The sequence below is a fragment of the Nannobrachium achirus genome (genome assembly GCF_963921795.1).
Source record: "Nannobrachium achirus genome assembly, chromosome: 3".
NCBI lineage: Eukaryota > Metazoa > Chordata > Actinopteri > Myctophiformes > Myctophidae > Nannobrachium > Nannobrachium achirus.
The window spans coordinates 1,074,173-1,218,351 of NC_137812.1; the positions used below are offsets into that span (position 1 = coordinate 1,074,173).

The 144,179-nt window shown below is 42.1% G+C and overlaps 1 protein-coding gene across 1 annotated transcript; it reads right to left on the reverse strand.

Annotated features, from left to right (window-relative positions):
• Positions 1 to 11,363: 11,363 nt before the first annotated feature.
• On the reverse strand, positions 11,364 to 75,845 carry LOC308281575 (anoctamin-6-like; the record flags this gene model as incomplete). Its single annotated transcript, XM_080721802.1, has 17 exons — positions 11,364 to 11,498; positions 11,862 to 11,967; positions 12,798 to 13,009; positions 13,565 to 13,767; positions 14,705 to 14,844; positions 15,118 to 15,215; positions 15,569 to 15,738; positions 19,390 to 19,621; positions 25,949 to 26,091; positions 26,373 to 26,433; positions 43,743 to 43,848; positions 45,502 to 45,636; positions 48,855 to 48,973; positions 56,104 to 56,388; positions 57,022 to 57,081; positions 61,722 to 61,791; positions 74,944 to 75,845. 17 exons carry the CDS (start codon positions 75,843 to 75,845, stop codon positions 11,364 to 11,366), a joined length of 3,177 nt encoding a protein of 1,058 aa, XP_080577928.1.
• Between the last annotated feature and the right edge of the window lie 68,334 nt (positions 75,846 to 144,179).

Below are 144,179 nucleotides of genomic sequence, written 5' to 3' on the forward strand. Positions count from 1 at the left end.
CGAGGAGTTACTACGACGTTTCCAGCAGCACTGTGACTGTTTGTGTATGCTGCCTGGATGCTAGCTGGCTAAGTTAGCTGGACAGTGTATCATATAGTGGGAGGAGGTAGCCTATTTCGCTAACTCAGTAAAGTTTTAGCTACTAAACCTTCCTGAAGAGGACGTCGCCTGCAGCAGAACATCCCAGATAGCGGGTTGAGCTACCGGTAACGTTCAACCTTCCTCTGGCAACGTGGGACCTGCCCCTCATCTCTACACAGACTCTGCCTTCCCTAAACGTCCCGTGCGCACGGACCACCGGCACGGTAGACCACCCGTGCACCCAAGACACTCACACAGAGCCCTCTCTTGGACTGTAAGTTGCCCTTTTTTGCTCGCAGAGAGCGAAGATTTGTCTTTTTTGGACTATATCAGGCCTGCAACGGGGGGTTTTGAGATCTCTTTTTATTTTGTTTTGAAAGTGTTTTCATGCCGGCTTAGGTAGGACTTTAAAGGTTATAAGGTTTATAAGTTTAAATACTACTGCTGTGCTGAAAGGTACTATAATGTGTTGCTCAGTCACTAGGGCTGTCAACTGATTTTTCATTTAATTCATTTCAAAGGTAAAAGTGTTGTTGCATTTTACTGTGAAGGTGAATAATTGAATTTCATTGAAAAGAGTATCTGATTGATCACATTTCATTTTATTTCATGTTCATATTGCTTATTTGAATTCATATTTTTTATATAAAATTACAAAAGACATCTGGTTGTGTTTTTCACATGCTTAAAAAGGGATTTCATAATTAAGGTGTGCATTTCATAAGGTTTAAAGTGTTTAAAAAGGAGTTAAAAAGGTTTGAGTTAAAAACTGGTTATTTGATTACATTTAAGGGAATTCAAGTTGATTAAAAGTTTAAAACTGCTAGGTACTTTTAAGATAAAAGAACTTAGGGGCCCTGCCCATAAGTCATAAGGGGTTAAGAGGTATAGATATGCAAGTTTTTTAGACGTCTAAACTTAGACTATACGTCTAATATACGTCTAATAGACGTCTAAGTTTATACCTGGGTCTAAATTTAGACGTCTAATAGACGTCTATATTTAGACCTTAACGAAGATGGGCAAATATCAGCAAAATACACTGCTCAAAGAAATGAAGGGAACAAAATGTTCCCTTCATTCTTTGAGCTTTCTTTGAGCAGTACTACAGTTAACTATACTCAAATAAATCTTCCCTTCCCTTCCCTTTGAGCAGTATTTCTATTGTAGAGGGAAATATAATAGCAGAGGAGCTATCAGAGTAACTTAAAGTGCTTAATGTCTAGATATTGTTTGAGATAAAAGCTGTGATTTTCATGGTTGGCTCAACTTGTGTCTCTCTCTTAGGTCTCCCAGGCCAGCTCAGACTCATGACCCGTTTTCATTTCATTTCAAAAATGACGTCAATTTTGAAATTCACGCCATGTGAAAACGGCCACTTATTTTGTGTTCCGGAAGTTTTGGCGTCCGAAATTTGACGGCAAAATACCTAGTAATTTTTGTTGAAGGTACCGTGAGAATACAAATTTCCCTTCAGTGAAAATGCATACCGTGATTTTTGATGTTTTTTTTTGAGTAAGGAGCCAATAATAACAGTTAAAGCATTGTATTTGGGATTGAAAACAATCTGAATGTGAATGGGATATACAGTAGAAATAAAATACAGCTTCACCTTGCATTAGGGATATAATTATTTAGGCTATATAGTTAAGAGAGTCGCATTGTGACCATGGCTGGCGGCCTGCAAGTGCAATGATTTCTTGGCAGCTCCTTTTGGAACCTCTTCCTCCGCTATCTGCGGAGGGACTGGAGAAGTTCCGAAAGAAACAAGCTGTTCTCAACAAGGTGCATCATTAGTTTATCGTCGTTGTGTGATGATTAAAAAAAGTATTTTGAGCAGCGAGCGAGTCCACAGCAAATCTAAAGCCCACAGGTGCAACACGTTGCACACACACACACACACACACACACACACACACACACACACACACACACACACACACACACACACACACACCCCTCTTTGTAGAGCGATTACTGAGATAGGCTGAGGGGTCTGTCTGGGGGGTCCAAGGTGAGGAAAGACCCCAACCAAAAGTCAGACAGGTCATTCTGGCTGCTTTAAAAGTGTAATAAATGAACTCGGGATGTTTTAAAACCTACAAAACAACTCTGATATTATGAAAATCGGACATTAACTGGCTGGCGTACTGTTCTGGGAGGTCCCAAAATAGATAACACCCAGAAAGGGGGTGGGGGTCCAGGACATTTTACACCCATCATTTACTCATTTGATTCCTTGACCCAGAAAACATAGGATTGGCATGTTTAATTAAGTTTCTAGGTTGTCTAGAAGCCAAGATAGCACAAATTATGTATTTTATGTCAGCCATTTTGAACGTCCAAAATGGCGGCTTTGCAGGTTTCTGTGCAAATGCAAACAACGATTTTTGGATTCCCCATGCTCTGAAGATTCCAAAAATGTATAGTTTTACAAATTCCTACAAATTTTGAACGAATAAACATTTCTTAACATAGTGAACCGGACTAACAATGGCCAGAGTCCTTTGACGTGTATACACCCAAGCAGGGTTTCCGCTAGGCATTTTTGGGGCCGGCCACCTTGGCCGGCAGGATTATATTTTACCGGCCAATCAATTAATTTATCGGCCATATTATATTGAACGTCACATACGTGTTTGCAGATGAGATACTGTATCTGCATGGTGCACCGTGCACCCAACTGATAATTACACCATTTTATGTTTGCGCTGGGCTTCCTTCCTCTTTATCACAGATGCAATTGCAATATGTTCCAACAAAATAATATCCTAACTATCTACTTATGTAGAGGTATCGCTTGCCAAAAAAAAAGAAGTGAATAGGTTAAAGTGGGCGCGCAACTCAAGCGAACCGTTTGCGCGCCCTGCCACACAGTGGCCTACACATTAATAAGTTAATAGTAGCCTATATGATTTTGGCTTCACGTCTCATTAAACCTTTTACACACATTTGTTTTATTTTGTTAATGTTATGTTATGATGGCGCAAGGAAGGTTGACTTGCCTCTGTTGCTTTGACCACGATGGCATCACATCCATGCGATCAGAAAGTCATGTGCGTGCTTGTATAATATCCATGATTCCACAGAGTTCGGGTCCCTTTTTTATTATCGTCTAGGCCTACTGGGTCCAGCTTGGTATAGATTACCTCGGAAGAACCCCAGTTCTGTTCTGATTATAACACTAAACCCACGCTGATTGTTACAAGGTGCTGGAACTGTCAGCTGTCAGCTGCTGTGAAACTTCTAGGGAGATCGTGCCTTTTTGAGAGCTGGAACACAGAGCTGAGGACCTACTAACTTGGTGTGCTGACTATATTGACGATGCTCTTCAAAAGGGTCCAAACTGCACCTAGAGCCCATTTCCACTGCCATCGAACTGGAGGGGATATAGTCATGGTGGATATTCGAGACTTGCCTCAGGATTTTCTCTTTTATTTGGCCTTGAACACATGTACTGCAATTGGATTAACCAAAATGCATGGGAAATGGACATGCATTCATAAGGTAATGCTGGGATTGGGGAAGAAAGCCCTCACACTGAAACTTATGAGCTCTAAAAAAAAAGAACTATACAAACATGTAAAGTACCTCAACTGTTTTGAGACGGGATTTTATTTTATTTATCAAAACAATTGCGCCTGAACAATTAGGTTAGCTTTATATTACTACATTTTAAGTTGGGTATTTAGCAAAAAAGTTGAAAACTAAATGGTAATCTTTTGCTAATGTGTTGTTCAGCACAGCTCTGTCTATAATAGGTTGGTTTAACCTTGTAATGCTGCTTTGTATGCCCTTTGAGCTTGTACATCTTCTTTTGTGTGACTGTAGTATGAAGAAGTGGGTCATTACCTTAAGAAAGATCACACAAATGCTAAAATATGGAAGAGGTTCTGCCTGGTGAACATAAAAATAAACTTTAGTTGAAGTGTCCTCAATGCATTGTTTTGTTTTTGGATTATTGTTTTGCACATGCATGTTATAAAGTAAGTGTTGTAATTGTATAGTTGAATTCTAAATTCAAGGGAATTTAAGAATTGCATTTGTTATAGAATTTTCAGGAAAGGACATTTAATTAAGGGATTTAGGCTACATACATGTATATGTTTTAAGTACTGCTCACTCAGAATAACCATGTTTATAGCACTGCAACACATACAGCTTACTCAGAATAAGCACGTTTTGTAGTGCTGCACATTCAACATAACCTAGTACTGCTTACTCAGAATAACCACATTTGTAGTGCTGCGCACTCAAAATAATCTAGGACTGCTTACTCAGAATAACCACGTTTTGTAGTGCTAGACACTAAAAAGAACCTAGTACTGCTTACTCAGAATTAACGAGTTGTGTAGTGCACACTCAGAATAACCTAGTACTGCTTACTCAGAATAAACAGGTTGTGTAGTGCACATTCAAAATAAACAAGTACTGCTTACCCAGAATGAACAAGTTAATTGTACTGCTTACTCAGAATGAACAAGTTTCTCTAACTCACCATAACTGATACATTAACTCAGTTTTTTTAGGCAATGAGTTTCTGTACTTTTTTTAGTTAAGTCAACGCGTCAGGGATTACAGTAATCCCAATGTTCTATAGATCTATGAAGTCATCCATATGTTTTACAGATCAAAAGCCCATCCCTGTTCGACAGATCTAAAGGCACATCCATATGTTTTACAGATCTATGAGCTCATTCCTAGGCCCATCCCTATATCCTACAGATCTACAAATTCACCCATACATTCTACAGATCTATGAAGTCATACATATGTTTTACAGATCTACAGGCCCATCCTCATGTTCTATAGATCTATAGTGTCGTCCATATTTTGTACAGATCTACAGGCCCATCCCTATGTTCTATAGATTTATGGGTCAATCCATGTTTCTAAGGTCCCATCCATATGTTTTACAGATCTATGGGCTCATTCCTAGGCCCATCCCTATATCCTACAGATCTACAGATTTACCCATACATTCTATAGATCTATGGAGTCAACCATATGTTTTACAGATCTACATGCCCATCCCCATGATCTATAGATCTATGGAGTCGTCCATATGTTTTCAGATCTACAGGGGGGCCATCCCCATGTTCTATAGATCTATGGAGTCATCATATGTTTTACAGATCAACAGGCCCATCCTCATGTTCTATATATCTATTGAGTCATCCATATGTTTTCAGATCTACAATCTAAGCGACCGTCAGGTCACATGTATGCACAAATAAGCCTTAGCAACCTCATGGTGATGCTAGCAGAGGGGCATGTGAGAAATCAGGGGCGGAGGTTGTGGTTTGCCAGCCAAGGAGTGTGTGGGCAAAGTTAGGCATGGATAGAGGCAACGGTGTCGGAGATGAGAGTAGGGCCAAAAGTGTGACGTGATGTGACAGACAGAAGGAGGGACTGACAGACAGCCGGTGGAGGTTTTCATATTAACTTGCGACCTAACGGTCGCAATGAATTCATATATTATTTTTGATGACCCAAATCCACCCAAGCTGGGGTCATATCGTACAGTGCGGGATACATTTCCTTTTTTATTTTCAAGTTGAAAACTATAGCCTATACGTTTTTTTTCCTAACGTTGACTTTGGAACATAATGCTCAACTGTCACTTTGTTGTCTCAGGCATTTCATAAAAAATGACTTCCCCACCTCGTTGAACCTTTTTTCAGGAAATATAAAAAAGATGCATAAATACTTTGAGTGTTCCTTGTACTTATTACATTTTACTTGAAATAGGCTACAAACAACACAAGATTGCAGTAAGTTCAACAGTACAAAGCCAATTTGACATTTTCCCATCCTCACCAAATGAGCACATTATACCAAAAAATATGTGTAATAAGTAACATGTTCACTCTACTGCAGGACATTGGCAAGTAAGGAATTAAAATGAGTGTTAGCAAACATGTTTGGCTAATCCTAGCTCATATGGTTTGGTAATTATTACTTTGGCCACATATCCCACAATATTCATCACTTCCTATTCATAAAATACTTATTGACACATTTAAATTTGTCTACTTCAAAATATGTATGCATTAAAAAAAACAATACAAAAAAGAAACGCGATAGCAAAGATCATTCTCATATTTCTTTCACTTTAAAAGTTGCTTTACAAAACAAAGGAATAAAAAGTAATAAACAACTTTATTAAGAGAGATATTTAAAAGACTAAAAGTTAAAAAAGAAAATTACCAGGGACACAGAACAAATTAAAATAGCAGAAAGGGTTAGTTAGGTAGGGAAAGCAAGATGGGTTTTGAGGGAGGCTTTGAACACAAAAAGGGTGGGGTGGTTTTCATGTGAGGTGGGAGTGGGTTCCAGAGGGTGCAGACTGCAACTGAAAAAGCACTGTCACCCCAGGTGCATTTTTTATTGTTTTATGAGTGAATTCCAGGAGGTTGTCATTGCCAGACCTGAGAGGGCGGGAGGGAACATGGGGTTTGACGAGGTCGTGGAGAACTGGGGTGATGTGGTCTCTTGATCGGGTTTTGGTGAGGAGGCGGGCAGCAGAGTTTTGCACATATTGAAGTTTCTTGAGTGCTTTGGAGGTGGCACCGTAAAGAAGGATATTGCAGTAATCAAGTCTGGATGTGATGAAGGCATGGATGAGTTTCTCTGCAGCAGTTTGGGATAGTGTTGGACGGAGGCGGGCAAGTTTCGGTGGTGGAAAAAGGCTGTTTTGGTAATATTGTTGACATGGGATTGGAAGGAGAGGGTGGCATCCATGACACGAGGTTGCAGACTTTGGTGGAGGGGGTGATAATGGAGCCATCAATGTTCAGGGAGAAGTTTATGGTGGAGCGGGTGGGAGTGTGTCGATATTGCGACATAGCAACCTGCTGACACGGGTGAATGTTAACCTCTATGCCTAAACCTGACCCAAGCCCTAACCCTAACCTCTGTAACCGTGACACGGGTGAGTCGCCAACCTGCCGACGCTGATTGTCGAAATGACACATCAATTTCCCCGGAGCAGGTGAGGGCATCTGGACCAATAATTAGTTTGAGGAAGTTTTTTTTGCATCCAGGTTTTAATATCAGTCAGGCAGGTGGTGAGGGTGGAGTGGGTGGTAGCAGTGATGGTTTTGGAGGGTAGGTACAGCTGAGTGTCATCGGTGTAGCAGTGAAAATGGCCATGGCCATGGCGGAGAAGAATTTGTCCAAGGGGGAGAATGTAAATAATGAACAGGAGGAGCCCGAGCACCAAGCCCTGGGCGACACCGTGGGTGACAGGATGTAATGGATTTGAAGTTATTTATGGAGGTAAATTGGAAAAGGTAGGATGTGAACCATGAGAGGGCAGTACCGGTGATTCCAAGTGTGGACTGGAGGTGGGAGAATGGGGTGGTTGATGGTGTCAATAGCAGCACTGAGGTCAAGGAGGATAATGATGTTTAGTGAGCCGGTGTCGCAGGAGAGCAGGAGGTCGTTTGATGATAGCCTGACTGCAAGCGTCGAGACTCAATCACACACTTCGTTTTGGGATTGAAGTCTGAGCCTGGGGACGGAGATTCTACTTCAGCGGGGGCGGGGTAAAGCCTATTGACGTCACACACACACACACACACACATACACACACACACACACACGCGTAGAGCCTACGACGGCGACGTGGCGTGTCATTGCAAAAATACGTTATTTCTCATAACATATTATATGACTGCATGTTTACGTTAGTGCAAAATGGTATTAAAACGTGATGAAACGACACTATTGTATAGTTTATTAAAATAATACGAGTCGAGTCTGACTCCGCCATGACAGTTTTCACGGACCAATCAGAGTCCACTAGACTCTCACGTGGGCAGAGGACACCAATCAGAGTCCACAAGTGAGTCTCACGTGGGCCTACACTGCTCTGACGTGGGCAGAAGAGCTCTGTTTGGAGGGGGCTGGGACCGGAGCAGCCAAACCACGTGCCCCAAGCATACAACCCTGATTGGCCCATTCAATGCGCCCGCTCTTTGGGCGCGCTTGAAATAAAATAAAATATCTCGGGGTTCAGTCCACACTACACACCATCCACCAGCAGGGGGTGGTGATGTGTGGACTGAAGTATCAGGCTAGTTTGATGAGGGCAGTCTTTGTACTATGTTTGGAGCGGAAACCGGATTGGAATTGTTCGAAGAGGTTATTGGAGTAAGTGATGATGTTGGTAGTGATGACACAATCCAGGATTTTAGACAGAAAGGGTAGATTAGAAATGGGTCGGTAATTGTTTGGGGAATCGGGAAGCATTTACTGTTTTTGTGATGAGTGGGGAGAGAGTGGGGAGGCAGTCTTTAAAGGACAACTTTGTTTTTTACAACAAGGGTTCATATTTTAGATGGTCATTAGAGAAAAGAAAACATGGGCAGATGTGACTTATGGGGGCTAGTGTAAATAGTAACAAAGAACTTGCCAGCTTATTGTGTCTAAAAATACATATTTAGCCACTTGTACGCATGCCCCCACCCATTGAACCTCTAAAACAATAGAAAGCAGTCAATGAAAATATTTGAACACTCATCTTTTCTCTAATTCCAATCTAAAATATGTATAAAATATTTGTAAAAAAAACAAAGTTGTCCTTTAAGGAGGGAGGTGGGGAGGGGGTCCAAGGAGCAGGTTTAGCACTTCATGTCGGCAACAACAGAGGAGAGGTCAGAGGGGGTAATTTTAAAAGGATTGAGTAGGAAGTGGGAGTGGGGGGGTGGGGGATCAGGTTGGAGTCCGCGGGGGTAGAGATGCTCACCTGGTTGTGAATGGTGTTATTTCTTTTCATGGGAAAATGTGAGGAAGTCATTGCATTTGTCCACAGGGAAGGAGCGTGAGATGGTGTCCATGGGGTGTATTGATCGTGGAGAAGAGAACAACAAAACAATGTTTATAGATGTAATTGTGGATGGTGAGATCGGTTTTCTTGGAAAGCCTTTCTCGCTGTCTGACCTTTTTTTTGAGGAGGTGTAATTCATTGGTGTACCGGGGGGAGGGGGGGGGGGGGGGGTGAGTCATTTTACATGTGAGTCATTTTACATGTTGACCAGATCAGAGGGGGAAAGAGTCTGGGTGAGGGAGGAGTCAGAAATGGTGTTTGAGAGTGATGTGGAGAGGGAAGATGCATTTATGGACATTTATGGTTCCGGAAGGTGGAGGTGAGGTCAGTTCCGAACATGGCTGATGGTGGTGCCAGAGGAACAGACCAAGTCCAGAGTGTGGCCTTTATTGTGGGTGGGGAAGTTGATGTGTTGTGTGATGTTGAAAAATTCCCGAATTTCCAGAGGATCGGATGCTGTTGTGCAGTTGGTGGAGTCCACATTGAAGTCACCGAGTAGTAGTGCAGATGGGGATATGGCACTGAGTTGGGTGAGGAATTCAGAAAGGTCAGAGAGAAAGTTAGGGTTTGGTTTAGGGGGACAGTAAATGACAGCAATGACCAGATAGTTAAAAACAGAGGGATTCGAATGAGGGGGGGACTGGATGGGAATTGGAGTTGTTTTTATATCATAGCGGCGGATTACTGCAATTCTACTGACAGTTTTCCCAGCCAGGTGGGGCATGTCCATGTATGAATAACCGGGGGCTGTTGCTTTGTTAAGTGAAAGATAGTCCAGGGGTTTTTGCCAGGTTTCGGTGAGAACAATTAAGTCTAGGTTATTGTCAATGATTAATTCACTGATAACAAGCTATTTATGGTTAATTAGTCCCCCCAGGAATCCGCGGAGAAAAAGTCTTGATTCCGCGGAGAACAATCCTGATTCTGCGGAATTCTGCAGAGAACAATTCTTGATTCCGCGAGTTATCAAGCTAAAAATGATATAGTTCTAATAATCAAGTAAAACCCTTCATGAAATAGCTACAATTAATTGTAATTAGTGGTTATAATAATCGAATATTCGAATAATCATTTTTGAGAATAAAAATCTAATATTAAATCTATTCTTTTTTTAATTGTTTTTGTTTTTAATAATTACTTTCTGTTGCAAAGACTATAATGTCATCCAAACCATGACCATAGTAACCACATTTTAGAGGATAGCCTACCTACTACCTAGTATGGGTGTAATATTTATTTATCCTCTTCTGCATTATTATCGTTATTGCCAGGCATAGAGAGGAACTATAGTTCAGGACACAGTTTCTGTCAGGAATGTGGGACCATCCAGCATCAGTGCTAGCAGGAGGGAAGCTAAACTATTCCCCCAGGCTCTGTATGAGGTGGCCACCGGCCAGACCATGTACAAATCGTTTTATAATAGTAGTAATAACTACTCCCGCCGCTCTGCTGCCACTCGCGACTGTTATTCCGCGGACATAAGAAAAGTCCACGAATGGCCGGGAAATCCGCGGGTGGTCACGAATTCTGCGATAAATTCCGTGATCGCGGATCCGCGGATTCCTGGGGGGACTAGTTAATAGAGCGAGTGTTAAAGAGTGCACACCTGAGATGGGATGAATTTTTGGTGGTGTGAGAAACCTTGGCCAAGGCTCAAGGAATTCGGGTGCAGGTGCTGTTTGTTTTGTTGATGATGTGACGTCACAGCTGGACGCCGGGTGGAGCACAGAGAGGGATGGTGTTTACAGAGTGGACAGCAAACTTTTGTTGGGAGCTTCGGTGTACATAGCGTGCCCAGCGGAGAAGTCTGTGTTCTTTGATTGTGGAAATGGAAATATGTCCAGGAGTGATGGGAATGGGTAAGGTTTTTGGAATTCAGAGGCAGAATATTGGATCTGCATGCTGTCCAGGGGGTGAGCCTGAAGCTAGCTGGTAGCACTGCTATGCTAGTGGGAAGCACAGCAAAACTATCCGACTGCCTAGCATCTGTGGCGGGAGGTTGCAGGCAATGCACTCGTGGGTAGAGCGCTAACAGGCAGAGGAGAACAGTCTCAAGCATGCCTGACATCGGGGCGCTTCAATAATCCAGCTCTCGAGCAAAGGCAGCAAAACGACGGCAAACTCAGCTAACTGAAAAGGCAACAGACTTGTACCGAGACAGCAGGGAAACTGTCTGGGGGAAGCCTCTCAATGGCCGTGAAAACTGAGGAGTGTTTGGTGGTTCAGATTGCCACACAGCAGCAGTGCCGGAGAGCAGATGTTGACAGCTGGATGTAGACACAGCACCAGTAGCAGCAGCAGACACAGGTAGGTCAGAAGTTTCACACTTTTACAACCCCGCAGATTTAAATTAAAGCTGAGAAAGAGATTAAGGAAAGAAAAGGGCAAGCAGACTAAAACAGATAAACTAAAAATAAACTCAGAACTCAGGAATAAATTCAGGCTAAATCATTCAGTCTTTTTGCTGAGAGTATGAAGTTTCTTCTGCGTCAGGTAACGCTCTCGTCTGATTCGTGTCTTGACAGCCTCTGGCACGTCTGGGATCACATAGCACAGGACAAATTTCGTCAGGTAGACTATGTGCTACAGAGGGACAAGGTGGAATAGACAGACTTAAACATGATACTGTACTATTTTATATGAATACAAAATGTAACTAATATATAATAAAGGTTAAGTGTTTCTACGAAAACACTTGTGGTGCTATATAAAGAGGCTTGTTTCTTTGGATTATAAACTGTTTTAAGTCTTAATTCAACTTGTACAAAATCACCACAACCAAAATGTTTCTCCTCCCTCTCCCTCATTCTTCCCCTCTTCCTGCTTTCTCCCTCTCCCTACTGCTAAACAGAGGAACAATTCAGTATTACACTACTGCTGATTATTAGCTGTTGTAATTTTTGTTCAGAATCAGAGACCGTCTTCCTCAGTGGCATTCTTACTCACCTCCATAAGAACAATAAAAACCAGTCTGGCGGTGAGCACATGCCAGAAGTAGTTACTGTACTCATACTGTCTGGGGTGTCCTGGTGGGTAGCGGAACCCTCTGTACCTGATGGACAACATTGTGTGTTACATTGTGAAAAGTCCAGGGCACACTAGATGAAATAAGAAGCCACTTTAAAGGTGATACACCATGCATTTAAAACATATTTATGTCATATTGTTTATGTCCCAAAAACGTTTTTCAAAAGGTTTGAGGCTAAATTACCACTCCTGAATAGAGAGCCTCTCTCATTTTGAATGGCTCTCAGAGCATTTTAGCTGCAGTACCACCTTTGCCACCCCCCCCCCCCCCCCAAAAAAAAAAATCCTTTTGAAAAAAAAACCCAACCCTTTTTTTTTTTTTTTTTTTTTTTTTATGATGACGTCACAATCGGCAGATGACGTCACAATCGGCAGCAAATCTGGATAGCCTGTTTTGAGAACCCGTGGGATACTTTTAACCTTCGCCTTCTCAAAACCAGAGAAAGACACAACGGTCAGAAATGGGACTTTGTGAGCATAGAAGGTGCTAGTGGGACCCCAAAAAAAGGTTTTAAAATAGGAAAAGTGAAATTTCATGGTGTATCACCTTTAATGATTCAAACATGGGGAAATTCAGGTGTCAAAGCAAAAGCAGTAAAAAACGAAACCAGGCTGATAAATACAGGTCAGAGTAGGAAGGTAAGAATGAAGATAAACACTTAAGATCTAGCACTAGACATCCGCACATGTGCGCCAGTGTCTGGCTGAGTTAACTCATTCTATCAATTAGGCTACAAATGTACACTATCACCATCGCAAGCATACATATCATGAACATGAACGGATATACACAGATTGTAAGCAATGCTAGTCTCAACCCACAGATCTAGAATTAGACAGGATTGTGCTCCGTACCTGCAGGTGGTGCTGTTGGTGAACCAGTCTGATGTGCTTGCATTAGTGGGTCTGCTCTGATTGGTGAAGTCTTCTATGTTGAACACAGACAGGGTGTTGTTGAGGTATCCCTCCATGGTGTATGTACTGTGGTCTCCATACGGGTACACAGAGAAAGACCAGTAGTAGACCAGACGAGGGATCATGTCTGATGTGAAGGCCATGATGATCGCCTAAGTGAAAAGGAGACAAAAATCCGAAGCGTAAATGTGGACATTTTCAGAACAGTGCGGACGTGAATAACAGCACAGGGATTTAAAAGTTCAGCTAAAAGCAAGAGTGAAGAAATAGTTCTTTAACTGTGCTTTAAAGCTATCCACAGAGGCTGCCTGTCTTAGTTGTAGCGGGAGTTTATTCCAAGCTTTCGGTCCGTAGAAGGAGAATGCTGCTCGATCATATATGTTTTTTTTTACAAATAAGCTCTAATTCGTGCAATATTTCTTTCAATATTAATTTGTGTAAAATTCAGTTCAGCATCAAAGATCACCCCCGTGTGTGGGTGTGTGTGTGTGTGTGTGTGTGTGTGTGTGTGTGTGTGTGTGTGTGTGTGTGTATGTGTGTGTGTGTGTGTGTGTGTGTGTGTGTGTGTGTGTGTGTGCGCGCGCGCGCGTGTCTCTGTGTGTGTATGTGTGTGTGACCTATTTCTCTCCCTCTGTAAATTGATGGATTCCAAGATGTGAGTTGTGTTGAGACATGACATGTGAGACAAAGGAGCTGTCAACACTCACATTTGTTGTCACGGCCAATACGGAGATACACCGCAGGATGTGAAACCAGAGTCCAATGTCCTTGACCATCTCTGGTACCATGCGACGGTACCGGCTGATCTTCCAAGCGTCGATGCGGATTTCAAACAGGTTGTTGAGCAGAGCCAGGACTGGACCCAAGGGTAAGGAGGCCGCAAACATAGTCACAAAGCCAAACTGGATCACTGGGAGATAAGATTTGATGAGTCAGCTCTAGCCAATTGCATATCATTTTGTATGTATACATGCACGCACGCACGCAAGCACGCACGCACGCACGCACGCACACACGCACTGTTAGACATGATAATAGAACGTAATTCATGTTGAACAACTAATTTAAAATTAGATTATAACTTGGTTTGCCTAAAGGAGTCATTATGACCACTGGGTGCACTTGAGAGTTGAGCAACAGGTAAAAAGAACTTCTGGGAACTCAGATTAAGCAACAGGTAGCTACCGACAGGTGCCTCTTTGTCCTAATATGGGCTTCCCAATTTCCACTTCCTCTTCATACTGCTTACGTGACATACAACCTATGTATTTCTGTTTAGAAAAATGCCTAGTCATGCTGAGGATGTCTGAAAAGGTGCAAAAGAGGAACTTCTTTGAGATCGGACCACCGTATATAAGGGCTCACACAAGAGCGTCTTTTAGGCTTTTTGGGAGGATCTTTCGGGAGATTTTTTCATTTGGGGTTTTTGGACGTGGAGGGCTTCGGCCCTCCGCAGGCCCCGTGGCCCTTGGGCTCTTTTTGGGGATCCTTCTCCTGCACCTTGCTCAAATATTAATAATAATAAGGTTTTTGTGAACTTCCAAAAAGCTTAATTTTCTGAATCTGTGCTATAATGATAAATAGACTTGGTTTGCTTTAAAAGAAGAAGCACCTCCCCCCTGTGAGTATTCCACAGAATCTTTTTGAGGGCCTAATCAGCCTGGCCTGTGACATAAAAAGTGTGGCAGTCAAACTGTTTTCTGTGGTCGGGGACTTCCTGACTGAAATGTCCACGCACTCCACTCTTGTGGCAATCCAAGGCGGTTTCAACAACACACACACACACACACACACACACACACACACACACACACACACACACACACACACACACACACACACCTTACCCATCTCCAGGTATTCATAGAACACTCCCAGTCCTTTGCTTTCAACCAGCTGGTAGTCTTGTTCCCAGCGTGGAATCTTCGTATTCGTCTCGTCAGTACACTGCAGACACCTCGAGTGCTTCCACCATTTACGGAGGCGCCTGACAGACCAATAATACCAATAAACCATAATACATAGACCAGGAATATGGACAGAATGGGTAGAAAGGATATTGTAACTGCAAATGAACTGGAAATGCACAGCATTACTATTGTGTGACAGTAACCACTAGACAATAATTAAGAAATTCATCTCTTGTTATTTTTTTCATAAAGAAAGGGATTTATTAAAGCTTGGCCAATGACTCAAAAGCATGCTTAGTATGTAATTAATAACTTGTGTAATTGTGCTTAGTCAGTACTTAGTTACACACAGTCGCAGGAGCTGCTTGATGCTGTCCCAGATGGCTTTCAAACCCAAGATCACAGCCAGCTTGATGGTCAACTCCATCATACAGCCTCCAGGGTCACACTGCAACACAAAAAAAAATAATAATAATAATAATCAATGCTTAAACAATACGTCTATATGTAGACCACATAGACAGTTGAAACTTAAAAGACTCAGCCAAAGAAGTCAAATGTTGAGAAAATAGTTTATGCGACAAAACTTTAATTTTTGGCCGACTTGGAAGGCTTAATATTTATTAGGCCTACATAGGTTATTTAATTCAGTAACCGCATATGTGCATGTGGGAGGGAATAATAAAAATCTATAAATACAAATAAATACAAACAAATAAATAGACTACACCACTGCTTACAGACATTCATCAGGAGCATTATAAAACAAATATGATCAATGAATAGGATGGCAAACTGTACCTCCTCATTTCTGAATGTTCCAAGGACATAAACAGGCTGGCCTGGGTAGCCAACCACCTTCCCCTTGATGAAGGCGATGTAGAAACAGGCAGAGTAGCTATTAACAAACTGAAACAAGAATATCTTCATGGATAGGCTGTTGTCATATTCCGTCTTGGTCCGAGGGATCTCTGTTTTCAGGTGTTACATCAGCGAAAGGTTATTTCTGCACTTCACTATACTCATAATGGACTTAATGCTACTGTATATCTTGATGAAAATAATACCAGTAAGACTCCCTAATCGGGAGATAAGCGACCGTCAGGTCACAGTGTGATTTTAGGCCAAAATGTGTAGGAGAAGTGTCCAAAAATGTGTTTGTAAAAATCGGCCTGATGGTGGCGCTATATGGGACAGATGCATGTTGATGAGATGAGTGTAGCCATACTGTGTACCAATTTGCGTGATTTTAGGGCAAAATCTGTAGGAGCAGTGTCAAAAAATGTGTTTGAGAAATCGGCCTGATGGTGGCACTATATGGGACAGAGCCATTTTGATTATATGAGTGTAGACATGCTGTGTAGCGATTGGCGTGATTTTAGGGCAAAAAAATCGGCCTGAAGGTGGCGCTAAATAGGACAGATCCATGTTGATGACATCAGTGTAGAGCAAGTGTGTACCGATTTGCGCGATTTTAGGGCAAAATTTGTAGGAGCAGTGTCCAAAAATGTGTTTTAAAACATCGGCCTGAAGGTGGCGCTAAATTTGACATATCCATGTTGATGAGATGAGTGTCGACATACTGTGTACCGATTTGCGTGATTTTAGGGCAAAAATTGTAGGAGCAGTGACCAAAAATGTGTTTTTCAAGAATCAGCCGATTTGCGTGATTTTAGGGCAAAAATTGTAGGAGCAGTGACCAAAAATGTGTTTTTCAAGAATCAGCCTCATGGTGGCGCTAGAAGAGGGCCATGTGAGAATTGATGGAGGTGGAGGTTGTGGTTTGGCAGGCAAGGAGTATGTGTGCAAAATTTGGCATGGATCGGGGCAACGGTTGCGGAGATATGAGCAGGGCAAAATTGTGACGTTTGACGTGTGACGTGTGACGGACGGACAGACAGGCGGACAGACAGACAGCCGGTGGAGGTTTTGGTAGTAAGTGCGACCTGACGGTCGCAAACAATAATAATTCAATAATAACAATTTTGTTGACATTTTAAATGTGCCTGCAGCACACTAAGTCTGTTGTGTTCAGGAGGTAGGGTCAAATAAATCAATATAGTAGCAGGGGTTAGAAGATTGCAATTTCTAAAACGGTTAGTCCCAATACTTGATTCTGATTGGCTGGTTTCTGATTAGACCAGTGTCTAAATCACACGGTAATCCACACCTTGAATCAGTTTATATCAAACCAAGGTGTGCTATTTCTTTCCACAGTGGTGTGAAGCTGAACTAGAAAAGGGAGTGCTTGATTTTCCTACAAACCCCGGCCGTGCGGGTGCTTCTAAGCACCGCCTGCATGCATAGGACGGTGACTGAATGGCTCCGGGCAGGGCTTGTAAAGGCAACTAGAAGAGAAAATTTCTAAGAAATTTTAAGTGTGCCTGCAGCTCGCTAAGTCTGTGCAACCTTGTGTAGCGGTTGGTGTTAGCATTAGCGTTATTTCATTTGACGCAACCCGCGTGTCTGTATGACAAACGGTTCACGAGATCAAGGGTCACTTCCTGTTTGGTGAGGGGCACTTCCTGTTTGGCGAAATAGGCCCCAATTAAGGTCATGGACGATTAATGAATTAAAGCTGCAAGCAGCGATGACCAGGCCCTCGCAGCTCTACCCACGTCACAAGGCCAGCAGCCAATCAGAAACCAAACAGGAAGTCAGCCATTTCGACTAATTAGTGGCGTTTTGGAGCATTTTTGGCCGTTATCACGGGTCGCACTTTAACGACAGTTTTTTGAGAAAAAATTGTTTTGTGAGAAAAAAAAATTGAGAAAAAAACTTTTTTGAGAAAAAGAAATTTTGAAAAAAAAATTGTGAGAAAAAAAAATCTTGAGAAAAAAAAATGTGAGAAAAAAAAATGTTGAGAAAAAAATAATTTTGAGAAAACAATTTTGAGAAAAAAAAATTTTGAGAAAAAAAAAATTTTGAGAAAAAAAAAATTGAGAAAAAAAATTTTTGAGAAAAAAAAAATGGAGAAAAAAATGTTGAGAAAAAACATTTTTTGAGAAAAAAAAATTTTTGAGAAAAAAAATTGAGAAAAAAAATTTGAGAAAAAAAAATTTGAGAAAAAAAAAATTTTGAGAAAAAAAAAATTTGAGAAAAAAAATTTGAGAAAAAAAAAATTTGAGAAAAAAAAAATTGAGAAAAAAAATTTTTGAGAAAAAAAAAAATTTGAGAAAAAAAAAATTGAGAAAAAAAAAATTGAGAAAAAAAAAAATTGAGAAAAAAAAAAATTGAGAAAAAAAGAAAAGGTATGACACCAGCCGCAAGTCTGTACGACAAACGGTTCATGAGTTATAGAGGCACTTCCTGTTTGGTGAAGGGCACTTCCTGTTAAAGAGGGGGCGAGGCTTAATCAATTACAGCTCATCCCTATTGGTCGGAAAAAGACCAAAGTTGTGTGAGCATTTTACATTTTAAATGACGTTGCTAGGCAAAAGTATGGCAGAGTTATGTGGCACCAAAGTTTCTGGGTTTTTTTCGGAGTCCCCCATTCAAAGTCAATGGAGTTTTTGGGCGTTGTTTTTTGCGAATTACATCGCAATCGGAAAGCGGATCGGAAAGAAAAGTAATAGCACACCATTCCCGGCCGAGCCGCACATTTTGATGTATATATTGCGGGGGTGGCGTAAATCGTGCGGCAGTTATTACGTGCCGAAGTTTCCCCCATTCTAAGTCAATGGGGTTTTTTGGCGTCGTTTTTTGCGAATTACGTCGCAATGGTAACGCGGATCGGAAAGAAAAGTAATAGCACACCATTCCCGGCCGAGCCGCACGTTTTGATGTATATATTGCGGCGGTGGCGTAAATTGTGCGGCAGTTATTACGTGCAGAAATTCGTGGCGAAAGACTTAATGAGTTAAGTATGGCGGATTACAATAAGTGTTTTGCTATTGCATAGCAGGCACACTTAATAAGCACCACTCGGCTGTTTGGCTTAGGTTGCTATGCTAACGGTTTTGATGTGATGTTCACCCACATAGCAGCTAAATCTGGATGAAAATAAACATTGAATATGGTTCTTAACATGAGATTGATCTAACACTTATATATTTCTGTAATATTATTACTTTTCCCGGTAACAAACGTATGACTCTGTCAAAAAAGTCAAATGTAAAACATAGGACACATTACATGATATTACTCAGGTTTTGTTAGCTGCCTTTTGGAAACATTTCGTTTAAAAGGTCTATTTTATGACCTTTTTGGCTGTTTGGTGACTCTTATTATTGTTATTATGGCTAAACAGATTGTGTTGGTGTACACCTCTCTTCCTTTTTTCAGGTGAGTGTGGGAAGGGAGGCAAAAGTAATATAATATGTAAAATAAAATATCTCTTCATTCCAAGTAATAAGTAAGGAGTAATCTGTAATAAGTAAGTAACATATTACTCTCCTGAGTAATATTGCCCAACAATGTTTATGAAATTGGAGGTCTGTTGGACCACAAGTTTGAGACCTGTAGCATGCTGGGAGGGAGAGAGAGAGTTTCATTGAAATCTCTAGTTTTCTGACTGAAGATAATGTAATAATTCTTTACTAGTGTTATTTGGGGGGTACATGTGTGATGATGAGTCTATCTGATGTTTATTTATTTATTTGGTAACCACGGCACTGCCTCACCCAAGTCTGTGATTTTTTTAGCCACCATCTTGTAGAGGTAGTTGAGGATGGTGATGATGGTGAAGCTGATGATTGAGGCAGTGAAAGTGGTGGCCATCTGCGGTGTAACATATTTAAACAGAGTTGAACTGGAGCTGGAGTCACTGAGGAAGTCCCTCAGCTGCGAGAAGGAGAAGAACACGGCCAATCGATACACAATGATGCCAATTGCTGCAGCCAGGATCAACAGCAGCTGGGGAGAAAGAGAGAGAGAAGATAGCTTCTTTACCTGCAGCCAAAACCGATGTGGAATAATTACAGAGAATAATTATGACACAAGGAGGATGTTCAAAATATTCAGAGCTATATAATGAGATACCTATTATTTATATGCATCCAATAGTTTTGGAACTGCAGTCTATTTAATGAATGTCAATTATATAAAAAGAAGAAGAAGAATGTTAGAGAGATAGAGCAACTTGATTAACTACATACAACTGTTTTATAATCTAACAATATGCACAATACTGTTATTAACACATACTGTATATACTGTAGTATTATTAACAATAAATATGGTTATTAACACATTCCCCGCCATTTTAACATACCTTCGTACTCTACGGTGCCTCTGGTCTCCATAGACTTCCATGTAATTCATAGTGCACGGATCATGCACACCCATGCCTAGATAATGCACCACGTGTGTCCACATTGCTCACAGCTTTCAAACAAAAAAATCCGAATGGAAATCCGTTCAGGCATTCATGAGATAGAAGCCATTATGTTTTCCTAAAATGTAAACAAAGATGGCTGCCATGTTTGATAGATGGGGTTGCTATGGGGGTTAAACATGCAATTTCGCGATTTCTATCATGCCTACTACATTTTTTGGGGTCAGAAAAAAAAATTGAAAAAATTTTTTTTTGAAAAAGAAATGTTTTTTTTTCTTCAAAATGGCGGAAATTCTCGGGACTATCGGGCCTGGCAGGGAAAGACATTGAAATAATCTCGGGACTATCGGGCCTGGCATGCAATGAGTTAAGCTTCTTATAAGGACTTATTAATTGTTGATGAATGCGTATTTACAGGATGTTTGTTGAATGTGTTACCACATTGGGATATAGTCAGGTCCACTATGTATTTTCGTTGGAATTTTGTGGGGATTTGTAAAACTATACATTTTTGGAATCTTCAGAGCATGGGGAATCCAAAAATCATTGTTTGCATTTGCACAGACACCTGCAAAGCCGCCATTTTGGACGTTCAAAATGGCCGACATAAAATACATAATTTGTGCTATCTTGGCTTCTAGACAACCTAGAAACCTAATTAAACATGCTAATCCTATGTTTTCTGGGTCAAGGAATCGACTGAGTAAATGATGGGTGTAAAATGTTCCGGACCCCCACCCCCTTTCTGGGGGTTATCTATTTTGGGACCTCCCAGAACAGTACGGCAGCCAGTTAATGTCTGAATTTCATAATATTTGAGTTGTTTTGTGGGTTTTAAAACATCCTGAGTTCATTCATTAGACTTTTAAAGCAGCCAGAATAACCGTTCTGACTTTTGGTTGGGGTCTTTCCTCACCTGGGACCCCCTAGCCTATCTCAGTAATCGCTTAAAAGTTGTTGTAGCTGGGCTCTGAAAACAAAAATGAGTAAGCAAAATACCAGGTGTCTTCCTCGGGGGGTCCGGGACCCCTGGGGGGTCCTCAGAGTTACTACAGGGGGCCCACCAAATCTTGATGGGAAAGGATTTTCTTTTTTACATTTGAAACTTTATGTTTTTATGTATTCTGGGTTTATGTATTGTACTTTGATGATTTATTAGTATTCTCAGTATTATTTATACAATGTTTATGTTAGACAGTTATGGTTGACAGGTGTTACTGCAGGGATTAAGGTATTGCAACTTCTCACTTTGGGTGTGCAGACTAACATGTCCATTTATTGCACTGCACTCACACACACACACACACACACACACACACACACACACACACACACACACACACACACACACACACACACACACACACACACACACACACCTTTGTTAATCGTCACACCAAAACCCTCACCCTATCCTCTTAAAGAGCTCATGGTCAATTATGCCCAAAGAGATTCATTACAATACTGTCCTCCCTAATCGTGTTGACAGTCTCCACCATAGCATTTGCAGAGAGGAGTGCAATCTGCTTTGCAGCCAAATTTGATGGGCTCAAGTACTGCCTTTGGAGCAGGGAGGGCAAGACACCTGACTGGAACATACCCTCCACTCTCTAAATGCCATCTATTTTCTTTGATTGATTGAAGCTTGGGGCAATTTGTCAGGTATGACAAAGTAGGCATCATAATACGATACCTTCATCAAGGGACATGATTTTGTGGAAATGCACACACATGAAGATACCCTGATTCCTCATCAAGTCCTTGCCTCTGCGGCTTATGGTGCTTTGCAAGACCGATGTCCTCCACCGATGGAAATAGATATATTCAAGCAAGTTCAAGTTATTGGATGTCACAAATGTCAAGGGTCTACACAATTTTTCTGGTGCTGGCTGGGGAAGAGGATTTGTTGGAATCTCCAAAAAGACATGGGTCAATGCCTACTTGAAGCCTGATGATGATGACCAAGTAATTAACCACTTCAAGGACCTTGGCATGGGTTCCATTCCTCCTGAGCTTATTATTGGTGAGCTTCCATCAACATTGCAGTCATTGGAGCATTTTGCATGCCATGTTTACAGTTCAAAAGGTCCAACAACCCTGCGATTACTCAGATGGGAACTATTTCTGTCAAAGAACTTTGAGGGTGAGATGCTACCTCCAACTCGTGCTGCACTGCTACCACATATCCTCCGTGCCAACTACGTCACAATGCGGGATAAATCATACCTAATAAATTGCCCTGAGCTTCTACCAATCGAAGAAAATAGATCGAATTCAGAGAGTGGCGGTTATGTTCCAGTCAGGTGTCTTGCCTTCTCTGCTCCAAAGGCAGAACTTGAGCTCATCAAATATGGCTGCAAAGCAGGTTGCAAGGGACGGTGCAGCTGCTCAAATAACCTGCCTTTCACTCCATGGTGGAGACTGTGTCAACACTATTAGGTTGGACATTGAAGATGACAATGATGAAGACAATAGATCCTGCATGTCTGAAATGACTGCATTGTAGTGAATCTTTTTGGGCATAATTGACCATGGGCTCTTTAAGAGCATAGGGTGAGGGTTTTGGGGTGACAATAACAAAGAGGTGTGTGTGTGTGTGTGTGTGTGTGTGTGTGTGTGTGTGTGTGTGTGTGTGTGTGTGTGTGTGTGTGTGTGTGTGTGTGTGTGTTGTGTTGTCAGTGTGAGTGCAGTGCAATAAACGGACACGTTGTTCTGCACTCTCAAAGTGAGAAGTTGCAATACCTTCATTATGTCAAATTCTGGGTCTGGCCCTTGCCCTTGCCCTGTTCTACCACACTTTGCTCACGCCCTCCCCTCCTGTGAGCCTGATTGTCAATCTGAACTCCTCCCGGCTTCACAGCTGTGAGCTGTTGCCGGATGACTACCTAGTTGTCCATAAAAGGGATTTGGTTCCCCTGGCATCACAGGGATCTCCATATATGGGCATAAAGGGGATTTGGTTCCCCTGACATCACAGTGATGTCAGAGCGGGATGTCAGAGTGTGAGAGTCAAAAAACCGTTACCCGTCCAGAAAGACAGACAGACAGATACGGTCAAGATGTGACGGTTCTGATAGTAAACTGCGACCTATGGTAGCAAACTGCGGCCTATGGTCTCAATAAACCCAGGATACATAAAAACATTCAAAGTTTCAGTTTCAAATGTGAAAAAAAAGAAGATCCCATCAAGATTTGGCGAGCCCCCTGTAGTAACTCTGAGGACCCAGCAGGGGTCCCGGACCCCCTGAGGAAGATCCCTGGTATTTGCTACTACTCATTTTTGTTTTCAGAGCCCAGCTACAACAACTTTTATGCTTGCTCTATGCTATGCTTCAATTATGATCTAATTTAACATTGTTCTGGAGCAGGAGCAGAGCAATTACTGAGATAGGCTCAGGGGTCTGTTTAGGGGGTCCCAGGTGAGGAAAAACCCCAACCAAAAGTCAGAAAGGTTATTGTGGCTGCTTTAAAAGTCTAATAAATGAACTTGGATGTTTTAAAACTACAAAACAACTCTAATATTATGAAAATCGGACATTAACTGGCTGGCGTACTGTTCTGGGAGGTCCCAAAATAGATAACCCCCAGAAAGGGGGTGGGGGTCCGGAACATTTTACTCCCATCATTTACTCAGTCGATTCCTTGACCCAGAAAACATAGGATTAGCATGTTTAATTAGGTTTCTAGGTTGTCTAGAAGCCAAGATAGCACAAATTATGTATTTTATGTCGGCCATTTTGAACGTCCAAAATGGCGGCTTTGCAGGTGTCTGTGCAAATGCAAACAAAGATTTTTGGATTCCCCATGCTCTGAAGATTCCAAAAATGTATAGTTTTACAAATCCCCACAAAATTCCAACGAATAAACCTTTATTAACATAGTGAACCTGACTAATACCTGTGGCCCATACATGGCCACTGGTGTGACAGTTCACATGGCAGACCACTGAACAGTGTTGTTTTTTTATTTTTTCTTGAATACTTTAAATACTACTTCTTTCCACTGTACTCATCAGCAGTGTTTGTGTCAGGTTTGGTGCGGATTGGAGAAAGAGAGCTCCTGTGGCCCATTGGGGTCCCTGGGACCACACTTGGCCCCTGATTGGCTATTCTCACACTGTGCTCCCAAACAGTGTTTGTGACAAGTTTGGCGCGTATCAGAGCAAAACTGAGCCTGGTAAATTTGGGTGTTACATGTGTGACATCCACTGTCCTCCATTCTTCCACCCACAGTTTAGGCGATTTTAATAGTGGATCTCTCTCTCTCTCTCTCTCTCTCTCTCTCTCTCTCTCTCTCTCTCTCTCTCTCTCTCTCTCTCTATAAATTAGACTGGTGTAGATAATAAATAGGAGTAGCATATCCTTACCAAGAACAGAATGCCCAGTATTCCAAAGGAAAACATAGCACGTCCTTCACATGCTGTATAAGGCGCATCTTCTTCTTCCTGAAACGGTACAATGAAATATATTACAGTTCTCTTCTCTGCTTTGTTAGCAGTTGGCAGTGGATAAAGACATCTTAACTTGACCTTTGACAGGAAGACTAATGCATTTCAATTGACCATATTCACCTGGCAGCCATTTTTTTGAAATTTGCATTGAAACCGGGTGGCAACTGGGGTGGCATTTCATTAACTTAATGGCAAGATGGCCGCCGTGTGAATATGATCAATTATTCCAAGGAATAATAGTTTTGTACTTTTTCTGTTTTGTAAGTGACTATGGAGTTAACATTACTATAATAGACCCTGATAGATATGATTTTAAGCATGATAGTATTTTGTTTAATATTAATATGAACTCTTCTGTTTAAGTTCCACGAGATGGATTAATCTGTTCGAGCAGATAACTCCATTCTAAATTGGCTGCTCCTGATACACTATAGGGGTCCTTCACCAGCTGTTATTTGTAAGTCAATGGCCCTTTTGCTTACTGTCAAGTCAAATGAATGTCCTGTTCCTTGGTGTCAAATATCTCACTTTGGTCTTCCTGATCTGAATCAGCTGTCTGTCTAGGCTAGGTGATTTGTGTATTCGACATTGTATGTAAGCCAATGTATTCTTGTAGTTAGGGACAGTTACCTGCCTGTCGCACCGTGGAGGGGACAGCGCGCTGCTCAGGGCTCTCTGTGCTGTGACTATCTGTACTGACTTTTGCTATGCAGGACGCTGTTCTTGGAATACTCTGTTACTGCCTTATAAGAATAAACGCTTGGACATCTACTCATCACCGTTCTGGAACCATATTCTTTTAGTTATAATTAGAGATTTAGAGTGAATTTCTTACTTAACAGGCCCCCATTATAATATGCAAATATGTATTCCCTGTGTATTTTTGGTTACTTCCTGAAAGAAAGCCTCTGAGTCAAAAGGCCAAATTGAAATACACTGATATAATGACATCATAATACCCGATGATTATGTAATAGGGGGAAAAATCCCGGCACCTCATCTTTAATAATAACATGATGATAGCCATTGCTTGCACTGAGGCGACAGGAGGTGGTGATACAGATTTTTGTCTAGCTCCATATTCAGACCCTCTCCCTCCACTACATAGCTCAGAGATAAGGTTCCTCAGTGATAGCTTCCCAAATCGGAAATATCTGATGAATATTCGCCACGATACATGATTCTTACCTTTTCCGCATATCGTATCCAAAAAGTAAAGGTAAATTGATGTTAGGTTGCCCTGCAAGGGAGAACCTTCAGATTGAAAGTCCAGGCTAGATCTGACACCCCCTTTCTTAATAGTACCAACGTCTGCGAGTAACAACTCAGTTGTAATAGATAACACCAATGCATGCCTTTATCATTGTCATTTAATTTTCGTCAGGATAAGTCGTGCCTCATTTAGTATTTTAATGCATTTACTGTATGCATTTGTCGTTTTGATCTTGTGTCCTACCAGTGTGATAGGGTTGGTCTTCGTGATCTCGCTCTTTGACTTTTTAAGATATTTGAGACGAGGCTGTTCTTCCTGCTCCGTGGTGTCCCACACGTATTTCAGCTTTGCCTGATAACGCTTCCAGAACTCCAGGAACACTGTCGCTAAACAAGACAACATATACAGTAGACAGGGTTCAGTGAGAGACAACCATTATGTGGAACAAAAATGTATTACATGTTTCAATGACTGTCTGTTCAATTAGTCTGTTGCGAGTGGTGAGTTGTATTATTATTGTGTTGTGAGGCCAATACAATTGAAACATTAGAATGATGATAAGTTTATGACTTCTATGTAAGATATAGGCATAATTTATACCTCCAAAATCAGACATTGTGTCACAATATCAACAATTTGAAATTAACATAACAAAATGGAACCTCACCCCAGAATGACATGAACACAGCAAACACCAGGGTACCGAAGTTATCAAATACAGAAAGTATCTGGAGAAAAACAAGAACAATACATAACAGTATTTACACAATAGTCTCTATTTTTTAGCTGTCCCTAGATGCAGTAATTATACTATTATAATTATTTATACTACTCTATCGAAGATGGGAACCAAAAGCCGTGCAATGTCACAGAATCTTATTGTATAGACACGTTGCACAGGGACTAGTAAGATCAGCATTTTCTATTTCTCATTCATAAACACCATAGTTTTCAGTTATTGTACGGTCACCATGCATGGCAATAACAAGGTGCATGAGCATAGCAGCTGGTATACTGTTCATACCCAGGGGGCAAAGTCCCATTTTTTGGAAAATCAGACTTGGAGCGTTGTAAAAGGTTGTTCACCAGAAATGATATCTAGGACCATCACTGATCACAACCTAGGTGGACAACCTGGTCAACTAGCTACTGGAAAGCTACAGGGTGGGTTCAAACAAATCCCACCCCAATCTCTGAAAAGGCAAATCCGAATAGGGCAAAAGAGACAAAAAAAACTATAACTTGATAATGCTCACTCTTATCTTCACCATATTAGCTGAGGTATGAACCAGGAGTCTACACTACATCACCAAAGAGTCAGAATGCAATTTGCCCTAAGAAATACTGAAATATTCTCCTTTAAACATGTTTTAGTTTAGGCGGAAATTGTTTTTTTGTGGTTAGGACTCATTTACTTTCTCTCATTTGCAAGAAAAACATAAATTTATGTCAAATAAGAAGTTACTGCATTGCCCAGGATGCTGTTAGCAATAACCAGTTGGTGTATTGTAGCAGTCCTTAATAATCTAAGCAGCCTCAGCTCATACACTAATCAACACAGGTGATGTTACTTTGCTATCAAGCAGAGGCACTATAGGCAGACACTTCATGTTGCTTGCAGAGTGCACAATGCCCTCCGGATGTGAGTTCCATTCTTTGGATTTCATTGATGCAACATGCCTGTAAGTAAGATTTAAGCTTGAATATATGTAGCCTACACAATTTATGAGGTTATCGGTGAATGTATGTTTATATGGTTCCAATTTTTGCTCCATTTTCACCTGTAAAAAATAAAAAGGGCAAGAGGCTAATCCTGACCCTTGTTACGTAATAAGGATTTTTCCTTCTGTCTGTCTGACTGGGACAGTAGACTAATTTTTGTTGTTTCAATGTTCACAGACGTTCCAGCAATAGCTAGCTAGCTAGCTAGCACTCTTACTTACTGTAAGACTACATTCTGAAATATATTGTAAGTTCCTTGTAGCCTACTGTATTGTTATTTTTTTACCAATATATTATTTTGTTATCATTTGATATGGAGAATTCATGCGTCTATTTTCTTTTTCTTTTTTTAAATTGTGCAGTGCTTTTTGGGATCAATGCCTTTATGGAACGGGTGCTTTAATTAGCACAAAGAAAAAATAGAGTGAGTATATTGAGCCAGACGGCGCAACTTGTGCTTAAGATATGATGTACTTTATATACTACCGTCTATTGTAATCAGTCACAATTTTATTCACTTGTCTATTTTGTATGTTTCTGCCTGTAGCAAGATGACAAGCCAACCAAAGAAACGTCTGGCAGACAGTGCCATGTCCCTGAAGCAGAAGAGTTGTGAAGACAAAGGCACAGACTACGCAAAGTGTATCATATGTCAAGGACAGTCTGCTAAAGACCTTTTATGTACTAATCCCACAACAAAATCCAAGTTTATAAAAGCCATGAATGCTCGTCAAGATGAGGTCTTCCAAAGACTGCACCATGAGTCTGCATCAGAAAAATGGTTGGAAGACAGTAAGCCAAAGTGGCACCCCAAATGTCGGAACTGGTACATGAACGAGAAGAGCTACACTTACGCTGAGAAGAAACGGCTATCTGATGTGGGTGCAAGAGCAGAAGATTTGTCTAATCCAGTACCCAGCTCTTCACAACATGCTGTCAAATTCACCAGGAGACACACAGCAAATTTTGAAGCCAAGAAGAGTTGTGTCATCTGCAATAAACAGTGGTTTCGGGGAAAGGAGCCAACCTCTAAGGTCTCCACAAAAAACAGCCAAAAGGCCATTGAGGAGAAAGCAAAGAAGCTTGGTAGAGATGACATATTACTCAGATTGATTGGGCACGGTCATGACATGTTTGCCAATGATATAGCCTATCACAAATCATGCATGAACAACTTCAAGGCTCAGCGCGTTCATACTGGAAAGCAAAGGCTGGACCTGTATACTGTTGCATTTAGCCGCCTCATGGAAGAGCTGGAGGCTCCTCTTTTCCATGACCTGTCAGGTTTCCTAGTGAAATCATTGCGTGACAGGTACCGACAAATTCTAACGGAGCTTGGCGTCAAAACTGCTGATCAGTACCGATCGGATAACCTGAAGTTGAAGCTACAGAAACATTATGGTGCACGCGTTTCAATCCTTAAACAGACGTCTGGTTCAGGTTTCATATGTGCATCAGGTGTACCCCTTGGTGATGCCCTAGCGAAGCTGAAGCAACTAGAAGGAGATCATGCAGAGGATGAGAAATACCATACACTGCAGCAAGCTGCCAAAATTATTCGAGAAGATTGTGTGAATTGCAAAAGGCAAATTCTTAAGAAAGATTCAACAGAGATATCCTTAGCATCTGCTAATGACATAGTTCCTGACTCACTCTTCAACTTCACAGCCATGCTGCTTAAAGACAAGAGACCAAAACCCAGTGTTGATGGAAGAGTCATTGTTGATCAGCCAACAGCAGAGAAAGCTATCATTATGTCACAGCATGTACTACAGCATGTCACTGAGGTACCTACACCTTTGGGAATAGCCACTGCCTACGAGAGACAGCCGCTGACTCTCTGCGTCCACGTCTGAAGACGCGTCTTATGACCCGTCTGATGCCGCGTCCGTGCTTAAATAGCGGTCAAGACGCAGCTTTGCGTCCAGGACGGAGCTCCCGCGGCTCAAGACGCGATTCTCGGTTTCAATCACTTCAATCACGTCTTTGCGTCTTCTAGACGCGAAACCGCGGCTCAAGACGCGATTCTCGGTTTCAATCACGTCTTTTAACCTCAAAGACGCGGCTTGGACACTACAATCGCGTCTTTGATCCCAAAGACGAGGCTTGGAATCGCGTCTGGCTGGAACTCGGTGTGGCCGTAAAGGAGACATGTAACCCGCAAAGTCTGCTGTGTGCTGTCCTTGTATCTATTAGATACATTTTACTATTATTTATTGTCAATGGAACATGCTATATTCTACCATATTGTCGGCATTATAGTGTGTCATAACGTTTTTAGTGCGAAAATATATCTTTTCGTTTCTTTTTTTTTTTAGCATTTAAAAAAAAAAGGCAGGTTATATCTGCCTGGATTCATGGCACAGAGCAGAACGTTTAGCTCAGTCGCTAGAGCGGCTGCCCCGTTGACCGGAGGTTGCCGGTTCGATCCCCGCCTCAGTCACTCTTTATTTCTAAGCACTGTGAAACACGTTTTCTTGCGGCTCCAGACGCGAATCTCGTTTCAATCATGTCTTTGAGCCAAAAGACAGGGCTTGGACCGCGTCTTTGAGCCCAAAGACGGGGCTTGGACACTACAATCGCGTCTTTGGGGGCTTGGACCGCGTCTTTGAGCCCAAAGACGGGGCTTGGACACTACAATCGCGTCTTTGATCCCAAAGACGTGGCTTGGAGGCTACCGCGTCTGGCTGGAACTCGGAGCGGAGTCAAGTTCATTGAAAATAACGGGGCCGTATGTTTTGACGCGGCGCCTCCGTGCGGCCGATGTGTCTAGTGTGTGTTCCCCTTCAGACGTCTGCTGTCTGCTCTCCGTGAAAAAAAAAAAAAAAGGGTGTCTATTGTATGTATTTTTTGATGGAGAATTCAAATATTACCTTCTTTTTTGCATAGGACAACTCTAACCTGCATCAATTGGTATTTTATAATTGCCAATTGTACCCTATCCATCTAAAAAACAAATTGGATGTCTATTGTAGGTATTTTTTGATGGAGAATTAAAATATGACCTTCTTTTTTGCATAGGACAACTCTAACCTGCATCAATTGGTATTTTATAATTGTCAATTGTACCCTATCCATCTAAAAAAACAAATTGGATCTCTATTGTATGTATTTTTTGATGGAAAATTCAAATATTACCTTCTTTTTTAGATAGGACAACTCTAACCTGCATCAATTGGTATTTTATAATTGCCAATAGTACCCTATCAATCTAAAAAAAACAAATTGGATCTCTATTGTATGTATTTTTTGATGGAAAATTAAAATATTACCTTCTTTTTTTAGATAGGACAACTCTAACCTGCATCAATTGGTGCATCAACCTTCTATCTATCTATCTATCTATCTATCTATCTATCTATCTATCTATCTATTTATACTTCACCTTTAGTCAAGAAGAGAGTTCAGCCTCAGGAACTTGCACACCTGGAACTGTGTCATGACTGTGTCATGGAGCTAAGCAGAACTATGTTAAATACTCACAATGAGTCTGATGGACCAATCAGAGTGGTGGTGGGGGGAGGGATCAACAATAGACAGAAACTGGATAATGCTTTGTTAACTGTCCCACCTAAGTCCCTGCTAGTCTGAACAAATCACCTTCCCTCTCATAACACTACTACTACTACTACTACTACTACTACTACTACTACTACTACTACTACTACATTTATATAAAGCTGCTCTTGCATTTGAATTCAAGTCTGACACAAGTTAAGGTTAACTTAGGTAGTAGTTCATTTTGCTGGCTTTTGTGTGTGAGTGTGTAGGCCCACAAATTATTATAATTGTCTGTCATTAAGTGACTCAAAGGGAGACGTCTAATGGGTGTTTATTATTTTAATATTAACTGTGGGAAGATTATATATATTTTATTTTGCACTTACAGTGTTGTGATATTATTCCTGAAGGAAGAGGGGTATTTTCACAGCCCAGGCTTTGAACCTAAATGCTGTTTACATGCTCTATAAATATTTATTTCTATATAAAACTCAGTTGTGTGGAGTTATTGTGTGCCTTTTCTTGTAGCTAAAGAGTCCATTTGTTCACTAGACATTAAGTCAAGGTTACTATTTTGAGTTGAAGCCAAGTGTTTTATTACTTTGTGGTTTAACATTATTTAAAAGGCAAATTCATTGTTATGGTTACTTTAGAAGACTGCTTTTGCATTCATGAGTTAAAAAGAGAGCCAAGCTAATTCAAAGAGTTAAGTTAAAGGAACACAAAACGTGACTTAACTCACAGCTGCCATTGGACAGACAGTTATAACATACTCTTATCTTTCACAGAACAGACAATTATCATTTATTTTATCTATTTGAGACATGTAGCTGCTCTAGGGGAAATAGAGCATTAATTTGGGATCAGCCTATTCAATTGATAATGACCAATGGGTGCCAGTTTCTAAGTAGTTAAGCATATTACCATAACAATATATGTGGCCTAGACATGGATATTGCCCACTCAACTCGTAATCTACAGAAATGTCCACCACATCACACAGTATAAAACCTAGTAGAGAAATCTGCCTTCTCCTGTATTGTATTAGTGACATTCATTAATAAATAGTAAAATAACAGGACAGAGCAGAACAGGCCTCTGCTGTGTCTTTATTATGGGTGCATTCCAATGCAAATGGATACTCTGGAACAATCTGAAACAATGTATCTTTCCTGTGGCTGTTATAATGAACACAAACAGATCAGAACGTAATTTAACATTAACCAGTTACATTTATCATACAACAATGTAAGGGATGGATTCCTTTCTATTGTGTGAGTTACTTAAATGCTGATCAATATGTGAATCTGGCTCTTATCAGGTGGGTGTTTTCTCTCCCTGTCCTGTGCTGTCCTCAGTTAAACCAAGACAGTGCTGTTGTCACCAATGTGGAAAAAGCTTCAGCTCAATTTATTATCTCAAAGTAGACCAGAAAATACACACAGGAGAGAAGCCATTCAGCTGTGAACAATGTGGGAAGTATTTTGCTAAAAGATCACAAGCGTTCACATACTGGAGAGAAACCTTATTGTTGTGACCAGTGTGGGAAAAGATTTGTTCAAAAGGGGATTTTAAAAGAACACCAGAGAATTCACACTAGAGAGAAGCCCTATTGCTGTGACCAGTGTGGGAAAAGCTTTATTCGATTGTCTTATCTCAAAATACATGAACGAATTCACACAGGAGAGAAACCATACGGCTGTGTCCAATGTGGTGAAAAGATAGTCCGAAAGTGCACCAGAGATTTCACACCGAAGATGATGCATATCACTGAACATTTTCGCACACTGGACACAGCAGTATATGGCTTCTCACCAGTGTGGATTTTCAGGTGTCTTTTCAGAGCCGTCTTCAGAGTGAACCTTTTCCCACATTGGTGACAGCAGTAAGGTCTCTCTCCAGTGTGAATCTTCTTGTGTTGTACGAGGCTAGATTTTACAGTGAAACGTTTGCCACAGTGTTCACAGCAGTAAGGCTTTTCTTCGGTGTGAAATCTCTGGTGCACTTTCGGAGCAGCCATTAAACTGAACTTTTCCCCACATTGGACACAGCCGTATGGTTTCTCTCCTGTGTGTATTTTCTGGTCTACTTTGAGATAATAAATTGAGCTGAAGCTTTTTCCACATTGGTGACAACAGCACTGTCTTGGTTTAACTGAGGACAGCACAGGACAGGGAGAGAAAACACCCACCTGATAAGAGCCAGATTCACATATTGATCAGCATTTAAGTAACTCACACAATAGAAAGGAATCCATCCCTTACATTGTTGTATGATAAATGTAACTGGTTAATGTTAAATTACGTTCTGATCTGTTTGTGTTCATTATAACAGCCACAGGAAAGATACATTGTTTCAGATTGTTCCAGAGTATCCATTTGCATTGGAATGCACCCATAATAAAGACACAGCAGAGGCCTGTTCTGCTCTGTCCTGTTATTTTACTATTTATTAATGAATGTCACTAATACAATACAGGAGAAGGCAGATTTCTCTACTAGGTTTTATACTGTGTGATGTGGTGGACATTTCTGTAGATTACGAGTTGAGTGGGCAATATCCATGTCTAGGCCACATATATTGTTATGGTAATATGCTTAACTACTTAGAAACTGGCACCCATTGGTCATTATCAATTGAATAGGCTGATCCCAAATTAATGCTCTATTTCCCCTAGAGCAGCTACATGTCTCAAATAGATAAAATAAATGATAATTGTCTGTTCTGTGAAAGATAAGAGTATGTTATAACTGTCTGTCCAATGGCAGCTGTGAGTTAAGTCACGTTTTGTGTTCCTTTAACTTAACTCTTTGAATTAGCTTGGCTCTCTTTTTAACTCATGAATGCAAAAGCAGTCTTCTAAAGTAACCATAACAATGAATTTGCCTTTTAAATAATGTTAAACCACAAAGTAATAAAACACTTGGCTTCAACTCAAAATAGTAACCTTGACTTAATGTCTAGTGAACAAATGGACTCTTTAGCTACAAGAAAAGGCACACAATAACTCCACACAACTGAGTTTTATATAGAAATAAATATTTATAGAGCATGTAAACAGCATTTAGGTTCAAAGCCTGGGCTGTGAAAATACCCCTCTTCCTTCAGGAATAATATCACAACACTGTAAGTGCAAAATAAAATATATATAATCTTCCCACAGTTAATATTAAAATAATAAACACCCATTAGACGTCTCCCTTTGAGTCACTTAATGACAGACAATTATAATAATTTGTGGGCCTACACACTCACACACAAAAGCCAGCAAAATGAACTACTACCTAAGTTAACCTTAACTTGTGTCAGACTTGAATTCAAATGCAAGAGCAGCTTTATATAAATGTAGTAGTAGTAGTAGTAGTAGTAGTAGTAGTAGTAGTAGTAGTAGTAGTGTTATGAGAGGGAAGGTGATTTGTTCAGACTAGCAGGGACTTAGGTGGGACAGTTAACAAAGCATTATCCAGTTTCTGTCTATTGTTGATCCCTCCCCCCACCACCACTCTGATTGGTCCATCAGACTCATTGTGAGTATTTAACATAGTTCTGCTTAGCTCCATGACACAGTCATGACACAGTTCCAGGTGTGCAAGTTCCTGAGGCTGAACTCTCTTCTTGACTAAAGGTGAAGTATAAATAGATAGATAGATAGATAGATAGATAGATAGATAGATAGATAGAAGGTTGATGCACCAATTGATGCAGGTTAGAGTTGTCCTATCTAAAAAAGAAGGTAATATTTTAATTTTCCATCAAAAAATACATACAATAGAGATCCAATTTGTTTTTTTTAGATTGATAGGGTACTATTGGCAATTATAAAATACCAATTGATGCAGGTTAGAGTTGTCCTATCTAAAAAAGAAGGTAATATTTGAATTTTCCATCAAAAAATACATACAATAGAGATCCAATTTGTTTTTTTAGATGGATAGGGTACAATTGACAATTATAAAATACCAATTGATGCAGGTTAGAGTTGTCCTATGCAAAAAAGAAGGTCATATTTGAATTCTCCATCGAAAAATACCTACAATAGACATCCAATTTGTTTTTTAGATGGATAGGGTACAATTGGCAATTATAAAATACCAATTGATGCAGGTTAGAGTTGTCCTATGCAAAAAAGAAGGTAATATTTGAATTCTCCATCAAAAAATACATACAATAGACACCCTTTTTTTTTTTTTTTTCACGGAGAGCAGACAGCAGACGTCTGAAGGGGAACACACACTAGACACATCGGCCGCACGGAGGCGCCGCGTCAAAACATACGGCCCCGTTATTTTCAATGAACTTGACTCCGCTCCGAGTTCCAGCCAGACGCGGTAGCCTCCAAGCCACGTCTTTGGGATCAAAGACGCGATTGTAGTGTCCAAGCCCCGTCTTTGGGCTCAAAGACGCGGTCCAAGCCCCCAAAGACGCGATTGTAGTGTCCAAGCCCCGTCTTTGGGCTCAAAGACGCGGTCCAAGCCCTGTCTTTTGGCTCAAAGACATGATTGAAACGAGATTCGCGTCTGGAGCCGCAAGAAAACGTGTTTCACAGTGCTTAGAAATAAAGAGTGACTGAGGCGGGGATCGAACCGGCAACCTCCGGTCAACGGGGCAGCCGCTCTAGCGACTGAGCTAAACGTTCTGCTCTGTGCCATGAATCCAGGCAGATATAACCTGCCTTTTTTTTTAAATGCTAAAAAAAAAAAGAAACGAAAAGATATATTTTCGCACTAAAAACGTTATGACACACTATAATGCCGACAATATGGTAGAATATAGCATGTTCCATTGACAATAAATAATAGTAAAATGTATCTAATAGATACAAGGACAGCACACAGCAGACTTTGCGGGTTACATGTCTCCTTTACGGCCACACCGAGTTCCAGCCAGACGCGATTCCAAGCCTCGTCTTTGGGATCAAAGACGCGATTGTAGTGTCCAAGCCGCGTCTTTGAGGTTAAAAGACGTGATTGAAACCGAGAATCGCGTCTTGAGCCGCGGTTTCGCGTCTAGAAGACGCAAAGACGTGATTGAAGTGATTGAAACCGAGAATCGCGTCTTGAGCCGCGGGAGCTCCGTCCTGGACGCAAAGCTGCGTCTTGACCGCTATTTAAGCACTGACGCGTCATGAGACGGGTCATAAGACCCGTCTTCAGACGCGGACGCAGTCTGCGACGGCTCTTGCTGCTGCCTACCACACATTCAATCAGACACGTAGTAAATCACTAATTACGCTGAACAACAGGCTGGGGCTTGGAATCAGTTATGAACGTCTGCAGCGTCAGCTGACAGCAGAGAGTGAGAAAGTCATGCTGCAGGTTGAAACTGATGGTGTGTACGTGCCAGAAACAATGATGAAAAACTGCAAGATTCCCCATGTTTTTGCCATGGACAATCTGGACTGGAAGAAGAAGACACTAGAGGGTGGGAGTTTCAATGCCACCACTGCAATCATAATAGAAAACAAAGACACCATGAAGGTCCAGGTGTGTGCCACAGTCCCCACTTCTTCTTCTGACAGAAGAAAGACTCTCTCTGATGTTGCTGATCCACCTGCTTCCATGTGTCATATCTCAGCTAAAGACAGACAGAGTTCCAGATCACTTGAGCACATTGAGAAGCTAGAGAGTCTGGTAACTTCCTCAGATGGTACAGCTGAGGACCTGTTGCTTGTGTGGCACCTAGCACGAATGGTAACAACGTCACAGTTGTTGGATGCTCCTCCAGATGCAGAGGCAGGACTGCCTGGATTTTCTGCCTTCTGTGCAGACCTCCACCCATACAGACCGGCCAGCATCATTGGATATCTTCCTCTAATCCCAGCATCTCCAACCGATCCCACTGTCCTCAAAGAAGAGATGAAACGGCTGGTCAGGACATCGCATGCACTGGGAGACAAGTATACCATTATTACTGGAGATCAGGCTACATATGAACTCACTGTTGCTATCAGAGACAAGCACAGAGACGAGTTCTGCAATGTAGTGTTGCTACTGGGAGGCTTTCACCAAGCTCATAACTATATGAAGGCTGTTTGCAAGATCATAAGGGATGCAGGTGCTGAAGATCTTCTTGTCGCAGCTGGTCTGTGTCAGGAAGGGACTGCCAAGAAGATGTTTGGTGAGAAGGCTGACTACTACCAAACCATGCATGCCCTCAGAATCCTCAGTGAGGCCATATGGCGACTGTACTGGCAAGCATTTGAAGCCTGGGCAGCAGACAGAGAAACACACTGGCAGTCACAGATGGAAAATGTCTTGAAGACGTTGTTTGACAAAGACACCACTCCCACTCAGAAGTTAGAGATCATCCAGAGTTCAAGTCCACAGTTATCAGTCCTACGAGGGCAGATGTTGCTTTTCCAGGAATCACTGAATGACCAGCCAACAGCAGTTTTCTGGTCAATCTTCCTGGAGATGACAGACATTCTGCACAGGTTTATATACTACCAGCGAGAGGGTAACTGGGTAGGACATCTCTGTGAATCAGCACGGATGCTACCATACCTCACTGCAGCAGGGCACTACAAATATGGACAGCAGTCTTTGCCTCTGTATTTGGCAGAGATGAAGGGACTGCCAGAAACGGCTCCAGAGGTACATGAAGCACTGATGGCAGGTGCATTTGTTGGGAGAAGAGCAAATGGCAACCACAATGGGGTCTCTCCTGACATGCTTCTGGAGCAGACTTATAATGCAGATGCCAAGGAGGCAAGTGGTCTGGATGGCATTACCCTAAATCCTGCTGCTCGGATGAAGTGGGTCTACACAAAACCACTCACTGCAGCTGTCTCTGCAGAGCTGAAGTCTATGCTGCACCTCCATTCCTCCAGCCCACACCATGAATCTGGTTTGAGACGTGTCACCAGGGATGCAGAGATGGTAGTCAAGGTCATGGCAGCAGTAGAGACCAATCCATTCACAACAGCCTCAACATCACTGATCAACATATCAACTGGACAGTGTGCAGATTCCACAGTCAAGGACAACCTGACCAGCGTGAAAGTAATTGGTCTGAAGGCACTGTCTGATTCACTGTCCAGTGAACAGAAGAAGACACATATTGTGAAGCTTAACACCTTCCATACACAGAACATGAAGCAAAAGAAGTCCAGGGGGAAATCTTCTGCACCTGGCAAGAGCAATGAAGTTACTGCCCTTCTTCGCATGACACAGATCATTGCCAGTGGTGGAGAACTGGACATTGTTGACTTCATAGGCAACCATGAATGCAGTGACCTTCCCCCATCCCTCTTCCAGGAAGATGGCGGTATGAGAACGGGTACCAAAGCAAGCCTAGTGAAGATCCTGAAAGAGGAGACAAAAGTTATAAGCATCCCTGATCTACCTCAAAATGACAAAAAGACAGCAATAGTCGTTGATGCTATGTGTGCGATTCGACAATGGTCTTTTCACAAAGGTGAAAGATTTGGAACCATTGCTGAGCGATACAAACACCTGCTGCTGAATGATGTGCCTGCTGGCTCTGAGATCATACACTTTTGTTGTGACAGGTACAGTGAATCCAGTCTTAAGTCAGCTGAACAGGAAAAGAGATACGGCCCATCAAAATCAGCCAGAGTATATGAAGTCAGTGAGCAGTACACAGCTCCTGATCCAAAGGAGTTTTTTGCAGTGTCAGCTAACAGTGTAAGCAAACTTTCTCAACTTCCTCTGTGAGAAATGGTGTGAGAATGAGCAACTGGAGCCTGCTCTTGGCCCAACCCATCTCTATCTGGGTGGTGGATTCACAGAAGAGACAAAGAGTGTGGTGCTCACAGCAGGTTCAGTTATGGATGTTCCTGCTCTGGAATCCACACAGCAGGAGGCAGACACTAGGATAATACTCCACACCCTCTACAGTGTCAAGAATGAAGGAGTTGACAGAGTTGTCATACATGCAAATGACACCGACATCATTAACTTGTGCCTGTATTATGGTGCAACATACCTCAGCGACCTCCCAGAGCTGTGGGTAAGAACAGCCCAGAATGCATACCTGCCTATACATGAAATGGTAGTGGCGTTGGGACATTCACAGTGTTGTGCCATGCCCTTCGTGGTAGAGATATCACTAGTTATCCATATTTCACTGGAAAGAAGGCATGGTTCAAGAGCAGCATGAAGCTGGATATACCTGCACTTGAAGAGTTTGGTGAGAACCCTGACGATGCCATAACAGATGACCTCCTCAATCAGGCAAGGGACCTCACCATAGCTGTGTACACATCCACAGCTGATCACTTTGAGGGTGCTGATCTAGGCAAACTAAGAGCACACAAGTTCCTGAACAACAAATCAACACTCTTAAAGCTACTACCTCCAACAGAGAATGCATTTCTCCTGCACCTGAAAAGGGCTGCTCTGGCAACACTCATTGACAAGAGTGCACACATCGCCAAACCACAAATTCCCTCATTTACAGAATTTGGTTGGTTTCTGGATAAGGGAAATGTAGTTCCACTTCCATCTACACAGCCAGCCTGGCCTGTGTCAATGGACAAAATGATATCATGTGGATGTGTCAAAGGCTGTCAGAAGAACTGTTCATGTGCAAAGAAGGCTGTCCCATCCTACATAGGGTGTCGTTGCCAGGGACTGGCAACCAAATGCAGCAGGATACACACTGCCACATTTGAGAGCAGTGATAGCAGCAGTGACTCATAAGACTAAGACTAAATGCCTAAAATGTCCTAAAATACCAATGTGTTGTAAATAATGTTAAATAAACATTTCCCCCCAATACTATTGTATGTCTAAAGAAATCTGATTTGCAATAAAATTGTAATAGTTATCTCCACACATCCACTGGTTATTGTTTAATAGCACCCTAGGCAATGCAGTAACAGCTTAGTTGAGTACTGTAAATCTGTTTTTCTTGTAAATGAGAGAAAGTAAATGAGTCCTAACCACAAAAAATCATTTTCCGCCTAAACTAAAACATGTTTAAAGGGGAATATTTCAGTATTTCTTATGGCAAATTGCATTCTGACTCTTTGGTGATGTAGGGTAGGCTCCTGGTTCATACCTCAGCTAATTTGATGAAGATAAGAGTGAGCATTATCAAGTTATAGGCTTTTTTTTGTCTCTTTTGCCCTATTCGGATTTGCCTTTTCAGAGATTGGGGTGGGATTTGTTTGAACCCACCCTGTAGCTTTCCAGTAGCTAGTTGACCAGGTTGTCCACCTAGGTTGTGATCAGTGATGGTCCTAGATATCATTTCTGGTGCACAACCTTTTACAACGCTCCAAGTCTGTAAAACCACTTTGCCCCCTGGGTATCATGACATTAGTGCAGGAAGAGTACCAGTAAGACGCCTAAGGGCGAACAGCGACCTCGACCTAAAGGGGAAGAGAGCAAGGTCGTGCAGGACGGAATTTGCACAGGACGGAATTCATTATTAATAAATATCGGACCAGTTACCCATATATAGAGGTCCCTGATACCCATATATGGCGATCCATGTATATGGAGATACGGGCATATTGGTTGGATTGGCGGTTCTACATTTTTTTTCCATACAACTGTACATTGTGCAAGTACAGTAACAGCAGGGGAACATGCAAAAATCTGAGCTTTCCGTGTGCAAAGGACATGCTTACTCGGTTACTCGTTATGTGAAAGTCCTTTGACGTCTATACGTCTGACATCATACATACAATCCCTTTTATGCCCATATATGGAGATCCCCCTCTGTAGAACCAACCGTGTTGTTATGGCCACCGGCCGAAGAACCAGGAAAATGGAATCGTGATGTGGAGACGGAGACACAGGATTGCAAAAACAGTACTTTAATGAACGTAGGAAAACGACAAACGTAGGAAGACACACTTGGGTCATAATAAACTGCAAACAAAGGTAACGCCGCACAGGGCTGAAATACTAACGACAGGAACTGGAAATCAGGGACCCAAGTAGCCAGGAGCGTCGACAGAGGCAGCAGGAATCAACAGTAGTTTAGCAGGTCAGTGTTCAGTGGCGAAACAGCAAACGATGCAAGAGCGAGGTGTGACTCGACAGCGGGCATTAAATCAGGGTTCAATTAGTCAGTCAGGGAGAACAGGTGAGGGAAAAAGGCAGGAGAGGGCAGGGGAAGTGCAGGGCACAACACGTGTGCTGCGAGACCCCAGACATACGTTCGTGCATGTCAGTATCTGTCTCTCAGTCCTTGTCCTCTTTTATGGGCATATTGGTTGGATCGGCGGTACTACTGAAAATGTTTGTTTTGTATAACTGTACATCAGGGATCTCCATATATGGGCATACAAGGGACAAAGGCGGAATGTGATGTCACAATGTGATGTCACAGATATCCAGGGTTTGATCTTTGATGAGGTGATGTCACAACAATATGACGTCACAATGTCAACGATGTGACAATATCTATAGAGTCTATAGCTATTGTCAAGGCCCGGGGGCCAAATCAGGCCCATGAATGAATTATCTTTGGCCCGCGGGATGATATTTATTTACTATAAGAACTCATGAAAATTATGCCTTTCCAGTAGTTTGTTTTTAAGCTTTTAGTATGTTATTTACAGTGTTTCCGTAGTCTTGGGTTGCGCGCCCCCGACGACCCATAAGCCGGGGTCTCGCACCCCCCCCAAGTTCACACCTCGACAACTGTTTTAACAAAGAGCTTATATGGATAATAGACCCGTATAGTAGGTGTTGAGCGACGTTTGCGACCCCACAAACATTGAATCACCATTGCACCACTGGTTATTTAGCATACCCAATAGTAAGAGAATCCGTTGAAAATTCTCTTCCATCAATTATTTGGGGTTTCAACCATATACTGACCTATTTAATATTGGATTCATTGCAGACAGACCACTAGGGTGCTAGCCCACCTTGTTTGCTATGTTTATTGAAGACCTTATGCCCATACCTAACACCATGCCAAAAATCTAAATCTTGTCACAGAGTGCGCAATTGTTATGATTTTTTAGATATAAATCCCAGGTTATAGGCAACTCAAGCTCCCGGCGGCCATCGTGGACGCCAGTCACGCCATCTTGAAAATGAAGCGTTTCTGTAATAGTGTATTTTCCTAAATCTATAGTATGTTCTCAAGCATGTCCAGAGGTACGAGAATCACTTGAAAAAGCATTTGCAATTTTTTTTCCATTCGAGATATAGCCATTTTAAGCTCCCCGCAACCATCTGGGACGCAATCTTGAAAATGGCAGCTTTCTGGGAGGTAGATTTTGGTAGATTTTTAGTGTTATTAGGCACACCCGATGCTACCAGAATCCATTGAAAATCCTTTTGTATACATTTTTTTAGGGTTAAGTGATATTTTTTCTTAGATTGACTCGCCTACAGCCTAACCAGACACTTTCAATGGAGCCCTAGTAGTACAGTCTGAGGATGCGGGGGTTAACTCTGTACTTCTTCAGGCAGCAAAACCAATATAGCAACTGCTTGCCTTTTTCCTCGTGTGCGTATGTGTGCGTGCATGCGGGACAGCTTCGCTGTTTCTACATTTTTTCGACACCCAACTCTAACCCTTACCCTAAACATAACCTTTGTGGGGTGAGTCGCTAACCCTCCCGATGCTCCTTTGTCAAAATGAGATTTCCCCCGGGCATGCGTGTGGGTGTGTGTGGGTGTGTGTCCCACTTGACCTCCTCCTCGATGTGAACTACAAGGAACTTGAACTCGCTGATCCTTCCCACTGCAGATCCATTGATGAAGACGGGCACATGCTCCCTCCTCTGCCTCCTGAAGTCCATGATCAGATCATGCGTCTAGTCGATGTTGAGGGTGAGGCTGTGCTCCTGGCACCAGAGTGCCAGTGAACCGACCTCATCTCTGTAGGCAGTCTCATTGTTGTTCATAATCCCCACTTATGACTGTTGTGTCATCAGCATACTTCAGGATGATGTTGGAGTTGTGTGTGGCTGCTCAGTCATGAGTGTACAGGGAGTACAGGAGGGGTGCAGCATGCATCCTTGGGGTGCTCCAGTGCTGAGGGTCAGCGTTGGATGTGATACTGCCCATTCTCACCACCTGGTCTCGGTCTAGTAGTCTAGTACTGCCTGCCACATGCTCCTGATGTCGCCATGTGAAACCGGTCTACCATCTTTGCAGTGAAAGCCCTCTTCACCCTCCTGACAGCAGCATGATTGCGGGACCTCACTGTCAAGTCGTCTTTGTATGAACTATGTCATCGATGCACTTAATGATAAAACCACAGACAGAGTCTGAGAGTTGTTTTGAACTCCTTCTCAACGATCGGCTCCATTTTAACCCACTGCTTGTCGGCTGGTAGCAGTGGCGTCAGTTCAGAAAAAGCTAAGGTATGGCAACATGACTGGTGTCTTGCACGTGCGCAAAGGCGCGTCATGTTGCCATACCTTAAGAAGTACATTCTATTTCCCCAATTTTCTACGGTTTCTTGGGCTGGATATGGTAGCTTGGAATGGTTGTTCAAGTGCATCTAAACTTGGAATGTTAGTAAACGTGCCACAATACCTTGTTAAAGTGACCATTTTGTTACATTTTGTAGTTATTTTACTGTAATTTAGCAACATAATACAGATAGACAAAGAGACATTCATGGATTTATATTTAAAGGTAACTTTTATTCTCCCCCCTGGACCCAGAGTATGGCAGCTGCATACCCCTGCCATACCCAATTGACGCCACTGGCTGGTAGAAGGTGGATGGAGCAGTGGTCAGAGATTCCTGGCAGAGACCAGTGCCCCAATTATTGCCAACATCTGGCCGCGAGTGTGCATGTGTGCGTGCAAGTGAGTTTGTGACTTTGGAATATGCTTTTGATAATTAGCTGTGAGAAGTGCTTCACTCACCTTAGAACTTTCACAGGTGCTGTTTAACCTCCTGTAGGTGCACTGCCCGTCACATTGTGGGCACATCACTATAGACCCACCTATCTCTGGATCACACACCTCCTTACTGTCCAATAACAGGAGAATGATTACACACTGTCCAATCACAAGAGGTTAACCCTTAAGTGCTGTTCGGGTCATTTTGACCCGTTTTACATTTTCATTTGGAAAACAAAGGTAGAAGTTTAAATTGTTTCCACCTGAAACTCACTGGCCTTAAAGATTCTTCTGAGATGAACATGTAAAAAAAATATTTTTGCACTACACCCATGCTACACCCCCCTCATATTTTTTGAACCTTAAGTGCTGTTTCGGGTCATTTTGACCCGGAAGCACAGATGCACAGAAATACACAGTATATGCCAAAACAGAGACACACAGTCACCCCCACTTGTCACCCCCACTTCTAACACCCCCCTTCCGAAGCCCCATTCCGAACCCCCCCCCCCCCCTTTCCGCACCGCCCCCCCCCCCCCTCCCCACACTTAACCCCTGATGCACAGAAATGCAAGGAATCATGTACAAACACAGATACACAATCACCCCCTAACCCCTTCCACCCCTCCAACCCTCCTCACCTCGCCCTTACCCCCTCCCCTCCAAACCCCCAAACCCAACCCCCCCCCCCACCTCCCCCCCCCCCCCGCCACCCCAGATGCACAGAAATAAAAGAAAGCATGTATACTAACACAGACACACAGTCACCTCTCTCCCCCCCTCCCCCCTCCTATCGCCCTCACCCCCCCCACACCCTTCACCCCCTCTCCTCCTCACCCCTCCCCTCCTCACCCCCTCTCCTCCTCACCCCTCCCCTCCTCACCCCTCACCCCTCCCCTCCTCACCCCTCACTTATCTGAAGTTTTCCTTGTGACTGTACTGTATATTAGGGGAAATTTTACATTATTTTACATACACATAAGGTGCTGTAAAGTAACACTGTATTTCAGGGGTGCTGTGGATGAAAATGTTGTTTACAGGGGTGCCCTGAGACCAAAGTGTTTGAAAACCTCTGTCCTAGTGTATACGTTCAAGTGTATATTCATATGTGACATTCATGTGTGTTCACATGTGTGTTCAGCTCTATGTGAGAATGATGTCCTGTTGAACCACAAGTATTCAACTAATGGGCATGTTGTTCATAAAAATATTGTCTGATTTTCATTTTGTCCTATAAGCATGAGCAATATTGCCCAGTATTAAATAAAGTAGTTGTTTTACATGAATTTCAGCTAAATCATTAAAAACGCCTAGCTCTTTCAGTGTTTAATGTGATATAGCAAAGCAAGAATGCAAACATTTACCATATATATCATATGAATTGTTTGGTATTGAGTCAAAGTCAATGTATCATGATGATTTGTTAAGTAAAAATTTATATTAGTGTTGTTTTTTTTAAACCAAATACCCCCCGGGTCAAAATGACCCGAACAGAACGAAGGTGTAGTGAATCTGAACAGAACTTAAGGGTTAAACACCGTCCAATCACTAGATAGAGGTTAAATACGGTACAATCACGGTACAAACTCATTGTTATGTAGTAGTAATTCTTAACTAGTCTTCTAACTATTCATATTCTTATTCTTCAGTAGTAATTCTAATCCAAGTCAATCAACATGTTTGCTGCATTTAGTTGTTGTAATTTATAATCTAGATGTTGAATTAACATAATTAATTCATAGAACAAATGCAAATGTGATATTGTGGATAATAGTTACTATACCTCCACGTGTTTTCTTCCCGAGTCATGACTCCATAAATAAAACATCCAAGGCCCACGATGGCAGGGAAGACCAGCATAAAAGTATAGAATCCCAACCAGGCAAAATACAGGGCAATCTTCTCCCCATAGTAGTTCCTGTGAAAAGCTTTAACATGAATATAGGGGTGCACTCCACAGAGTGTATATCTTCGCCAGGCTGGGTGGTCTACCCAGCCAGGTTTATGGTAAAAAACGAATAAATAAAATAAAAATAAGAAAGACTTAAACAAAAACTGAAATTAAAATAAGGTAACACTTCATAATAACTATTAGTTACCAGTAAGACTCCCTAAATCGGGAGATAAGCGACCATCAGGTCGCATACACAAACTTTAGAAGGCAATGGTAGCCAATCAGGAGGAAATCTGGGAAATGGGACAGATCCATGTTGATGACATGACTGTAGAGATACTGTGTACCACTTTGCATGATTTTAGGGCAAAATCTGTAGGAGCAGTGTCCAAAAATGTGTTTTGCAAGAATCAGCCTCACAGTGGCAAGATATTAGTAATCTACTAACTAATGACTTGTAAAGTATTTGCTAACCAGTAAGACTCCCTAATCGGGAGATAAGCGACCGTTAGGTCGCTTATCTATTTGAATACAGAAATAGGCCAAAAATTGTTTTTCAAAAAGCGTCCAGATGTTGGCGCTAGATGGGACAGATGAATTTTGATTACATAACTGTAGAGATATGGTGTACCAGTTTGCATGATTTTAGGGCAAATTCTGTAAGAGCACTGTCCAAAAATGTGTTTTTCAAAAATCGTCCAGATGGTGGCACTAGATGGGACAGATGCGTTTTGATGACATGACTGTAGAGATACTGTGTATCGGTTTGTGTGATTTTAGGGCAAAATCTGTAGGAGCACTGTCCAAAAATGTGTTTTTCAAAAATCGTCCAGATGGTGGCACTAGATGGGACAGATGCGTTTTGATGACATGACTGTAGAGATACTGTGTATCGGTTTGTGTGATTTTAGGGCAAAATCTGTAGGAGCAGTGTCCAAAAATGGGTTTTTAAAAAAGCGTCCAGATGGTGGCGCTAGATGGGACAGATGCATTTTGATGACACGACTGTAGAGATACTGTGTACCAGTTTGCGTGATTTTAGGGTAAAATCTGTAGGAGCAGTGTCCAAAAATTTGTCTTGCAAGAATCGGCCTCATGGTGGCGCTAGAAGTGAGACATGTGAGAAAGGTGGGGGTTATGCTTTGGCAGCCAAGGAGTGTGAGTGCAAAGTTTGGCATGAATCGGGGCAACGGTGGCGGAGATACCTACATACATATTTTATGTGCGCTGCAGTGGCAGGGGCACGATCACCCGCTACCCGTGATTACATGCATTGAAGTAAATAGCCTACAGCCATGTGTGTGCGTTCTTTAAATGGCATCGCACTATTTTCACTCCATAGTTGATCATGATCTGAGTGACACTGTCACGACAGCTTGTTGCTGCTGCTGCTTTCTGCCTCCGCTGCTTTGTGCAGTTGTATTTGTCATACGATGGTGTCGCGCATTGAAAATATCAGAGCTAAATGCTCACAAAATGTCGGAACTTGCAGCTTTGTGAGCTTGCATGACTGCTATGCTCGACACGCACCGTCATACGGCGAAGCACATATCCAGCTTTTCACAGCTGAAGGGAACGCTGTCTTGGTTCTCTCATCACTGTTGGCTACGGTTATGATGATAAACAGCCCGAGGTAATCTAAACCAAACCGGACCCATGATGTGACGATAATAAAAAAGGGATCGGAACTCCTAATAGTCGCGGAATCACGTGGATATTATACAATCATGCACCTTTCTGCCGCAGCAGACAAGTTGGTTGCAGGCAAGTCATCCTTCCTTTCGGCCCATCATCATGACATAAAACAAACACAGTCCCTCAGACCTGTAGGTTTGCATATTAAGTTTTAATGAGATGTAGGCTAAACCCCAGATCAATTGGGCAACTACATCGCGCTAGGCAAGCAGATCACTCGCGGCCACTTTATTCAGTTGTGTGTCGGTGTCCTCCTCACTGTGAGTGTGCGTGCTCCAGCCGGCTGCCGCCGCTCCATGTGTGTGACTTGACGTTTAGGTGGAAACAGTGCTGTATGCATGCCGTAGTTCTGTCCTGCTGCTCACTGTGTGCGCTCTTGTGACGTTGTTTTAGGCAGAAACAGGTGTATGAATTTCACAGTTAAATGTCACCCGCCCGTCACCCGCCCGTGTTTAGTCGCGCACCGCCCGTCCCCGTACCCGCACATTTATAAATTTAGTAAATATTCCGCCCGTCTCCGCCCGTCAAACACGGGTACCGTCGGGTACCCACGGGGCCCCGACCCGTTGCAGGGCTCTGGCGCCAGGGGGTCCCTGGGGGTCCCTGGAGCTCCGGGGATGCCTGGAGGTTGTGGTTTGGCAGGCAAAGAGTTTGTGTGGAAATTTTGGCATGGATCGGGGCAACGGTGGCGGAGATATGACTAGTTGCAACTTTAGAATAATTTCCCAATAATGTATATAAACTAGGAAAGAAAATAATGTAGAAACTGTGTGGGTTTGCTGAAACCACATAAAATATGTTTAGTAGAAACCAGTAAGACTCCCTAATCGGGAGATAAGCGACCGTCAGGTCGCAGCGTGATTTTAGGGCAAAATGTGTAGGAGCAGTGTCCAAAAATGTGTTTGAAGAAATTGGCCTGTTGGTGGCGCTATATGGGACAGATCCATATTGATGAGATGAGTGTAGACATACTGTGTACCGAGTTGCGTGACTGTAGGGCAAAATCTGTAGGAGCAGTGTACAAAAATGTGTTTTAAAAAAGGGGCCTGAAGGTGGCGCTATATGGGACCAATCCATGTTGATGACATGAGTGTAGACATGCTGTGTACCGATTAGCGTGATTTTAGGGCAAAAATTGTAGGAGCTGTGTCCAAAAATGTGTTTTGCAAGAATCAGCCTCATGGTGGCACTAGAAGAGAGTCATGTGTGAATTGATGGGTGGAGGTTGTGATTTAACAGGCAAGGAGTATGTGTGCAAAATTTGGCATGGATCGGGGCAACGGTTGCGGAGATATGAGCAGGGCAAAAGTGTGACGTGTGACGTGTGACAGACAGACGGACTGACTGACGGACGGACTGACTGACGGACAGCTGGTGGAGGTTTTGATAGTAAGTGCGACCTGACGGTCGCAATAACATGTGAGAGAAATGTTCCTTCAAATGTACAAAAGTATACATATCATGAACTATTAATAGTATTGTGTAAATAACATCAAATTGGCAGCAACATTACATTCTGGGTATTCAGGTGTGAATGAGGCTTTTACCTAATGCGATCAAGCGGTTGGATCGTGAAGAGGTTTTTGAGGTGAGCCCAGTCTTGGTAGAGTTTAAGCCTCTCATTGACCTTTGGAGTGGTGCTTGGGTTGCAGCTGCGGCCCTCCCTCTGAGGCAAAATTACTGAAGCCTGTAATTTATTTAAAATGAGCAAGCCAGCAAGGTTAATATTATATAATAGTGAGTAAAAGGTATAATCTGCCATTAAATGTCAAATGTTGATTAAAAACTTCCTACGTTGTATAACCTTACTGATAAGTTCCTGGCTGTCATGTGTGTGTGCACATGGATCTGTACATATTGCCTCTGGCTTTAAGTTGGTCATGGGCAGTGCACTCCTCTTCAAGCTAATACATACCACCAACCTCTTGGGGGCAGCATACACATCATAACAGAGACTGTCTGACACAATCAGCTATATTTTTGTCCATGCCTTACCCCTTGTTCCCAAACTTCTTTGCCTTGTTTTTACTAAAAATAAATAAAAAAATAAATAAATAATGAAATACTTCAAATAGCCGGTCTACATCGACACGTTGTGGAATTGTAGATGAGCTATTTGAACTATTTAAACATATTTTCAAAATAGTTAAAAAGCAAATAAGTTTAGGGATAGAGGTAAGGCATGGACAAAAAAAGGGCCTAATGTGTGTTAATGACGAGCGTCTCGTACCGGCATACGTCAAAGTATAAACCAAACGTATTGAGCCATGAAAAGCAACACAACTCTGTGTTTGGTTTGTATGACACACGGTTTGGATGTATTGATGTCTTTCAAACCAAAATGCTTATGTAAAATGATATAGCCTAACAAATCTACTTGTTGTCGGTTATTGCAGTGAATGGATATGAATCATATAATAATACAGCAGCATTGTATTATTAGCCTAAAAGTACACAAATGTATATTAGCCTACTTAATCATATTGTTTTGCTAATGCTATTAGTTATGGCTGTCTTCCACAGATTAATGGCTGGGCCTAAACTAGGCCAGGGCCTATCAAATTAAACTGTGTGTGTGATAACATAGTACATTGTTGCCTTAACTGGTGTAGCACCACCTGGGGAAAAAAAATCACCAGCCGCCACCGTTGGGTTGTCATCAATACAATACCTTGAGGCAACACAGGGGCACAGTGGGGGGAAATAGTGAACTCTTTATTTCAACACACTGTAGCCTATATGCAATAGAACACCGGCGCCTAACTCTGTCCCCACTAGGGGGAGCACACAAAATTTCTGGTATTTTCGGGTAAAAAGTCGGCTAAAATGGGTATAACGTTGGCTAAAACAGGTTTCCTTTATTTTAAATCATATTTTTCCTTTCACAATATTATTTCGGGTGTCTTTGGGGCTTTGGGGCATTGGCTATGTTATGCTAACTCCAGGTAGTCAGTTGTTCATATTATATTGGGGTCAGGTCCAGGTCTTCTCACACATAATGGAGAATAAGCAAGTGAATTGTCTCCTTAAGCCCTTATCAGAGTCTGCGGTGAAGAGCCTATCACTGCACATTTTAGGTGATAAGCTATCCACCTAAAGTGAGAAAACAAGAAGTGAGAAAACAAGTGGAGGCCATCATAGTCAGTCACGGTGAAGTCCTATCACTGTGACTGACTGGTCTAGATCGACCAATCAGTGAACGGGGTGATGGTCCGATCTGTCTGATAGTAAAAATCAAACCTCGGTTCGAAGTGAAGCGGTGAATTTTTATTCTATGTGTTCTAGAGCTATGAAATCTGTGTTCTAGATCTATACATCCTGTGTCCTTGATCTATACTTTCTATGTTCTTTAGTTCTATATTTTTATGAATTCTGTATTCTGAATGATTTTGTCTGGAGGGCCAACTTGTCATGTGAAGCTTGACCAATCCTCAATTCTGCATGCACGGGACATGTACGGGACAGACAAAGCCACTCCTTGAGAATCTATGGGAATCCTCAAATATCAAACCTCGGTTCGAAGTGAAGCGGTGAATTTTTATTCTATGTGTTCTAGAGCTATGAAATCTGTGTTCTAGATCTATACATTCTGTGTTCTAGATCTATATTTTCAAAAAAGTATAGTATGAATTCTGAATGAATGAATGATTTTGTCTGGAGGGCCAAGTTGTCATGTGAAGCTTGACCAATCCTCAATTCTGCATGCACGGGACATGTAGGGACATGTACGGGACAGACAAAGCCACTCCTTGAGAATCTATGGGAATCCTAAAAAAAAACATGTATGGGACAGACAAAACCACTTCAAAAACAGAGAGATACTGTATGTCGGGGTTCGCGGTGGATAGCTCTTCACTGTGAGTAATGACGTAATGTTGTCGTTTTATGACTTAAAAAGACTACACCGCGGTGGATAGCTTATCACCGCGGTGCTTACTATGATAGGGGCTTTAGTATCTTCTTTTTAGCCTTATTATAGAAGATTCAGAGTATAACTGAGGCTTGGGAGCGACACAATCCCAGGTCAGTTAAGACCCAGAAAGGGATGTTTGTAAGTGAATAAATCCTGAGTCAACTCACATCATGAACAGGATAAGCATCCTCGTACACTCCTGTAGCCAGCAACTTTTTTGAATCCTTGTAGTTGAGGATGTAGTAAGCCTACAACATGAAACATCTGATTAGTACAGTATGTTTAATATTAATGTTTAATAATGAATTGTTGTTGTTGTTGTTTCTTTTATATTTCTTCTCACTATTTTGAAGTGTTAAACACCTAAAGCTAGCCTTACACCTAACAACTCTGAAAATATTTCTCAGTCATAATAAAATCGAGGTGAGTCGCGGCGCGCTCCTGTGATTCAGTCGTTACTCATTCGTTAAATGTGAGGTAGTAGTCCGACTAAATTTTTAGCTGTTGGTGCGGCAGCCCTTTATTTCACTGCTTATCATAATAGCACATTATTCCAAACATTCAAAGTTGATAATAAGTTGATAGGATCAATCTGTGCCGGCTATGGAGAGGAGAGGAGAGAACGGGAGAAGAGAGGGCTGAGGGAGGAGGCCGGAGGGCGGAGCTCGGTGTGTGTGCAATCTGTGCATGCAGTGATGGAAAAAGTACTCACATGCTTTACTCAAGTAAAAGTATCAATACTGCGATGCGACGCGTTGTGAGCTTGTAGATTGGCTATTTTCATTTAGCCCAATAGGGCTAAAGTGGTTAATGTTTTATAATACTAGAAGCTCGGCCGCCCGAGCGTCTAGTCGGCGCCGTGGCCAACTCGGGAACAATGTAAATAGGGGATGAATGCCCCGCCCTTTAATGCAAACCCCATTATACCTGTTGTCATAGGATCTGTTTTGACCTTCTGTTTGCGTGTGTCCATTCATGCCCATATATGGGGATATCTATCTGTCTACGTCCATTTTATGTCCATATATGGAGATCTCTGTAGGACCCGTTTTGACCATCTGTTTGCCTGTGTCCATTTATGCCCATATATGGAGTTATCTGTCTGTCTGCGTCCATTTTATGCCCATATATGGAGATCTCTGTAGGACCTGTATTGACCATCTGTTTGCCTGTGTCCATTTATGCTCATATATGGAGATATCTGTATCTGTCTGTCTGCATCCATTTCATGCCCTTATATGGAGATCTCTGTATCTGTTTGTCTGTGTCCCTTTATGCCCATTATGGAGATCTCTGTATCTGTCTGTGCCTCCGACTGTGTTGCAGACACAGTGCTGGTTCCCCCTTTAAAGCAAACCCCATTATACCTGTTGTCATAGGACCCGTTTTGACCATCTGTTTGCCTGTGTCCTTTTATGCCCATATAGGAACATCAGAATACGTAACCATGGCATTTTTTGTTGACTCGTGTGGCGTACGTGATCTCAGAGCCTTTTATGATGTGATGTCACAATGAGTCAGCGCTTGCACCGGAACAGCCTGATGTCAACAATCAGCCCCGCATAAGGAGATTCCGAACGTTTCGCGCCGGTTCGGGAAAACCGCGCGTCGGATCGGGTCGAGGCCCGGCACTGCACTCCGCGCCGCGGCGGGGAACGCGCGTGCCGGTGGGACGAATGGTTCTCGAGATACGCGGATTACAGACAGACAGACAGACTTCTCGCATTTATAGATAGATTATAATTTATATCTGCAAAGTAGTAACTGACGTTTTCAAAGTAGTGTAGTAAAAGTACAATATTTTCCTCTGATGTAGTGGAGTAGAAGTAAAAGTACTGAAAACTGGAAATACCTCAAATTTACTTAGTTAGCTACTTTACACCACTGTGTGTGTGTGTGTGTGTGGGGGGGGGGGGGGGGGGGGATCTTGAATCAGTCTTTGCAAAATCTTTAGATCTAACAACTGATTTTTTTTTTTAAATCATCATTCAGTCTTGATTTTTTTTTTTTTAAATCATCATTCAGTCTTTGGAAAGTCTTTTTTCAAATCTTAGTGTGAGGGGGTCTTTTAGAAATCTTTCCAAATCTTTCCAAAATCTTTTTAAAAGTTGTTCGATGTAAGAGGGCCTTAAAGTAATGCGACGTAACATTCATTTTCATATGTATTTTTGGCAACATATGTTTGGTGACACCTATTGCGACCTATGTGTGGCCATTTAGGCGTTTGGAACCGCAGTCTTGCACTGTAGTGTATTATAATCTATTGTTTGCAATGCTTTGGGCAAAAAGACAACAAAATCAGAATCTCTGCCTACGGATGTGTCTGCTCAAATCCAAGAATGGGCTAAAACTGTGTGGAAACATTTAAAAAAAATCGAACCTCTGTTCGAAGTGGAGCTGTGTGTGTGTGTGTGTGTGTGTGTGTGTGTGTGTGTGTGTGTGTGTGTGTGTGTATTGCAGTTGATGCTCAGGGCAGGCTAGACTCAACAGCACCTATCTGGTCACCCAGGATCATTGTGTACCGATTTTTGTGACATTTGAAGAAAATATGTAGGAAAAGGAGCAAAAAGTGTGTTTTGGAGAAAATTCAAGATGGCGGAAAATCTATCCTGGCGCAAATGGGCGTGGCCTATATGGGGAGATGCGTCTTGACCCAAGGAATCCAGGGTAAAAAGAATTTTAATTTTCCGGTCTTACGGTTCAAGAGTTACGGGGCAAAACGCAAAGTGGGCCGTTATAGCGCCACCATGAGGCCGAGTGATGTAATTATTTTTCGATTCATTCTTAAAATCATTATGAATCTCCTCTCCGAGGTTTGAAACTGTAGCTCCTATGCTTTGCGAGAGAAAAAATACTTGAATGTGATGTCTTGCATTGTCCCATTATAAGTCAATGGGGACAATTCAGCGTCGTTTTTTGCCGATTATGTCGCCATTGTAAGGCGGATCGGAAAGAAAGTTACTAGCACACCATTCCCCGGCCGAGCCGCACGTTTTTGATGCATATATTGCGGGGGGGTGGCGTAAATGGTGCGGGGACTAGTAGCGTGCCGAAGTTTAGGCTAGGGGGTCTTCAACGTTTTTCAGGCCAAGGACCCCCTTGGTTAAGAGAGAGATGGAGCAGGGACCACCATAACCTTTTCATAGATTCCATATCTACAAGCTCACAAGCTTGTAGATCGGCTATTTTCGGCTACAGTTTCTCAGGATATGGATGGACACTAGGGTTCAAGTGGTTAATATTAAACATTGGAAGATTTGGAGGACCCCCTGTAGTAACTCTGTCTAAGGACCCCCCCTGTTGAAGACCCCTGGAATAAATGGTATTAATTACCTTTGAGTGGAAATTCTGTTCCCTAATCCTCCTCCTCTGATTGAGTCACGGACTGCAGAACATGTCAATAATATCCACTTGCTTCTGTAGCCTACAACTCTTTTATTTTTTTAATTGGGGTGGCGGGCCCCACCAAAGAAATCAGATATTAGTTTCAGAGCCATTCTGTAGAAATTACCGATAACAGCCCTAAACGCCAAAACAGACGGCAAAGAGAAGATTCTTCATGCCTGCTGCTAAAAAGTAAACAGGAAACAGCTGTCCTCAAAGCAACTAGTCTGGATCACATTGAGTAATCAGTAGCACTTGTCAAGAGCAATAGAGTGTCTTCTCAATCCGGTAAGCATTTCAAAATAAAAGTTTTCTTTATTTTTATTTTTTATTTTTTATTTTTTTATTCCCCGGAGCGGTGGCAGGCCCTAATGCCTCCGGGCCCTAATGCGACTGCATCGGCTGCTTCCCCTATAGCTCCGCCCCTGATGCCATGTTTATATGAGTAAACTCTTATTCATGTTTATTCCCATTCATTTTTAATGTAAAAAAATGTCTATTGTTTTTATTTGAATTTTTTTAGCAGGAAGTTTAGCACCTGTAATATTTCAGAAATGTTTATGTGGAAATCATGCGTCTAAGCAAAAGTGCTTAGAACTGTAGGCCTATATACTAGTAAGACAAGTGATGTGGACATCAGGGTTGTGGACATCAGGGATCTCCATATATGGGCATAAAAGGGATTTGTTCCCCTGGCATCACAGGGATCTCCATATGTCCATATATGGGCATAAAAGTGATTTGTTCCCCCTGGCATCACAGGGATCTCTCTAACAGGGCATCATTAATATTGATGACATCAGGGAACTCCATATATGGGCATGAAAGTGGTTCCCCTGACATCACAGTGACATCAGAGCATGATGACATCATGAAGACACATTTTTAAGGTTTACCAATAGAAAAATGTGTACACTTCTACACGGACACGGACAAGCTGTGACATGTCTCATGGTACTGCGACCTTCGGTCGCAATTATTGCAACCGCAGGTCACAGTTACCTATGAGAACCGTCACACCTCCGTATGTCCTTCTGTAACGCTTCAATGTCTATACTAGTCTACAGCTGTTGTCACATTGTTGACATTGTGACATCACATCGTTGTGACATCACCTCATCAAAGATCAAACCCTGGATATCTGTGACATCACATTGTGACATCACATTCTGTCCTGGTCCCTTGTATGCCCATATATGGAGATCCCTGATGTACAGTTGTACAAAACAACATTTTTCAGTAGAACCACCGATCCAACCAATATGCCCATAAAAGGGAACAAGGACTGAGAGACAGATACTGACACGCACAGATGCATGTCTAGGGTCTCACAGCACACAGCTGTGCCCTTAGGTGTCTTACTGGTGCATTGCATTGCATTGCATTGTACACTAATATGATCCGAACTGTGTGAGGCTATGATGGTAAAATGAGTATTGGAACATCCAATGGCATAATTAAGCATATGCTTTCATCCACTTAAATGATCAGGACCTCACCATCCTGATCCTCATGGACGGTGTGAAGGTTTCATCATTATTGCAGTCGATGTCGAAGTGGCCCTTTAAGTGATCCTCGAAGGGGGCAGTGAAACGTTTCTTTTTGAAGAGAAACTCGCTGGGCAGCCATCCGTGGAGCAAATTTGCACATTTGCCAAGCAAGTGCTTGTTGGACTTTTCCTTATCGGACAGTCTGATGGGCAGCTTGATGTGGAGCCACTCTGCGGTACGGCACAGCAAGTCCCATGTCATGTGGATCTTCACAAACACCAGCTTGGGATCACTCTGAAGGTAAACTTAATGATTATTATCGCCAGTAATAAAACTATTGGACAACATTTGGTCAAAATGAATGAAGAATAAAGAAAGAAAAAAATTAAATAAAGCGATACATAAATTAAAGTGCAAGTTGACTTTGAAATTAAATAATGTTCCCCCGTTTTTTTTTTCTTTTCTCCAGATTTAGCCTGTGCTCTAATAACTTAACTATTGTGCCCGAGCCGGGGACCTTCGGGGTCGCCAGCTATAAATGGTTTTGACCGTAGCTTTTGAATCAAATGAGCTACAAATGCAAACTTGGTGTCTATTTCATGTTTTTGACCATTACAAACATATCGGAATGCTTATCATTATGATTGGGTGTGTCTATAACCCTAATTTGCATATGTAGGCCTATATGTATATATATATATTAGTGTGTGTGTGTGTATGTGTGTGTGTGTGTGTGTGTGTGTGTGTGTGTGTGTGTGTGTGTGTGTGTGTGTGTGTGTGTGTGTGTGTGTGTGTGTGTGTGTGTGTGTGTGTGTGTTATAACCTAACATTTTGGCAAACTTTGTGTTTTTGAGTGATAATTGTATTTATCAGCCAATTTAAAAAAATCACATTAATCGAACCATCTTAAAACCACTGTGCACTTACTGTGCACTCACAGTGTTCTAGCTCCATCCCCATAGCCTTCAGGCTGTCTTCATATTGTTCCTGCAGAGGAAGAAGAAAGCACACAGGAAGTGGTCTGAGTGAGTCATTGGGCACTACTTTTGTCTGTGCCTTACCCCCAGTCACTAAACCTTGTTCCATTTTTGTTTTCACTATCGCCTAAAAAAAATAAAACAGCCGATCTACGCGTTGTGAACTTGTAGATCAACTATTTGAACTTTTAAAACATGTTTTTCAAAATAGTATCCTGCTGTTCCCTGTATGTACAGTATGTACAGTATGTTCACTGCTGGGTCATACAGTATACTACAGTATGAGCAATAGAACAAACCTGCTGCAGAAATAGACCTCCCAAGAGGTCAACATTTTGGTTTCAGAATAGATAATAACACAAGATTGAAGTTGAAATCATATTACAAATCATTGTGCAAGGCAATGCATGTTATCCCTATATGCTCATGTATTCCCATGACCATGAATGCCTTTACAAATAAAACATTGCTCCCTTGGGTCCTCACAGCAATAAGCATGCAGGTTAAGTGTTAAGTTCACCAGTCAGACGGTTCTCGAGATACGGAGGACACGCACGCGGGGACACGCACGCACACGTGCACACACACACACACACACACACACACACACACACACACACACACACACACACACACACACACACACACACACACACACACACACGCACACACACACACACACACGCGCACACACACACACACACACACACACACACACACACACACACACAGCACATAGTTACACAGCACATTGGGAGATTACAGAGCTGCTATTTTCGCTGAATGTTCATCTATTATGACATGCCCAGAGCAGGAATGCCAGCGTTTATGTGCTCTACCATTCAACTAGATTAAAATTAAGGCTGTCACGATTCCGACTGGAATCGCGAATCAAACCGAAATTTATGTTCGATTCAGTGAATCGTAATAACAACTCGAATCGCGATTCGCGTGTGGGCGTGCATGCGTGCTTCCGACGGAGGAGAGGGAAAAAAAAGACAGGCGACAGATACACACACTGACTGAGCACGTACAGACCGCAAACAGCAGAGACTCGCAGTGAGAGAGAGAGAGAGAGAGAGAGAGAGAGAGAGAGAGAGAGAGAGAGAGAGAGAGAGAGAGAGAGAGAGAGAGAGAGAGAGAGAGAGAGAGAGAGAGAGAGAGAGAGAGAGAGTGTTACGTTACGTACGAACTTCACTATGGCCACTGCCTAGGGTGACCATATTTCCAGCCACTCAAACCGGGACGCAAAACACTGTTGCCTAAAACTGGGACCCTAAAATCAATGCGCACGTTACCGCGCACGCACGTGCCCATTCTCTAACGTTCGTGCACGCGCACACACGCACCGCAGGGTTGCAAACAGGCAGTGAGTGAGTGATTGACAAACAGCCTCAGCGTTGAATGCAGACACGCAATGAATTTGTTCCTGTTTTCTGATTGGTTAGGTGAGCATGTTTTCATGAAAAGAACATAACAAATGTCTATTGCAACCACTGAAAACAGCTACTATTATTTTAATTTTATTATTTATAAAAAACCGGGACAATTTTGCAGTGAATGTTGAAAAGCGGGACATATCAGTGTTTTAAAGATATTTGTCGGGACACCGGGACACGCAGCTTGAAAACGGGACTGTCCCGGGTAAAACGGGACGTCTGGTCACCCTACCACTGCCAGACTGCAGTCAGCGTGTGATGATGATTGATAACCCCACGGAAGAATTGGAAAACCCTCCCGCTTCATACAGGTCAAAAGTGTGGAAATATTTTGTCTTTCTTGTTAGTTGTATGAGTGCACTTGACGGGCATAGGCGCCGGAGCCAGGTCTTTTTGGTCCCGACTGTCCCTCCACTTTTCATGCTATAGACCTATTTTTCTATATTTTTGTCTTTCTTTTTTCCCTCAATCGGCACCATAGTCCCAATTACGTTGTCATTGTCTTGAGGTTGGCGCGACCGGCAACCCCCGGCATGCTAATTGCTTCCAATACACAAGTCTTTGTGCTAAACATGTTCAACCGGTTCTATGTCTGCCCTGCTGAACGCCCATGCAGATCAGTGGTGTAAAGTAACTGAGTACATTTACTCAAGTAGCCTACTTCTACTCCTCCACCACATCTAGGCAAATAGTGTAGGCTACTTTACTCCACTACAACTTTTTAAAAACGGTTAGTTACTGCAAATTTCGATTATTATAAAGGAATACATTAACAGTTAATGTATACATGATTAACCACCAGCCCTACATATAAAGGCCATTTGAAAAATACAAGCTCAAAATGTGACGCATATTGTGAGCTTAGATCTGCTAAAATGTCTTCTACAAATGATAGGCTACATTTGTGAAAACCTGTGAAATGGGACATTCTGCATAATGTCTAGGCTACGTTTTATTTATAGGCTACAGCCTACATTTTGATTACCAAAACGTCAAGTAGGCCTACATTTCGAACATGGGACTTTTAACTGAGTATTTTTACTTTTACTTAAGTAAAACATGTGAGTACTTTTTTCATCACTGAGTGACCGCCTTGCTGAACGAGCCTCGATCGGCTTGCTCACTCTCTCTGTTAGTGCATGCAGCACTGCAGCAGCAGCCAGAGCAGTTCATTTCTGAGTTCTAACTTCTTCTAACTTTCACTATACAGTAGCTTGAATTTTACTTATCCATTTAAACTTAATTTATTTTCTCGAAAATAGATTGAGAGCAGTGCCCTCATTTTCAATGATGCCAAGATTGCAAAAATCTGGCTCAGCGGCACAGGGGTGCATGAGGGGGTGTCGCACCCTCAAACTTTGTTATTCTCATTCTCATGTTATTAGGCTATACAAATAAAAGTGAGTTATTGAGAGACAAAAGTGTTTTCTTTACAAATCAAGACAATTGCCTAAATGTATAGCCATATTTCTCTCAGTGCTGAAAAAATGAGGCTTTAATAGTATATCGTATCGAAAATTGAATCAAATCAAATCGAGACCTTAGAATCGAAAGTTGAATTGAATCGTGGATTAGGCAAATCGTGACAGCCCCAGTTCAAATAATGTTTTATTCAATAAAAAATGTTCTATATTGCAGCTTTAAATTAATTCTTAGAGCATATTCATTTATGTATGTATTTAAGTATGTATATTTTGTACAAATGGAACCAAACTCACAACACCTTGAATTATGACACTTGAGCTTGTATAGTGTAGATCTGTTATTAGTAGTTACTAAAAGTGACGTAGTATACAAGAACCACATTACCAGTAAACAAATGTGATGGACCTGTATGGGTTTTACAATCTCTGAGTTAATTGTGCACTGAGCATTTTACATCTAAAATTGTGATATGAACGATATGCATGTCAGTAAGGAACATTAAGAAATGTACGTTGTCATTCACAGCTAAAAGCGTGTGCACTTCTATCCAATCTGCAGTTGGCCAATCAGGCGATTGGACTCAGTCTTTAAATATCACTGCCTCTGATCCTTGTCATTAGACTATTTAAACTTTGGACGGCTACGGCAGATGACAACGGTAACCGGAAATGATCAGCGCTCAGCTGTCTGTACTACGCATAGACTGTATAAAAGATATGGACAAAGCGAAGCCATTGGTTTCTCTGCAGCGCAAATGACACAATATGGGTCCTTGGCATGGGAGTTGCCATCATAGATTGTAAAGGCACCGGAGGATGCTATTGGCTGCCAACGGTCACGTGCAACCGCAGGGATACATGGGAGAATGTGGTCGGAGCCTCCCGAAATACAGCACATGAAGAAGAACACAGCCGGCTGGTATCAGTTTAGTTGGCCACGCCCCCCGCAACTTTACTAAAACCTCTGCTGTATGGACGCGTCGCCATGGGAACCAAAGTGTTCAGTAAAAGAGTGGGAACCCGTCGCCGGCGGCTGTTTGCTTAGCGATTTGGACCGCAGCCATAGTCCCGCCTCACGTTGCGGTAGTAGAAACGGACTCCTTAATTAAATTCCCTATTCTCTTTTCAGCATGCAACAAGCAACCCACCTCCATCCCCAACTCCACCTTGTCTCAATCGTTTAGAGTTAAGAAGGAGGTCATCTGCACTGTCACCAACAGCGTCTAGACTCCATTGGGGGGAGCGTGTGGCTGTTACTACATGTCAACTTTTCGACACCCGACTCTAACCCTCACCCTAACCTTAACCTCCGTGGAGTGAGTCGCTAACCCTCCTGTCGAAATGATGGGCGTTCGCAAAAGCAAGATTTCCCCCCATTGGGGGGCTCTCCCTATTAAAAGCTAATCTTATAATTGTAATGTTAATGGAGTCTAATCGCCAAAATATTTTCGTATTGTTTTATTATTCAATCATCATCAGCAATAAAACATTTTGTTTGCAAAAACGTTATCCTCTTTTATTGAAATTGGGAATGTGTTCATGTTCAGCCTTTAAACAGGCCAAACATATATCTGGTGGGGTAAGGTCAGAAAGTAAAATACAGACTTTTCTTATCTTGTACAAATGTGCTGCACAAGACAGAGGTTGGGGAGTTATTTTCTAAAATGAGGTCCAAAAGTAATACTACTTCCGAGTGAGGTTTTGTTTTGCAGAAACACATTAAGGTCAAGGTAGACAAAGGTACACCCCAATGGCAGTTATTAGACAAACAAACTACAAGCTCTCACCCTCTCTTTATTTTCCTCTGCATCATCCTTCTCGTAGACCAGGACAAAATCGATCCTCCTCACACCATCGCTAAAGAATGGCGAGTCGTTGGTTGTTAAAAGATTACCAGACTCAGTCTTATCCTTACTATCCCCTGACATAATCTCCTCTAATTCCATGATGTTGTATCTCTCAGAGTGAGGAGAAATGCAGCTGCTGTATGAGAATATCTTTCACACAGGCAGCGATTGACACGCCTAGTAATGCATTGTCAATGGCGAGCAGACAGGTAGGGAGGTGTGGCCAGTCTGAACAGGTGGAGACTGTTAAACTGATATTCATGCATTATTCCTGTATTATTAGTATTAGTATTAATTATAGTAGCCTACTGTATTAGTCATGCAGTCCGAAACGGCCATGTTGAGGACCAACACAGGGTTTTTTTTATTTGTCCTACGCCAATCAGTTTGTCCTCAACATGGCTACAAAAGCAACTCATGAATATGTACGGTTCTACTGACAGACTGTAAGCTGCCATTGCTCACATTCCTCACCTATCAACCAAATCACCTATTTGGCTCTGTTCCAAATATGTGAATTCCTCTCCATGCACGCACACACACACACGTGCACGCACACGTCAACTGAGGTCACAAATTACTTGAGAAATTATGTCCTGCTCCTGCACGTAGTAGTAGTAATATTAGTATTGTTGTTGTCGTCGTCATTGTAATCAGATTATGTTTTTCACATTTATGTACGTAACCAGTCCATCTTAAAGTGACAAATATTTACTGAATTTGAATCCGTTGTTATTATATTTTTTTATATGAAATGGTCTTGCATGTTAAGTCGGATCTGGTCAACACCATTATACATTATCCACAACTTGTTCAGAATATTGTCAACAAGCTTAGGTAATGCGAGCTAATATCTATTTCATGTTGTCTCAGAGTTTGCCATTGACTATGAACAGGTTCACAACTATGAACAAAGTATTATTCTACCTTCTGATGGCTCTACTTGAATGTTGTCAAACGGGAAATGACTCATGCTTACCAGGTGCATTAATATACAGCGCAGGCATCTAAAATGCAGCTCATATCATATGCTGTCGGGCAGAAACCTCATATCTCATTATAACTTGTGTGTGTGTGTGTGTGTGTGTGTGTGTGTGTGTGTGTGTGTGTGTGTTTGTGTGTGTGTGTGTGTGTGTGTGTGTGTGTGTGTGTGTGTGTGTGTGTGTGTGTGTGTGTGTGTGTGTGTGTGTGTGTGTGTGTGTGTTCTTTCGTAAATTAATGGCCAACTGATCATACTACAGCGTCACACAAAAGCATCAAAAGTAGCAGATCTGCAAGCTGGAAACGCAGCGCGAAGCGGCACGTTTTGATCTTTTGATCTTGGACATACAAGGTTTCCACCCGACAGAGACGATGTGACTCTCACTCAAGCATGGATGCTCCAGGCTGGTTGGCAAAGCTGGAATAAAGGCACAGAATATTGTGAAAATACTGTAGCTGATTACTGTAGCTGATCACAACAAGATTATGCTACGTTGCTATTTTCACAATGTTTGCTTCTTTCTTATATCATTTGACCAATATTTTTATTTGATGTATTCAAAATGTCTACAATTTTTATTAGATGTTTTGAAAATGTCTTAAAACAAATGAACCCGCTCTCTTTGCTTCTGGGTCACACGATTCAAGATGCAACTATTGTTGCTAGCAACCGCAAGCTGTATGACATGCTTTCACTGCCAGAAAGAATATATTCATGTCCTGGATAAGTGACAAACCTCCCACTAAGACTTGTTGGCATAGGCCCTACGTTAGTTATGGAGTTTCACTCTCGAATACCTGACATGTATGCTTCACTCTTCAACTGGACAGTTCATAACGATTGGGCTCCATACCTTAGGTTTTCTAATAACACAGTCACGTCAACACTTTCAAGCGTTTTTCTTTTTTTCCCAGCTAATTGTTGTGTCAACTTCTGTGCCTTGTTTAGAGTAATGTATTTATTCCTCTGTCTTTATCCCCTCTCTGCTCCCTTCTCTTTCTATTCTCTCCTGAGCCGTAATTGTAATTATCATGATATGCATGTCTTTAACTCACCATTTTATTTATTTATTTTTATTGTGAATATGTGTGCATACAGTATATATATTCTTTTTTATCTGTCTTAAAAATTATCTTTTGTATGTCAATTGTGAAGACCTGTTTGTTTGTTGCTGAGCTGTCTTTGTGTAAAAATCTTAACAGTCCTTCAATTGTCACTTCACTGTCATCTGGGGACCCCTTCAAAATCATGTGGGGACCCCCCTGAGGGTCCCGACCCCACTGTTCTAAAGCTCCTCTCACACCAAATCCGTAATTCTACAGATCCAATTCAGACCTGATTTGGATCACGTTGGATTCATTCAACCAACTTTATTCAAATCTGGTCCGTGGTAATGGATTCATCCAGTGAAAGCAGTGCTCTGGTGACCGTATCTATGTGGTCACCTACAGGCCCCGATTCCCCTGGGTGCTTGGGAACTCAGAATAGAGCTCATAATAGAGTCTCCACCAGGGCAGGCGTCCTGGTGGCGCTATGGCCAATGTAAAACGGGTGGTATGTGTTCTTCGTAAATCTTAGACCTGGCAATCGGACGCTGCATGCATGATTTGAGGCATTGTGCTCCAAAAATGTGTTTTTCTAAAGTCTACCTGCTGATGGTGCTATAACAGGCCAATGTGAAAAGGGTAGCATTTACCTTGTGGGAATATGTGTGGCAAATATCACAGTAACTGCAAGCTGCGTTGATGATTTGAGGGATTTTTTTTTCTTTTAAGGGGAGCAATCCTGCGAACTTTGGAAGCCAATATTAGTCAATTTAGGATGGAATATGAAATAGCAGATGGAATGGTCTTGATCACTTGACTATAGAGATACTGTGTACTGATTTGCGTGATTGTTGGAGAAAATCTGATGGAGTAATAGCAAAGAATGTGTTTTACATAAGTTGGCCTCCTGGTTGCGCTATAAAATGCAAATTGTGAGAAATTTAGGGCAAAGTTTTATCCTTAGCCTCTGGGGAATGCACATACAAAGTTTTCCACTTATCGGTGGAGTTAATGTTAAAAACACAAATTGGCTTGTTATAGCGCCACCATGAAGTGATATGTGCCCAATTTCATCAAGATTGCACGCTGTGTTCATGATTTGAGGCATTTTGTTCAAAATGGAGCAATCCTGCAAACTTTGGAAGCCAATTGTTGCCAATCATGATGGAATATGGAAAATCAGATCCATGTTGATCACATGACTGTAGAGATACTGTCTACCGATTTGCATGTTTTGTGGACAAAATCTCTATGAGTAGTGTACATAAATGTGTTTTGCAAACATCGGCCTCATGGTGGCAATAGAACAGGGCCATGTGAAAAATGTGGGGCAGAGGTTCTGAATTGGCATCCAGGGAGAGTGTGTGCACAGTTTGGCAGAGAACAAGCGAACGGCGCCGGAGATTAGCTGGTAACAGACAGGCGGACGGACGGACGCACGGACGGACGGACGGACGGACGGACGGGCGGACGGACCGGCGGACAGGGGCGAAAACATACTCTCCCCCATGCCTTCAGCTGGTGGAGACAAAAAGAGAAAAGAAATTAAGTTGAGGAAAACAATAAAGAGAAAAATTAGACAAGAGATTATTCGGCCTACATGGAGAGCTGATCATTGTCAGTCTCTAATTGGGGAGCCACCTTCTTGACAAAGTTTAGGATGTGGTGTCGAATTTGGAACTAGATCCTCTCTTTCTAGCTTCAATGACTGCATAACCTCTGCAACCCATATCGTGCAAAGGTGGGAGGGCAAACCTCCTTCTGTAATTCTGAGTGCATGTCTGTCATTCAAACTGTCTTTGCAAACGGATGAAGTCTGATAATGATTTACTTGTCGCAGTTATTGTTTTATCATCAGCCATTTTCAAAATAATCAAAATGCACGACTTGAAATGTACACAAGTCATATTCTCTCTCTTTACCTCTCTCGCACTTCATATTAGGTAACAGCAATGTCAAACGAAACAGCATTGTAAATAGGTGATACAGCACTCCTCCCCCCCAAAAAAAGACTATGTGCCCAGAGCTGTGCTGGACGGAAAGGGGTCCAATATGTCTAGATCCGGGGCCTTCAACAGGGGGTCCGGTACCGCAAGGGGGTCCCCAGAGTTACTACAGGGGGTCCTCCAAATCTTTGAATCATAGAAACTTTTTTTTTCTCCTTTTTTATATTAACCACTTGAACCCTAGTGTCCATATTCTGACAACTTTAGCCAAAAAATCTACAAGCTCACAACGCCTCGCAGCGCGAGGCGTTGTGAGCTTGTAGATCGGCTATTTTTGTCAAAGAGCTTTGGTGTAGAGGGGGAAAAGAGCGGACTAAGTGCGGAGTGAAAGGTCAAGTGTATTAAGTATTGACGGTTCAAGTGGTTAAATATCTGAAAACACAAATTGACATGAATCCAAAATACACTGATGATTGTGCTGTCAAACAATGAAACTATGGTATGTATGAACAGGTTGTGGGGGTCCCTGCTTCATCTCTCTCTCAACTAAGGGGTCCTTGGCCTGAAAACGTTGAAGACCCCTGATCTAGATACAACATAAGCTCTGTTTGTCTCTGTACAAAGTCTGCTGTCAACCTGACTGTCTGATAGTTGTGAAACGGCATTCCTCTGGATCCTACCATGGCCTTCATTATCTAATCATTCATCAGCTATGCATCTGTTTTGACACACACATTATTTTCCCATTGTTCCATCAACCACACTAATGTTGTAAGACTTCCTCATCAACATACTGTACATACTACACCTGTTCACCTTCATGATCTGATCTTGTCCTCAGGTATCACTGTTAGTACAGTACCTGGCCTGTAGACCCGTTTGCAATTTGGTGTTAGGAGTTTCTCGCCTGAATTGAGAAGCACTTGACACCTGCCCAAAGAGCCAACACTACTAGTAACTGGTATACTGACCACGGTAATACTGGCCTTAAATGACCAGCAAACTGGCCTGACCTGAACCCCACAGAGAATCTGTGTTGTGTTGTCAAAAGGAAGATGAGAGACACCATGCAGACTCAACCACACAGATGAGCTTAAGACCTCTATCAAAGCATACCTAGGCTTCCATAACGCCTCAGAAGTACCACAGGCTGACCAGCTTCATGCCACGCCCCATTGATGAAGACGTTTGTTCAAAAGTATTCCATAAAGTACTAGTGATGCGCGGGTCAGGTTTTTTCATAACCCGCACCGCCCACAGCCCGCACAGAACGTAACTCGCCTTGCCGTAACCCGCAGAAAAATATACAAATTAATGACCTAATTAATGACCTAGGACAATCCCGTCCTCGAAATTTGGAAATCTCATCCCCAGTCATAGAAATCTCACCCACAAAATTTCACTCCAGTCTAGGAGATGTCGACCTTGAAATTGGAGATCTCACCCTCCAGTCATTATAACAGCCACTGTGATTCTGTCTCATCATGAAACGTCCATTACTGCATTACTAATTATTACATGATTACAATGATTGTTGGTTCATATTTGGTTCATATATATCTCATCCTCTCATCTTTCACACTGCACGCTCGTCATTTCATATTCAGATACAGAGGGAATGCATGGAAGATAACTCAAAACAAACATCCTTATTGTTGTCGAATCACCAGCATATTAAAAAAAGAATCTATTAAAACCTCTATTCTGTCCCTCGATTCTCAGTAAAAACAGACCCACATTTCTTTGACTGCTTTTTTCTATAAACACCAAATCTCTTTACCAAAAATATAGCCGATCTACAAGCTTAAACCCTCTATTCTCAGAAAAAACGGACCCACATTTCTTTGACTGCTTTTTTCTATAAACACAATCTCTTTACCAGAAATATAGCCGATCTATAAGCTTACAACGCAGCGCAGATACAACGCAGATCATATTTTGGGCACCCGTCCTCTCATCTTTCTTTGCGTGAATCTCCTCTCCTCCTCCCTACGTCTTCCAAGTAGCCTGAGAGGGGCGCGTGTCGCTATTTCGACGTGTCATTTGTTCGACGGCCCGCAATTTCGACGCGCCGATAGTTCGACTTAGGGATCGCGAGATTTCGGCGCCGCTGTTTCGACGGCACCCTTTTTCGAAAAAAAGGACGCCAACAGTTCGACACGACAACTGTCAGACACGACAACAGTTCGACAAGACGGCACGGTATTTCGACAAGGCAGCACGGTATTTCGACAATAAAAAAACAAGTCTCTCTCACACACGCACAGACAGACTCACAATGCCAACTAACCCAGCCTTACCTCCCCGACTTTTTTGTTCTCTTTCTCGTCTCCCTCCCTCTCTCTCTCTTGTCTCGATCTCGTCTCTCCCCCCTCTCTCTCTCTCTCTCTCTCTCACACACACACACACACACACACACACCACGGCGGACTGGTTACTGTCTTTCTCACAATGGCCCAAATGTAAACTTTTGTTCTGCTGTCATAAGCCCGTGTTTGCCAATAAAGCTCCTTTGAAGCCTATGTTGCGTTGGATTTTTGGCGAAGTGACCTGTATTCGTGACATGCATGAACTGTAGGCAGGGGTGTTGTGGCAACTTGTGGGGGGAGTGGGTCTCCATTTAGAAGCCCTGTGCACGGATTTATTAGCTGGAGCGGTCGCATGCATGCGCTCGCGCACGTGAGTGATCGCCGATTAGGCCTATAATAACCTCTTTAATATGCTCCAGACTGACCCGACAGAACTTATCACACCTACTAGATCAGTAGTGTTTTTGCGAGGTGCTAAAAAAGCAAAGGGTGTTCGCGCATCTTCTGTCTGTCTGTCTGTCTGTCTGTCTGTCTGTCTGTCTGTCTGTCTGTCTGTCTGTCTCTCTCTCCCCTCCTCACTTTCTCTCTCTCCTCCATGCTCTCCTCTCCCTCTCTCTGTGTGCATGCTTAAAGAACAGATCTGCAAGTTAACATCCTGTAGGCTACTATCCGACGGTGTTGATAGCCTGTTATTTTTGCCTTGTACTGCCTTGTTTAAAAAAAAAATCCATGCTCTGCAGCTTTCTATTGGACACAGACATGTTCATATGTGCATAGGCCTACAGCTAGGGAGGAGAGTATATTTTACGTTTATATGCACCCATATTACTGTCATGTCTTTATAATATGTTGCTTTTAACAAGTAAGATAAGTGATTGGCGGAGCCTGTTGCGCACTGACTGTGGTCATTCATTAGGCTACTCTTAAACAGGGCCGTGCAATCCATACAGGCAAACCCCACACAGGCTGGGGGCCTCATGAGATTTTGATTTATTTTAACCAATATGGGCATGGGCCCCAGTTGAGCTGTTGAACAGAGAACAGTTGAAGTGAGGGTTAACATGAAACAATTGCTTTGGACATATTAGCTCATTAGAATATGAAAAGAGATTGGCTCTCAAAGGTGCAGGCCAGATAACAATGGCCCTGATTTACCCAAGCAGTTCCTTCATGTGTGTTCTGTGATGTCACATACATCTTTAAGAGGCCCCAATAAACCCTGTGAAAATGTTATCTCATCCTGGCCTGGAGGGCCCACTTCAAACTGTCCAGGGCCCCCACAAATATAAATTTGGGGGCCCTCAAAACTTTTTTTAAATGTAAATATTTACACAGACTTTAGAAGAAATGTATCCATTCCGGATGCAGGGAATGGGGGCCCCCCAGGATGAGATTAATTAAAGTAGCTATGGACTTAACATATATATGAGGGTTACCAAATTGAGGTACACATATTGATATATATATTCAATCTCATTTGGGGCCCCCCTGACAGTTTGAAGTGGGCCCATGATGATGTCAACATAATGAACGGTAAGCAACTTAACATAAATGTTATGTTTAACTTAATACTTTAAACAGGTTTACTGGGGCTTCTTAAAGATGGCATGCTAGTTTGTTTTACTGGCAATAATTGAAGTAGCTATGAATTGAAATATAATTAACAGGCTGCCTGTGGACACACATCCATTTACATGTATTTAGTGTGAGACAAAGGTTGAGAACCACTGCAAAACATGCACTTAAAGTTGTTCTTGTTCTTATTATCATTAAGGTATAGTTATTTGTAGGTAATAACTCTGATATTCCAATTATGTAATCTTGTAACTCTAAAAAAAATATGTGAGAGTGAAGCACAATTGCTTTGGATATATTAGCTCATTAGAATTTGAAAAGAGCTTGGCTCGCAAAGGTGAGACCAGATAACAATGGCCCTGATTACACAAGCAGATCCTTCATGAATGTTCTGTGTTGTCATGTACACTAATTTACAGGGGCGTGCACAGACATTTTGAGGAGGGGGTGCTCAAGTGAATAAAAAAGGGCACCTTGTGCGGCGCGTGGAACCGTCAACTGCCTAGTAGTTAGGGATGGACAGTGTTGCATTGGTGATTCAATGTTTGGGGGGACGCGATTTGAATGATGTCACGTGGACGATGCTTACACCTACATTAACATGTTCAGACAATGGTTTATTGATATACACACATGCCCTGCTGTGACATATCTATGTCTATTGATATGCATGAATCAATTAATTGAATAATCGATAAATCATGTATGAGATCAAAGTCAAAAAACATATTATATGTTCTGGGCATCCAGAGACAAAACAAACTGATGAATGAAATGAAATATGAATTTTAACTTTTGGAAGAAAAAAAAAAGACTATATGGCATTACTTCTGCAAGTGGTAAATACACACAGCTATGCTGAGACTTTCTTCACAACATGATGAAATGGAAATGAAATGAATGCAAGCAAGCAAGCAAGCAAGCAGCATGTATCTAAGAAAGACTCACCATTTGCAGAAATAATGTCATATAGTCCCTTCGAGTTGAAAGGGACATGAGTCCTTTTTTTCCCTTCTCTAAGTTAAAATTCATAATTAATTGAATTCAGCAGTTTGTTTTGTCTCTCCAGCAGAGTTTCTAGTGTCTCTCTCTACTCGGAAGAGAGGCTATACATGAACTCTGCAGCCGCACTGAGGCGCTCCAACACAACCACCCTGACAAGCTAAATGTTGCCTCAATCAGTGGTTCTCAAACTTTGTCATGTCAAGGACCTCCAAAATGATATGTATTTGGCCACAGACCCCAATCTCAAAATATTTTGTTCCAGGGACCCCCAGAAGCAAAGATTTTAGTTTATTCGGGTCTTGCCTCAAGCTAGATGCAGAATAGATAAATGCTGCTTTGATCACAGATAGCCTACATATGTGGCAAGAGTATTTATTTTTGGGGTATAATTAGGGGTAATAATGTCCACATACTGAACACTGTACAAAACAACAAAACAAACAAACACTGAACAAAAAAATTACATTATAAAACGGGCACATTGATCCAGGCAGGCAAAAAGGCTTGTGTCTATGTGTGCACGTCCCTGCTGCTCAAAATATTTTGTTCCAGGGACCCCCAGAAGCAAAGTTTTTAGTTAATTTGGGTCTTGCCTTAAGCTAGATGCAGAATAGATACATGCTGCTTTGATCACAGATAGCCTACACGTGTAGTAAGATTCCAGAGCATTTTGGGGCATAAATATATATATTAGAAGATTTTAATCCAGAATTGACCGATGTCACCATGGTCCACATACTGAGCACTGTACAAAACAAACAAACACTATACAAAAAACTAACTTTATGAAAAGGGCACATTGATCCAGGCAGGCAAAAAGGCAGGTTTTCTAGCACCCCCTAGTGTCTATGTGTGCACGTCCCTGCTAATTTAAAGGATGCAGGGAATGGATCCATTTCTTCTAAAGTCTGTGTAAATATTTATATTTAAAAGGTTTTGAGGCCCCCTAAATTGATATACATATGTGTATCAATTCCCTTTAGTTTTGGGGGCCTGGACAGTTAGGCTACTTTAAAGTGGCGCCACCCAGGATGAGATCAATTTTTTACAGGGTTTACTGGGGCTTCTTAAAGATGGCACGCAGTGTTTGTTTTACTGGCAATGATTAACATGGACTTAAAATATATATGCAATTTTGATGGTTACCAAATTGGGCCAGGGGCCTCAAACCTGGGTTTGCCTTGCCTGGGTCCCCCTAGGCCCTAAGCACGGCCCTGCTTTTCCCGTCAGTAAAGATTACTTTACCCCACGTCCTCAGGTAATGTTAATCCAGAGAGAGAGAGAGAGAGAGAGAGAGAGAGAGAGAGAGAGACGAGAAAGAGAACAAAAAAGTCGGGGAGGTAAGCTGGGTTAGTTGGCATTGTGAGTCTGTCTGTGCGCGTGTGAGAGAGACTTGTTTTTTTCATTGTCGAAATACCGTGCTGCCTTGTCGAAAGAGCGTGCCGCCCAGTCGAAAGACCGGCGTCAGTTTTTTCGAAAAAACGTGCTGTCGAAACAGCGGCGCCGAAATCTCGCGATCCCTAAGTCGAACTATCGGCGCGTCGAAGTTGCGGGCCGTCGAACATTTGGGACGTCGAAAAAGCAAGATTTCCCCGCCTGACTATACCGGTACTTCGACGGTGTGTATTGCATGCCGAAAATAGTTGATCTGCAAGCTCGTTAATGGGCAGTTACTGCGCCATTTGCATCCTATATAGTGATCAGCTCAAAATATCTCTTAAGTATCCTCTGGTAATTTGTTTGTATTTGTTGCATTCCTAAGACAAGGAATGCAACAAATACAAAAGAATGTTTTTTAATACTTCTGATCAAAAGGATGCAAATCGCACTCTAATGCCCCATTAATTGATTGACTCCTATAGTGGATATAGGCCAAACACACACACACACACACACACACACACACACACACACACACACACACACACACACACACACACACACACACACACACACACACACACACACGTGCACGCACATGTCAACTGAGGTCGTCGTTGTTGTCATCGGATTACATTTTCCACATTTATGTACCTAACCAGTCCATCTTAAAGTGACAAATATTTACTGAATCTGTTATTATATTTTTGATATGAAATGGTCTTGCATGTTAAGTCGGATCTGGTCAGCACAATTATACATTATCCACAACTTGTTCAGAATATTGTCAACAAGCTTAGGTAATGCGTGTTAATATCTATTTCATGTTGTCTCAGAGTTTGCCATTGAGTATGAACAGGTTCACGACTATAAACAAAGTATTATTCTACCTTCTGATAGCTCTACTTGAATGTTGTCAAACGGGAAATTACTCATGCTTGTAGCTTACCAGGTGCATTAATATAATCCTGCTACTGTGTCTACAGCGCAGGCATCTAAAATGCAGCTCATATCATATGATGTCGGGCAGAAACCTCTTATCTCCATATTATAACGTGTGTGTGTGTGTGTGTGTGTGTGTGTGTGTGTGTGTGTGTGTGTGTGTGTGTGTGTGTGTGTGTGTGTGTGTGTGTGTGTGTGTGTAGGTAGGTAGGTAGGTACTTTATTGATCCCCGAGGGGAAATTCAAGCGTTACAGCAGCTCATAAAGACGTCAATGAAAACACATGATAATATTAGATATCTAAAAGAAATACATCTAAGCAAGTTAAAATGTTAATAAATAACTGACAAACCAAACCAAAACATTACTAATAGAGATCTGAAAAACTTGTATCCCACATCCCCCATCCTAAATGGCCTGGTCAAGCCAAACAGATGAGGAGTTGTACAGTCTTATTGCTGTGGGCAGAAAAGATCTCCTATAGCGCTCGTTTTTGCAACTTGGATGCAACAGTCTGTTGCTAAAGGAGCTTTTTTTGCCCTTTCACAGCGTCATGTGTGTGTGTGTGTGTGTGTGTGTGTGTGTGTGTGTGTGTGTGTGTTCTTTAGTAAATTAACGGCCAACTGATCATACTACAGCGTCACACAAAAGCATCAAAAGTAGCAGATCTGCAAGCTGGAAACGCAGCGCGAAGCGGCACGTTTTGATCTTTGGATCTTGGACATACAAGGTTTCCACCCGACAGAGACGATGTGACTCTCACTCAAGCATGGATGCTCCAGGCTGGTTGGCAAAAGGCTGGAATAAAGGCACAGAATATTGTGAAAATACTGTAGCTGATTACTGTAGCTGATCACAACAAGATTATGCTACAAAGCTATTTTCACAATGTTTGCTTCTTTCTTTATATCATCTGACAATTTGGCCAATATTTTTTATTTGATGTATTCAAAATGTCTACAATTTTTATTAGATGTTTTGAAAATGTCTTAAAACAAATGAACCCGCTCCCTTTGTGTCACGATGAGACTCAGATGTAGGACCCAAATGCAGAATAGACAACTCAGAAGCAGAACAGATCCAATGAACAGGGATTTATTGTCCCAAAACTCAGGAACAGTAGCATACATACAGGACTGAAACACTAGGACAGAACACCATAACAAACATCTATAATCTCACAGGGAACACAAGGAAGTGAGGGTTTAAATAGACAGGACTAACACATGATTGGCTACAACTAAACAAGACACAGGTGAACACAATTACTAATCACAGGACAGGTGAGACAAGGCAGGTCATGGAAACAAGGCAAAACAGGAAACACTGGGACTACACTACAAAATAAGGGCATACACCAGACAGTTCATGACAGTACCCCCCCTTTAAGGGATGGATCCCAGACATCCCAAAAACTAATTTCAGAATGCCAAGCAGGGTGGGTGGAGGGGAGTCGGAAGGAGGGAAAATGGGGCACAAAACTAAATATTAGACTGGCAACAACAAGTCAAAACAAAAACATAGGACTGGCTTTGGGTAAGGCAAAAACAAAGTCACACAGAAAGGCAGTTGGGAAGACACACAGACACGCACACAGATAAACACACAGGCACAAGGTGATACAAACCAAAAGACAAACATACTAACTGACAGACAGACAGGCAAGCGGACAAACAGGCGGTCTGGCATAACAGTTGGTTAAACATAATGGAAGGGGGACTAGATGACTGGGGAGTAGACAGGCGCACAAGCAGACTTGCAGACACGCTAGCAGACAAACAGAAAGGGAGACAGGCAGACAGACAGATCTGAAGAGCAGTCAATGGGCTGGTTTGTGGACCAACTGAACCTCTTGCAGAGGGGCATGGAGCTCTAGAGCCGAGCATAGGTGGCTTGGGTGCAGTCTGTGGAAACTGATGCCCTGAGCTCCGGGGAACAAAAGGGCTGATGGGCGGTGGGACAGGGGCGGAGACTGACCTCTGAAGTGTTTGGTCGATTTTGGCGTTGTTGACCGGTGGTAGTTCAGAATGAATGTCAGTTGGGAACGCTGACTGGGGTTCAGACAAGTGGACGTCAGGTGACAAAGGTTCTGGTGCAGCAGGAGGCATGGGCGGAGCATCTGTGGCACTGAGCTGCTGCTGCGGAGCCTCTGAGGTGCTCAGCTGCAAAGGCGGAGCCTCTGCCGGCCTCTGCTGCGAAGGCGGAGCCTCTGCCGGGCTCTGCTGCGAAGGCGGGGCGTCTGCGGCGCTCTGCTGCGAAGGCGGGACATCTGCCGGCCTCTGCTGCGAAGGCGGGGCCTCTGCCACCCTCTGCTGCGAAGGCGGGGCCTCTGCCGCCCTCTGCTGCGAAGGCGGGGCCTCTGCTGCACTGCTTGGCGGCGGCTGAGCCTCTGCTGCGCTGCTGGGCGACGGCTGACACTCTCTGGCGCTGCTGGGCGGGGGCGACTGTGTATCGCTGGGTAATTGGGTGTGACGGTTGCGACGGGAGCGGCGGCGACCAGGCCTCTTACGAGGCTTTGCCTGGGCATTGGCAGAAGTGGAAACACCACCCAAGACAAAGTTCTGGTCAACTACCCCATGGGGACCTCCCAGAGCCAGGCTGGTGCATAGGTATGGGTCTTCATCTGAATCCGGGTCAGAATAAACAGGGATTTTGACACTGCTACGGAAATAGCTGAACAAATCCATGGGCTGGGTCTTCGGTGGGGCAGATTGCAAGTTCAGGGCCCCGATCCTGACAGGAGGAGCAGGTTGGGAAGCAGGGGTAACTGAAGTGGAATCAATAAATGTCTTTAGCCTCTCACGGACGTCATTCAAGTGAGGGACAAAGTGGCTCACCCATGGCCTTTCCTGGAACCACAGCTGCTGGGTCGAAATCATCTTTTCAATTTCAGCACGCTGATTTGGAGTAGAGCCAATGAGGCAAGTTACTGCAGTATCAAAATCATCCACCTTTAGCTGGAAGAGTTTCTGTTCTGCTGGGTCCATTTTGGCGTGATTATACTGTCACGATGAGACTCAGATGTAGGACCCAAATGCAGAATAGACAACTCAGAAGCAGAACAGATCCAATGAACAGGGATTTATTGTCCCAAAACTCAGGAACAGTAGCATACATACAGGACTGAAACACTAGGACAGAACACCATAACAAACATCTATAATCTCACAGGGAACACAAGGAAGTGAGGGTTTAAATAGACAGGACTAACACATGATTGGCTACAACTAAACAAGACACAGGTGAACACAATTACTAATCACAGGACAGGTGAGACAAGGCAGGTCATGGAAACAAGGCAAAACAGGAAACACTGGGACTACACTACAAAATAAGGGCATACACCAGACAGTTCATGACACTTTGCTTCTGGGTTACACGATTCAAGATGCAACTATTGTTGCTAGCAACCGTAAGCTGTATGACATGCTTTCACTGCCAGAAAGAATATATTCATGTCCTGGATAAGTGACAAACCTCCCACTAAGACTAGTTGGCATAGGCCCTACGTTAGTTATGGAGTTTCACTCTCGAATACCTGACATGTATGCTTCACTCTTCAACTGGACAGTTCATGAAGATTTGGGCTCCATACCTTAGGTTTTCTAATAACACAGTCGCGTCAACACTTTCAAGCGTTTTTTTCCCCCCGGCTAGTGTCAACTTCTGTGCCTTGTTTAGAGTAATGTATTTATTCCTCTGTCTTTATCCCCTCTCTGCTCCCTTCTCTTTCTATTCTGTCCTGAGCCATAATTGTAATTATGATGATATGCATGTCTTTAACTCACCATTTTATTTATTTATTTTTATTGTGAATATGTGTGCATACAGTATATATATATTTTGTATCTGTCTTAAAAATTATCTTTTGTATGTCAATTGTGAAGACCTGTTTGTTTGTTGCTGAGCTGTCTTTGTGTAAAAAAATAAAAAAATAAATCTTAACAGTCCTTCAATTGTCACTTCACTGTCATCTTTTGTCTGTGCCTTACCCCTTATCCCTATTGTGAAAAAACAAAGAACTAAAAAACTGTTAAAACAGCCGATTGACACGTAGTGAACTTGTAGACCAACTATATGAACTTTTAAAGAATGTTTTTCAAAATAGTATCTGAATATTATGATACAGTTACTGTCCTGCTGTTCCCTGTATGTACAGTATGTACAGTATGTTCACTGCTGGGTCATACAGTATACTACAGTATGAGCAATGGAACAAACCTGCTGCAGAAATAGACGTCCCAAGAAGTCAACATTTTGGTTTCCGTATAGATAATTAATAACACAAGATTGAAGTCGAAATTATATTACAAATCATTGTGCAAGGCAATGCATGTTATCCCTATATGCTCATGTATTCCCATGACCATGAATGCCTTTACAAATAAAACATTGCTCCCTTGGGTCCTCAGCAATAAGAATGCAGGTTAAGTGTTAAGTTCACCAGTCAGACGGTTCTCGAGATGCGGGGGACACGCACACAGGGACACGCACGAACACACGCACGCACGCACGCACGCACGCACGCACACACACACACAGCTCTATGCCTGCATGTACCTACTGTCAGTGGCGTGATATGGATTTTAGAAGTGTGGGTCCTCTAAATTCATGACGTCATGCGCACACGCTGTTTTTATTGTTAATTAGTGTTTGCATATGAGGCGAGCGTGCGTGCAGCAAAATAAGTGTGGGCTCGCCGAGCCCACGCGAGCCCATGGCATCTCACCCCTGCCTACTGTAGTACCTACCACTTCTATAACAGCAGGTACAACAGGTTTATAACCAGGTGAGGTATGCATTCCCAACTTGCATCGTTCTCAATGTGCATCATTCCTGAATTGTGTGGTCTCTAAGTAGTAGGCCGGTGCCCAAAGGTCACATATACTTAGTTTACCATTGTTCCCAGGTTTCTATATGTGGTCCCTCCACACAACATATCTTAGGTCGAAACACGTTGATACTTACACAGCACATTGTGAGATTACAGAGCTGCTATTTAGTTGTTGCTTGTTAAAAGCTTACCAGACTCAGTCTTATCCTTACTATCCCCTGACATGATCTCCTCTAATTCCATGATGTTGTATCTCTCAGAGTGAGGAGAAATGCAGCTGCTGTATGAGAATATCTTTCACACAGGCAGCGATTGACACGCCTAGTAATGGATTGTCAATGGCGAGCAGACAGGTAGGGAGGTGTGGCCAGTCTTAACAGGTGGAGACTGTTAAACTGATATTCATGCATTAGTCCTGTATTATTAGTATTAGTATTAATTATAGTACTGTATTAGTCATGTAGTCCGAAACGGCCATGTTGAGGACCAACACAGGGTTTTTTTTATTTGTCCTACCCCAATCAGTTTGTCCTCAACATGGCTACAAATGCAACTCATGAATATGTACAGTTCTACTGACATATTGTAAGCTGCCATTGCTCACATTCCTCACCTATCAACCAAATCACCTATTTGGCTCTGTTCCAAATATGTGAATTCCTCTCCATGCACGCACACACACACATGCACACACACGTCAACTGAGGTCACAAATTACTTAAGAAATTATGTCCTGCTCCTGCACGTAGTAGTAATAATATTAGTATTGTTGTTGTCGTCGTCATTGTAATCATATTATGTTTTTCACATTTATGTACGTAACCAGTCCATCTTAAAGTGAGAAATATTTACTGAATTTGAATCCGTTGTTATTATATTTAAGTCGGATCTGGTCAGCACCATTATACATTATCCACAACTTGTTCAGAATATTGTCAACAAGCTTATAGGTAATGCGAGTTAATATCTATTTCATGTTGTCTCAGAGTTTGCCATTGACTATGAACAGGTTGACAACTATAAACAAAGTATTATTCTACCTTCTGATAGCTCTACTTGAATGTTGTCAAACAGGAAATGACTCATGCCTGTAGCTTACCAAGGTGCATTAATATAATCCTGCTACTGTGTCTACAGTGCAGGCATCTAAAATGCAGCTCATATAATATGCTGTCAGGCAGAAACCTCTTATTTCCATATTATAACCGTGTGTGTGTGTGTGTGTGTGTGTGTGTGTGTGTGTGTGTGTGTGTGTGTGTGTGTGTGTGTGTGTGTGTGTGTGCGTGCGTGCGTGCGTGCGTGCGTGTGTGTGTGTTTGTGTGTGCTTTCGTAAATTAATGGCCGCTGTAGTATGGCCAACAATACTACAGCGTCACACAAAAGCATCAAAAGTAGCAGATCTGCAAGCTGGAAACGCAGCGCGAAGCGGCACGTTTTGATCTTTGGATCTTGGACATACAAGGTTTCCACCCGACAGAGACGATATGCCTCTCAAAGGCTGGAATAAAGGCACAGAATATTGTGAAAATACTGTAGCTGATTACTGTAGCTGATCACAACACGATTATGCTACGTTGGTATTTTCACAATGTTTGCTTCTTTCTTATATCATCTGACAATTTGGCCAATATTTTTTATTTGATGTATTCAAAATGTCTTCAATTTTTATTAGATGTTTTGAAAATGTCTTAAAACAAATGAACCCGCTCTCTTTGCTTCTGGGTTACACGATTCAAGATGCAACTATTGTTGCTAGCAACCGTAAGCTGTATGACATGCTTTCACTGCCAGAAAGAATATATTCATGTCCTGGATAAGTGACAAACCTCCCACTAAGACTAGTTGGCATAGGCCCTACGTTAGTTATGGAGTTTCACTCTCGAATACCTGACATGTATGCTTCACTCTTCAACTGGACAGTTCATGAAGATTTGGGCTCCATACCTTAGGTTTTCTAATAACACAGTCGCGTCAACACTTTCAAGCGTTTTTTTTTTCCCCGGCTAGTGTCAACTTCTGTGCCTTGTTTAGAGTAATGTATTTATTCCTCTGTCTTTATCCCCTCTCTGCTCCCTTCTCTTTCTATTCTGTCCTGAGCCATAATTGTAATTATGATGATATGCATGTCTTTAACTCACCATTTTATTTATTTATTTTTATTGTGAATATGTGTGCATACAGTATATATATATTTTGTATCTGTCTTAAAAATTATCTTTTGTATGTCAATTGTGAAGACCTGTTTGTTTGTTGCTGAGCTGTCTTTGTGTAAAAAAATAAAAAAATAAATCTTAACAGTCCTTCAATTGTCACTTCACTGTCATCTTTTGTCTGTGCCTTACCCCTTATCCCTATTGTGAAAAAACAAAGAACTAAAAAACTGTTAAAACAGCCGATTGACACGTAGTGAACTTGTAGATAAACTATATGAACTTTTAAAGAATGTTTTTCAAAATAGTATCTGAATATTATGATACAGTTACTGTCCTGCTGTTCCCTGTATGTACAGTATGTACAGTATGTTCACTGCTGGGTCAGTGCTACTACAGTATGAGCAATGGAACAAACCTGCTGCAGAAATAGACCTCCCAAGAAGTCAACATTTTGGTTTCCGTATAGATAATTAATAACACAAGATTGAAGTCGAAATTATATTACAAATCATTGTGCAAGGCAATGCATGTTATCCCTATATGCTCATGTATTCCCATGACCATGAATGCCTTTACAAATAAAACATTGCTCCCTTGGGTCCTTAGCAATAAGAATGCAGGTTAAGTGTTAAGTTCACCAGTCAGACGGTTCTCGAGATGCGGGGGACACGCACACAGGGACACGCACGCACGCACGCACGCACGCACGCACGCACGCACGCACGCACGCACACACACACACAGCTCTATGCCTGCATGTACCTACTGTCAGTGGCGTGATATGGATTTTAGAAGTGTGGGTCCTCTAAATTCATGACGTCATGCGCACACGCTGTTTTTATTGTTAATTAGTGTTTGCATATGAGGCGAGCGTGCGTGCAGCAAAATAAGTGTGGGCTCGCCGAGCCCACGCGAGCCCATGGCATCTCACCCCTGCCTACTGTAGTACCTACCACTTCTACTCTAACAGCAGGTACAACAGGTTTATAACCAGGTGAGGTATGCATTCCCAACTTGCATCGTTCTCAATGTGCATAATTCCTGAATTGTGTGGTCTCTAAGTAGTAGGCCGGTGCCCAAAGGTCACATATACTTAGTTTACCATTGTTCCCAGGTTTCTATATGTGGTCCCATCACTTTTCCCTCCACACAACATATCTTAGGTCGAAACACGTTGATACTTACACAGCACATTGTGAGATTACAGAGCTGCTATTTAGTCGTTGCTTGTTAAAAGCTTACCAGACTCAGTCTTATCCTTACTATCCCCTGACATGATCTCCTCTAATTCCATGATGTTGTATCTCTCAGAGTGAGGAGAAATGCAGCTGCTGTATGAGAATATCTTTCACACAGGCAGCGATTGACACGCCTAGTAATGGATTGTCAATGGCGAGCAGACAGGTAGGGAGGTGTGGCCAGTCTTAACAGGTGGAGACTGTTAAACTGATATTCATGCATTAGTCCTGTATTATTAGTATTAGTATTAATTATAGTACTGTATTAGTCATGTAGTCCGAAACGGCCATGTTGAGGACCAACACAGGGTTTTTTTTATTTGTCCTACGCCAATCAGTTTGTCCTCAACATGGCTACAAATGCAACTCATGAATATGTACAGTTCTACTGACATATTGTAAGCTGCCATTGCTCACATTCCTCACCTATCAACCAAATCACCTATTTGGCTCTGTTCCAAATATGTGAATTCCTCTCCATGCACGCACACACACACATGCACACACACGTCAACTGAGGTCACAAATTACTTAAGAAATTATGTCCTGCTCCTGCACATAGTAGTAGTAGTAATTAGTGGCCAAGGCCACGAAGTGGCAAATGGCCACTCATTGATATTGGACTTCATCATTATTAGTGGCCAAGGCCACGAAGTTGGAAATGGCCACTCATTGATATTGGACTTCATCATGTTTTTCTTCCGCCACTTTTTCTCTAGCGGCTAGACCGTGCAGTCGCTTTTTACGAAACTCGGCAGTATGGCAGAGGACTATGCCAAACGGCTAAAACGCGAAGCTCGCAACAATCGGCCAAAGGGTGGCGCTGTAGGAAGCCTTTGAAAAATGCCAACTTTGAACAGGTGTAGCTCATGCCCTGTTTCAGGTACAGCAATGAAACCTGTATACACTTGTGCGTCTCCTCATGCCGAACAACTTTTACGCTCTGACTTTTGACCTCTGACCTTTACTTCTCCCACAATTTTGAATTATATGAAAAACAGTAAAAATGTATCTCCTCCTGGGATTTTCGCGTAATGTGCGCGAAACTTTTTTTACATGAACTTTGGACCAATACGGTCTGAAAAGTTAGGCGGATTTTCTTTAAAGCGAAACATTATTTTTTAATAATTCACTCAATGTTGCAGTTTTATGCAAATTATTCTTCTGCCTCTAAATCATACATGCAAAGTCACACGTTCATGGCATTTGGCAAATATGTAGAGGATTAGTCCAAATATCACTGAAAGCAATCTTACTCCAATTGGCCAAAGGGGGGCGCTATACGAAGCGTTTGAAAACTCAAACTTTAAAGGGGCATAAGTCATGCCTCGTTTCGTTTGAAGACATGCAACTTGCTTACACGCGTGCCTTGACTCAAGCGGAAGACATCTGTGTCTTTGTTAAGTAAGCTCCGCCCTTAGATTTTCCGCCAATTTGAGCAGTTTGTAAAACACTTAAACCCGCTTTTATTCCGGAACTTTTGCGTCACGTGCACAGAACTTTTTTTACATGAACTTTGGACCAATACCTAAAGATCTGTCAGATCGGATTTTTTAAACATTGAAACATGCTTTTTTAATAATTCCATCAACATTGCATGTTTTATGCAAATTATTCTTCTGCCTCTAAAACATACATGCAAAGTAACATTTTCATGATGAACTACTGTAGAGGGTAAGTCCAAATATCACTGAAACCAAAAAGAATCATATTTGAACTGGGGACCCCCCACCCTGACGTGAGTAGGGTTTTCCCATGATCTGGGCCTTAGGCTAGATGCAGAATAGAGCTGGGACGTTCGCGAACGAATCAAATCTTTTGAACGGCTCTTTGAAGTGAACGTTGGGATCCGGTTCGCGCAGTAGAGAGCCGTTCATTTGGGGGGGAGACCCCCTCCCCCCAATTCAACATCTCCTTGCTACTCCACTGAGTACTGACTGAGTACAGTGAGTGAGTGAGAGAGAGAGAACAAGTGGAGGAGCGAGTTCATTGTTGCCTGCTTGTTTTTTTTTTGGTGTTTTATGAATAACAAAAGTCAAGGTAGCTTAATTTACACACACATTTTATGAAAAGGGTAAATACTAAATTGTGATCTCAACTGTCAGCAGAGGAATGTGGTGCCACCTTGTGGATTCATGTTTAAACAAATTCTTCTTAAAAATATATAAATATACAAGGAGCCAAATGAGCCAGTCTTTTGAACGGCTCTTTTCAGTGAGCCAGATCGATGGTACTGTCTCACTTCAAAGAGCCATAAATCCCACCTCTAATGCAGAATGGTTAGGCACAGGTGTGTGTGTGTGTGTGTGTGTGTGTGTGTGTGTGTGTGTGTGTGTGTGTGTGTGTGTGTGTGTGTGTGTGTGTGTGTGTGTGTGTGCGCGCGTGCGTGCGAACTGAATCTAACTGATGGCTTAGTTTGGTTTTCGGAAAAACTACATTTCCCAGAATGCAGCAGCTAAGATGGCTGCTTGTTGCAATCAGTTTGATTTGTCAGCACCTGGCCGCAACACAGCTTCTCCGAGTCAGGCAATCCAAATGTTTTTGCTCTTAACCACCGAGCTCTGCTTCACTGTGTAGCTGGCTCTCGAAGGGACTCTTCCATCGAGCAGTAAGCAAAACTCCACTATGTTCTCCTCTGTCGCACATTTGCTCTGTATTTTGCCACATTGCTAATGGTGGTTCTATCTGTTCCCATTGTAGGCAAATTAGGAGCTGCATCTGAGTCTTGGAAGAGAAATGGCATGTGTTAATGGAAGCAACGGCATACTGTGAAACATATGTTTCGAATGTAACCCCTGTTTGTTAAGTTCTGGAAAGAAGCATATTTTGAGTTAAAAGCCCCGGTTTTGGGAAGAACTTTATTTCATGTTTTAGGGGAACGCCCCATTGAATAAAACAACGCTTATTGCGTTTTCACCTTGAGAACTGTTTCCGTGTGCTGGTTTGGGTTCAGACTTCACAATACTTAATGTTTAAAAACTTTATTTGAAGACGTTTACTACTTGAATTATTTGAAAACATTGTGATTTAAAAGACATGCCTGAAAATGGCTAGGTTGTTAACCCTCTGTTTTGAAGGTTTACAACCTGATGACCAACTCTTCAACAAAGACAACTAATGAAAAAGTTGGAAAATAAAGATATTGAGTTAAAACCTTGAGGAGTTCTTTGGAACTATTTTATGTCTGTTGCATATAGTCTTTTGCATACATGTTGTGTAGAGGTCAATTTGTGCTTTCACCAATAACTATGCCGATTAGTGTAAAATCGGCAGAGTCTCTGTCATTTATAGCGCCACCAGAAGGCCGAAAACGCATTCTTCAATATTACTCCTTCAGATTTTATCCGATAATCACACAAATGGGCACACAGTATCTCTACAGTGATGTAATCATGACGGATTTGTCCAATATCATATTCTATCTAATTGGCTAACATTGAATTCCAAGGTTTGCAGGATTGCTCCTTTTTGAACAAAATGTCTCAAACGCAGCCTGCTATTTGTGTGAGATTCTGCACGCACATTCCCACTAGGCCAAGGAACAGATGCCACCCTTCTCACATTGGCCTGTTATAGCGCCACCAGCGGGTCAATTTTTGCAAAACCCATTTTTGGAACAAAATGCCTCAAATCCCGCATGCAGCGTCCGATTGCCGTGAAAGGCCAAAGAACACGTGGTACCCTTTTGACTTTGGCCTATTATAGTCACCACTAGGCCAAAAAAAAAAACACCTGACCTGCTGGAGACCTGTTCGGAAGAACACTACTTCTAGTTTTTCTTTGATTTCTTCTTTGCTTTCCCTTGATGCTTTTTTGCTTTCTTACTTTTTCTACCTTGGCCACTTTATCGCTGCTTGCAGCTATATTTACTATTATTATTATTATTCTTCCGCCACTTTTGCTCTAGCGGCTAGACCGTGCAGTCGCTTTTTACGAAACTCGGCAGTATGGCAGAGGACTATGCCAAACGGCTAAAACGCGAAGCTCGCAACAATCGGCCAAAGGGTGGCGCTGTAGGAAGCCTTCGAAAGTGCAAACTTTGAACTGGTGTAGCTCATGCCCTGTTTCAGGTACAGCAATGAAACTTGTATACACTTATGCGTCTCCTCATGCCGAACAACTTTTACGCTCTGACTTTTGACCTCTGACCTTTACTTCTCCCACCATTTTGAATTATATGAAAAACAGTCAAAATCTATCTCCTCCTGGGATTTTCGCGTAACGTGCACGAAACCTTTTTTACATGAACTTTGGACCAATACTGTCAGATCTGTCTCGGCGGATTTCTTTTAAAGCGAAACATTATTTTTTAATAATTCACTCAATGTTGCAGTTTTATGCAAATTATTCTTCTGCCTCTAAATCATACATGCAAAGTGACACGTTCATGGCAGTATGGCAGAGGACTATGCCAAACGGCTAAAACGCGAAGCTCGCAACAATCGGCCAAAGGGTGGCGCTGTAGGAAGCCTTCGAAAGTGCAAACTTTGAACTGGTGTAGCTCATGCCCTGTTTCAGGTACAGCAATGAAACCTGTATACACTTATGCGTCTCCTCATGCCGAACAACTTTTACGCTCTGACTTTTGACCTCTGACCTTTACCTCTCCCACAATTTTGAATTATATGAAAAACAGTCAAAATCTATCTCCTCCTGGGATTTTCGCGTAACGTGCGCGAAACTTTTTTTTACATGAACTTTGGACCAACAGCGGCCGGATTTTCTTTAAAGCGAAACATTATTTTTTAATAATTCACTCAATGTTGCAGTTTTATGCAAATTATTCTTCTGCCTCTAAATCATACATGCAAAGTGACAAGTTCATGGCATTTGGCAAATATGTAGAGGGTTAGTCCAAATATCACTGAAAGCAATCTTACTCCAATTGGCCAAAGGGGGGCGCTATACGAAGCTTTTGAAAACTCAAACTTTAAAGGGGCATAAGTCATGCCTCGTTTCGTTTGAAGACATGCAACTTGCTTACACGCGTGCCTTGACTCAAGCGGAAGACATCTGTGTCTTTGTTAAGTAAGCTCCGCCCTTAGATTTTCCGACATTTTGAGCAGTTTGTAAAACACTTAAACCCGCTTTTATTCCGGAACTTTCGCGTCACGTGCACGGAACTTTTTTTACATGAACTTTGGACCAATATCTAAAGATCTGTCAGATCGTTTTTTTTTTTTTATTGAAACATGCTTTTTTAATAATTCAATCAACATTGCAAGTCTTATGCAAATTATTCTTCTGCCTCTAAAACATACATGCAAAGTAAAATTTCATGATGAACTACTATAGAGGGTTAGTCCAAATATCACTGAAACCAATCTTACCCCAATTGGCCAAAGGGGGGCGCTATATCATTTTGAAAGAAGGCGTCAAGTACATTACATGAAACTTTTTATTTTTTATTTTCTTTTTTTTTTAAATGACAGGTCCATTATGTGTGACTGCCGTAGTGTAGTGGTCAGTGCCTGTGCCTGATATTCGGATGGTTGTGAGTTCGAACCCCACGTTGGGTAGAGTTGATGTTAACATCCTGGATGCCCATGGCATGTGCGTATGTCAAACTCTTTAATGTTGACACGTCTGATCTAACTCCAGATCACGTTCATGTTTAAAATGAGCCCTTCTCGACCGGCCGTTTTGAGTAAAAGAAAATATGATCACTCGAAAATGTCAGAAATACTCAGATTACATTTACTCAGATTGATTTCACCCCAAGCCTCCAAAATATAAAAAAGAAATCAATAAAATCAAGGCACTCAGCCTACATAGAACTTTTTTTTTAAACAAACATGGTTAACAGATCCTGTGGCTGCCTAGTGTAGTGGTCAGGGCACATGCCTTACATGCAGAAGCTCGTTGAATCGAATCCCACCTGGGGCTTGTATAAGCATAAAACCATGACATAAATCCTGAAACAAGCATTATAATACAAACTGTCATGTCTACACCTATGTTGTGATTTCCAAGAATTGCAATGATACCATGTACCAGCTCAGTGGTCTAGTGGTTTGAGTGTCTGCCCTGAGACTGGGAGATCTGGGTTCAAACCTGGGTCGCGTCATACCAAAGATTCTAAAAAATGGAACCCAGTTCCTCCCTGCTTGAAACTCAACATCTAGGGTTGGATTGGGGGTAACTCCCTGTGACATACTAGTGTCATGTCCAGGGGGTGTACTTGTACAACAAGTTACCTTGCGCTACAGGAACAGGAGATAGGTGATTCATAGCCTGGCTGATTCATATGGTCTTCATAGCTCAGCAAGGCTTACTATGTACATCATCAAACTGTCCAGGTGCATAGTATCACAGTTTTTTTTATTATATGGTCTTCATAGCTCAGCAAGGCTTACTATGTACATCATCAAACTGTCCAGGTGCATAGTATCACAGTTTTTTTTTTTTTATGTCTGTTGCATATAGGCCTACAGTCTTTTGCATACATGTTGTGTAGAGGCCAATTTGTGTTTTTACCTATAACCACCGATTAGTTTAAAACTTTGTATGCACACTTCCCAGAGGCCAAGGAAAAACCTGTGCCCTGCATTTTTCACATCTGCCATTTATAGCGCCACCAGAAGGCCAACTTACAGTATGTAAAACACATTCTTCGATATTACTCCTTCAGATTTTATCCGAAAATCACACAAATCAGTACACAGTATCTCTACAGTGATGTAATCATGACGGATTTGTCAGATATCATATTTCTATCTAATTGGCTAACATTGAATTCCAAGGTTTGCAGGATTGCTCCTTTTTGAACAAAATGTCTCAAACGCAGCCTGCTATGTGTGTGAGATTTTGCACACACATTCCCACTAGGCCAAGGAACAGATGCCACCCTTCTCACATTGGCCTGTTATAGCGCCACCAGCGGGTAAATTTTTGCAAAACACATTTTTGGAACAAAATGCTTCAAATCCCGCATGCAGCGTCCGATTGCCGTGAAAGGCCCAAGAACACGTGGCACCCTTTTCACTTTGGCCTATTATAGAGTCACCGCTAGGCCAAAAAAGTCCTGTTCGGAAGAACACTGCTTCTAGTTTTTCTTTGATATTCTTCTTTGCTTTCCCTTGATGCCTTTTTGCTTTCCTGCTTTTTATGCCTTGGACACTTTATCGCTGCTTGCAGCTATATTATTAGTATTGTTGTTGTCGTCGTCATTGTAATCATATTATGTTTTTCACATTTATGTACGTAACCAGTCCATCTTAAAGTGAGAAATATTTACTGAATTTGAATCCGTTGTTATTATATTTAAGTCGGATCTGGTCAGCACCATTATACATTATCCACAACTTGTTCAGAATATTGTCAACAAGCTTATAGGTAATGTGAGCTAATATCTATTTCATGTTGTCTCAGAGTTTGCCATTGACTATGAACAGGTTGACAACTATAAACAAAGTATTATTCTACCTTCTGATAGCTCTACTTGAATGTTGTCAAACAGGAAATGACTCATGCCTGTAGCTTACCAAGGTGCATTAATATAATCCTGCTACTGTGTCTACAGTGCAGGCATCTAAAATGCAGCTCATATAATATGCTGTCAGGCAGAAACCTCTTATTTCCATATTATAACCGTGTGTGTGTGTGTGTGTGTGTGTGTGTGTGTGTGTGCGTGCGTGCGTGCGTGCGTGCGTGCGTGCGTGCGTGCGTGCGTGCGTGCGTGCGTGTGTGTGTGTTCGTTTTTGCTACATAGTGAGGACCAGAGAGAGTTTTTAACCAACAGATTGAGGACATTTATGGGAAGTGAGGACATTTTGCTGGTCCTCACTTTGTTTTCATTGAAATCACCTCCTAAGACTATATAGATGCTTTCCTCAGATGTTGTGAAAGGTCCTCACTTTGGGCCCAAAACGAGTTAAGGACTCGGATCAAACTCATTATGGACACAAAGTGAGGACCTTTCTGAAATGCTCCACAGCTCCCCCTACAGCGTTTCTCCGGTACGGCACCCAAAAGATCCCAAAATTGCTAAGCATATATTATGGAGCTATGTTTTGCCAGGAGGCATAACCAAAAATGTAATGACTAGACATTTACAATTCCTCATGGCTTTTGAACATACTTGAATATAACTTCCTATACTAATTATGGATGAAGTTGTAAGTTGTAAGTTTCAAGGTTTCTTCTTTGTTACTTCTCGCATGCAGTTATATAAGAGCACAATTCTTAAGTCAGGTGGAGAAAATCCTCAGCGCTGAACTCTTATAGGCCTACACACAAAAACGGAATCCATTCTTTTTGGGTCCCAAACCAACCTAAAAAAGTCATTGACTTCACGATTAAAGTGGGAGACGTTATCACCAGGAAAGATGAAAGGCTCCATACTGGAGGCAAACCTTTCCTTTGATAAAATGGCAACCAAGGTAATCAAAAAGGTCAACCAACAAACAAGATTTGACTATGCTTGCACCTCCTGGTACCCTAGCACCTCCAAAACCCTTAAAGCAAGACTCCAAACGTCCCAAAACAAGCTAGTCAGGTTCCTATTAGACCTCCACCCCAGATCCCACCTCACCCCTACCCACTTCTCCAAAGTGGGCTGGCTCATCGTGGAGGACAGAGTAAAACAACTTGCACTGAGCCTTGTCTACAAAATTCGTTACATCTCCCTGATACCACAATACATGTCAAGCTACTTCCTAAACGTTAAAGACCGCCACAACTATAACACCAGGGGTAGCTCCACAAACCATGTTAAACCCAGATTTCGAACTAATAAGAGACTGAACTCATTCTCCTTCTATGCTCCATCAATGTGGAATGCTCTCCCAACAGCTATTAAAGAAAGTGCATCGCTAACCTCCTTCAAATGCACACTGAAAGAGCACCTACAGGTGACTGCAACCATAAACTGGTCCCAGAAGAATTCCCCCCCACCCCTCTGCACCCCTCCACTTTTTATGATGAATCTATCTTGTTGAACATAGTATATTTGAATGTACCATGGATTGAGTATCGTGGGCCCTGACTTAAACAAGTTGCATAACTTAATCAGGTGTTACCATTTAGTGGTCAATTGTACGGAACATGTATTGTGCTGTGTAAACTGTACTGTATCATAATGTTTTTCTCCTGTCAATCTACTAATACAAGTTTCAATCAATCAATCAATCAATCAATCACTCAATCAACCAACCAACCAACCAACCAATCAATCAATCAATCAATTAATTAATCAATTCTGGGTTAGTAGCTCGCCATCCTTGGTGGACCTAAACTCTGGCCTCCTTCAAAAAACCTGACCTGTATGCAAGCATACAGGTCAGGTTGAGAGAAGACTATAGTTAACAGCCATTGATTTGACCTCTATGGACCCTTTATAAAAGATTTTTTCTAGAGGGACAAATTCTAAATGGCGCCCGGCGCCATATCTAAAAGGGAACTTTTGATCCTGATGACCTTGAATCATGTATGAAGACACTTTTTCATACAAGTCAACCATGAGGATTCCAAATCTGATAACATTTTAACCATAAGACCTTGTTTAGTTAGCATAATGCCTGTTTAATTAGCATATATTATGCATACATAACTCAAAGCAAACACGTGGTCATTTTCTGTTACTTTCTGTACTTATTTTTACAAATATAATTATTCCTGTACATCTGACCACTACTGAAGCAGTACATATTCCAATAAAGTGCTCTTTGTTCGTGTAATAAGCTAGAATGTCCATACATTTTGTTTCTGTATATCAATTATTATGACTTCTAAACCACATGCTTGGAAAACAATGGTAACAATGTAATTTGTCCTGAATGTTACCATCCTTGTTTTGACTGACCCTGCCTACATCAGAAAAGCCAAGTGTGGAGGATGATGATGCAGTAATGGCGATGGTGACAAAGAAGAGTCCTTACAGCTGGAGCCACTCCCCAGTCTCTACCAATCAGTCACAAGAGACACTGGACAGACAGAAGAAAGGGCTATGCTCTGGCTGCTACCAATATGGAAAAACACAGCACAGAGACCACATGTCTCTACAGTGGCACTTTTGGACAGATTGCTGTATCATTGTGTCAACAGAAGGTCAATAAAAGTTTGTGTCTTCTTCCTGACAAACATAGCTTGCAGGGATATTTGTAGAGTCTAAACTACAAGCAATTATCTTGAAACAATATCTTAAGCAAAAGCAAGATAGATTATCCATAACCAGAGGGCAATGGCAATTTGCATACAAAATCTGCAATAGCTCATCAATTTAAACATGTCATATCTGATAACAATTATAATAGGCATATGTTCTGCCCTAAATACCACTTATATTGGTCTACCTAGTACCTACACAATTTATTATGCTTATTCACACTAATTTGCTCAAATATGCAAATTATGTCATTAAATAGGCCTATGCAGATACAAAAATGTAGAAATTGACTCTACAGGACAAATTACATTGGGATCAACTGTGCAACGTTTATGTTACCATTGTTTTCCAAATGTGAAGTCATAATAATTGATATACAGAAACATGGACATACTAGCTAAGAGCACTTTATTGGAATATTTACTGCTTCAATAGTGGTCAGATGTACAGTAAAATAAGTACTTGGAATAACATATAACAGAAAATAACCATGTGTTTGCTTTGAGTTGTTACATAGGCTACATTATGAATAATATATAGTAATTAAACATGCATTAAACAATGTCTTATGATTAAAATGTTATTTTTTCCCCTGTAATGTAAAGTTAATGGGACACAAACTCTAGCGGCTGATAACACCAATTTAGCTGGGTCTCAGAAAGGGTTATCATACCAAAATATAATCTACAGTTATAGAGCTTTTCAAAAATGCATGGTAACCTTTGCCACCTTTCCGGTACCGACATCTCATATGGCCCATGGACTATGTTATTTAGTTAGGCTCTGTGTCTCTTAAGCACTCTCTGTGTCTCTCCTGTGCAGGTCTGATTAGAATGGGGCCTTCACAGCAGAGCATGGAGCACAGACAGGGCCAGGGGCGGGGCAAGTAGTTGAGTGGTGATCTCTGATTGGGGAATTGCCTGATTGGGCTGACAGGCCTGCTCATGTCCTTAACCAGCATACATGACCTGGGTTACACCTGCATCTGTCTTCATCATATCCCAATATAGCCATGAACTGTTTTACTTTTACCAAAGCATGCCATATTCTCTTGATGTTACAAGGATAGCTGTCATCCATTTGCATTAAAACATGGTGCCATTTTATGAAACCATCGGTTCCCACACTGTTGTTTCATAATTCTGATGAGCATGTCGACAAACATCACCAACAGCAAGCAGGATGTAGGAGGATCCTTGCCTCACTCCGATGGATGCTGTTATTGTGGTGGAGCCCAGGATACTTATTGTCACACTCTACATTGACATCAGGGCCAAGATCATAGTAACTCCACATCCTAGGCTCTGTAAGACTTTGAACAGTATTCCTCTTGGGACCCTTTCATAGGCTTTGGAAAAGTTATTTCTGACACAATGTCCGATGAGAAGCCTAAGTGCCACAATGTGTGCAATGCAGCTCCTTTTAGGTTGAGCTCCTGCCTGCTCTCTGTATGTTATTAAGCACATAGTCATACACTTTGGCTGCAATATTGATCACACTTATGCCCTGGTAGTTGTCACAATCAAGTCGGTTACCCTTCTTGAATAACATGATCAATCTAGCAGGGGCCCAGTTCATTGGATGGACAGTTATAAATATGGAGTTCTTGAGTGTACATTGAAACATCACCCATTCATCTGGCAGAAGTTTCAACACACCTGGGCTCACACCATCAGGTCCTGCTCCTTTTCCAGCCTTTAGCTGTTGGTCAATCACATTTTGTACTTCTGCCATTGTAATAGGGTCGATAGAAGTGTCCTGTTGACATTATAGTCCTCTCTTGTGGAGGGAAGAGTAGGAAAGTTGTAAGACATGGTATGTGGGTTATTCACAACCAACAGGTTATCTTTGCAAACTTGACTAATACGCTTTCCATTATAGTTTATATTTACGTCAACAGGTTTATAGTACATGTCAATGCTACCTTCAAGCAACTCTTGTCTCCACACATAGTGTTCATATCACCCACCACCACATATCTAAAGGTGTTATCCTGTTTGCATGGATTTCAGAAAAGTTTACATTAGAGAAATAGGGGGAGACAGATAGTGGTACTCTGAAGTTGGAACCATTTTTTTTCTTGAGCTGATCAATTACAGTAACATCATTGTAAATGTCATGTTTAAACAGAGCAACAACGCCCTCTGAGTATTCAGGTTTTTGGCTGCCACAGGTAGGCTACAAAACCGGGGGCAATGGGGCATGAGACACATTGGCTCTCTTAATTTCAGTTAGTATCACTGTCATTCTGCTCATACTCAGGATTGGAAAATCAACCCACCACACCCCAACCCACCACACCCCTAAGCTCCTTTATTGGCATGCACAGCATGCTGAATCATGATTTTATTTTATTTGAAGTATCCTCCTTATCAACATTACGCCTCACCTGTATAGCTTGAACATTATCATCAGTAACCACCTGATACACCCCATTACACCAACAGGGCAAACCATGAGTTTAATCACTGAGCATGTGTATCACACCCTTTCCAGAGACGGCTGCCATAGGAAATCATGGTGACGTCTGCCTCGCCATATGACTAAATGTAGTATCCACTGTCAACACTGAAGGTGTATGGTATCCTTCTTATTGTTCTTGCTCGCCATTGTGACGTATCATTTGGGTGAAGGACATTATTCACGCCATTCACACAAGAGCGGGGGGTGGGCAATTTAGCCAATGATGAGATTGTAGAGATGAATGAATGAATATTTTATTTATAATACAGAGACTTAGGTGAATATGAGATTCTCTATGGACATGCAGCAGCGTGTAAGACAAGATATCGAGAGGGTATCAACAGCAAGGCAACAAGAAGGAATGTGGTCACCTGCAAACGATAAAAAGAGTGCCTGGACTTGGATTTGTTTGGCCTTTTTGACATTATTTTCCTCCCCTGAATATTATTCCATTTCATAAGCACCAGTGGTTTCAGGGATGCCAGTTCCTGTTACTTATTCTTTTCCTCACATGTGCATTGACAAATACTTAGTTACATTGTATAAGATGAACATTGTATAAGCTGAACACATTGATGTTTTTATTTTCATTTTCTGCCTGAGTATGTAGGAGTAGAAAGGAACCGAAGTTTCCGTCTACTGTCTGACTGATAGATAAATAATGACAATATCTAAGAGCAAACCAGCCTACAAGAGTACAACTAAGCACACTCTTTAATTGTGCTTTAAATGTGATGTGTTTTGCTATTTGTGAGTGGTTGGATGACAAGCCTGATGTACTTGAAGTACTCCTCAACCCTGTCCAGGGTAGCCCACTAGTCCAGTCCGATGCAATGCTCCCATAGTGTCAGTCTGTATGCCTCTACTGTAGTTCCGATTGCCTGATGCAGTGCCTAGTCATCCTTCTTACTTGCATGTGCTCCTTGGTTAGCCATTTAAAGGCCACAAAAAACACCCTGACCATCCAATCCTACACATACTAAGGCCGGGTTTACACTGCAGTCACATAGAGCCAAATCAGATTTAATCATTTAGCCCGACCGTTCATACTGCATTTGCAAGTGATCAGATCGGATCTGTCAATCAGATCTGTGCATTCAGACAACGTCAACTCAAAGCCACCCTGTGCCCAATGCCTCGCAACACGAGGCGTTGTTACATTGTAGATTTGCTTTTTTCACAATAATTTTCTGTGGAATGGAGTCAAACAAATTAGTTTGTCATATTTGACCTAGCGACCCCCGGGGTCGCTAGGTCAAATATGATTATTTGATAATTTGCCTGAAAAAGGTTGAGAACCACTTGTTGTAGACCTACACTTAACACTTGAAATTTAGGAGGTGAGGCAACACATTTTCAGTTCTCGGTTCTCAACCTTTTCAGGCCTTGACCCCCAAAATAATCACATTTCAACTGGGGATCCCCCATCATGCACAAGTACTTTGAATTGTAGGAGTTGGCATTACATTAGTTTGACTCAGTCTGCTTGCTTGCTTGCTTGCAAATCTACATGCTTGTGAGCTATTTTCACATTGCTGCCTCTAATAATTGACAATTTGGCTAATGTTTGACCAGAGGTACTAAAAAGTCCTTAATTTGTCAGTTTAGACATACCACAACTATACTGTATGTTGATCTGTTTACTAAGTTGAGTGACAAAACAATGTTAAGATAAACATGTTAGGACCCCCAAAATCAATTTGAGGACCCCTAGAGGGGTCCCTACCACAGGTTGAGAACCACTGCCATAGATCAGTGGTTCTCAACCTTTTCAGGCCGTGACCCCCCAAATAATCATATTTTAACTGGGGACCCACCCCACCCTGACGAGCACTAGGAGTTGAGGCATTATATTTTGTATAAAATGGTTCTAAGATCAGCTATTTTCACAATTTCTGCTTCTAATGTTTGGCAATTTGGCCAATGTTTAATTTGTCATTTTAGAGGAATTAAAAAGTCCTAAAAAAAACTTTAGAAATGTGCAGATACCCTCTATACACTTAAACGTTATGTTGGTTTGTTTACTGTTGAGTGAGAAAACAATGTTGCATATTTGGGGACCCCCCAAAATAATGTGGGGACCCCCCTGGGGGTCCCGGCCCACAGGTTGAGAACCAGTGCCAAAGATAACATTGTAAAACATCTAAAAGCTTACAATGCCTCGCTTTGCTAGGTGTTGTGACCTTGTAGATCTGCTATTTTCACAATATCTGCCTTTTTCCTGTGTATTATTTGATGATTTGGCGAATGTTTGACCAGTTTGCATGGCATCATTTAAGATTGCTTAAATGAAGTAAAAGTCATAGGCTATGGGAGAGGCCACATTTCAACTGCATTCTACCTGCAGCCAGTGCAGTGCTGTATACCCGCCCCTCCCCCCTCCCCCCAAACCATCACCACTAATCAGAGCATGTGTGCGCAATCAGCGTTGCAGCAGTGCAGGCTACAGCGAGGCGAGAAGAGATGGAAAGCAAACGTAAAAAGAAAAGATTTGAAGAAAGGATTCATAAATATCGACAGCACCACAAGGAATGTGAGAGAAGGTTTTCACTGCTTCAGGTAAGTTGCTTGTGGCTACAGATGGGTAAAATAATATGGTTTTACACTGGGTTTACACTGCAGTCACATAGAGCCAAATCAGATTTAATCATTTAGCCCGACCGTTCATACTGCATTTGCAAGTGATCAGATCGGATCTGTCAATCAGATCTGTGCATTCAGACAACGTCAACTCAAAGCCACCCTGTGCATTCAGACAACGTCAACTCAAAGCCACCCTGTGCCCAATGCCTCGCAACACGAGGCGTTGTTACCTTGTAGATTTGCTTTTTTCACAATAATTTTCTGTGGAATGGAGTCAAACAAATTAGTTTGTCATATTTGACCTAGCGACCCCCGGGGTCGCTAGGTCAAATATGATTATTTGATAATTTGCCTGAAAAAGGTTGAGAACCACTTGTTGTAGACCTACACTTAACACTTGAAATTTAGGAGGTGAGGCAACACATTTTCAGTTCTCGGTTCTCAACCTTTTCAGGCCTTGACCCCCAAAATAATCACATTTCAACTGGGGATCCCCCATCATGCACAAGTACTTTGAATTGTAGGAGTTGGCATTACATTAGTTTGACTCAGTCTGCTTGCTTGCTTGCTTGCAAATCTACATGCTTGTGAGCTATTTTCACATTGCTGCCTCTAATAATTGACAATTTGGCTAATGTTTGACCAGAGGTACTAAAAAGTCCTTAATTTGTCAGTTTAGACATACCACAACTATACTGTATGTTGATCTGTTTACTAAGTTGAGTGACAAAACAATGTTAAGATAAACATGTTAGGACCCCCAAAATCAATTTGAGGACCCCTAGAGGGGTCCCTACCACAGGTTGAGAACCACTGCCATAGATCAGTGGTTCTCAACCTTTTCAGGCCGTGACCCCCCAAATAATCATATTTTAACTGGGGACCCACCCCACCCTGACGAGCACTAGGAGTTGAGGCATTATATTTTGTATAAAATGGTTCTAAGATCAGCTATTTTCACAATTTCTGCTTCTAATGTTTGGCAATTTGGCCAATGTTTAATTTGTCATTTTAGAGGAATTAAAAAGTCCTAAAAAAAACTTTAGAAATGTGCAGATACCCTCTATACACTTAAACGTTATGTTGGTTTGTTTACTGTTGAGTGAGAAAACAATGTTGCATATTTGGGGACCCCCCAAAATAATGTGGGGACCCCCCTGGGGGTCCCGGCCCACAGGTTGAGAACCAGTGCCAAAGATAACATTGTAAAACATCTAAAAGCTTACAATGCCTCGCTTTGCTAGGTGTTGTGAGCTTGTAGATCTGCTATTTTCACAATATCTGCCTTTTTCCTGTGTATTATTTGATGATTTGGCGAATGTTTGACCAGTTTGCATGGCATCATTTAAGATTGCTTAAATGAAGTAAAAGTCATAGGCTATGGGAGAGGCCACATTTCAACTGCATTCTACCTGCAGCCAGTGCAGTGCTGTATACCCGCCCCTCCCCCCTCCCCCCAAACCATCACCACTAATCAGAGCATGTGTGCGCAATCAGCGTTGCAGCAGTGCAGGCTACAGCGAGGCGAGAAGAGATGGAAAGCAAACGTAAAAAGAAAAGATTTGAAGAAAGGATTCATAAATATCGACAGCACCACAAGGAATGTGAGAGAAGGTTTTCACTGCTTCAGGTAAGTTGCTTGTGGCTACAGATGGGTAAAATAATATGTGTGCAATTGAAAAAGTGTGTAAATGACCAAACAAACTTTTTATTCACCAACCAACTGTTCACATTGACTGCCTATTGAGTGCCCATGCTTTAACAGAGATGAGATACATGAAGAACTATACATGTCCCTTACAAGTATGCTATGTAACACAGCCAGTGTACAAATGGGGTTGATGTAACCAAATGGACCCCAACGCGGGTCTCCCCGGGTCTGGAGAGGACACTTTCTAACAGAGGATAAAGGGCAGGGGCTCAAGCCCACTTTGATGTCTATATGTGAACTAGGGTGACCATACGTCCTCTTTTGCCCGGACATGTCCTCTTTTAGGGGGCTGTCCGGGGGGGTTTTATAGATTCCTTCAAATGTCCGGGGTTTCGCGCATATCAGCGTTAAATCATGGGCATTTACAATGCATGTTCAGTGGTTCGTTTGTAAACACACCGTGAAAGACGGATTTCCACCCCAAACCGGAACGTGTATTATTCATACTACTCTGCTGTCTCCGCTGCGATCCCTCCCTCCCTCCCTCATTCAGACCAGACTCAGAGCAGAGCTCGGCAGCTTGCGCTGCGCAGAGCCGATTCAGCCAAACGATAGCACTGCCAACGCAATTAATGCCGGTTTACACTGATGAAATGCACGAAAAGTGCCAGTGTTTTCGTCTTGGTGACCAAATGAGAAGCAGAGCGTTCACTCTGCAGTCTGCATTAAAAGCTGGCACTTCTGTGTCCATTCCATCACAACTAAAGGTATTTAGACACTGCAGTACAAGACAGTCTGTGCGAGGTGAGAGCTCTTCTGCTAACTAAATTGACAGAATATGTTGTACAACCTTGTAAAGCTGAAGATATGGTGGTTTGAAGAAACCAATAGAGATAGGGTAGAGTGGGGGAAAAGGCCCCCCTTGGGTAATAAGCCCCCCAGCTGTATTTTACTACAGAACTACAAGGTGGTAATGTATTTGATTTCAGCACATTCCTGGCGTCCTTAGCTCTTCATGGATACAATATTTCATTGTTTCACCTAATCCAGGTCATAATTGTCTTGCTCAAACACATTTAAGATACATTGATCTAATTCTTTGTCATACTTAAAATGTTGCAATCTCTGTATAAATAAGTTGAACATCTTCACTTATTTTTTGTATATCATTAGGAAGGCCTTATTATAAATTATCAACTTAAAAAAAATAAAAAAATAAAAAGGTTTAAGATTTAAGATGACACTTTTTGCAATGACCGAGTTGGGGTAATAGGCCCCCCTCTCGTGTGGGGTAAGAAGCCCCCGGAGGCTTTTTGCCCCATGGAGAGAATAACTGCTTATTTTTGTCAGAATCGTTCAGTTAATGATACAAGTGTGAAAATTGGCATTAGCTGTCTCCATGGGTCACTTTTAAAATTTGAAATTTCAAGATGATGGCCATTTTCAAGATGGCCGACACCTTAGTGGAGCAGTTATGTGATATAATGGGTTACTTTGCAGATACAAGCATGAAAATTGGCATGAGGAGTCTCTGTGGGCCACTTGACAATTACCCACCCACAGCTACTTGAAATTTCAAGATGGCAGAATTTTTTCAAGATGGCCGACACCTTGTGGAGCAGTTAAGTGCTATAATGGTTTATTTAGTGCTCCACTAAGGTGGTGGCCATCTTGAAAAATGGCTGCCATATTGAAATTTCAAGTAGCTGTGGTTGGCTTATTGTCAAGTAACCCACAGAGACTTCTCATGGCAATTTTCATACTTGTATCACCAAATGAACCATTATATCACATATTCTGTTCCACTAAGGTGACAGGCCATCTTGAAAAATGGCCACCATCTTGAAAATTCAAATTCCTCTGACAAGTTTTCTTGTCAAGTGACCCATGGAAATGCTCATGTCAATTTTCATGATTGTAGCACCTATTCTGCTCAACTACATAGAGGGGGGCCTTTTACCCCATAGAATTCTGCTCAACTACATAGAGGGGGGCCTTTTACCCCATATAGGGGGGCCTATTACCCCAGTAGTGGGGCAATAGGCCCTTTTTACATGTTTTTCTTTTTGTACTATAACATCAAATGTAACTAATGTTTCAACATGGTGCCCATATAAGTGTATTGGGTAAAGCATTGCTAACACATACTGAATTTATATCAAAATGTATTTTAATTGGTCATAAAATAGACATTATCCTTAAGGGGGGCCTTTTCCCCCACTTTACTCTATTTTATTTAGTTTCTTTGTAATACAAAGCTGAACGTTCATACAGGAGTCAAGAGCACTTTAAATCAGTGGATCTGCAAAGGGTCAATTTGGAACCCCCTCAAAAATAAATACATAACTAACTAATAATATTAGTGGTATAGGGCAACCTGTGGGTCGGGACCCAGGGGGGGTCCCCAAATTATTTTGAGGGGTCCCCAGATGATTAACTTACTGTGCGACATTGTATTCTCACTCAACAGTATGAGTACCTCTAAAATGGCAAATTAAACAAATATTAGAGGCAGAAATTGTGAAAATAGCCGATCTACCAAGCATGTATATCTGCTATTTTCTCAATAGAACCATGTTATACAAAATGTAATGCCTCAACTGTTTGTGCTCGTAAGGGTGGAGGGGTCTCTTGTTTAAACATGATTATTTTGGGCTAATAAGCGTGCATGCGTGCCTGCGTGCGTGCGTGCGTGCGGTATGCCGGGTAGAGTGTCCTCTTTTTGGGGATTCAGAATATGGTCACCCTAATGCGAACGTGCCTGGGCTACAATGTAAAAAATGACGTTGGGCCTTCACGTTCTGAGCACTGCACAGAATGGAACAGATCGAGCCTTCATTTGTGTCATTACAGCACGTGGCAGATATACACGGCACAGAGCGCCTTGTATATCTGCTATTTTTCACTGGTTAAGGCATGCAATAATTCTAGGCCTAAACGGGTTGTTAACACATGGGCTGCTAAGGTTTATAACATTAATAGCTGTTGCTGCTGCCACCATTGACTTACGCTTTGTTTTGACATGCCTCGCAAGCTTTGTGCGTGTGCACGTGCGTGTCCAGAGAAGATTGAGGAGGATAATCCATATGTTTACAAACGCTCGCGAAACTAAAATCCAAAAATCGCGGTAAAGCGTCGCCGTGAAAACAATCAGTTCTCTGCTTCCATGGGGCTGTTTTCATGTCATTCTGAGATAAAGCCGTTCTTATGTTTCAAAGTAGAATGTAAAGCATTGTTAAGTCCTTCCGTGATGTCTTCCCCAGAGGGGCTGCCTTCACTGACTGGGTGACGTAATGGACTCAGGTCATGCAAAGGGCAGCTGCAGTCTCAAAAAGTTAACTGTTTGTTGCCTCGTCTGTGGACGATATAACTTCCTGTGGCAGGGGGACACCTAGTGGCCATAACTCGTCCCTGAACGAGTTTGGCTCCCCAGGTGTTAATAAACGTATTTTGTTCATTGGGTCTCTAGGGCCTGCTGGCAGCGTCCAACCTGTGGGACATCAGGGCTGTCCGAGAGGCCTGCTGTGACTACATGGAGCGTCACTTGAACACAGACAACTGTGTGGGCGTTTACTGCTTCGCTGAGGCTCACTCCTGTGACAAGTTGGAGAAACACAGCATGGACTACATCTTAGAACACTTCTGTTACGTGTGTAAGTAGAAAGGTTGTGGAAATGGTGTGTGTGTGCTAGTGAGTGGGTCTGAGTGATTTCCAGGTGCTGCCGATCTGCTGATTGCTGATACTGGGTGCCAATCTTCAGCCCTTCCTGTGATTGGTTGGGCTTGCCTACTTAAAGAAGCCAAACACCTGAAGACTTTGGCAGTACTTGTTGTAGTGCTGTCCCCTGCTCGCCTGCCATACTCTTTTAGTTCTGCTTATATACATTTATCATGTTAAGCTAAACCTTCATTAAGCTTGCTGGTGCACTGTGCAAGTATTTCTGAAGGCTGTTAATGGTTCAGATATAGTTGGTGGTTTGGGTCCACCTTTTGAATGTTTTGAACCTGCTATGTTAAAAGTCCTCAGAGCAGCTCTTGGCTGGCTTTGTGGTTGCTAATGCTAAAGCAGTTTGAGAAACTAGTATTGTGGTGCCTGCTTTTTGTAACAGCCAATTTTTTGTATTCAGGGTAAGAGTAGAGTACTAAGTCTAGATTAGATTTCCCATCATGTCATGTTTATTTTATGTTAGTATATGTAGTGTTTAATGTAAGTATAGATTGAAGTTGTTTTATTAATTTCTTTGGTTTGCGCCAGGTGCTATGTACTAATGTTTAAAACCCTTTTAAACACCCATGTCTAAAAATAACTGTCAATTCATGAAAACTAACAAGAAATATAGAAAACAAGTGGTCAATAAACAGACTTCACTTTCCAACCCGCATGTGACAATCCTTTATTCCCCTAGCTTTTAGGATTGTAACAACGTCTGCCAGCAGGTCAGTGATTGAGAGATCATATCGTTTGTGTGTCTGTTGTTGGCTTTATCTTCTATAACTTTGTTTTATTACCATCGCACCCAAGCGGGGGTCTGTGAGTCCTCCGCCCGTAACAGAGTAGATGTATTTTCCTGTGTTCTGTTGAATTGTGCGTGTCTTATACTTTTATCAGGCTTGCTTTACCAGCATGGAAAGTGAGGGGTACAATTTAAGCCATTAAAACACAAAAAGTAGGCTTACAGCAATTGATTTGAAGACCCTTCTTTAATAATAACCAGGCATTACTTAAATGAATATCTCTGTATGATTGCATGCACTGCCCCCACCCTTCTAACAGGGAGTCTGGGGGTCCTCCCCCAGAAACTATGATTGTGTATTATGAACTCTAGCTCCTTTCAGAACCTCTCCCTCCACTATGCAGCTCCGAGATGAGGTTCCTCACTGTCGTCAACCAGAATCGTCCGACTGGGGGGAAGATCTGCCGCTCGCAAACACTTCTTACCTTTTGAGAACATTCTATCCAAAAAGTAAAGGTCCTATGCCGGCCTCATCTGTCTACTTCTCAAGCGTGGAAGAAAATCGAAGCAACGTGTTGATGAAAACACAGAACCGGCTGACAAAATGAGCGATATAAACTCTTAATTTCAACACGTTACTTCGATTTTCTTTCACACATGAGATGTAAACAGATGAGAGACCGGCACTGGACCTTTACTCACAAAAGGTAAGAAGTGTTCGCGACCGTCAGATCTTCCACCCAGTCGGACAATTCTGGTTGACGACAGCTCATCTCGCCGATCTCGGAGCTGCATAGCGGAGGGAGAGGTTCTGAAAGGAGCTATATGAACTCAAACACTGTGCTACTCCACTGTATTTATTTCTATCCCTACTAGGAAGAGTTCCTCTCCCTCTCTATGGAAAGACTGACACAGATTCTGTCCAGTGACAATCTCAACGTTCCCAAGGAGGACATGGTGTTTGAGGCAGCCATGTTATGGTTGGACAAGGATCCTACCCGCAGGCTGACCTTTGAAAAGGTCAGTGATCTCTTAGAAAGGTCCCTGCAGAACAAACTGAGTTGTGCTGACTGATTTGGAGAACAGCGAGAACCAATAGCGATGCCCTTTCGGGGCATAGAATGTCCTCGTTCCAACAACAGACTAGTAAATAACTAGGCTTCTATCTTCTATGTGCTCTGCAACAGGCACGTGCACACATAGACATCAAAGGGGGCTGGAGCCCCTGCCCTTTAATGTGTCTGTAAAAAAGTGCCCTCTCCAGACCATGAATGCAGTTTTTACTAATGCTGAAACTGAAAGAAATGCAAATACCCCTCTTTCCATGCCATACCTGAAGGCAGCATTCAAGAGAATTGTCTTGTCCAAACTCTCCTGAACTTGAGTGCAGCATCTTATTTTCAAAGAATTGCCCTCTCTGTGTAGAAATCCATTCCGTTACGCCACATCTCCAGTATTGACTTGATTATGCTTAGTTCATTGTGGTATCAAGCACCGAAAATAGCCGACCTCCAAGCTCACAACGCATCGCAGGGCGACGCGTTGTGAGCTTGGAGGTCTGCTATTTTAAACATTTCCACCAAAAGGCCCTTTTAGACATTTCAGCCCCTGCCTCTCTAACATTTTCTGCACGTCCCTGCTCTGCAAGGTGCTGGAGCAGATCCGTCTGCCTCTCATCAGCCCGTCCTACCGCCACACTGTGAGTCAGTCTGTGGACCAGCTGAAGGAACTCAAGGGCTGCCAGAGCTTCATCTCTGAGGCCAGGAAGCAGGCCAGGAGCCCGGGCAAGAACCGGCCCAAGCCCGGCGCTACCACACGCCCAGGCAGGAGAACAGGTACCCTGGATGGCTGCCTCACACATGCATGCACCATATGGAAGTGGTATGGATGGGACGATATGAACATTTCATATCACGATTATTGTGACGAAAGAAATCGCGATTTACGATATTATCGCGATAATGAAAATACATTATCCTGGGGCGGATCATTTGCCCAAAAAATAGCAGATCTACAAGCTCATAACGCGTTGTGAGCTTGTAGATCAGCTATTTTTTGGCAAAGACAGATAGAGATAGAGAGTGAAAAAAAGACTATCAAATACGTATATTATAAGAACCTTTTACCAATTATAGAGGGTTTAAGGCCAGGGCTCCACCAAAAAGACGGCATCGGACGGTGCCAAACAATTAACCGGGGCGAATTTGAGCGTCCGTCGTTGATATACGACGTCGACAGTGGAGCTCCCTTCATTAATTAAAATGGGAGCGTTCCCAGCGTTGACGTTGACACGATGCTCAACGCGCTCGGTGGAGCCGAGGGGTAAATGTTACCAGATATGCAGCTCTGCAAATAAAAGGGTGATTGAACCCAGTGCATGATGGAGGACAATTTCACGATAAATTAAATCTCCATGATATGATTTTCGTGATTTTTTTTTAATCACGATAAACGATAATATCGCTTATCGTCCCATCCCTACTTACACATGCTTGCACGATGGAACTGATGGTGGGGCAAAATGAAACAAACAATATACTGTATCCTTGAACTCTTAAATGTACTACGTCTCCCCCCCCCCCCCCCTTCTCCCCCGCTTGTTCAAGTGATTGTGACAGTGGGAGGACAATGTCGTAATACTGAATACTGTGACAAGATGGAGAGCTTTGATCTCCTGGGCCCTCCTGGGCCCCACCTCGGCAAATGTATATGGGACCCAGGTGGGAGCCGCTTGGGCTAGCCTGTGTGGGCTCTAGGTGGGTTCTACATGGGCCCTGCGTGGGCCCCGCCAAGGCAATTCTATGCGGGAACCATAGGGGATAAACGTGGGATCCAAGTGGGCTCAACTTTGATCCTAGGAAGATTTTAATGGTAGACTAAACAGTGTTTGACATGAACTGTTAATTATTGAAACACCTGAAATACATTTTGGATGAAAATAGACAATATACTGTATATTTGACAACGTTTATTACAAAAATAAACAAGATAATAAAATACGATCAAAATAAAGATAGCAGCAGCATGAAGGAAGAGGCAAACAGTTCAAATGTGCAAGTGTACATACAGTACATAAAAAAAAAACACTTGAAATGCAAAAAGAGATATTCCCATAATGCTCCACAGACTGCTAACAGAACAAGGTCTTTGACGTTTCCAAGGACCCCTCAGTTGAGAGAGAAATGAAGCAGGGATTCCATATACTGTGGTTTCATCGTTTGACAGCACACTCATCAGTGTATTTTGGATTCATGTCAGTTTGTGTTTTCAGATGTTGTTGTTGTCAGATGTTTAACCGCTTGAGCCGTCATTACCTAATAAACTTGACCTTTTACTCTGTACTTAGTCTGCTCTTTTTCCCCTCTACACCAAACCTCTTTGCCAAAAATAGCCGATCTACAAGCTCTGTGAGCCTGTAGATCTGCTATTTTTGGCCACAGTTCTCAGAATATGGACACTAGGGTTCAAGTTGTTAATATAAAAAGGATTGGAAGATTTTGGTAGTAACTCTGAGGACCCCCTATTGAAGACCCCTGGGCTGAGAAAGAAGAAAAAAAAGCTGCTTGGGGAAATGTATTTTCTTTCTACACAGCTGTGTTCAGGCATTGAAATGAATCGACTACAACTTAATCTGTAACTGCTTTGCAGCATTTTTAGGTGTTACGGACTGTCCATACAAACACAAACTACTTTGGGTTTTGGGTGGGCGATATGGAAAAATACAATATCACAATATTCTTCCTAGCTCTATCATGATACACACTCTCACGGTTCTTTTTCATGTTGGTTTTTATGGTTATTTTTCAAGTTACTTAACAGTACAACCACCTACAAGGTAACAAAAACTAAAAGAAAAAGGAGTAACAGACCATTTAGACCAGTGGTCCTCAATGTGGGTTCCAGGGACTCTCTGGGTTCCTTTTGGGAGGTCTGAATTGACCCTTTCGAGTATGTAACTCTGACAGTATACAAATGAAACCAAATGGGCCCGTAAATTTGGTTTCACTTGTATTTGTATTTCATTTGTATACTTCAGAGTTAAGGGGAGACCTTGACATTTTAAAGTTTGAGAACTACTGATTTAGACCAAAATGTAGGTTTAAATGCATTCTGCAATGAATCTCTATTAACAATTCAACAGGATTTTTTTATAAGGCTCCCTCACTGTATCACGATATCTTTGAAAAGGAATATCGTCTCAATGATATTTATCACCATATCGCCCACCCCTACTTTGGGTGATTATTTGGCATTGTTTGCACTTTTGTTTTTGCTAATGTTTCGGGCTTCAAATAAACCGTTTACACTTTCGTTGGCACATGTGTTGTTATACCCTCATCTTTACAGTTTGAAATAAACTGTTTTCTACTTTGTTAACCTGTGGTGTCTTTATTGTGTCGTACAGTGAGATGGAGGAGAACTGGTTGAAACGTTGTTAGTTTGCAGACTTTGCACATTAAACTTATTAGGAGCAGCAGCTGTTGTGCACACACCTTTTATTCAGGCCTAGAATTATTGAATGCTTTAACTATTGAAAAATAGCAGATATACAAGCTTGCAGCCTGCGAGCTTGTAGATCTGCTATTTTTGAAAAAGTTGTGAAAATATGTGCAAATCTTTGAATATATGTATTTTTTAAGCGAACGTTTGTAACTCAAATTTTGCCTCTGGGTGGTCCCTGGAACTAAATATTTTGAGATGGGGGTCCATGGCCAAATACACATGAAAAGGTTTGAGAACCACTGACAGTAGTCTCTCAAGAACAGACTAACTGAGCTCCAGTTAAGTGAAAAGGACCTTTTCTTTGACAATGGCTGGCCAGATTGCTGACATAGAAACATTAGAAGAATCAAAAGACACTTATAGGGGTCAAAATTCAAATTTTCACGATAAAAAAATAAATAATAGCAGATCTACAAGCTCGCAGCGCGGCACTCGGTGCCGCGCTGTGAGCTTGTATGTCTGCTATTTTTCAATAGTTAAAGCATAAAATAATGATACACAATAATGTGTACCCGTTCTGTAAATACAGTAAAACCAACTGGATGAATTATTTCCACATGCCACTTCCAACTTGGCATCCTTATTTTTGGCTTTGGGAGGAGGGAAATTGAAAAAATGTTCAAAATGGCATCGTGAGCTTTTGGGCTATTTATTTTTTTTAAGTTTCCTTTTGCACAACATGCACTGTAGTTATTTCTTTTTTCTAAACAAAGACACCCCTCCTACTTGAAAGTATCATTATTAAAAAGGTGGTGCCATAGCGTACTTTTGTTTTGTATGTGTCTATGGTTAACATTACTCTAATACAGTGTTTCTCAACCTTTTTTTCTGCATGGGCACTCTTTTCATGTCCCAAGAATCCATGGGCACACCAACATAATACGGGGGTGTAAATATCGTCAATGTCGGGAAGAAACCTTGTATCTCCCAGTTTCAAATGTGTACGTTTCTTCGCAAAGTAAAGCCCTGCTTCATCATTCAAGGCTGTCTCACAACAGTAGTGAAAACAGCAGATCTACAAGCACACAACGCCTCGCACCGTGAGGAGTTGTGTGCTTGTAGATCGGCTGTTTTCACTAGTTTAAAATCATTTTTAAATTGATAAATACAATACTGGCTTTCAAGGAGTTTCAAGGGGCACACTTGACCCTTCTCAGGGGCACACCAAAGGTCCCCAGGCACAGTGGTTGAGAAACACTGCTCTAATAGACCCCCAGTTGTGGTTATAATATGCAAATCTGTCTTCCCTGCGTATTTTTGGTTACTTCCTGAAAGCTGAAAGCTGCTTGAGTCAAAAGGCCCAACTGAAACACAGTGATATAATATCCTCCCCTCCCATTTTTATAATGTTAACACTTTGTGTACACTGTTTTGAAAGAAAAAAAAACCCTCCTCCAAGTATAATCATAATACCTGACGTGATGTTGTAGGGAGGGAAAAAAATCACGGCACAATGTCTTTACGTTTATGGCATGTTACATTATTTTATGTTGATTATTGGTACCATTGTCAGCCATTTCTTTGTATATTCAACTCACTAAAATGCTGACAAATGTAATTTTATTTACGTATATGAATGTTCAAATGTCCGATGCCAAAAAAATGCAATTAAATCATTAATCATAATTATTTCTCAGCTAAACTGTGCTGATCTTCTAGGGATGGGACTAAACGCGATATTATCGTTTATCGTGATAAAAAACACTCACGATAATCGTATCGTGAGTATTTAATTTATTGTATTTAATTTATCGTGATATTGTCCTCCGTCATTCACTGGGATCAATTCAGCCTTTATTTGCCGAGCTGCATATCCGGTACCACTTAACCTGTTAACAATCCTGTATAATTTGCAAAAAACGCCTATAAACAACGTACCCAAAGTAAATTGATTGTTGTTTTTAAACCATTTGGAGTAATGCATTGGGCATGGTCTCATTTTGAATTTTCGCAGATCTGGACCTCAGGCCCGGGGAAGGACGCCACCGTCGCCGCCCACCGCCGGCCAGAAGGTCCCGGGTCGTTCCCATCCCGGAGGTCTCCGTCCGCACCGTGTCTGCCGGGCATCTCCCGGAGATGGTGGAACGTAAGAACACCATGCGTTGCAGGATGCAGGGCTGCGTAGGGAAGACGCGCGTGCGGTGCACCACGTGCAACTTGTTCCTCTGCCTGCAAGGACGCAACTGCTACGCGGCGTTTCACACATCAGTCCACCAGTCCACCCGCCTTGCTCTTCCTGCAGCGCATGGGGTATTGATGTCCGGCAGACTGTGGTGTGTGTCCTGTACTCCATCTCCCGGAGATGGTGGAACGTAAGAACACCATGCGTTGCAGGATGCAGGTCTGCGTAGGGAAGACGCGCGTGCGGTGCACCACGTGCAACTTGTTCCTCTGCCTGCAAGGACGCAACTGCTACGCGGCGTTTAACACATCAGTCCACCAGTCCACCCGCCTTGCTCTTCCTGCAGCGCATGGGGTATTGATGTCCGGCAGACTGTGGTGTGTGTCCTGTACTCCATCTCCCGGAGATGGTGGAACGTAAGAACACCATGCGTTGCAGGATGCAGGGCTGCGTAGGGAAGACGCGCGTGCGGTGCACCACGTGCAACTTGTTCCTCTGCCTGCAAGGACGCAACTGCTACGCGGCGTTTCACACATCAGTCCACCAGTCCACCCGCCTTGCTCTTCCTGCAGCGCATGGGGTATTGATGTCCGGCAGACTGTGGTGTGTGTCCTGTACTCCATCTCCCGGAGATGGTGGAACGTAAGAACACCATGCGTTGCAGGATGCAGGGCTGCGTAGGGAAGACGCGCGTGCGGTGCACCACGTGCAACTTGTTCCTCTGCCTGCAAGGACGCAACTGCTACGCGGCGTTTCACACATCAGTCCACCAGTCCACCCGCCTTGCTCTTCCTGCAGCGCATGGGGTATTGATGTCCGGCAGACTGTGGTGTGTGTCCTGTACTCCATCTCCCGGAGATGGTGGAACGTAAGAACACCATGCGTTGCAGGATGCAGGGCTGCGTAGGGAAGACGCACGTGCGGTGCACCACGTGCAACTTGTTCCTCTGCCTGCAAGGACGCAACTGCTACGCGGCGTTTCACACATCAGTCCACCAGTCCACCCGCCTTGCTCTTCCTGCAGCGCATGGGGTATTGATGTCCGGCAGACTGTGGTGTGTGTCCTGTACTCCATCTCCCGGAGATGGTGGAACGTAAGAACACCATGCGTTGCAGGATGCAGGTCTGCGTTGGGAAGACGCACGTGCGGTGCACCACGTGCAACTTGTTCCTCTGCCTGCAAGGACGCAACTGCCACGCGGCGTTTCACACATCAGTCCACCAGTCCACCCGCCTTGCTCTTCCTGCAGCGCATGGGGTATTGATGTCCGGCAGACTGTGGTGTGTGTCCTGTACTCCATCTCCCGGAGATGGTGGAACGTAAGAACACCATGCGTTGCAGGATGCAGGGCTGCGTAGGGAAGACGCGCGTGCGGTGCACCACGTGCAACTTGTTCCTCTGCCTGCAAGGACGCAACTGCTACGCGGCGTTTCACACATCAGTCCACCAGTCCACCCGCCTTGCTCTTCCTGCAGCGCATGGGGTATTGATGTCCGGCAGACTGTGGTGTGTGTCCTGTACTCCATCTCCCGGAGATGGTGGAACGTAAGAACACCATGCGTTGCAGGATGCAGGGCTGCGTAGGGAAGACGTGCGTGCGGTGCACCACGTGCAACTTGTTCCTCTGCCTGCAAGGACGCAACTGCTACGCGGCGTTTCACACATCAGTCCACCAGTCCACCCGCCTTGCTCTTCCTGCAGCGCATGGGGTATTGATGTCCGGCAGACTGTGGTGTGTGTCCTGTACTCCATCTCCCGGAGATGGTGGAACGTAAGAACACCATGCGTTGCAGGATGCAGGGCTGCGTAGGGAAGACGCGCGTGCGGTGCACCACGTGCAACTTGTTCCTCTGCCTGCAAGGACGCAACTGCTACGCGGCGTTTCACACATCAGTCCACCAGTCCACCCGCCTTGCTCTTCCTGCAGCGCATGGGGTATTGATGTCCGGCAGACTGTGGTGTGTGTCCTGTACTCCATCTCCCGGAGATGGTGGAACGTAAGAACACCATGCGTTGCAGGATGCAGGGCTGCGTAGGGAAGACGCGCGTGCGGTGCACCACGTGCAACTTGTTTCTCTGCCTGCAAGGAAGCAACTGCTACGCGACGTTTCACACATCAGTCCACCAGTCCACCCGCCTTGCTCTTCCTGCAGCGCATGGGGTATTGATGTCCGGCAGACTGTGGTGTGTGTCCTGTACTCCAGTATCTGGCCTATACTCTTGTTCGCAATTTGGTGTGAGGGGAGTTTCTCACCTGAACTGAGTCAGTGGGTCCCTAGACATGAAAAATCAATGAGGTGCTCGTCCGCCATAGTGCCACGAATGGCACAATGGCCACATCAAATATGGCCACCATCGGCTATGATAAAAATCCAACTTTTCTGTTTCTGGGTGTATATGCACATGTAATACCTCCATTTGGACTAATTTGGGTGTGGGGAATTCATTTCGGATATTGTTTTGACCATTTTGGGTGATTTGGACCTTGAAAGGTCATGGTCAAGGTCATTTTGTAATTCCGAAGACCATGGCCACAACTTGGCCATTGTTAGGAGTAAAAACAGGTGCTGTAGGTCTAAATCAACTAATTCTGACATGTATAATTCATTTCTGGTATTGTTTTGACCATTAAGGATCATCTTGTCTTTGAAATATCAATGTCAATGCCATTTTTCAAAAACGATTTTGTCTTTACTAGCACTTTTATTTAATTTCTTCTCAAAGTGATCCCTGAATAGTAGACCATGTAGGCTTTAATATGTTATAATAACCCTCTTTAACCAAAATATATGGTTTAGAACATTCAAAATATCTTCCTTTGAGAAAAAGAAGTATAATGTTCAACCCATGGAGGGAGCCATTGCACTCCGTCGAAAGGATCATGACGTCACCACTTCTTTTTGGGTGGTCTGGCCCATAGAGTTTATATGGAATGTCAAAACAACGTTCTCTTTACAATATTTAAAACGTTGTCTTGAAGCTCAGATTAACTGTATGAAGTAGGGTGATGCTTTTCTGTTCTGTTCATATCAAGTACGAGTTTTCGCCGTGCCTGTAAAGTGTTTAATTAAACATTTAAAATGTGTTTACACCGCCATTTTAACAGTACCTTTATTTAACCAGCGGCGTCGCTGTCGCCCCTTTTACTATTCATTGGAAACTCTTTTTCTTATGGCGCAATGAACTGTGGGTAATTTCCGGCGGCGTCGTTGTTTGTTTGTTTCTGCTCTAGTGCACACGTGAAACTACTAGTTTGTTGTGTTGAAAGCTTGTCGTTATTTTGAGAGAACTTTGTCCCAAAATGCCACTCTGTGCTGCTATTGGATGTACTTACTCTGTGAAAGACAGCAAGGAAAAGTGTGTGAGTCTTCACAGCTTTCCTAAAAATAAGAGCTTGCGAAAGAAATGGGAAAATGCTTGTGAAAGACAACAACTTCCTAAACTCCCGCGTCTCTGTTCTCGGCACTTTTCTCCGGACGCGTTTGAGTCGTTTGGTCGTGCGCAGCTGGTGAAAGAGCTTACAGGAGCTGGTTACACGACAAAGCTAAAACCAGATGCCGTGCCCACTATTTTTCCTCACAAGGAGGCAAAACGTCCCCGACCCCGGGCAGCAAGTGAAAACCGCGCTAAGAAGCGCCAAAGGCAGGAGACACTGGATGCACTCCTGGGAGGAGTGGAAGATATTCCTCCCCAGTCCGCGGCCGCTACTGCAGTTGCAGCCACAGTAGGCGAACCATCGGACGACGCGACCATGGAGGATCTTGATCGCCCTCCAGCGCAGTCAGTATTCCAGGTGTCCGTGAGTGTTGAATGTGCTCCAGTCATGGCCGACGCAGAAACGCAGACGGACATAGCAGTACAGTTTCCAACTAGTGTGCAATATGCAGTGTCGAGGGACCATGTTTATACATGTAAACCTAAAACAAGAAGAGGAAAAAAAGAGGACATTCAGTCACAGGATCTCTTCTCAGATGATGACATTAGCGAGGAGAGTCAGCCACAAACTCAATCTGATCCGGATTATATTGTTAATTCATCTGAGGCCTCTCAAAGCACACAGGAGGTATCACAAGCTTCATCTACCTACAATAAAGAGGATAGGGTTTTTCTTGTTTTTGAGAAACAGTTGAAACTGTTGTTACAGCGTTGTTTACAGTGTGGATCATTGATTGATACTAGTCATGACATAAGAGAGCTAGAAAATGAAGGCTCACAGCTGACTTTGGAGCTCACTTGTGCCAACAGCTGTACATACAGATGGCAGTCTCAGCCTTCTGTGAGTGGGACCAAAGGTGCAGGGAACCTGCTTTTGGCTACATCTGTGTTTTTCAGTGGCATCCACTTCACAAAATTCGACCGATTCTGCAGCAATGTGAACCTTAAAACTATCAGTGAAGACACTTATACACTACTTCGAAAAAGGTTTGTGTTTCCTGTAGTTGAAAAAACCTGGCTAAAAGAGCAGAGTGCAGTATTGGATAGCTTGAAATCACAAGAGGAAGTTCAGCTCTGTGGAGATGGGCGCTGTGACTCGCCGGGCCACTCAGCAAAATATTGCACCTACACCTTTTTGGATGTGCAGAGTCAGAAGGTTGTGGACTTCAAGGTCATAAGCCGCCCACAAGCGTCCAGCTCCAACACAATGGAGATAAAAGGTTTCAGGGCTGCTCTTAAAAATATTGAAGAACATGGAGTGACTGTCTCTACCATCTCCACTGACAGACATCCTCAAATTGTGAAAGAAATGAATACATGTCATAAAAGAAAACATCACGAGTTTGATCCCTGGCATGTGGCAAAATCTGTGTCAAAAAAACTGTCTCTTGCAGCCAGGCGTAAGGAATGTCGAGGCCTTGAAGAGTGGATTCAATCCATAATAAATCATTTTTGGTGGAGCGCACAAACGTGCGAGGGCAATGCCTTGTTGCTTAAAGAGAAGTGGGTGTCAGTAATTCACCACATTACCAATCGACATGACTGGCCAGGGAACAGGCACTACCACCAATGCTTACATGAGCCCCTTGATGAGGAGACCCGGAGAACAAAGCGATGGTTACGTCCAGGATGTGAAGCCCACACTGCGCTTGTAAAGGTTGTGAAAGACAAGCGGCTTCTGAAAGGCCTGGAGCATGTGACACGTTGCATTCACACAACATCTCTTGAGGTATGTTCATAATTCAAGAAGTTTCACCTCAATATAAAGTGTTTGTATTTTTTCATATCGAGATGTTACTCAATCTCCTTTTAATATATTCCTTTGTTTGTTTGTTTGTTTATTTCTTTCAGGTGTACCACTCCATGTATCTGAAATACCTTCCAAAACGGACCCATTTTGGATTTGAGGTCATGGTCCATGCCTCCATGCTTGCTGCACTGGATCATAACAACAATGTGAACAGGGAACAGGTGGGTGAAATATAATTTGTATGTATTTTGTTATTTTAGAAAGTTATAAAAATAAACTGGAAAAGACTGTTCTGTTTGGATGTATGGGCTGTAGGGGTTGGACAACTGGGCACTAAAATCATCTGTGCACTAAAGACTGTAATAATAATAGCAAACACATTTATAAAATGTCATTAGGAAACCATAACAATTTTACTTTTGACTTGGTGTTTGGGGGTAAAAAGATTTAGGTGCCCAGTTGTCCACTTGTCTAGATGTCCAGTCATGCCAAAAATATGGTGCCCGGTTCTCCCTAGAGCCCCCCTGTCCCACTAGGCCTATTCATAATTTCTCCCCATTATGTTCTGTTCAAGGGGTACTTTATTTTTAAATGTTTTGTACAGGTACAGATGTAAAACGTATGTTATGTGTGTTTAGACGGTTATTAATTAGAATTGTTTCCTGCATTTTTAGATGAGCGGGGAACATTTATTTGGGTAATCGGAACACGGAACCTTTTTTTTTTTTTTTTTTTTTTTTAGAATATCTTTATTCATGTCAATATCAGATAAACAATGGGTTTACATCATTACAGTATAATCAAGACATTTCTTTTTTCTTTTTTCTCCCCAACCCATCCCTCCCCCCCATTGTCGTCATTGTCCTATCAGTCCACAGAACATTTAAGGTGAATAGAAAAAAAACAAAAACAAAAAGAGAAAAAAAAAAAAAAAAATGAAAAATTCACAGTAAAGTCATCAGTGGGTTGAACTGTTCGATACACACATATCCTCATCAAGTTGTAGACAGGTATTATGTTGGCGGAACATTTACAGATCCTGTCCCTGCACAATGTATATTTCTTATATTTGATCAAACAAATACTGAGCAAACCAATGAGCGTGTCTAAGGTATAGGCTGATCTGTTGGGAGTGCCTCCAGGTTCTCGAAATAGTTAATAAACGGTTGCCAATAGGAGAAACATTTTTCAACTGAGCCTCTAAGTGAGAATTTGATTTTTTCTAATTTTAGGAAACCCATCACATCTTTGAGCCACATAGCGACTGAGGGGGGGATTGGTGATTTCCACCCCAGCAGTATTCTACGTCTTGCTATTAAGGTGGCAAATGCCAATATGTTCAATTTCTTTGTGGTCAGGATTTGGAAGTCCGTCGGTACTCCAAAAATGGCAATATGGGGAGAGGGCTCCAAATGACCCGAGAATACCTCAGATAGCACTCCAAAGACTTCAGTCCAAAAGTGTACCAGTCTGGGACAAGACCAGAACATATGAGTGTGAGTTGCCGGTGATAAGGCACATCTATCGCACTTGTCGTCAATTCCAGGGTAAATTGTGGCAAGCTTAGATTTACAGTAATGAAGTCTATGGAAAACCTTGAATTGAATAAGGCTTAATCTTGCACACGAAGATGACGAGTTAACCCGGTCAATAGCTCCCTCCCACCATTCGTCAAAAAAAGCTTCACCCAGCTCAGTCTCCCATTTCTCTCGGTTCCTAACTAGAGGGGTATCATTCATACTCATGAGTGAGTGGTAGGTCATTGAAATCTGACCTCTCTGTCCAGGCTGGAGCTTAAAAAGGTTCTCCCAAGGTTGATCTCTTGGTCTTTCCGGGAATGATGGATAGTGATTTTTAACAAAGTCTCTTATTTGAAAGTATCTAAACATATCATTCCTAGGTAGATCGTGTTTGGTCCGGAGCTTCTCAAAGCTGTTAAATATGTTTTTTTCATAAAGGTCAGAGAGGGTGACAATGCCTTTGTTTTTCCAGCGTATAAAAGCAGAATCTAACATGGCGGGGGGAAATGAGTGGTTGCGAACAATTGGGCAATTTATAGAACTCTCTTTAAGTTTAAAGTGGAACCGCAGTTGTGACCAGATCTTAAGGGTAGCAATAACAATTGGATTCTGAGAGAATTTAGCAGGAGATAGAGGCAATTTAGAGTGAACTATTATTGGAAGAGAGGCAGAACGACAGGAGTTAGCCTCCAATACACACCAGTCAGTTAAAGGGGAGTGAAACCAGTAAGCCATTTTTTGAACATTGGCAGCCCAGTAATAATAAGTAAAGTTAGGTAGGCCTAGACCCCCATCATCACGGTCTCTCTGCAGAACAGAGCTTTTAATCCTGGGTTGTTTACCCGCCCAAATAAATACGGAAATTGTCTGGTTTAGAGATTTAAAAAACTTCTTGGGTAAAAATAATGGAATGCATTGAAAAAGGTAAGAGAACTTTGGAAGTATGGTCATTTTGATAGACTGAATTCTGCCTGTCAGGGATAATGGTAGACTATCCCATCTTAAGAGGTCCTCTTTCACTTGGTCCATTAAAGGTTTAAAGTTAGCTGAGAACAGAGAAGAGAAACGGTCTGTGATCTGTACACCTAAATATTTAAATCCTGGGCGTGAGATATGAAACGGCATTTCTGTTTGGGTGATGCGTCTAGCTCGGTCAGTAATTGGGAAAAATTCTGATTTCTGATAATTCAATTTATATCCTGAAAAAACGCCAAAATCTTTAAGGATGGAGAGTACATGGGGGACGGCTGCCGCAGGGTCAGAAAGATATAACAGGTCGTCAGCGTACAACGAAACTCTATACTCTGAGCCCCCTCACACCACCCCTCTAAAGAGTTGTGACGTCCTCAACGCAATAGACAGAGGTTCAATGGATATTGCGAACAGGAGAGGGGATAAGGGGCAACCTTGTCTCGTCCCTCTAGTTAGAGGAAAATATTCTGATCGTGTATTATTAGTGTAAACGCTTGCCTCAGGAACAGTGTATAACAGCTGAACCCAGGAAATAAAAGTATCTCCAAACCCAAATTCTCGGAGTGTCGCAAATAGGTAGCTCCATTAGATTAGATTAGATTAGATTAGATTAGATTAGAGTTTCTATGGACGCCTTCTCGGCGTCCATAGAAATGGCCGCCTCAGAGACGTCCACAGAGGGCCTGGAGTATATTATATTCATTAGTTTCCTCACATTAGAGAAAGAATATCGTTTCTGTATGAAACCAGTTTGCTCCTCCGAAATAATTTCCGGTAATATTTTTTCCAGTCTGGTTGCAAGCGCTTTTGCTAAGATCTTGCTGTCTACGTTCAACAGAGATATGGGCCTATATGAACCGCATTCAGTCGGGTCTTTACCTTTTTTGTGAATGAGAGAAATAGTTGCCTGTGTAAGGGTAGGAGGAAGGGAGCCATTAGATAAAGATTCATTAAACATATCGAGTAATAGGGGAGTAAGCTTTGCACTAAATTTTTTGTAAAATTCGGAAGGGAAGCCGTCAGGGCCAGGAGACTTGCTACTTTGCATTAATGAAATGGAGTCGGCCAGTTCACTCAGAACAAGAGGCCCATCCAGACTTGCTACCTTGGTTGGCTCGAGTTTGGGGAAATTAAGGTTCGAAAGGAAGGTAGTCATGTCCGCTGTATCGGCTGGAAATTCTGATTTATATAGTGTAGAGTAAAACTCAGTGAATGCCTGATTAATACCAGTTGGAGTAGATTGTAAAATGTTAGAGGAGTTTTTAATCTGTGGGATCAATCTGGCAGCGGCTTGTCGCTTTAATTGATGTGCTAAAAGACGACTAGATTTATCCCCATATTCGTAGTATTTGCCCCTTGAATTTAGCAACATTTTTTCAGCTGTTGATGTAGTTAGCAAGCTGATTTTGTTTTGAAGATCAATTCTTTTTTTGCACAAGTCTGGATCAGGGTTCAACGCTATGAGTTGGTCCAGTTCTGCGATATCTTTGGATAAGTTATCAAATTTAAGCCGTTTTGCTTTATTAGAGGAGATAGAATACGAAATAATCTGACCCCTGAAAAATGCCTTCAGTGACTCCCATATAAGAGAGGCGGAGGTGTCATCTGATTTATTTGTGGCCACGAATGTGTCAATTGAAGTAGAGATGTAATCACAGAATTTCTTTTCAGCCAAAAGTAGTGAATTGAATCGCCAAAGAGGTCTTTCTCTTTGGCAGGCTGAGAAATTTATATCGAGAAGTACTGCTGCGTGATCCGAAATAACTATAGCCGTGTAGTCACACGACACCACCGCTGGCATAAAGAACTGGTCAATGAAAAAATAATCGATCCTCGTGAAGGTTCTGTGCACATTCGAGAAGAAAGAAAATATCCTACTCTGGGGGTTCCTATTTCTCCACGGATCGACACAACCGTTCTCCTCCATAAAAAGGTTAAAGGCTTTAGCCATAGCACTTTGTTGTTGAGACCTGGGGTTCGATTTATCTAGTGAGGGACAAATTGCTGAGTTTAGGTCTCCTCCAAAAATAAGACGGTGAGTATTCATGTTAGAGAGGGATGATAGGAGGTTATTCGCAAAGTTGGCATCATCCCAATTGGGAGCATAAACATTCACTAAGATCACCGGTACCTGACAAAGTATGCCGGTCAGAATAACATACCTACCGCCTGTATCTACCCTGGTGTCAGTTAATGTAAAATTAAGTCTCTTGTGTATTAGAATGGCTACCCCTCTTGTCCTACTGTCAAAATTTGAGTGAAAATATTGACCCACCCAATTACTACGTAGTCTAGCATGATCTGAAAGTCGGAGATGGGTTTCTTGTAAAAACGCTACATCCGGTTGTAACCTTTTTAATTGTAAAAAGATCTTAGACCTTTTAACTGGTCCATTCAGGCCCTTCACGTTCCACGATACAAATTTAACATTGGAATAACTAGTCATTTGAGTAAGGATAAGTTATTAAGCTCTGAGCGATAGTGTGTATCATCGGCAACCCACATATAGACAAGTATAGCGTCAATAAATCGTATGTGAAATAAGAAAAAATAACAATAGAAAAACCTTCAAGAACATTTGACAACAACTTAACCCCGTTCCCTAAGTCAGCTTTCCTAAAAGAAAAGGACAGCGGGAAAAAACATCCAAAACGCTTCCAGTCATCGCACTTACTAATCATAACCTATTCTAATCGCATGGCGGGTGGCTCCCACCGAAAGCCAAGTCGCGGTCATAATATTGTGAAATAAGAGAATTGAATAGTAATATTGGTAATAGAAAGAACAAGTCGAAATGAAGATAAAAAAGTAAATTAGAGAATACATTCCCAACCCTACTACTCAATAAAAAATAAAATATCGGTAAATTATCAAAAGTAATGCAAAGGGATGGTGTCCATTAAGAGGAGAAACACAGACAGTGTCAATCATATCCAATATATACAAAATAGCAACAGTAATAATAAATAAATAAACAAATAAACAAAACCAAAAAAACATCACCAAGATAACCATAGAGGGAATAACAATCAAGTCTCAATCCCGCTCATTCCATCCATCCAGCAGATGTTCCTTACAACTATCCAGTCATACCATCTATGAGAGAAAAGAAAGGAAGAGTAGGATGTATAGGAAAGGGGGGAAAAGATTTTTTTTTTTTTTTTTTTTTTCCTCTAACGATTCTAATTGAAAAAGGAGATTTTTTTTTTTTTTTTTTCATAATAAGGGTAATAATAATAAAAAAATAATAATTAAAAAAAAAAAAAAAAAAATTATTATTCTTTTTTTTTTTGCATATACAATTTTATATATATATTCCTTTAATCCAATTCCCCCATGTGGACGCAATATAGAAACAATGAATTTAACAAATTTAGCGTAACATAGTCTAACAATGTTAGACACCTAGACCTTCAATTAGCATGTGTCCATCATTTCCCTTGCACTTCGCAAAGTATCCACTAGACGGAGACAGAAAACATGAAATGTAAAATGCTGAGAACTACAGCAATGAACTACAAAGACCAGAGGCCCAAGTAGTAATATTATTCCCATTGTACTTCGCAATGCATCCACTAGAGGGAGTCAGAGAACACAACTTGGTGAGAACTACAGTGAAGAACTACAAACCCCAGGGGTTCAAGCAATTGTATAAGCAGGAGTTAGTGGGGGCGGCACGGAGCAGCAGCGCACCAACGAAACGAGAGAAAAAAAAAAAAAAAAAACACAAAAACACCACACACAGAGAGAGAAAAAGAAAAGAAAGGGGGCATCTTGTCACGTGTGTTAAGGGGGAGATTATCCACAGGTTTAGTTTGCACGTTAACGTATCATAACGCTCACCCAGAAGTCCAAAATGTAAAAAGAAAAAAGCTGTTATTGAGCATTCCATCACTCAAGTCGCATGTATGATCCGATGCCTCCCAAACATTTCACAGTCATTGTTCATGAATCGCGTGATAGTCTCGTGTATGTACAGGTGAAAGAAGAGGCCAAACATATAAATAATTATAGTAATTAAATCCAATATCTAATTAAAGAGCCCTGCTTATCGTTACATTGCCGCTCCTCCCCTCCCCCCCTCCCTCCCTCCTCGGAAAGAAAAAAGGAGACAAAAAACATATATAAAAGAAAAGAGAACCTAGAAATGAGAACATCATTCAGTCTAAGATGATAGAATAACTTCAAAGCTATTATACTAATAATGTCAAACGGGATAAGAGTAGAATCAAAAGCAAAACAAAGTATACTAGTCCACTGTTCTCTCAAGTGTCCACAGGTTTGTTTGAAAGAATATCGCCATGTTTCCCCATCCATTAGTCCCATCCCCTAGTTCCATATCTAAAATAAAGTAAATGAACCGAGTCTGAACTGATCACGTTCCTATAAAGAAACCTAAAAGGGTAGCGGTTAGCTGGGAATGTATGCATGTGTAGATTGCACTCAAAGTGCGGCGCTTACCCCATATCCAAGACAAAAATATTATTCAACATCGTCGTCGTCACCTCGGCCCTCAGAACCGTTTTTGTCGGGTTCAACAGGGCCGTTACCTCCATCGTCGGCTGTGTGGACCCCATCATCATCCTCCAATTCTGCAGGATCTCTAGTCGAACCGCTAGCGCTCTCAGGTCGGCTCGTGATGACCGCGTTGACTCCCTCGTCCAGGTCGCTGTCTCCGTCGTCCTTGCCGGGTCTAGTGGCACCATCCTCCCCCTCCGGTTCGGTGGCACCTCCGTTCTCCGGCGCGGCGGCGGCGACATCTCCATCCCCAGGTGTGGCGGCGGCGGTGTAGCCCTCTCGGTCTGGGAGTCGAGCAATGTGCTGGTCATAAAACTTTTGCGCGTCTGCGGCGGTTTTAAAGATGTGGGTCTTGTTTTTGAATTCGACTTTCAAAACAGCTGGAAAAACGAGACGAAAACGGACAGATTTTTTGTACATTAGGGATTTTGTCCTCGAGAATGAGGCTCTGAGTTTTGCAGTGGCAGGAGCGTAGTCTGGGAACAGTAGCACCTTACGACCACGCCATTTGTGCTGGTTACGGTCCGCTTTCAAAGCGCGAGCCTTGTCCTGATAGTAGTGAAAGCGCACAATCTTTACCCTAGGTCTTACATTGGGTCCCGAACGTTCCTTTCCAAGTCTGTGAGCTCTGTCCAAGATAGGAGGAGAGGCGTACACGTCTGGTCCGAGCACCTCAGCGAAAAACTTAGACATGAATTGAACACAATCGTTCTTCTCATCGGCGCTCTTTTCTGGGACGTTTGTGACTCGCAGGTTGCAGCGACGAGAACGATTGGAAGCGTCCTCCATCTGTTCGGTCAGGGTAGCGTTCTGAATTGCGAGCTGTTCACAAAGAGTCTCAAGAACGGTGACTCGTTCAGAGTAGTCAGTCAGGCCCTCTTCTAAGTCGGTTATGCGTTGGCCGTGGTCCTCAATGGTTGTCTTCACCTCCCCCAACGTTTTCTTTAATGGAGAAAGTGCTTTCTCGATTACCCTTTCGGCTATTTCCTCCATCGATGCAGTTAGAATCAAGCGAAGGGTTTCCAAGTCAGGGGGGAGGCCAGAGCCAGTATTGCTAGCGCTAGCTCCTGGTGTGCTAGCTGGGCTAACCATGCTCTCTGCCGCTCTGCCGTCAGTGTTTGTCCGTTGTCGAGTGACATAAGCTCGCATGTTGCCTTGTTGAGAGTTTTTGCCGCCCCGTTGAGCCATGGTGCACAAATAGCAGCTTTAACTATCACCTTCCGAATAAATTTCTTCACAATATATGGTTTTAGTCCAGTTTAACTAACTAGTTTGTGGAGAGCCACTCTGTTGCGCGTCCACTCTCTCTTACATCCTACCCGGAAGTCCTCCCTTTTTTATTTTTTTAGTTGAGCGGGGACCATAGAGAGGGGAATATAGGACCCTTTTGGGTAGGCGGGAAGATAGAACCTTTTTTGTGAGGAACATACGGTACGGTCCTAGAGCGTTGGTATTGCAACTCTAGATTCAATGGTTTCCCCCTTATTCATCATAAAAAACAAAACAAAATGAGTGACACTGCAACATGTTTTCAAAATGCTGTTTCATTTATTCAACTTTGAATATATCACAGCATTTTGAAAACACATTGCAGTGCATTGAACAGTGTCACTCATTTTTCACTTACTGATTCAGGACACCTGTAAATTACCTCCTTGACTCTAGCCTGCCAACATATGGGCCAGTTTGTCACCTGCGAGCAAATTTTAGATGCATTCATGTTCATTTTATTACAGTGTCTTCTCAGAGATATTTATTTTATGCTGATCGTTGTTGAGTTTCCCAATGTTTCAATCAAAAGTGTTTATTTTATGCAACCATGCATGGTATACTATTTCTAAAAATCCATAAACAATGCAAGGCCATTGATTTAAGCAAACATAACCACACCACTGTAAGGATGAACATACAGTGCATTTTTTTGTTTAAACACTGAAAATAATTCAACCAAACTGTTCTTGATTACTTATAGTGCAACCTGTTTTTCACATTTCTTGTACAGGCTGTTTACCAAGATGGGGAGAGTGTTGGTGAGCCCAGGGTAAAGGTTGCATGGAGCAAAGTCCACAAGAATTCAAAGCAAGACCAGTGATCGTTGAGAAGGACTACAGCTATATGGAGGCTATGGTGCAAGATGTCCTCTCCTCTCCTCCTGTGACACTAGCTCCTGTGACAGATGCAGACCAGGGCACAAGTGTGTCCCGAACACACATCATGGCTCCACAAGAAAGACCACCAAGATCACAGATCATTTCTGATACCTTGCGGTTTTCTCGTTTCCAGCCGCCGTAGTATGGAGGGAGGGAGTAGTTTAACCTAGGGGTTCTCAGGGCACCCCTGTAAAAAAGTTTACATCCACGGCACTCCTGAATTACCCTGTTAATTTTTTTGAATCTTACATCATATTACACAACATAAAAATGCACATCTTTCCACCTGAGATACGGTAGGCTATATCACAGAAATATGTTTCCATCAGTCATGTCAAGGGCCCCAATAATTATATGTATTTGGCAACACACACACTAAAATGGCAAACCTAAATGACAATGACTATGGCATTATTTATATTGGAAAACGTTTTTGTTATAAAATGAGTTTGATATATGCTTACCTTGAACATCATCTGACAAAAAGTTGAGCTCTTTGCAACAAACACTTTCCTTCTCTGTTGGCATTAAATCACAATAGGTGCAAAGACACCATCTAGTGTGCCCAACTCTAGCCTCCTCACTACTTCGATCATCACCTTCATCAACATCATCTTCTTCTTCATCATCACCATCATCATCAATGATATCCTCATCGGCATCGCTAACGATGCGCTCCGGTGCAAGATGTCTATCATTGCTCTTTGAGCAATAAATGTACAAGACTATCTTTTTCACTTTGCACACGAAAACTCCACAACCAAAATCCAGCATTTGAATATGGCTTGCAAATTAGCCTTGGCTAATAACCCTATATACCCGGGGTCAGCAACCTTTTTGAAATTAAGTGCCATGTTTTTATTTTAAGACTGCTTCAAAATTAGGACACATTTTGATTGTCAGGACATTGTTATAATGATCATTAGACTCAGAGCGACTCAGACCTATCCCCCCGACTCCCTCCCCAGTCAAAGTTCATAATTTTAATGAATGTAGAATTGTGTGCAGGATGTAATTTGCTGCAAATTAGGTGACTTAATGTAATCGACTTAAAACAATTAAATCCTGTCTCTCACACTTCTGCCAGTGTGCCAGTGATCACCCTCCCCTGTGCCAGTGTTGGCACCCGTGCCTAAGGTTGCCTACCCCTGCTATATACAATGCAACGATGGTTTCATGTTTTTAAACTCCTCAACGCTCTACTGCTGCTGCTGCTGCTTCTGAAAAGGAGGGAGAAGGAGGGCGGTGAGGGGCTCCGAAAGACAAAAATATCCTCCTGCTATCAGGTTTAGGGAGGAGGGCGGTAAAAGCCAATCATGCACAGGTGTGTGGGTCTGTGTGTATCTACATTACTTTACTTTGTCATTTTGATAATACTAGATGTGTTGTGAAAATGTAATGTGTGTGAAACAATATTATTCAAGACATGTTTGGCACGGCATCACATTGTATGGAATGTCTTGAATTTCACATTTGAAATCAATGTATTTTCATCTCCAGCTAACTGCTCAGCTGAACAGCGAATATCCAAAATTGCAAGAGTTGCGTGGTGGAGAGCCTCTCCACAAAGCTGCAGGTGAGATTAGGCTAAGCATAATTAGAACACCATACATGCCTTGTTGGTGCTAGATTTTAGTAGTATTATTTTTAATATATCATTTGGATTTGTTTATTTTACTGCAGGAGGCAGTGGCCAAAGGAAGCTCTCTGGGTTGAACCAGCCTCTCATACAGTATATACTGATGAGGAGGAGGACGATGGATATATGCTTCGTCGACGGTATGCTATTTTCCGTACGGCCTTAAGTTTATTGCTTAAAATAATCAGGCTTCCAGAGAAAAAGTGTGCTCCTCGGAGCGGTGCCTATGTATCCCCGTCCCTGTTAAATAAACAAATAACACATATATATTAGGGCTGTCAGGCGATTAAAAATTTTAATCCCATTAATCGCATGATTGTCCATAGTTAATCGCACGAGTAATCGCAATTAATCGCATATTTTGTATTTGTTCTAAATCTACCTTAAACAGATATTAATACTCATATCAACATGGGAGTAGACAAATAGCCTACTTGCTTTATGCAAATACAGCATATTTATTATTATTTGGAATAATAACAAATACTGTCCATAATAGGCCTAACAAACATATAACAACTTGAGAAAATATCTGCTTCCATTAGGACAGATTAATAGTGAAAGGACCACCGCTCATCGCGGTGCTGCATGCCTGAAGGTCTATGACCAAAAGCTTGCACTTTATTAACTGAAAATAAAGAACATGATTTTGCACACTTTTGAGTGTGCGGAGGCTCCCTTAAATCTTTCATTAGGAGAGATTTAAAATAAACTTGGCATTCAATCACTAAACCTCAGCATCCCTATTCTAAGGGGATATTCACCAAAAGTAGCAGATTTAAAAGCTCATTACAAGATGCTACAAGAGCTTGTAGATCGGCTATTTTTGGTGAAGAGAGTTGGTTTATAAATATAACTCAAGTACAGTGCAACTCAGGGGTGTTTTACAAAGCAAGCATGAGGCATTAGAGGGTCTGAATTGGTTTAACTGAAGTAATATTGATACATTCTAAATATTATCAAAGTATTCTGAGGCACCCTGGACTGGTGTTATTGGGCACCCTAGTTCACTATGAGAAACCCAGCTGTTATGATGTAGAGTGTACTAGAGACACTGATGGCTCGTTGGAGATGTGTGGCACACAAGCCATAGTCAGCCAGACTTGCCGGATTTCAGCCGGATTTGGGCCATAACAGGGCCCAAACCCTGTATATAAAATGTCACAATGCGACATAGCTCTGTTTACACAATGCTGTACCCCCTCCAACTGTATATATGTTCCCCATTTTCAACTGTTTTTTATTGTAATTGTGATACTTGCTTTGGCAATGTAAACGTATGTTTTCTCATGCCAATAAAGCTCCTTTGAATTGAATTGAATTGTTTGCCACTGAGGCAGCCAACTGGTGACACTCTTAACTGCTAACCACTGTATGTGGGTTCTCTGGCCGTTGTTGCAAGCATTTGGTGGTCACTGTTAGCATGTTGGTGCGGGGGTCTGGGGAGGCAGAGCACTGTATAATAAAGGACGTCGTAGGCTACTATGTGCTCGTGTACAAGTTGGAGCGCTCCTGTTCTTGGGAGCGTGTGTGTATCTGGGGCTCGCGCTGTCTGCAGATGTGCCGTTTCATCGGTATTTGATGCGCGCGACACCGTGAGCGGTGATATTGTGGTTGTCTGCTGCAAAAATCTCCGCCGTTTTGTCTGTCTCATACATAGAGTTATGGGGTCTCAAACTATGACTAGCCCTGCTGCTAGCCGCATCACACACTGACTGACTGTTGTCAGCGCATTCGCTTCCTCACTCTCTATACTACAGAGCACACCGAGGCTCAAACATCAGCTGCGTTAATCGCACGTTAAAAAAAATATCGGCATTAAAAGGATTGTGAGTTAACTAGTTAATAGCGCGCTAAATTTGACAGGTATAATATGGGCTATATATATATATATATATATATATATATATATAGATATATATTTATTTTTTTCCCCTTATTTGGGTAATCAACTTTTGAATAAAAGGTCATTTGTTTGTCATATTTTTGTCAAGTGTTTTCTTCCAACTAAATCCAGTTTATTGTCGACTAAATTATATGTTGGTTGGCTTATTTTGACGACTAAAATGTATGTTTGGTTAGCCTTTGTGTCGTAAAACCTTCATTTTACACTTGGCTGCATGCTGAAAATAGCAGATCTACAAGTTCATCACAACTGCAGCAGCACGTTGCAGTGTATGTGACGCGTTTTGAGCTTGTGGATCTGCCATTTTCAGGGCAGCTCCACCATTGCAACTAATGCCTTGTCTTTTAGTTATTGAATCTCTTCTCCACTAGTTCCTCCCTAACATTTCAGTCTAGCAATCTTTTTTGTTTAAACCAAGCAGAAGAATAACAGAACTGAGAGGGCATCAAGCACTAGAGCAGCCTCATGCAACACACCTACTAACCAACAAGAGCACTCTGCAAACACAGGGCTTAAATAGACACGGTATAACAAGACCCAGGTGAACTCAGCTGACAATCAACACTGGGATAGGCTGGGGGACTAAGAGGACCCAGGTGGAAACAAAAAGAAAAGGAAAACATATTAATAATTAATTCTATCTCCCCTTTAATAATACCAAATTCTATTGTGTTTTATTTCATTTTTTATCGTTGATTTGTCACTTTTATAGTCAGGGACCCAGTCCCTGATAATGGGAGAGGACCTGTGATGTTCTGCCGTACTTTTTATTTCTGTTTTATCTATTAGTTTGGTCATTAAGGTCCACAGAATGAGAGGAAAAAAAGTTATGGCCATTTGTATATTCACTGTCCCATCGACTTCACTATACATGAAAATAATACAAAAATAAATGTGCTTTAAGTAGCATGTGAGGGCTCAAACTAGGGGTTCTTCATGATTCTGAATCCATTGTGAGCATTTGTTTTGCATGAAAAACATTCCTTGGGTAAAATGTTGGCCCCCCAAAATTGTAAAAAGTGATGAGTTTACAGTTTTGGGGGGCCAATATTTTGCCCTAGGAATGTTTTTCATGTAAAACAAATGCTTGCAATGGATTCAGAATCATGAAGAACCCCTAGTTTGACCCCTCACATGCTACTTAAAGCACATTTATTTTATTTGTTTTAATATTTTTCTTTTCCTGTATAGTGAAGTCAATGGGACAGTGAATATACAAATGGCCATAACTTTTTTTTGCGATGTTTCCGGCAGAGCAGGCCTGTGATTCTGTGGACCTTAATGACCAAACTAATAGATAAAACAGAAATAAAAAGTACGGCAAGACATCACAGGTATCACCCCTGTTCCTTGAGCTTTTGGGCTTGTGGGTCCTTGACTATTACAACGAGGTACAGCTTGTAAGCATCGGGCATTCGAGGCATGAGCTACACAGCCAAACGTGTGGGTAGCGCCGACCAGAATTTTGCCAAAATGGCTTACAATGCTGCTGGCATAGAATTTACTCTCTTTTTGGGCTTCCATGACACTGAGCTTAACATTAACAAAGTGTAAAAATGGCCAATATGTGTATTTATTTTTTATTCCTTATTACTTTGGGAGAGTACAATCACTCAATGCTCTGCCAGGCCATTTTCACAATTTTTGGATGGGTGCTATAGGGTTATATATATATATATATATATTTCTTTTTTCTTTGTAAGAGGGGTAGTGTGGCTTTCGATAGAAGCATAGATTTGTATATGTAAGTTAAGTACAAAATATGGTATTGGCCCCCATAAAAAGGGGAAATTAAACAAAATAGCTGGCACCAGTTTGGTAGATTTCTATTAAAGGGTGGCATTCAGTGGGTTTTAAGCATGTCCAGAGGTACCAGAATCCGTTGAAAAAACATTTGCAACTTTTTTTCCATTCGAGATATAGCCATTTTAAGCTCCCCACCGCCATCTCGGACGCCATCTTGAAAATGGCGGCTTTCTGGAAGGTATATTTTGGTAGACTTTTAGTATGTTATTTAGCTTGCCCAATACTACCAGAACCCATTGAAAAATCTTTTGTTACAATTTTTTGGGGGTTAGGTGGTATTTCTTCATAGATTGACTCGCCTAATCTATATTGCACTAATGAAACAATTGTATTCGATTATTTACAGTATATTAACTTATCGGTAAACTGGAAGAGAGGGCCCCTGGGAACTCTCGCTACTTTTTTTAAACCACTTATTTATTTCCATTTTACATGCATTTTATATTTACATTTAGTTTAGATATGAGGGCCAAATACAAACTTTTTTGATGACATTTAAGGCCTAATCATTTCTACCCCACACAAAATTACTAAATGTCTCATCTGATTAACCTTTTCACATATCTACCAACATCACTGTTTGTAAATGTACTTGAACTTGAACAAACCTTGCTGAACTACAAGACAGTAGCTGATTGGTTGATTGATTGATTGATTGATTGATTGATTGATTGCATATCAAATAAACACGTGGCGTGGTGGTGCTATCAGAGGCAGGTATAATATAAGGGTATAATATATCCAATTTATTTATGTTATGTTATCCAAAATGAGAATAGTGTTCCGTGTTCTGCAGGTCAAGTGAGGACAAACAGAGTGAAGGAGAGAGAGAGGGGGGCGGGGCGCAGCCACACCTGATTTCTTGTAATCTGCAGAGGTGGTTAAACGAAAGGCCTTGCTTCATCAAACGCTGCTACCAAAAAAGACACTGACACGATGTCTTTGCTGCCATCTAGTGGTATACATAAGAAAGACCTGAAAATGCTATGGAACATACTGTATCCAAATGCAGACATTTCCATAATCATAAATAAATGTAATTATTTGAGTAGCTAAAAAAATATTTTCAAGGCCTTCTCTACCTTTAATGACTGGGTGGGCATCAATACCTATATTTTATGAATTATTATTCATTTGATTGTACATCTCGGAATCATTGTGTTAATGCCGATTTATAAGATGATGACGTGTAGCCATTAGCCAATGCATGAACATAAAAGACACAAATAGTTTATATGATATTAATGTTTTATAAAACAAGCTAAAAAACAATCAAGTATCACGCAACAGGCAAGAGACTGAGGGTTGTTTCATCGACCCCTAAAATGTATGACAAAGACCTTCTTTCTTCTAATCTAATACATGTATGCTTACAACATCTGGTTGACAGTTGTTTTTCTCCTTTCCAAGGTGCAACATTGCTTAGAGGTGACCACCTTCTCCTTAAACTACGTATAAGGAGAAGTTATATTCAAAGTAAACACAGACAAAATTGGAAACATAGTGTACAGTAGCCTACACTGACCTTGCACGTGCTATACTTACTGTTCCAAATAGAACGTATACATATGAGCTATAAATGTATAAAGTTTTACAAAATATTATCAATGCACAACAATACAAAAAACATGTATTTATAATCTGTGGATCGTTCCTCAGAAAGTGCAGCAATGATAAATACAAAAAAGGAGTGAATTGCTCGTTTAAAAAAGAACTCGCATACATTTTACATTTATCGAATGATGAGACAGCATGGATGTATTGACATTTCTCAATAAACCTTGATTCGGACATTTCTTTTTCCTATATAATTTTTATCCCACAATTTTGCAACCCATTTTTTCACCCAGTGCCAATTGCATATGTAATCCTGGGCTCTGCTCTCCCTCTGCCGCGCCTGGGGAGACAACGGACTGACCTCATGCTTCCTTCAATACATGAGTAGTCCAAGTTGTTTCTTTTCACCTGACAGGGGGGATTTTCCCCGGGATGGACGTAGCGCGTGGAAGGAACACGTTATTCCAACCAGTTCATTTCCCCTCCATCAAGCACCCCAGCTGGCCAGGGGGAGGCATTATTGAGACCAGGATTACTGCATGTTTTTGTGAGGGTATCAACCCTATAGGAGACAGGGGGAGAACATGCAAACTCCACACAGAAAGGCCCTATCGCCGACCCCACCTAGGGTGTGGGCGCTGATGACGCGGAGGGAGAAACACGCCCCCAGCACCCACAGCGTCCCCCGGCGGGAATCGAACCCAGGACCTTCTAGCTGTGAGGCGAGCCACTAACCACTGCGCCACCGTGCCCCCCGATTCGGACATTTCTAATCTAAACCAACAAAAAAAGAAGGAAAAGAAAAGAGGAAAAAAGTAAACACATGTTGTGGAGGACCGTGACAGACAGCAGAGCAGACGCGTCCTCCTTGGTATGGAGAAGTTTGGGATAATAGTTTACACATAAGTAAAGTCAAGACAGGACAGGATGTGATCATCATCGAGCCTTTCTGTTGAAGTCATTAAGCCTCGCTCCTAGCAAAGGTTTGCCATTTGTGACCCTCATTTGATTATGATTGATGACCCCATACTCAATCCATCATTGGACCCACTGTAGTGGCTTGAGAGTGACAAGTCAGTGGTGGCTTCGTAAAAGTCAGAGTCCAGGATCTATGAAAAGGAGATGAGCATCAACAAATGCTTTACAGAACAAAACCCAATTTAAAACTAACAGCCATTCTAAAGTAACAAGTTAAGTAACAAGACGGAAAAATACATAATTAACCTAAACATAATATTTTAAGGACAAAGTTAGTCAAAACAACCAAGAAAAAAAGGATCCCAATTCCATTCTTGGTCTGTTTGAACTGCACTTGTATTGAACCTTTCTTGAATAAGCTGTGTGTTACTAGACTACAGAGCAGAATATATCTGTATTATCTCACAAAATCCATACTGTCCATATTTTTCATTTGCACTGTTTCAATCATCAAAAAGCTATTGTACAGGTTTAGAATGATACCTCAGATATATCCTCACGGTCAGATTCCAGGATCTTAGAAAGATTTGGATGGACCTGGATCAAATAGAATTAGCAAATTATTCATTGAAGTAGTAAAACATTACACAGATGGTTGAAGCTTTCAAGCAAATAACAAATAGTTAAATTTACATTTTATAATGGATAACCAACTTGACATAATCTGTAAAGTTCACCATCCAGCTGGTACATCAGAAAATCAAAGGCTAACAATAAACAGTAACAGTCAGGGATATTTGACAATGGTTTGATTACTACTTCTTGTTGCCATACAGTGTAGTAGTTGCATTAGTTGTGGTACTTGTTACCTCATTGTCCTGTGGTAAATAATCCAGATGTTGTTTAGCTTGTTGTTTTATCGACTTGGACTCTGTGTCCTCAAAGGCCACATAGTGGATCAGTGTGTATAATCTGGACAGAAAAGAAACACGTAATTTTGAATGTGGTTGTACGGTAGAATGAACAAAGAATAGAGGACTGCTTAAATGAACCACCTGAGATGCACTGTGGGTAAGAGGGCATTATGTGAGTTAGCTTGTAGCGAATGAGAATGAACGGGAGTAGCGAATCCATGTGCATCCGGGGTAGCTAGCAATGTACTACACCTTCCGTGCATAGAATGAACCGACGCAATGCCAGATGAAAGTTTATGAGGTGTGATCATTTTACACTGAATCGGGCATAATCACTGAGAGCGAAACAAAGAAATGTGTCTGATTCAGTGAAGCAGAAGTGCTCACCTGTGATAGAGCATGGTCAAGAACTGAATACCGAACAACAAGGCAAAGCTGAGGAGAGACATGAATGCTACCGGGTCGATGTGCATGTACTCCCCGGTGTGTTCCATGGTCAGGTTGAGCTTGGGAATCGGAACCTTCAGGTTCTGGAGGAACTGGAGGATAAACGCTGCCACCAGCCACAAGGAGTTGGCGGAAAAGAACACAAAAGACACCTGCATGAGAGAAAGACAAAATGACATCTTTATGCTTGTGGCCACTGTTCAGACCAGCCTATACAGTGCGTACATGGTCAGGGTTCCATTCCCCCCAAAAATGGGAGCCTCATACTTTGTAAGATAACAGGAAAAAGTGCCATAATGCAATCAAAATACTGTAAATAAAATTATTTATTCAGTCTACATTGTGGGTGTGATATTAAATGCAAAAATGTTTCCATAAATGTGTTTCAACTCTGTTTCTTCATTTTCATACCTTGTTCCTGAGTTCTCTGAGGCTCTTGGTGATCTTCATCTGTTTGTCTTTGTCCTCTGCCAGTGGTTCAAGATACTTCTTCAGTAGTTCCTTCCAAAACTCCTCCTCTTCCTGTGGAGAAACTCTTAAATGAGGTGCAACATCTATGTATTCTGTACCAGGGACGTGCTGGCCATTGGGAAAAGCGGGACAACTCCCGAACGGCCGGTTCATTCCCGGCCGGTTCAGGCCGGCCTTTAGAAAAAAAAAAAGAAAAAAAAAATGTCGGCCTTCGTTCCATTTTGGGGGCTGTGCGGCCAACAAAGTAAGGGTCGTTTCATACCGTTATAAGGAGCCTAACTAGGACACCCCGACCCGAAATTATTTAGGTTCGGGGGGAGTTCATCCATACTTTCTTAACGGCTAGTGCCCAAGTCGCTTGTAAATATTGGAGGTCCGTGGCATGACGACGTTTGTGGCCGATGAATGAGCGTTGCAGGGCGGATAAATATCTGACTGGCCCTCGCGCTGCACACTGAATGACTGGAGGTCCAGTGAGTAGCAGCTCCAGCAGGCAGCAGCACCAGCGGGGTCTCTTCTCTCTCTCTCACTCACACTCACAAACGCTCGGCTCGAGCTCTGTCAAAAACATTTAATCTACAAGCTCACATTATAGACGTAGCCGCCTCCCTTGCTGCATGCATGTCATCACGCAGTCACAACTCGTCGTGGAAAAGGAAAACATATCAACACGGAACACTAGCAATTAGCAAAGTTGTGTTTAAGCTCTTCTTTTCTCTTTAAAACGGTTGGCGACGCGTTAGCAGCGATACACGCAGCAAAGGCGTGTGTGTGTGTGTGTGTGTGTGTGTGTGTGTGTGTGTGTGTGTGTGTGTGTGTGTGTGTGTGTGTGTGTGTGTGTGTGTTGCGCGCGCGCCTCCCAGTCCACCACTCTTCGTCTCCAGTCAGAGCGAGAGCCAGCTGAATATGTATCCGCTCTCTGATGCCCATTAATACACGGCCACACAAGCATTTGGAAGTCGGCGTGTCTCCCACACAAACGACGGCTGTTTCCTTGGATTCACAGCCGGAATATAAACATGAAGCCGGGATGAATGAATGAGAAGACACCGATGAGTACCGAAATTAAGTCGGGAGGTCACAACATTTCGTCAGCACCGTAGAGCCGAATTTAGTCGGTTGACGCCCCCCCCCGAACCGGGGGATGCGAACCATATTTGGGTTCGCCTAGTGCCGAACCGAAATTAGTTAGGCTCCTTATAACGGTATGGATCGACCCTAAATCGTCACTGTCGGGCAGAAACCATGGTTCTCCAAGTTTCAAATTTATAATTATTTTTGCAAAGCAAAGCCCTGCTTTATTATACAAGGCTGTTGCACAAAAGTAGTGAAAACAGCAGATCTACAAGCACACAACGCCTTGCACCACATTGTGTGCTTATAGATCGGCTGTTTTCACTAGTTTAAATCATTTTTAAAATGATAAATACAAAACAAACGGTTTTGGACATTTAAGGTTTCCAACAAAATATAACAAAAAAAAAATGAAAATGAGGGCCTCTCCAACTCTTTTTTCCCGGGCTGAATCAGGGGCCCAGCACGTCCCTGTTCTGTACTTAACTGTACTTCATGTCAGGTGTCCAATCATGTGCTGTGGATGAGGAGTATTAGCTGGCACAGCATTCCAACCAAACACTATACAAGATGGTAATTCACTACTGTGATATCACTGCACGTATAACTACACCTGCCAGGGAGCCAATCAAGACACAGGTGAGGGAGGTCTATCCTAGAACTGATCATGTGGAATACATAATCACGCAGCAGGGAGTGTTGGGCCGGGAGGAGTAGGACAAAATGCTCTATGTCCTCCCGGCGGGGGCTCCTCAATAGACCCCGTGGCCATCTTGGTTCACATGACTTCCTGGGATAGCAGCCTGCATTACAAACCATTGTGAACAATGGAGCGATGGTCCCAAAATATGAGTTCTATTCAACCATTTTCTTTTGACCAAATCGACAAATGGGCAGATGACAACATCAACATCCCCAAAAGGATTAAATAGAAGGGTACATCCACAATATTCATGATAGTTAGGTTACACTGTTACTCTGTACAAAGACTTGTTACAGTATCTGTGCAGACTAGTGCTTGCTCTGCCATCATATAGTTAATATTACTGTATTGTGATTTTTGCATATTAATCAGGAACAATCTAATATAACAACAAATAGTTAATATGATGGTGGAGGCGGGTAGCACAGGTCCAAAAAATGGGATCCGAGCCGAAATGGAACCGAGGAAATTTGGACCGAGCCGAACCGGCCCCGAGAAAACTACAGATTTTCTAGCCCCGGCCCGAAATGGATCCGATAGTGGTTGGATCCGATCCGAACCGGAGCTAAATTAAATTGGACCCAGAGCCGAATTAAATTGGCCCCGACCCTAAAATGGACCCGGGGAAAACGGACCCGATCTTGCAGCGTCTATGTCCGATGCTATATTATTCTTATTTTTCCAATATTAGGCTTTGAGAGTAGCAGACGCTTGACAGCGCAGTGAGCGGCGCTGAGCGCACCTCGCCCGCCTCTCAGAATAGGCGAGCCATCGGCGGAGTTGCGACGCATGCCGTGCGTGCAAAGCCGTGCATTATGCAGAAAATCTTGAACTCAGTCCCTAGCTCAACAATCACCGTGACTGACATGACATCACACAACAAACACAAACATGTCCAGGCAGTGAGTATGTTACTGTCCAGTAGTGTCCACGACACCACAGCTCGCATCACACAACTTTCCTCCTCCTGCGCTCTCGGCTGCCCGTCAGAATAATCACAGACAGGGCGTGCAGAGAATTTTAGAGAGGCAGGGGCAGACATTTCTAAAAGGGCCTTTTAGAAATGTAACTGAAGGCTGCATTCTCTTGAATGCAGCCTTCAGTTATGATATGGAAAGTGCCCGGGGACATTTGAATTTATTTTACCAATGTAAAAAAAATTCATTCATGGTCTGAAGAGGGCACTTTTTACAGACGGATAAAAGGGCAGGGGATCATGCCCCCTTTTATGTCTATGTGTGCACGTGGCTGATCACAGAGACGAGACGAGACTCAGCTGGCTTGCGTGCGTCGGTGCGTTTGTGTTGCAGATAGACAGATTTTCGCCGACTTTATGTCGCCCGTCCCCGCAGATGATGTCCAGAAACATGTTCCATATAGGCTAAATGACGTTCCAACCTGCATCTTCCAGCCAGGTGGCCTTTGTTTGTATTTCACCTTGCAAAAAAAAGCCCTCCGTGATTTTCACTGCAGCAGCAGCGCAACGCTTGAGATTGGATGCGCTGAACGGGACTCACTCAATAAACCAGAACAGACGATAATATGGATTTGGGAGCGTATTACAATGCATGTCTCATTAAAAACAATATATATTTTAAAGTTGAAGGATATATATGTTTAAATCTCCTCTCGGATCCTTTTCGGATCCTGCATTTTGGACAGCCCCGAACAGACCCGAGGCAATTAGACCCTACCCTACCCTAACCCGAGGGACAAGTGAATATTTTAGACCCGAAACGGCTCGGGTCTCGGTTCGGGTCTCGGGTTATCGGGTCCTGGAGTACCCATGCTACGCTCTTGGTGGAGCAAGCACTGCACAGATAGCAAGTCTTTGTACACAGTAAGGTTGCAATCTACTGTAGCCCTTCTATTTAATCATTTCAACATAAATTGGGGAGAAACGAGGGGGGGGGGGGGGGGGGGGGGTAATGATAATGGTCCACTCACTAGGTCAAGTGTATGTTCATGTAGGGACATCTCCTCAGACAAGGTCTGTAACTGTATGATCCAGTCTGCAGGCAATGAGGGAGAAACAAGAGTATAAATTAATCATCATAAAGAAGAAAGGTGATAGGCCTATTTGAAGACCTTTTGTGTTGTCTACATCTATGACAAAATTCTATGTGATTTCTAAGCAAGAAGAGGGAATATTTGTGTGGCCTTACCTTGATGAACACGAGTCAAAGGAGGATCTTCTTCCCTGAGGCAAAAATAAATTAAAGTATTATGTTATTATATTACTATACAGTATACCGTACATGTAGCTCTTTACAGTATCACTGCCATCCATTACTCTAATCAGTGCAATCAATGTAAAAAGACTATATATATCTTTTGTGTGAGCAATTCATTAAGTCCTTATGTCATCAAAATAATTAAAATGGTTCTTCTCTCACAATAAAAAACAAGGAAGTGACATAGTATTCACCTGCAATAAATATTACATTGAAATATAACAATATAAATTGATATTACATACATGATAAAAACAACACCCTTATTCTACATCCTAAATGCCCATTATCCAACAATGAATACTTGCCTCTCTTCCTCCAGAGAATGTTCTATGTGCTTTGTTAGGATGGGATGAGGACCATCCACAGGCACCACCACCTCTATAGACACCATGTTCTCTTTACCAGCCTTCCAGCAGAGGCAATCACAGCATTTGGTCAATCTTGTACTTATATCTGGGAGAGCATGGAGGAATCTCCTACCCGAAACTGAAACTGAAAAAGAAATGGAAAATAACAAATGACTATTCTAAGGCCCATTTATAATGGTCTAACGTGAGCTTTGTGTGCTAATGATATAACATTGCCAAAAAATAAAGGACAGTAATTAACCCATTTAGAACGGGTACACATTATATTGTATCATTATTTTATGCTTTAACTATTGAAAAATAGCAGATATACAAGCTCACAGTGCGGCACCGAGTGCCGCGCTGCAAGCTTGTAGATCTGCTATTTCTTTTTTATCGTGAAAATTAGAATTTTGACCTGATTCTATAAGTGTCTTTTGAATCCTTCTAAGACTTTTTGAAAAACCTATGTTTCTATGTCAGCAATCTGGCCAGCCATCGTCAAAGAAAAGGTCCTTTTCACTTAACTGGAGCTCAGTTAGTCTGTTCTTGAGAGACTACTATGTCAGTGGTTCTCAAACCTTTTCATGTAAAGGACCCCCAAAATGATAGGTATTTGGCCACGGACCCGCATCTCCAAATATTTAGTTCCAGGGACCACCCAGAAGCAAAATTTGAGTTACAAACGTACGCTTTGAAAATACATATATTCAAAGATTTGCACCCATTTTCACGACTTTTTCAAAAATAGCAGATCTACAAGCTCACATATCTGCTATTTTTCACTGGTTAAAGCATTCAATAATTCTAGGCCTAAGTAAGTAGTTCCTGTGGTAACTAGGCCTACCTGTAGGCACAGCAATCCTCTGCGCCCCACCAGCAGAGGGCGCAGCCTCCCTGGTTCCCCAGGACATGTTGTTCATGTTGGTGATGGAGTAGATGATGAGCAGGAGGTAGGCACTGGGTGCGCTCAGGATGTAGAGCACACCGTAGCCCAACAGGTGGATCTCCTGAGGGTGCATCAGGCCCGTCACAAAGGACACCACCACCAGGGAGATGGCGAAGAGACTGCTGGGACTCAGAATGGTGTCTTCCCTGATCATGGTGTCTGTCGGAACAGTAATCGAAGGGTTATGAATATAAAACCGCTGAAAACAAGAATGCGTACAAGAAATAGAGGTTATTATTATTATTCTTTTAAGTATGAAGAAAATGTTTCTCCTTTCTTTTCTTAAAGCCTATTACACACACATCATACATATCGTAAGTATCAAATCTGCAATCTAATCACTACTTTTTCTTATTATTTCTGTCTAAAAAATATTTCTGTCTGTCTGTCTTTATTGATAGTCTAAATGGAGATGGATAGGAAACAGGGAGAGAGAGTTGGGGAGAGACGTGCAATAAAGATCGTTAGGATCTGGACTCGAACCCACAATGCGCTGTCAGGCTACATTAGAGCCTAAGTGCGGGGCCTTTAATCCCTACTTACCTATTAAGATCATGGGTAGTGCCAACATGAATATAGAATAGCAGATGCTCATGACGGCAGCCACAGTGACCAGTGTGTCTGACTTGAGCTTAAAACAGAGAACCAGGTAGACGGCAGGGGGCAATACTGACAGGATCAATGCACTGTTGAATTCTATGTTTAACATCAATGTCAAACTTCCTGAAAGAAAATAATAAAATGTGCAGTTTAGTTCAACTATAGTTTAGGTGAGCTTCAGTTAGTTTAGTTTACATTAGGCTACATTTACAAGTGAATTGGTTGCAGTTTTGATTTATGTTATGTTATGTTATGTTTTATTTATTTGACATGGACATCACAATCACATTGGACGAACCAGATGCATTGATTGCGACCGTAGGTCGCACTTACTACAGAAAGCTGCTCGAGGTGTCCGTCCGTCAGTCAGTCAGTCAGTCAGTCACTCCGTCACACACACACGTCACACTTTTGCCCTGCTCATATCTCCGCAACCGTTGCCCCGATCCATGCCAGATTTTGCACACACACTCCTTACCTGCCAAACTACAACCTCCAAGGACCCCCGGAGCTCCAGGGACCCCCAGCTCCCTGGGGGACCCCCAAGTGTAAAAAATGAGCACATGTGCAAAAATTACCAAATGACCACCCCAACGGAGCTGCTCACGGGGAATTCCTGGGGACCACCCACTCCTGGTGCTCCAGAACGGATGCAAAAGCGGTGGCGCCCCCAGTGGAGGACCCCCTGCCACTGCAGCTCACATAAAATGCCGTAACTCGGGCTAGGAGTGTCCGGGAGAGCCGGGGCCAGTACCTATTCGTCCGCCAAGGCAACGCGGACACCCCACCCCTCATTTCTCACATGGCCCTCTTCTAGCGCCACCTACAGGCCGATTTTTAAAACACATTTTGGCCACTGCTCCTACAGTTTTGCCCCTCAAATCACGAAAATCACTACACAGTATGTCTACACTCATGTCATCAACATGGATCAGGAAGATTTTGGAAGAAAAAATGTTTGCCCTATTTGTGGAGTAAGTGACCTACGGTCGCTTATCTCCCGATTAGGGAGTCTTACTGGTATAAGTGATTATAGCACAAGTGCTAATTCTCATCACCTGTCCACAGGAGGCTTTTCTGTTTTACAAAAATCAAATCTAACACCAAATCAAGTACAATAAACATTAATACTAATCTAAAACCCAGTCAGGTACAAACAATTATACTATGTGCTTACTAATAAGAACTAGAAGAGAAAATTTCTAAGAAATTTTAAGTGTGCCTGCAGCTCGCTAAGTCTGTGCAACCTTGTGTAGCGGTTGGTGTTAGCATTAGCGTTATTTCATTTGACGCAACCCGCGTGTCTGTATGACAAACGGTTCACGAGATCAAGGGTCACTTCCTGTTTGGTGAGGGGCACTTCCTGTTTGGCGAAATAGGCCCCAATTAAGGTCATGGACGATTAATGAATTAAAGCTGCAAGCAGCGATGACCAGGCCCTCGCAGCTCTACCCACGTCACAAGGCCAGCAGCCAATCAGAAACCAAACAGGAAGTCAGCCATTTCGACTAATTAGTGGCGTTTTGGAGCATTTTTGGCCGTTATCACGGGTCGCACTTTAACGACAGTTTTTTGAGAAAAAAAATTTGAGAAAAAAACTTTTTTGAGAAAAAGACATTTTGAAAAAAAAATTGTGAGAAAAAAAAATGTGAGAAAAAAAAATGTTGAGAAAAAAATAATTTTGAGAAAACAATTTTGAGAAAAAAAAATTTTGAGAAAAAAAAATTTTTGAGAAAAAAAAAATTGAGAAAAAAAATTTTTGAGAAAAAAAAAATTGAGAAAAAAATGTTGAGAAAAAAAAATTTTTGAGAAAAAAAATTGAGAAAAAAAATTTGAGAAAAAAAAATTTGAGAAAAAAAAAATTTTTGAGAAAAAAAATTTTGAGAAAAAAAATTTGAGAAAAAAAAAATTTGAGAAAAAAAAATTTGAGAAAAAAAATTTTTGAGAAAAAAAAAATTGAGAAAAAAAGAAAAGGTATGACACCAGCCGCAAGTCTGTACGACAAACGGTTCATGAGTTATAGAGGCACTTCCTGTTTGGTGAAGGGCACTTCCTGTTAAAGAGGGGGCGAGGCTTAATCAATTACAGCTCATCCCTATTGGTCGGAAAAAGACCAAAGTTGTGTGAGCATTTTACATTTTAAATGACGTTGCTAGGCAAAAGTATGGCAGAGTTATGTGGCGCCAAAGTTTCTGGGTTTTTTTCGGAGTCCCCCATTCAAAGTCAATGGAGTTTTTGGGCGTTGTTTTTTGCGAATTACATCGCAATCGGAAAGCGGATCGGAAAGAAAAGTAATAGCACACCATTCCCGGCCGAGCCGCACATTTTGATGTATATATTGCGGGGGTGGCGTAAATCGTGCGGCAGTTATTACGTGCCGAAGTTTCCCCCATTCTAAGTCAATGGGGTTTTTTGGCGTCGTTTTTTGCGAATTACGTCGCAATGGTAACGCGGATCGGAAAGAAAAGTAATAGCAACCTATTCCCGGCCGAGCCGCACGTTTTGATGTATATATTGCGGCGGTGGCGTAAATTGTGCGGCAGTTATTACGTGCAGAAATTCGTGGCGAAAGACTTAATTAATGACTTAAGTATGGCGGATTACAATAAGTGTTTTGCTATTGCATAGCAGGCACACTTAACTAACAACAATGAACCACAATCTGACCATTCAGGTTGTGGGACATACAACATCATAAATAGCCACAATCAGTCAATTCACACAGCAGGTAAAATAACAGAAACTATTCATGTGAACACAGTTGATTTGATTTCAACCATAACTTGTGTCCTCTCTAAAATACATTACCATCCGTCTCTAGTTTTAAAACGGTAGGCAAGGAGTTCCAAAGGTCTACCCCCTTAACTGAGAAGGCAGACTGTCCAAATGAGTTACTGCAGGTGGGAACAATACAGTCACCATTTGTTGAAGCTTGTGTTGCTCTACCAGAGCTTGGACGTCTCTGTATCAGTCCAGAGAACAGACGATGTTCCGTCTGTCATTCAATGTTATATGAGATACTTAAATGGTTTCCTATGGAAATAAGCTTAGTCTTTTCTAGGATCTCCTTTTAGTAGACCTTGTACCAGTGAATTGTACTGTCATGAAACTGTACTTGTTCCTATGCAAACTTCTTCTAATAAAGTCTTCAATCAATCAACCAAAGACATGATTATGTAGACATTTAAAAAACAGTTTGGTTGTACAAAAACTCACACAATTTTCAAACGTAAAAAGATTAAATGGATGATGTATAGGTTGATTGGTACATGCTACACATGCAGTGAAGTCAAAATTGCATGAGTAAACCCAAAACTGATATGTTTGTTTTACCTTTATACTGTACACACTGTCCTTTATGGCTTTTTTCTTTAAAGTAAAGTCATCAATTAAAGGAGTATTTCACCCAAAATGTTTTCTTTTTTTCTATTTATTACTCATGCCATGGATACTTGAGTTCAATAATATTTTTAGTTTTTTGTCGCATTCCTAAGACAATAATTTGATTACAATGAATTCACCTCCATTCCAGATTATGGGGGTACATTTACTATGATCACATTTTTGTCTTAGCAATGTGTCAGACACAAAAAGAAATATTATTGAACTCAAGAGTCCATGGCGTGAATAATAATTAGGGGGGTGAACTGCTCCTTTAACCAATGATTTGTCTTTACATCAAGCAGTTGTTTGGATGTGGAAAGAATTAAACCATTCTTCATCTTCATTGTTTTGCTAAACAATAAATACCTTATAATAAAATAAAAAATCGAATTCAACCTGCGATCATGATGCACATAGTGGCAGGCCCCAGTATGGCTGTAACCAAGCTCATCAGATGGTAAAAGATGTAGAGTCTGGAGATGGATGGGTTTCTAGTAGAGGTCAGGAAGCCAGAGCCTATCAAATCCACAGTGTTGGCCATGGTGGATGGGACCCATCGACGACGCTGGGAATGTATAATACATAATAACATGTAAAGTTAGCACACACTCTCATCCAAAGTGACAAAATGCAAGATCAGAGTGAAAAGCATGAACTCCCCTCTAGCTAACCAAATTTCTCCCATCCACCTCCATTGTAAGCTACATGGCCCTGTTGTGTCAGTGCATGCGTGATGACATCACTTGGTCACATGACCGTAGTCAGGATGTTGTTGTCTTCCACCCAGTATGGGCCAGTGTAGCCTATAGCTATTGTTTTCCGATCATAATTTGGTCATTTTGCCAGCCATGCCCACAGTTTTAGCCATAAAAACAGTTTAAGAAATGCATTGGATTATATGGAGAAAAACAGCGGCGCTATGCTCTCAGCGTCTAATGGAAACAACCCGTGGTGATTCTGCAATATCCACGGGTAGCCCCGACCTTACGGTAAGATTTAATATTGTTACTGTAAATACAGTAAACGCGTCAAACGCGTTGTGGGCCTCCAGCGACATCACACGTTGACACCACGCGGTTAAATGGATAGTAGTGCCAAAAAGATATTAAGTCCAATAACGTTACTAGGATAGCAGGAAGACATCAAACATAGCATCTGAATATACAGTATGCTGTATAGCCTATAATCTAAATAACATACTGTACTGTACTTGGTATAATCTATAATCTTTTTTTAAGAATTATTTGAGGTTTATTATTCAGACAGGTCAGTGTAGAGACACAGGAAACGAAAGGCAGATTTTTATGTCTCTTCACATCGTTAGTACTGCTCTGCTGTATAAAAGCAATATAGAACACTCGAATAACATCATTGCATGATGCTAGCTTGCAATAGTTAGGGATGGGTATCGTTCACCTTTGAATCGATACGATACCTTTTTCGATACCATTTTCTATACTTTTTATTTAAGTTTAACAATGATCACACAGTGTGGCGGAGCGGAGAGTATAGACGTTGGATAATCATCATAATAATAAACATTCTAGGCTATTGTCGGTTATTTTCCACAGTAACGAGTGTAGCCTACTAAAGCAGTCATTAAACTCTCAGTAGCCCAACTGTTACCGATGCGACCGGCCAGGGGTGCATTCCAGTTCCATAGTATCGACATCATGCAATCGATACCATTAAAAGTATCTTAGACGATACCCATCCCTAGCAATAACACACCCTCTCGTGTTCTATGGTATTCTATTACAGAAATCTTGGTCGCAAACAGGTGATTATAATCAAATATGACATAACAGA